Source organism: Zootoca vivipara, chromosome 14, assembly GCF_963506605.1.
Source record: "Zootoca vivipara chromosome 14, rZooViv1.1, whole genome shotgun sequence".
Classification (NCBI taxonomy): domain Eukaryota; kingdom Metazoa; phylum Chordata; class Lepidosauria; order Squamata; family Lacertidae; genus Zootoca; species Zootoca vivipara.
Window position 1 is genome coordinate 39,782,258 of NC_083289.1, and position 144,179 is coordinate 39,926,436.

The 144,179-nt window shown below is 45.4% G+C and overlaps 1 long non-coding RNA gene across 1 annotated transcript; it reads right to left on the minus strand.

Annotated features, from left to right (window-relative positions):
• Nucleotides 1-84,631: 84,631 nt before the first annotated feature.
• LOC132593176 (uncharacterized) lies at nt 84,632-85,484 on the minus strand. The gene is made up of 2 exons (XR_009558537.1): nt 84,961-85,484; nt 84,632-84,776 (listed from the first exon to the last, which is right to left on the minus strand). It is a non-coding gene; the product is annotated as an uncharacterized LOC132593176 (long non-coding RNA).
• Nucleotides 85,485-144,179: the final 58,695 nt, after the last annotated feature.

Sequence of the window (144,179 nt, forward strand, 5' to 3'; positions counted from 1 at the left end):
CTGGTTTCGGATACCTGTTTACACATGTTCATTAGAATGAGCTCATTAAGCACTGATTAAAAAGTAACAATGCAACATCTGGAAATAATGATCCCTGGCAGTTCTCTTAGCTCTATAAATGTGGGTGTGGGGTGGGGGAGAACAAATGCAATGAAATAAAAGAGAGCAATTAGTTTTGTAATAATAATTTTTTTAAGGGGGGGAATATACTGCAACCATTTAGGATGCTTGCCAGTAGTGACTAGGGTGAACTAAAACATTATTAACATATTGCATGTGATGAGACTCCCCGTTTGGGCAGTGTGTTCTTAATTTCTGAAGGCCTCTACAGTGGAACCTCGGTTTATGAACACCTCGGTTTATGAATTTTCGGTTTATGAACACCGCAGACCCATTTGGAACAGATTAATTCACTTTCCATTACTTTTAATGGGAAAGTTCGCTTCAGTTTATGAACGCTTCAGTTTATGAACAGACTTCCGGAACCAATTACACCCATGTTTCAGTTTATGAACGCTTCAGTTTAAGTACTCCGCGGACCCGTCTGGAACGGATTAATCCACTTTCCATTACTTTCAATGGGAAAGTTCGCTTCAGTTTATGAACGGTTACTCTGCGGACCGTCTGGAACGGATTAATCCACTTTCCATTACTTTCAATGGGAAAGTTCGCTTCAGTTTATGAACGCTTCAGTTTATGAACAGACTTCCGGAACCAATTGTGTTCATAAACCGAGGTACCACTGTATTCCAAATTTCATCTCGCCAGAGAGAAAAAGTAACTGAGGTGGTTTCCGATTGTGCCTGCACACATGGGTGATTTGTAACAGAACTTTTGCATGCTCCAGTCAAATTAATGAACGCTGAACTTATTTGGGTCCAATTAATGATCCTTTGACACATATTGTCCATTAAATCTGTACAAGGGAAGCCAGAGGGAAAGATATGTATGAGGCTTTTTAATCCTGCAAGTAGGAATAACACTGAAACATAGCAGCAAAGTTTTAGACAAAAAGAGAGGCAGAAGGATATTGCTTAGAGCTTTGAAGACCCTGCTGCTGCATTTTGAATACAGAATCAATTGAAGGCCATTCGCTCCTAAAGACATAGCTGCCAAGTTTTCCCTTTTCTCGTGAGGAAGCCTATTCAGCATAAGGGAAAATCCCTTAAAAAAGGGGATAACTTGGCAGCTATGCCTAAAGATTTCCCATATGTTGGGCCCAGTCCTGGAGCTCACAATACTGGAGGAGCTTCTGATCATAGAATCACAGGTGGAATCTGGACACATATGGGAAAACGTTGTGAAAATGCTTTTTTAAAAAATGTTTTGAAAAATATATTGGATATATTTGAAAAATATATTGGATTTGCCATAGCTAATGGCAACCAGGTGGGACCCAGGTGGCGCTGTGGTTAAACCACTGAGCCTAGGACTTGCTGATCAGAAGGTCAGCGGTTCGAATCCCTGTGACAGGGTGAGCTCCTGTTGCTTGGTCCCAGCTCCTGCCAACCTAACAGTTCGAAAGCATGTCAAAATGCAAGTAGATAAATAGGAACCGCTACAGCGGGAAGGTAAACAGCGTTTCCATGTGCTGCTCTGGTTTGCCAGAAGCGGCTTGTCATGCTGGCCACATGACCTGGAAGCTATACGCTGGCTCCCTCGGCCAATAATGTGAGATGAGCGCGCAACCCCAGAGTCGGTCACGACTGGACCTAATGGTCACGGGTCCCTTTACCCTTTACCTTTTTACCATCGCCATCTAGTGTCACATTTGTATAATGCACTTCACAACACACTTACAATGATTTATTTTCAGCTGTATAGCTGAATCCACAGAATTGTGGAGTTGGAAGGGACCTTTAAAAGTCATTTATTCCACCCCCTGGCAATGCATGAATAACAGCTAAAGAATCTCTGACAGATGGCCAGCCAACTGTCTTTAAAAACCTCCAGTGAAGGAGAATCCACCACCTTCTGAGGGAGTCATGTGGTTTAATAGTCAATCTCTCTTCCTAAGAAAATCTGTCTCCTAACAGATAAGGGTCTCCTAACAACTCTCAGCACCCTTAACAAACTACAGTTCCCAGTATTCTCTGGAGAAACCATGACTGTTTAAAATGGTATGGTACTGCTTTCAATGTATAGTGAAGAGGGGGCCTTAGTTTCAGTGGGTATAAGAAAGAGAATCTTTTGATTCCATAGAACAAGACATTTTGCTTAGCAGTTTTTCTTTGAGAATATAAAGTTCAAAGATTGCCTTTCTAATACAGGAAGAAATCATTCAACAGCATTCCAGTACTGCCTGGTGAATTTCTCCCAGGCCCTTATGCTAAGAAGATGGATGATTTGCTCTACCTAGAGATACTTGACATTTATTTGTAATTTTATGCCACTGAGGAAGACCAGCGAGTCGAATCGCGCCCGGCAATTGTGGGCTTTTTGTATAAGAATTTTTGGCACCAGGATTGCACCCTGACAAATCTGTCCTTGCGCACATACACTTACATCGACAGATGGGTCATTTATTGCTCTTGCATCAGAAGAGATGTAGGACAATAATCCAAAATTGGTGTGAGCTTTATTAATACACGGCAGTTTGCTGCATTATGTTTAGCAGATGCTTGTGCATTTGGAAGCATGTTTCAGCCTTCCCAAACCTGGTCTCCGCCAGATGTTTTGGAGTGCAATTCTCACTATCTTCAGGTGCGACAGCTGCCGTACTAGCATACCCTCCAAGACCACAACAGCAAAATCCAGGACACAATCTTCCGGGATGCCAACTTACCTTTTTTTTTTTTATCGCCAGAGAACAGGGGCCATTTGGGATGCTGTTATCGTGCAATTCCAGGCCATGATTTCCACCCCCCCTCCCCGATAAAGTGCTTTTTCAGGCATGGTACCCCCAAAACACACATTTTGGGGTGCTGCTCAATATCACAGTCCTGAAACAGCTTTCTTTTCAGGGGGAAACTGCAGTGTGAAATCATGAGAGATCAGAGCGTCCAAAATGGCCACCATTCTCTCGTGAGAGAAAAAAATGGATGTCCTGGTTTTTCTGGGACGCTGAGTAGCTTCTCAGCAGATGGGTCACTGTTGCTTGCTTAGCAGGGATAAGAGTGAGGCAGGAGGAAGATCAACATGGTGCAAAATCCACTGGTAGAAGTGCATACCTGCCAAGTTGCTGTCAGAGAAATAAGGGACCGGGCCGGAAATAGCAGACCGGAAGTAGCGCTGCCACCATTTTGGAACTGGGCAGAGCATGCTCAGAAGTGACTTTTGATGCTGCTTTGCCCAGTTCCAAAATGGCCGCCGCGCCAGAAGTCGCACTGCAGCCATTTTGGAACTGGGCAGAGCAGCATCAAAAGTCGCTTCTGAGCATGCTCCGCCCAGTTCCAAAATGGCCGCCGCGCCAGAATAAACCAGGGAAAAACAAAAAAAATCGTTTTTTCAGCTAGGAACAGCTGGAAAAATGGGGATTTCCCAGGGAAAACGGGAGACTTGGCAGCTATGTATGTGTTGGTCTCCCCACCATCTTACCCCTCTCCCTCCCAGTAAGCAACAGCAGCCCACCTGCCAGGAAGCCAGCCCAGTGGCTCAGTCCCACCCAGCAAAACACCTGCTCAGCTCTACATATTGCGATGCATAAGCAGGTCACACACTGGAGAGTTTTGACTCCATTAGGCCTCACATTCAGACTCCAGAAACATGAGTGCATCCCCCTCCCGGACTGGGCCTTTCATGTTATGGGTAATGGAGAGACCAGCCAGGGGCATGGGAAGGGGGGGGCGAGGGGGCGTTCCACCCTGTGTGCCTTCACTGAGGGGGGTGACATTCGGCACGCAGCCCACCTGTGACTCCCAAGCCTACCCTGTGCCGTTGGGGTAAGGGCAGGAGCTGTGCCGCTTTGCCAGCTGCATCCCCTCCTTCCCCCTTTGTTTTGACAGCTTGGGGGAGGCTTGGGAGTCACGTGCAGGTGGCGTGCCAAATGTCTGCCATGGGCGGCTCGCTCCGGGCACCCGAGTGGCTATCCTGCACATGGGAGGGCACCCGCCACACCACGCCCCCCCCTCGGGAGCGCACCTGCCCTGGGAAGCGCAGGCATAGGCTCCACCACTGCGATCAGCAACATTAATGAATTCCGTATGGACCTAGATACAGTGTCCTTGACACCCTGGGCTTGGGTGACTTGGGCCAACTTGATTGGCTGCACATAGCTCATATCCATGGTGGAGGCAAAGGAGCAAAAATATTACAATGCAAAAGGGAAAAGAGAAAAGAAGTAAAAGGAGAAGAAAGCAAAGGGGGGAAAGGCATGGGCAGAATGGTGTTGCCTTGCAACAGGTGCGCAAGATGGTTTTGTCGCTGTTGAAGTTTATTCTTGTAATATCCCCCCCCCCATGTAACGCAATATGGATTTATATTTTGAACCTAGCTACATAAGCAGGCAGAATGCAGCCTTGCTTATAAATGGCTATTTGCATATTATTATCCATCATCATTTACAGCCCAGGTTATTAAAATGCACCTTTAATTGGCCCAACGTAAACAGACACCATGGCTCAAGCCAGACAACTGCGCTACCCTCTAGCAGGCAATATGAAGTTTTATTAGTTGTTTACGTGGCAAGTCTTGGAAATGTAACCTTTTTGTTTCGGATCAAGGTTACTGGGAAAGTTGTGGAGGAAATTACTTTTGTTCTCCTGTTTTCTTCTTCTGAATCCAGTAATTACCCTGATGTGTTTCCCCCCTCAGATCTCTCTGTGGGCAGGCACGATGACAGAATATTTTACTCCAAAGGGCATCTTTCTATGATCGAGCTGTTTTGTTTATTCGGTGGCTCTGCTTAGCCACTACCTGTCCTTTCAGGCTGAATTCAAAGAAGGGCTTTTATGGATCACTTTTAACGGAGTACTGGGCACCACAGTTGACATGGTTAAGGGTCTGGAAACAAAGCCTTATGAGGAATAGCCAGCTAATTCTAATTTTGCCCCCCTCCCACCCTCTTCCCTGCTGAATTCTACAAAGGCAATGCTGAGACTGAGGTGGGAGGTGACAAACATGCCCCCCCCTAGACTGGATATAAGGAATAAGGCAGGTGTCAGGGCTGGAGTCAGACACAAGTCAGCAAAAAAAAAAAAGGGAAGCTGATCTCTGTTGCCAGTGAAGTTAACTCTTTATTCAAGGAAACAAACATACCACTAGTGGTCTCAGCAACCCTTCCCAGTAGGTCTTGCAAGGACTGCAGGTCCCTGTCTTCCATATTTCTTTAAGGCTCCTCCTCTCCTGGATGTTTCCCAAGCAGTCGCAAACTGTGTCTGCACACCTCTGACCTCTGTTCTGCTCTCATTATTATTCTGGGTTTTCTTGGAGACCAGGGAGGAGAAGAGCTTGTTGCAGCAGGAGAGGGAGACTCCCTGGCTTCTTCAGCAGTCTTGAACACGCCCCCTGTGCTTCAGCCTTGGAGTCTGAACTGCTCCCTGTCACATGCTCTTCCTGCTCACAATACCCTGTTGCCCCTTTGCCATCTGGTACCTCCTCCCAATCTTTGACCTCTCCTCAGTATCCCACCACCAATCCCTGGGCTCTGAGCCTTCCTTCTCTAGGGGTTCCCTTGGGGGTTCCCTGGCTGAAGCCTCCCACTGCCTCTCTTTGTCCAGCCAGTCCCTGACATGAGGTGGGCAGAGGTTGGCTGAGGAGAGATTGAGGCTGGCTAGCTGGCCAGTGCTCCATTTTCTCACCTCCACAGGTCCTAAGATGGCCTCAGGGGCTGCTATCCTGGCAGAGTTTTAAGAGCTCCATGAAGCTTCCCCCCCCCTCCTTGAAATCTACTCCTGCCCCCTCAAACAGACAAAATCCCTGGAAAATTCAAAAATAGGTGAGACATGTAATTTCTTAAGGGTGCTGAGCGTTATTAAGAGATCCCCTATTTCCATCGCAGAACTATCATTCTCAGAGTGGTTTATCAATCCTTCTTCCCAGGGAACTCTGGAATTCGTAGCTCTGTGAGGGAGTAGAGGGATCTCCCAATAGCTCTCAGCACCCTCGATGAACTACAGTTCCCAGGATGCTTTGGGGGAGGGAGCCAAGGCTGTTTAAAGTGGTATGGTACTACTTTAAATGGATGGCGCAGATGGCTCCGTGGTTAAGAATCCACTGGATGTAGTTCATGATACGCCCCCTCCCCCTTAAGTCCTAAAGGGGCTGGATTCCTTAAGGCAAATGGGGAGGTGGGTGTTACATGAGCTGGAAATGACACCAGTGTAAATCACAGAAGTAATATTGAACTTCAGAAGACAGCCTACAATAATATGCCACGTTATGCCACTGCTGCCCGAGGTTTATATATGCTACTGTCATTTTTATACTGTTCACCACCACTAGTAATTTTCTCTCAATCTAATTTTTATTTCCCCAAGGGTTTGCCAAGGTTAAAGTGCTAGAAAACCAATGACTATTCACTTGCTAAAGGACAATAAATTAAGTTAACCGTTGTTGGTAGCAAGCAATGCGCTGGTCAGGACTATTTATATGTAAATAGGTGGAAGGCCCTTGATGGACTCTTATGTGGTTATTAGCATCTCATTCCCTGTGCAGAACATAAAATTAGAGGCCATTGTTAAATGCTGTGTGTTTATGCCTATGCTCAGCTGGTGGCTTCTTAAAGAAAACCTGGCTTGATTTTCCCGGTGCTTAAAGCTCTTGTGTTACCCATCGGACTTTCTTCTCATTAGCGTTGCAGCAATTAAAATCTAAACTTGAATGCTCTCGCAATTGATATCCTGCCAGGCTTTTGGCGCTTAGGATCCAAAAGACATGGGTTGATGAGGTGGTCGCACTTGTTGCACTGTTGCTGCAAAGTAATTTCACTTGATATAATGCATTTGTGCCTGTTATTTTCACTAAACCTATGCATCTAGATCAGGCACCCCCAAACTTCGGCCCTCCAGATGTTTTGGACTACAATTCCCATCTTCCCCGACCACTGGTCCTGTTAGCTAGGGATCATGGGAGTTGTAGGCCAAAACATCTGGAGGGCCGCAGTTTGGGGGTGCCTGATCTAGATGCACACTTTATTGTACACATGCAATGCAAAATTCAGAAAAGTGCAAATTTTGTAGGAGGGCTGTGTTTCGGTTCATGTGTTCTTCCAAAAAGTGTGAGCTTGGTAAGTTTGCAAAGTGAACCGAGTTTCTCCCCTACCCTTACTTCCAGGTAAAAGTAAAGGTAAAGAGACCCCTGACCGTTAGGTCCAGTCGTGGACGACTCTGGGGTTGTGGCACTCATCTCGCTTTATTGGCCGAGGGAGCCGGCGTGCAGCTTCCAGGTCATGTGGCCAGCATGACTAAGCTGCTTCTGGCGAACCAGAGCAGCACACGAAAACGCCGTTTACCTTCCTGCCAGAGCAGTATCTATTTATCTACTTGCACTTTGATGTGCTTTTGAACTGCTAGGTTGGCAGGAGCAGGGACCGAGCAACGGGAGCTCACCCCGTCGTGGGGATTCAAACCGCCAACCTTCTGTAACTGGACCTATAGGACTGCAACTTACCACTGCATTTCCTGCAGATATTAGTTTTTCCTCACTTCCTCAAAAATCTACATTCAGATTTGGAAGCAATCCAGGCTAACGCAACAGAGCTCATCAATATTCTGCTGTTCTTCTATGTCTTGTTTGCTTATTTTGGCATCTGCTTAGTCATAATTAAGCCATATTGATGCAATATTTAAATCATTTCTGCATGAATTCTGCCCAAGGGCCTGCATGACAGGGCTCTTCCCACTGATTCAAGTGGACAAAACAATCTAAGATATTTTCTTTTCTTCTTTTTAAGTGTGGGCATAATTTTGTATTCTTATTACAATGACAAAACCGATGACCGTCTCACAATTGCCATTTCCATGGTTTTTTTTTTCATGGAGTGGTTTGGATAGAGCTTTTTCTGTGATTACATAAGCAGCAATTTTATCCAATTATCTGGGACATGGGCTGCTTTGGAACATTTTCTTGCAGCTCTTTATAGAACCATAGAAGTGCAGAGTAGGGAGGTACCCCAAAGGTCCTCTAGTCCACCCCCTGCAATGCAGGAATCATAGCTAAAGAATCCCTGACAGCTTCCGCCATCTTTGGAGGAGAAACTCGTTTAAAGAATGCGGTGACTGGGCATATAAGGGGCAGAGCTATAGAGGCAGATACGTAATCTAAATTATGGGAAAGCTCTCTCGGAATAACTGCCATATGTTCACATACAACGAAACCGAGGGTAAACCAAAACAACCATGCTCATCTGATTGATGCATTAAATGAATGGCAGCTTACTTGCCTGCTCTGTTGGAAAATGTTGGGCAACTGGATAGCTCCGCTGGGAGAGCACGAGACTCTTAATCACAGGCTCATGGGTTTGAGCCCCACATTGGGCAAAAAGAGGCCCCTGCATTGCAGGGGTTGGACTAGATGACCCTTGGGGTCCCTTCCAACTCTACAATTCTATGGTTCTATTATTCATCTCACCTTAGTTGTGGAAGACGTGCTTCCTGCCTTGCAGGCTTTTTCCCAGCTTGCCTGGGTGGAGCCCTGACTGACTCCAGCTACAAAAGCTGAGGCTGCCGAATAGACTCTAGACTAGGGTGTTGCTAAGTCGGGTTCTTTGGGGGGGGGGTTGCTCTTACTGATATTAACTTTTTGCATATTTATTTTAGAGGTCATTATGATTTATGTGGAAATTGTTTGATTCAGTTGTGTACTTTTTGATGTTTTATGTATTGCTTACCACTACTTTTGTAATTACGTGATTTTTGTCATGTTGTAAGCCACTCTGAGCGTGGATTGAACTATGGAAAGGCAAATAAAATGATGTATGTATGTATCTTCATTTTTAAAAGAAAAAATCTTACTGTTTGTGGTGCCTTTAAATGCTTATCTTTCAGCCTGATCACAGCTGGCTCCCTAAAGCAGGTGACATTTCCATTATCAGACAATCCTAACTGGCAAACTAATACACAAAACAGCTTGTGGGCATTGATTTCACATAAAAGATTATCTTTTCTTTAGGTTAAGGAAGAGTGGACTGGCATAAGGTACTAATGCACATGTTTTCCGTGGTCTCTTGCTGGAATCCAGAAATCTGGTGCCCAGTGTAAAATAGTTGTGATACTCCTGGTATTCTCTAATTTCCCAAAATGTTGGTGCTGCCTCTTTCTCCTGCCTTGTGAACAGAAATGACCCAACTGGTCCAGAAATGACCCAACAAATTCATATATATATATTTTTAAAAATCTCTCCCTCTCCCTCCCCACTCTATGTACACTCAATCACAATTTAATAGCCATAAAATAACAGATTGGTAGCGTTCATAGAATCATAGAGTTGGAAGAGACCACAAGGGCCATCCAGTCCAACCCCCTGCCAAGCAGGAAACGCCATCAAAGCATTCTTGACATATGGCTGTCAAGCCTCTGCTTAAAGACCTCCAAAGAAGGAGACTCCACCACACTCCTTGGTAGCAAATTCCACTGCCGAACAGCTCTTACTGTCAGGAAGTTCTTCCTAATGTTTAGGTGGAATCTTCTTTCTTGTAGTTTGAATCCATTGCTCCATGTCCGCTTCTCTGGAGCAGCAGAAAACAACCTTAATCCCTCCTCTATATGACATCCTTTTATATATCTGTTAAGGTCATTTTGAAGTGTGATCCTGTCCTCTGGGGTATTAGCCACCCCTCCCAATTTTGTGTCATCTGCAAACTTGATCAGGATGCCGTCAAGCCCATCATCCAAGTCATTGATAAAGATGTTGAATAAGACTGGGCCCAAGACAGAACCCTGTGGCACCCCACTAGTCACTTCTCTCCAAGATGAAGAGGAGCCATTGATGAGCACCCTTTGGGTTTGGTCAGTCAGCCAGTTACAAATCCACTGAATGGTAGCATTGTCTAGCCCGCATTTACCAGCTTCTTTACAAGAATATCATGGGGCACCTTGTCAAAGGCCTTGCTGAAATTGAGTTGGAAGGGATCCCAAGGGCCATCTGTTCCAACCCCCTGAAATTCAGGTGTTACAGCTAAAGAATCTCTGGCAAATGGCTAACCTCTGTTCAGGTCCGGTTAACTCACCTAATACAGAATTCCCTAACATGGTGCCCGATAGATATCTTCTTTCTTTTAATTTTTAGACTTCTATCCTGCCCATTGAACACAAGGTGGCCAAAACAAGAGATAAAACAGTAAGGCTAGGTGCCACCTCACTAAAGGCACAGTTGCGACATCATATGACACAAACCTCCTGATGAACTGGTGTCTACAAGAGGCCCTCTCTTGCCGATCATGGTGATAGAGTGGGTATACAAAGGGTAGGACAATCTTCTAGGTATGCTGGTCCCAAGCTAATTAGGGCTTTGTACACCAGAACCTGTATCTTGAACTCGGTAACTACTCTCCAGCCAGTAAAGGTAAGGTAAGGAACCCCTGGATGGTTAAGTCCAGTCAAAGGCAACAATGGGGTCGCGGTGCTAATCTTGCTTTCAGGCCGAGGGAGCTGGCATTTGTCCACAGACAGCTTGCCAGGTCATGTGGCCAGCATGACTAAACCGCTTCTGGCGCAACAAAACACTGTGACGGAAACCAGAGCGCACGGAAACGCCGTTTACCTTCCCGCCACAGTGGTACCTATTTATCTACTTGCACTGGTGTGCTTTCGAACTGCTAGGCTGGCAGGAGCGGTGACAGAGCAACGGGAGGAAGCTTACCCTTTTTGATTTTAATTTTAATGTATTTAGTCTTGTTGTTGAGTTTTATTTTAACTAGTTGTTTTATATTTGGTGTTAGCCACTCTGAGCCCGGCCTTGGCTGTGGAGGGCGGTGCATAAATAAAAATATTATTATTATTATTATTACCCCACCACAGGGATTCGAACCGCCAACCTTCTGATTGTCAAGCTCAAGAGGCTCTGTGGTTTAGACCAGTGTTTCTCAACCTTTTTTGGGCCACGGCACACTTGTTCCGTGAAAAAAATCACGAGGCACACCACCATTAAAAAAGGTAAAAAATTTAACTCTGTGCCGCCCTATATTATAATTATGACTGTAAGAAACACTTGCCAAATATTGCTTTCCGGTGGGTCAGTTATGTGTATTGGCGGCCGCCAGGCTCGTTTGCACTGAGCTTTGGGAAAGAGGAGGAGAAATATTGCTTTCCAGCGGGTTAGTGGTAAGAATTGGCGGCCGCCAGGCATGTGACAATGCAAATCGCCCTTCTCGTCGCTGCACGTCACGGCACACCAGCCAGCGTCTCGCGGCACACTAGTGTGCCGCGGAACAGCAGTTGAGAAACGCTGGTTTAGACCATAGCGCCACCCGTGTCCAGCCAGTATAAGTCTTTCAGCAGTAACATCACATGGTGGGGATATGCTGTCCCCATGGACAGTTGAGCTGCCTCATTTTGCATTAACATCAGCTTCCAGGCCAACCTCAAGGGCAGTCCCGCATAAAATGCATTGTAGGATGGAATGGGAGGAAGCAATCCCAAAGGTATCCAAGACTCGAGCCATTTAGGTAATAGCCAGCACTTTGAATTGTGCCCAGAAGCAAATGTGTCCAGCTCTAGGATTGTCCTTCTAGCCTCTTCTCAAATGTTGTGCCTTTTAAGCAGGAGGAGGAGGAGAGGGAGGGCGGGGGCTAGAATCTCGTTCCTGTGTGAAAATATTTAATTAAACTTCCAGCAAAATAATTAGTGCGGTTATCTCAAAAGGCTGCTTAAAATCAGTGCAGTTCTGACGACCAAATGGAGTTAACACTGTCATCGAAGATCAAAGCCATCAAAGAATGCAGCTGGAAATTAAACCTCCGGCAACCGTCGAAAGAAGCGGATTGAAGCGGCTGTGATTTTCTGCCTTGTGGGTCCCATCTACAAATTGATTTGACATGGAAAATTTCCCACAGGAAGCTTTAAAATGGTAAATTTAAATTTCCATTAATTATATAGCAAAATATGTCCTTTCTCCAAATTATACTCCATTAGAAAAAGAAAAGGGGGGGAAGCTTGGAATCTTCCTTGTGTTGCTTGCATCTTGCCATAAATTTGTGTCTCCCTACTTGTAATTTAAAAACAAAAAACAAAGCAATGGATGGACTATAGACGAGTCTTCAACTGTCACTTTCTGCAATATGACTGCATGGCTAGGATTGTGTGTGTCCTGCAATTCCACACACACACTGAAATCTTGCAGAATATCCTACACAGAAAACAAGCTTTCACAGGCCAGGTCTGAACATCACTTTAACCAAACCATGGTTTAGCTTAGCATGAACGTGCTCACTCATGAAGAAGAGAGTGCAGTCATTTTGCTCCTCCTTGGGCTTGTAAGGACTACATACTCTCCTCCTTTTACAGCAATCCGTACCTTAAGTTTCTCCTCCGGTTACAGGTCATAATTAAGGAGGGGAGACCTTGGCTTAGCTGCCATCTTGCTCTGACCCAAAAAACTTGGAGAGGTCTCTGTGATGTAGCATGCTCAAGATAAGCCGTGTTCTGGTTTTCCATGACGTGAACCTTAGAAACTGTTGGTTTTTTTAAGGAAGAAAGCGATTTTGCAGTCATTTGCTCAGAAAACAAAAATGTACTGGCGTAGAGAGTTCTGTTCTTGCCTTGGTGCTTCCCATAAAGCCATCTGGCTGTAGCTGTGAGAACAGGATCCCCTTATCATTACAGTGGTACCTCGGTTTATGAACACAATTGGTTCCGGAAGTCTGTTCATAAACTGAAGCGTTCATAAACTGAAGCGAACTTTCCCATTGAAAGTAATGGAAAGTGGATTAATCTGTTCCAGACGGTCTGCGGAGTACTTAAACTGAAGCGTACTTAACCTGAAGCGAACTTTCCCATTGAAAGTAATGGAAAGTGGATTAATCCGTTCCAGACGGGTCCGCAGAGTACTCAACCTGAAGCGTACTTAACCCGAAGTATGAGTGTAATTGGTTCTGGAAGTCTGTACTTAACCTGAAGCGTACTTAACCTGAAGTGAACTTTCCCATTGAAAGTAATGGAAAGTGGATTAATCCGTTCCAGATGGGTCCGCAGCGTTCGTAAACCGAAAATTCGTAAACTGAGGTGTTCGTAAACCGAGGTTCCACTGTACAGTTTCCTGCTCCCTCCTCTCGGACGTCTCACGCTATCTCTATTCCAGATGTTCAAACTGTCTTCTTAGCATTTGCTGGTTCCTGCAGGGTCTCTTCAGGACTGCGACCCGGGAATCCAACGAATGGGTAGGTCCAAACATTAAGACCATTCCCTGCCAAGAACTCAATTTGAAAACAAGAGTCTAAGACAAAAGAAGGACTTCTTTCAGAGCCACAACTGATCCGTGTGGAATTTTTAGCTTATACTTTTCCTCAGCTGAACTGTAAAGATTTGAATAATTAATTGAGGAAGTTATGCTAACGCTCTGTGTCAATGTAACCCTGGGGAAATAAAAAAAACATTCCTTCTTTAGTCTCAGGCTCGTATCCTTGTTTGCTTTTCTCTAATTCACTGAACAGAGCTGTAATGCTGTCGCCGCCTCCTTCTTATTTACTCTTATTTACAACAGTAATTGTTTCCATTTCATTAAAAATTGAATCCAACTCATCACAGAATAAGGGGGATTAAACACGGTGGTTTCCATGAGACTTTTGATTTTTTGCTGAAAATCTGTTTATACATTTCACACGCATTCCACAACACTCGCGGAAATAATAAAAAGCATTACAAATGCAAAGACTTTTTCCATTCAGATATGTCCGCAGTGATGGTTCCAGGGAGAACTGAGCCAATTCCATGTGTCTGCCAAGTTAAGGCTGAGATCCCTGGAGGAGGGTGTTGATTGTTAAACCACTCAGGGAACTGAAGCTCTATGGGGGTAGGGGTGGGGGGACTGAGGTCTCCTAAAAACTCTCAGTGCCCTTAACAAACTACAGCTCTCAGGTTTCTTTGAGGAAAGCCACAGCTGCCAAAAGCGGTATAATGATTGTAATGCATTTGAAATATGGTTTATTGCAGGGATGTCCAATCGATTGTCTGGTGAGTGACTTTTGCCTATCTCATCTAAAAAAAAGGTCAATAACTTTGACTTGCCTCCCTAAAAATGCTCAACAACTTTGACCGCCCCTCCCCCCATGAGTAGATCACTGCCAGTTTTTTATTCTGTGAGTAGATCGCAGTCTCTTGGGAGCTGAACATCCCTGGTTTATTGCATTCTTGCTTTTGGTTTGCCACCTTGAGCTCCTTCAGGTGGAAGGGCAGGATATAAATTCAATGAATGATGGATGAATGAATGAATGAATGCTTTGCAAGGGGTGGGACTAGATGACCCTTGGAATCCCTTCTAGCTCGACAATTCTACGATTCTATTATTTTTCCTTAAGTTTGTTCCTCCCCTGTTCCTGGAGTGCATATGTTACTTTTTATCCATTTTCCACCACCACCCCTCCTACTTTTAGTTATTGTTCCAAGTTTCATCCTCCTCTTCAATTTTAAGGTGACTTTTTCCTGTATGTCCAGCATTATTAACAACTTTATTGGAGATTTCTCCCCTTTCCCCTCTAGGACTGGTACTTTTTCCTCACTCAGCTAAGCCAGCTTATCCCTCAAGCCAGCTCCCAGTTGTATTGTTCATTGCCAGCCAATTATTGCCCATTTATCCAGAGGCAGCTCTCTCATGTCACCAGTTTTCAGGCACTAGGGGAGGTGAAGTGCCCTTGCAGGAGAAACACTGTACCGATCATTCTGGAAGGCTTAATTCCCTATAAACTGCATCTGATTCTGGCAGACAATCTCGAGATTCATCTTCCTCGCATTTTGAAAGCACTTCAAAAGTTTCCTGCAGGAAAACACCAGGATTTTCTGTCTGCAGTCTGGCAGGCTTAATCCATTCTGGAGGGGTAACTATGTCTGCAAATTCCATCCACTTCTGTGAAATGGGGAGAAAAAGCTATATCTAGGGTTGCCAGACTCAATAGTGGACAGGACTTCTGTGCCTTTAATTGCCCTGCTCTCTTTTGAGTCTGGAAACCTTAAAGAGAAACCAGAAGACCCTTTGCTTGGAAATTAAACAAAGGGTCTTCTGGTTTCTCTTTAAGGTTTCCAGACTCAAAAGAGAGCAGGGCAATTAAAGGCACAGAAGTCCTGTCCACTATTGAGTCTGGCAACCCTAGCTATAATAGTCAATGTGGGGGGGGGGGGATAGATTTCAAATTTTAGAGAGTAGACTCAGACCTGAATAGGAAGGCAAATTAGAAAGAAACAGAGTGGATCTGAAAGAGCTTAGGTTGCTTCCCAGTGCTATATAGATACACAGCGGCGGAGCTTCATGCTCCGTCACCAGGGGCGGAGAGCAGGTGCGCTGCCCCCAGTGACGTGGCGTGCATTCTGGGGGCGGGGCGGGCAGCGGCGATGGCACCCCTGGGATTGCGTCGCTCGGTGTGCACCGCCCCGACTGCCCCTATCTTCCTACGCCCCTGTAGATACATCTTGCAGCTGATGCATAAATCTAGTAGATCTCTCCCTCCCCAAGTCAACGTGTGCAGTACCCAAGGCTGGCTGCATTATTTCGGTGCCCAAGGCAGAACATTCCACAAGTGCATCTCCATGGGAGTGAATACGCACAATACAACTAAACTCAATAGCTAGCAGTTTGCTCCTCTTTCCATGAACCCGCAATTGGCTGCCAGAGGTGGCTGTCTCACTTTGCCCAATGGTAGGTTCGGCCCTTTAGGGACCATCAAGTGGCTTCTCAAACAGCTGAAGCTAAGCCTCTGGGTGGTTTCTCTCCTCCCAGATTTTTGTTTCCTTCTTGCTGCAGCCATCCATATTGATTTGGGTAGCTGTCAATTCCTATTCCTCCGTGGAGGAATGCCGCACATTATATGGTGCTGCGAAGTCAACCTATTCATTTGTTGTATCTGATGCTGCTAAGATTCCCACCTGTCGGGAAGAATGAGCATCATTAGTACATCTTGTTAACAGGAGCAGTGTGTGTGTGTGTGTGTGTGTTTAAATCTAATCCAAAACCTTGGCATGAAGCAAAATGATTCCAGAAAGCCACAGAAGCTTTGAATCCATGCTTTAGCTGAGGGGTAATGGGGTTTGTTTGCATCAAAGGAAGGAAGGAGCTTAGCAGGGAGAATGCAGACAGGAGCGGTCATGGCAGGTCTGCATAACTGCTCATCAGAACATCCTTCACTCAGAGATTCTGCCAGACACATGCTGATGACTACGATGTCTGCAATTCAAAGGTATTTAAAAGTACCATAAAGAATAGGACAGGAATACTAGAAAATGCTTCAGGCAACTTCGTGTCCAACAGGATAGCCTTTGGCTGCGTTCCCTCTTCTTTATTTCATTTCCCCTGTTCTTCCCCCGCCCCATAACGTTTGTTCCTAGGGATTTGATCTCTGCCAGTGGGAGCTAATGCCCACTGGAGGCAGATGAGGCAGAAGGCAGGAAACCCAAAAGTAGGTTGTACCAGAACCAATGGCAGGTGGAGTCAACTAATTCCAACCTTGTTCCTCTGCAAGGGGCAACGCTGAGGCTATGGGAAAGGAAGGTGACAGGCAGCCATAGCTGCCAAGTTATCCCTTTTTACAGGGATTTTCCCTTATGCTGAATAGGCTTCCTCGTGAGAAAAGCGAAAACTTGGCAGCTATGCAGGCAGCGTGCTCAGATCAGCTGGTTGTACTGTAAGTAAGAAGGCAATCACGTGGGGCAGGTGGATGGCAGGCTGAGGTTGGTGGGCAATGCCTGGATCATTACAACAAGTGGGGCATTGCCCCTTTAATTTCAGTCTGCCTTCAGCCTGGCCCCACATGCCTTCCTTCTTCCTTACAACCAGTGTCAAAACCTGCCAGTTTTCCCCTCCAGTATGGAGGAAGATGGGGACAATGGTAGAATTAGTTGACTTTGCCTGTTTTTGGCTCTGGCGCCACCTAGTGTTGGGCTCCCTGCTGTCCATCCTACCAATTTCAGTAGGCACCAGCCACCACTCCTTGTGTCCCATAGATCAGGGCAAGACAGTCATCCCAATCCCTGCTTGCTTGGACTCTTTTGGGCAGCCGATAGGACAACATTGCATCAGGAGGTGGCACAATTCTTGCAAAAAAAAAAAAAAATACCCATGAACTTGGACGAAGGGAAAATTTGTCAAGCACCAACAGTGAATTTTCAGTTACCATGGTGACCTGTTGCTGGGATTTTCCCCAGACCTGGACTTAACATTTGCTCAGAAAGAGAGGATGGGATATTAGCATTTCTACCATGTCTTTGTGAGATATGCAAATCAAATATCTGCTGGCTTGATAACATTTATATTAATTATCATGCATTATGAAGCCCTGGGTTGGCTTTGGCAAATGAAACACAAAAGTACTCTTGTACTCCTGGGAGGCTGGTTCACACACTGCCACAAGTCTCTTAATAAAATTAACTGAAATTAATTAGGTGGGCCTACCTTAGTCCTTTTGCACTGTAATCCCATATCATAAAAGCATCGTAGTCAATTTGGCACAAGCTGTTCACAGGAGAGGCCTGGATCTAAATGAGGATGTAATCTTAAATCACTTCTTAGCTCCTGAAAGATTGTTCTGTGCCGGCTTTGTTACAAAGTCATTACTGATGAGCAGTGTACAAACTACCCCTTTCTCGGTGGAGCAAGGGGCAGTGGTTCAATAGCAAAGCTTTGCACAATGCAGAAGGTGCCGGGTTCAATCCCAGGCATCCTCAGGCAGGGCGAGGAAAGACCCCCTGGAGAGTTATTGGCAGTCACGCATGTGCTCTAACATTGAGCTGAGCTACGACTCTTCACCTAGAACTGCTCACGGTTGTTTATTATTATTATTATTATTTATTTTAAATATTTTTTATAAAATTTTCAAATAAACGAACAAAACAAACAACAGTTTTTTTCAAAACAATTCATCTTACATTCACCCATCTCAGTTCCTTTTGCTCTGCCGAGCTGTGACTTCCCTCCCTCCCCTCATCCGGTTTTCTTACTCACTCCTGTCTTGCAGTTCTTTTGTTACCCTTAATTCAGTCAGTTCGTAGGATTTATTTCAATCCTGCAAGTGTCTTTAAACTTCTGCAGTTCTTCTCCGTATAATCCACATATTTACTCCAGTCTTTTTGGAACCTTGTCTCTCCCTGGTCGCGGATCTTGCTAGTCAGTCTTGCTAATTCTGCATAGTCTATCATTTTCATCTGCCACTCATCAATCGTTGGTAACTCCTGCATTTTCCATTTTGGGGCTAACAATGTCCTAGCCACGGTTGTCACATACATAAACAGTACTTGATCTTCTTTTCTAATTTCCTCTCCTATAATTCCCATTTTTATTATTATTATTTAACAAGATTCATACACTGCTTTTGAAGAAAAGCAACCACCTCTAAGTGGTCTGTATAAAACAGGGCTGTGCACCCTCCTACTGCAGGGAAGTTGCTTGTGAATGAGCACCCCACAGAATTGAACCCCTTGTACTCCCTACTCCCCCCCCTTCCTGGCCATATCGTTCATTCATTTTAACAAACTAATTAAACATTAGCCCCGCCCCCAGAATTGACTTGAGTCTGGATCCGGGGCAAGTGGTTTCTAGGTGGTCCAGGGTCACCCCGATCTGGGACCCCAAGTTGGTGGGGGCAGGACAACTGTGCACAACACAACAAGTATAAAACAGTACAAAATATGAATAAGAAAATACCAATAAAATCAAACTTTAAAAATAAGTAGACCTAATGAAATTGATCAAATATGGGTCAGGTTTAAAAACAAATATATTGTATGTATAATAAAATTGTAAGGCTGTCATCACGCTGAGGTTTGTGTGGCTACCAATAGGACATGAGGACAGATCAGCAGGTGGGTGGTACAGACAGACAGGCATAGCTGCCAAGTTTTCGCTTTTCTCGCGAGGAAGCCTATTCAGCATAAGGGAAAATCCCTGTAAAAAAGGGATAACTTGGCAGCTATGCAGACAGGCAAACAAGCAGACCAGGCAACACCCAGAGTTAAAGCCAGGGCAGGTGTCCTAGCAACCACCCTGCTCTGCTACTGCTGAGCACCTGACATCAATGCTGCCGTTTCGATCTCAGTAGTGTCAGAGGCTGAGGTGGAGGAAAGGGAAAAGTAGAACCAGTATTATGTGGCACTCTTATGTGAGTCTACATGAATTTTGGCATGGGCTTCCCATTCCCCCATCACCATCATTCCAGAAGTACAATAATGTTTGTATTCTATTTTCACACACACACCCCTTCCAGGAATTCAGAAAACGAATAGCTGAAAGGAGCTCAGTTCCTCTTTGTTACAATTGCACTAAACGGAAGCTGAAGCAGAATTTTATTTTACGGTTCAGGGAGGCATTCAGCTGTGAATCCTTGGAATGCCTCCACCCGTGAACTATTGATGTTTTGCCATATTTCATTATGATCAATGAACTAATGTGGAAACAAAGAATCCTAAGATCCTCAGAGCAAAAAGGCAATACGTTCTGAGTTGCAGAAGAAGAAAGTGGGCTGGGAAACAGGTTTCAAAGACAAACACAGTCCATTGCACCCTGACTGAAGGGCCTTCGCCTTGGATTATACAGTGACCTTCAAAGGCCTTTGCACAACTAATGGTCACCTATTTTACCATTGTGGTCCTTTTCTCCACCTTTGTGATATTTGGACTGGACGCATCTGGCATCTGGGACTGCACTATGTGTACAAAATCAACCAGAACATTGTTGCTTGGGCAAGCCAATCTCCAAGTGATGAGACGTTTCAGAGGTTCTGCTGTATACCCTGGGCTGGTCTTTTTTTGAAAGAAATTACTGGGGACTGATGCTGTTTCTGTGATAATAAAGCTTGTTTACAAACACACACAGGCTGAACACAACATGGGGGCTCACAGCATTAACCCTAGCAGGTCCAAGTGCATTTCCATACTTATATTTTATAGTGGTACATCGGAGGTTTTTCTGACATGCTTCCGTATGCTGGTTTCTCTTTAAGGTTTCCAGGCTCAAAAGAGAGCAGGGCAATTAAAGGCACAGAAGTCCTGTCCTCTGTTGAGTCTGGCAACCCTAGCTTTGGGGCATAGGGAGCAGCAGGAGTGACGCTCCAGGAGCCTGAGGCAGGCAAGGGCCCCCAGCCCAGATCCCTAGCTGGCCAGGTGGGGCTCGCTACCTCTGGGAGGAGGTGTGTGATTCCTCAGCTGGATTTGGCTTGGAACAGGTGAGGCTCTCATGCCTCATCAAGCCCAGGTGCTGCAATCAGCATGCAAAGAATTAAAACGGCAGCAGTGCTAAGGTGTTGGGTCTGCTCAGGTGCCCATTATTGACGGACCTCGGCTTGGATGTTCTTGAATCTCTATGCAGCTGTGTTTTGGGGTTGGTGCTGGATTGTATCCTGACTGCTGGATTTGGCCTACCTGGGTTGACCCTGTTAGGGTTAGAAGCAATTGAGTTGCATCAGCAGGAGCTGGCTGAGGGACTTACACATAGAGTCATACCAAGGCTTAAACAAATGCTTGGTTTAATGGAGAAAGTAAAAATAACAAAAATTAAATTAGGCTTACACAAAACACCCGCACAACCAAAACCACCCACCAAGAGCACGCTGGGAAATCGCCCAGCACAGAGGCAACACACAACACCCCTGATATACCCTGCATCATCAGCTTCACAGCAACACCTGTCGAGCTGCTCCACAGCTGCAGAGCCCCAGTCACTAAATCTTTCCTGACTCTTAAAGGTACAGTGAAACAATAATGACACTTTTACACAATCATTCAACAGACCCTGGACTGCATTTCCTGACCTTGGGCTTTGGATTTTGGACTTTGGACTTTGCTTGTGTGGATTGACCCCTGGTATTTGAACTTTGGACTTGACATGCTGATTTTCTACCAGCAGTTCAGGGCGGACAAGGAGCTTTAAAGCACAGGCCTGTGCCTGGAAATGCAGAGCAAAGGTAAGTGGTGATGAACCCTAGGGCAAAGTAGGAGGGTTAAGTGCCCCCCCTGCCTGCCTGCCGTGTGGTTTTTCCAATAGTCCTCTCACTAAATTCCCAGATAAGGGAAAATCTCTGTTGGGAGTGGGAAGATTACTGGAAAAAAGAGCATGGCCCCAGTCTGAATCATATACCACCCCAGTCCAGAGGCTGATCTTTTTACAGAAATGTTGGCTGTGTGCTGCTGTGTATACCAGTATTCAAGATTTCTATTTCTCCTGTTTTAGGCCAGAGCACTGCTCTGTGTCTTATTGATTTATACAAATATTTGTATACAGCTATACCATAAAAAAAAATCAAAGTGCTAAGCAATGTTAGCTGCATATAATACAAATGCGTAAAAATTTAAAATCAAAGGTCTTGTATTGGCTCATACAAACTAGAGTCCTTGACTAGTGTCTACATCCCAGTGTTGAAAAGGATTGTCTTTTGATATGTCTGTTAGCCCAGCAGATTAACAGGATTATGCAGAAAAAGAGACAACTATATCACATTTATGCTAATTCTATATGACTGCAATTTTTTATTTTAAAAAAGCACATTACATGTTCTACACATAAGATTTGGGTGCAATGAAAGGCTCTTTGACTCTGCTGCTTTAAAAGTCTAATACTTTCTTTTGAAAATAACATCCTGGGAGGTGGAATATAACCATTGCATTTATATGATCTCTTGACCTTGGACATTCCGTACATGCTAGATGTGATTTATCATATCTAACTCATGGGCTGTCACTGTGTGTGAATCCAAGTTGTTAAACACTGTTATGCCTTTACAAAGATGTCACTTCCTTTTCTAAGCCTAATCTTTCTTCCCTAAGGGGAACAGCCTCATCTCTGCCACCTCTCCTTTCTTGCTTGTATAATTTATCCAAGCCCTTTTCATGTGTGCAGAAGAACATATGTGGCATAAACCAGGTAAGGAGGGACATGTGCTCACACTCACAGCAATGCCAGGCACCAGGAACCATCTCATCAGAGCTCCTTCCTTCCTCTCCATTTCCTGACTTTTGAAAGTGGTTTTCCCCGCTTTGTTTTTATTTTTTAAGTGATAGGGTGCTTATCGTTTATGTACATAGATTTTCTTGGTAGTACAGTGGTACCTCTGGTTAAGAACTTAATTCATTCCGGAGGTCCGTTCTTAAACTGAAACTGTTCTTAACCTGAAGCACCACTTTAGCTAATGGGGCCTCCTGCTGCCGCCACGCCGTCGGAGCACGATTTCTGTTCTCATCCTGAAGCAAAGTTCTTAACCTGAGGTACTATTTCTGGGTTAGCGGAGTTTGTAACCTGAAGCGTTTGTAACCTGAGGTACCACTGTATGGGTTTGGGGAAAGAGGTCTATCCCCACATTTTTCTGAGAACAAATTGGTAGACTTTTGCCATGTGTGAGAGAGAGGTGGGGGAAACACTGGAATCAGAATAAAATCATTTCCGCTTGCTTTCCAGAACAGTAGTTTTCTTGGTCTGCTGTACTAAAAGGAAAATGGAATCCTTTATATATTTGTTTGAGAGTAACGGCATCAAACTTGGTAGGGCTGCGTAGGAAGCTTTTTCCTGAGATGGAAGCAGGGTGGTCTTTATCCCAGAAGACTTTGGCTCTGGCTCCACCCACTGCCAGCATGCAGCCCCTGATGGAATGTGGCCCTCAGCAGAGAAATGGTTTACTTGAAACAGGTTTGCTCTCTACTGACAGATGTTCTTTAGAACACATGAAGAGCAACGGTGGCTTGTGCCTGTTGGGACTGGTAGGGCAGAAAGGGGGGGAGCCAAATTATAGTTTTGTCCCCATCCTCTTCCCTGCTGAGTACAGTAATGGCAATGATGAGACTAAGGGGAAGGGTGAAAGCCACCCCAAACTATATGCTAAATGGCATGTGCTATTTATCCATTAGTTTGCAAAGGAGTTGTTGCGGCTACTCCCGAGTAAAGATGCTCCAGTCCATTGTTTCTTTAAAGGTTTTATTGTGCATACTATTTACAGTGCAGAGATAGCAGAAAACATGACCGCCTAGTCACTCTCAGAACCCGGCAATGGCGCCCATCTGCTTCAGGGCCAGCATAATAACCTGGGCACCCCGAAACGCCGCCCCCTCGCCCTGCGTTTGGGCGCATGCCTCAATTTGGGTGCCGTAAGGAGCGGTGCCCCTTCTTCCCTTTGCCAGCTGGAAGAGTGCCTGGGCTCCAGCACCTCCCTGAGCCGTCCCTCCTCCCCTAGTTGGTCAGAGTGGTGCAGGGGCTCTGATACCTCTCTGAGCCTTCCCTCCTCCATTCCGCTTCCCCCAACCCGCTGCTAGCGCTGTTGTTGGGCGAAGTGCTGGTCAGGATGATGGGGGGGAGGCTCCCTGTAGGGAGTCCCCCTGACAGGAAGCTTTGATGGGAGGGGAACTAATCTGAGCTCCTTGAAGGAAAGGCAGGATATAATTGTAAATAATAACTTATCAAGAGCACTTTGCACAAAAGGAGGAGCGTCTCCACCCCCATCGTTCTGCCCGGACACTGAGGTCCAGCACCGAGGGCCTTCTGGTGGTTCCCTTGTTGCGAGAAGCCAAGTTGCAGGGAACTAGGCAGAGGGCCTTCTCGGTGGTGGCGCCTGCCCTGTGGAACGCCCTCCCAACAGATGTCAAAGAGGAAAACAACTACCAGACTTTTAGAAGACATCTGAGGGCAGCCCTGTTCAGGGAGGCTTTTAATGTTTAATAGATTACTGTGTTTTATTTTCTGTTGGAAGCCGCCCAGAGTGGCTGGGGAGACCCAGCCAGATGGGCGGGGTATAAATAATAAATTATTATTATATTATTATTATAAAAGGGAGCCTTTTCTATAAACAGCCAGACCTTGGAACAAATAGGGCTGATGAAGTGAGTTGGCCACCAACTGGCCGTGACCATATGATTTCCTGGCTCGTAGTGAATAATTCCCATGGAGTTGAGTGGAATGCATTTCTCATTAAGCAAGGCTTAGAATCGCGCTGTACACATCCAAGTGACTGGTGAAGAATTCTGTCTGACTCAAAAGCTTGCTTCTCAACACAGTAGGCATCAGCTGGGACCAAAAGGAGATTTCCTTTCACTCTGCCCATGATGTCCCTGCTGGAAGCAATAAGATTATTAAACGGCTGATCACCATCCTTGCACATTATGTGGGAAAGGATCGAGTAAATGTCTAGGGGGCTGCCAAGAGGTATGAGGGATGGCTGTGGCTTCTGGCATCCCAAGAGGCCTCACCAATCAACATGACCTAGTAATTCCACCCTGGCGTCAATATAGCAGTGAGAGAGGAGAAGTGACAGGCACTCTGTTGGCTGAAGACAGAAATCAACCTCTGTCAATACTGCTTCTTTCCAATCGCAGCCTGATTGTTTGGGGAATTGGGAGACTCATAAATAAAAGGTCAGCGATTAAGTTTCTCCTGTTGAGACGAATGTCTTATTTTAGCAACATCATGAAGCGGTGAATGAATGACAAAAGATAAGTTGGACTTGCGGGTCTGTGTATCATTTGAGACTGAGCGAGCAGTTGGCTCAATGAAACTGCCCCTGAGATTAAAAGGGTCTTGAAAGATGGAGGCTCAGTGGAGGCTGGAAGCTGTGGTAGTAGAGCCACATGGAAAAGACTGGGTTGTAGCCAATAAAGATGTCCTGTTCCTGCAAGGACTTCCATTTGAGCAACACCATGTCCTCTCCCTCTCCCCTCTCTGCTCACCCCCCCACACACCCTTATGTGGGGGGAAACCCCAGAGCAGATTGGGAGGGGGGGTAAGGGAAGGTGGAGGTATGGAAGTTAATGGACTTTTGTACTTTTAATAAAATGTCAGCAGAAGATGGTCATATTTTTTAAAAAAAGCTTAAAGTTGCGAATCTGAAACCAGTTTTCTGTGATTTCATCTTCAGCTATTACGGTTTTGGGTAACATTTGTTAATTAAAATTCCCCCCACCTGCAATAGCTAAGTGGACTTGTTGAAGGGGATATTTACAAGGTAACACAAGTCAGCCTCTTGATTTTGTTCATGAAATGTAACATAGGTGTCACTGTGTTTATTGGAATTACAGGGCTGCAACTATTGGATTGTACTGCAGTTTGTTTGTTATATAGAAATCACTTTTCAGGACACATTGCATTCACAAAGAACAAATACAGAATGATATATAAATTATATACAAAAGAAAACGCAGCTGGAGGAGGTGAGGACAGAGTGTTAAGAGCTGTGATTAGAGGAGGGGACCCTCTTCCCATCCTTTGGACCCCCCTGGGAAATTCAACAAACCTGCTGCACCTGGAACTGGGTACAGAGGGCAGCTGAATGGGACACAGCTGTGGGCAGCCTGAAGCAGTACCATCCACCTTGGGCCTGCCCATAAAAAGCAAGTCTGGAGCGAGAGATTAGGATGGTGTCCACTGTTTCCAGAGTCTCTTCTCAGTGTGAGACTTTTGTGAATGAGCTGAGTTTGTGTCTAACGGCTGGGCCAGCGCCATTCAAGCCATCTTGAGCACAGTGGGCCAACTTACAGAAGGCTCCCATCTTGGCTTTTTCTGCTACGTCACATTGGCATTGCACTGAAATGGCCCATGAAAAGGATATATATTAGGGCAGTATTTCATCCCTGGCCAAATGGGGGAGGGTCTGTATTTGCACATTATTCTTTGTGTACATTGCTATAGCTCTCTCCTCCTTCCCCACCGTTTCGCTGATGGCAAACAGCTTTCCCCTCCTGCAAAAAAAGGAAAAAGTATAGGAAATAAGAGCAACACAGCAGAGATGAATTTCTACATTAGAAGCCACTAGGCAAGATGACAGTGACATACAAGCAGATATTAGTGTTGGAGTATCAGACAGAAGGATACAGTAAGCCTGAGTTAGAGGAGCAGCCTGGAGTTTTTATAGCTGCAGCCCGAGGAAGAAAAGAAGCCCCATTGAAGCAAACCACTGCAGCCTTGTTGGCTCACCCAGAATTATCTGCCATGTCAATGAAACACAACTTAGTTGCTCATCATGCTTTATCAACCAGCTCTTGTGCTGAGGCTTCTCTCACAGAGCTTGGGAACCATCTAGAATTCCCTCCATCTGCCAGCAGGGCTTTGTGGAATGCCATGGGCATGTCAGCAACTCCAGTCCTACCACTTACGGGGCAGGAAGAGGCTGTTCAAGTCTGATTTGGACCTGATCTCTGTGCCAGATCCAAACTGGTACAGTGATGGAGGCAGCTCAAGCCAAACGCCATTGCTGAATGGCAGTGAAACCAACTCAGGATGCAGTGGATCCCCAGAACGCCACACTTTGAGGGCTTCCACTGGCTCCCAAAGGTGGGCAGCCCCCTGGTGGCAGGCCTTCCCACATGTTTGGCAGCTGGAAGGTGGATGGCTCAGCTGGGGAAGCTGAGTTTAGGGACACCTAATCCAACCTCCCAGTCCTGGGCAAAGTGGGGCAAGCTTGCTCAGTCTTCTTGTTTAGAAATACAGATCTCTAAAAGGAAGTACTGGCATGTATCCCCCATCATGACCAACACTTTCTGAGGATTGAGCCATCATCACACAGAGGTAGTGTGTGTGGAAAAAGCCTGAGCTTTATTAAACAATCAGCTAGTCCTAACAGTCGAAGACTGTAACAAGAGTCCTGCTGGGGTGGACCAATGGTGTGGCCAGCCAGGTGCCTCTGGGAAGTCTGCAAGTAGTTCATGGGCACTATAGCAGTTAGGTTCTCTATCAACTGGTAAGGTAAAGGTAAAGGTAAAGGGGCCCCTGACCATCAGGTCCAGTCGTGTCCGACTCTGGGGTTGCGCGCTCATCTCGCATTATTGGCTGAGGGAGCCGGCGTATAGCTTCCAGGTCATGTGGCCAGCATGACAAAGCTACTTCTGGCAAACCAGAGCAGCACACAGAAACGCCGTTTACCTTCCCGCTGTAGCGGTTCCGATTTATCTACTTGCATTTTGATGTGCTTTCGAACTGCTAGGTTGGCAGGAGCTGGGACCAAGCAACGGGAGCTCACCCTGTTGCAGGGATTCAAACCGCTGACCTTCTGATCAGCAAGCCCTAGACTCTGTGGTTTAACCCGCAGCACCACCTGGGTGAGGTATAACCATATTACCCAGGTTGCGGCACTGTCAGTCTAGGTCTGGAAATATCCTTGTTCAATACCCAATTAGCCATGAAGCACACTAGGCATGCTTGAGAAATTCAGTGAGATCAAATTCTAAAGAGTTTGAATTCCAAATTCTAAGTGGCCATCTGTCAGGGATTCCTGCATTGCAGGAATGATGACCCTCGGGGCGCTTGTATAGTCAGGCTATTAAGTGGTTTGCAAATATAAAAAAGCCTGTTTTGTCACTAAGTGATATCTATAAATTAATTTTATGGCATGGAGGGGGCACATCCTGTGACTCTACCAGCACTGGTATGCAGCCCCTAGACTGATTGAAATGGGGCAAGGCAGCCTTCAAGTTGAAAAGGGTGATCCACTCCTCCTTTCGAAAGGCTTTGTTCTGTTAGCAACCTTTGCCTTCGACAGGATCATACTTTGAGCCCCCTCCTGCTCATCCTTTTGTGAGTAGCCTGAAACAGGACAGAAGGAAAACAACACAACCACCGTCACTTCTGAGGAACAGTAGCCAGTGACCTTTCAAGCCTTCTTGATGCTTCATAAACACACTCTCCTAAGGTGCTGTGATTGAAGCTCTGGAAGGAAGACCAGTTCTCCTGCAGACTTCTTGGTGCCTTGCTCATTGACAGCTTAGCACAATTGACGCAGTTCCCACCGGGCTGCTGCTTCCGAAAGGTCATGTATGCCCCAACAAAGGCTGTCACTCAGCTCTCGAGAACAGTCGGAATCACATCTTATCAGTAACTGGAGCTGGCAGGAAAGCATATGAGCTATCTTGTGGCTTAATATTCATCTTGCAAGTGGTAGCTGCTGAAATGCTGAAGCAAAGAACAAAATAAGAGACATCGATTCGTAAAGGGGCAAGGGGAACCCAGAATATTGGCGGGGGGGGGGGCAGAAGAGAGGTTTGGCAGGCTACAACCATGGAGGGTTGGGTCCTAGCAACACCACCACAGTGTAAAGACCAAACAGAGTATGGTGAGCACAGGTATGGCCTGATGTTTCCAGGTAGAAATGGATTGTGAATGTTTCAAACGTGGATGGAGAAACTTTTTTCAGCCCAAGGTCCCCATCCTGGGCAGACTTCCAGGGGCCATATGCCCATGGTTGGTTGAGCCAGAGGCAAAAGTGGGTGGGACCATTTTGTTGTTGTTTAGCTGTTTAGTTGTGTCCGACTCTTCGTGACCCCATGGACCATAGCATGCCAGGCACTCCTGTCTTCCACTGCCTCCCACAGTTTGGTCAAACTCATGTTCGTAGATTCGAGAACACTGTCTAACCATCTCGTCCTCTGTCGTCCCCTTCTGCTAGTGCCCTCCATCTTTCCCAACATCAGGGTCTTTTCCAGGGAGTCTTCTCTTCTCATGAGGTGGCCCAAGTATTTGAGCCTCAGCTTCAGGATCTGTTCTTCCAGTGAGCACTCGGGGCTGATTTCCTTCAGAATGGATAGGTTTGGTCTTCTTGCAGTCCATGGGACTCTCAAGAGTCTCCTCCAGTACCATAATTCAAAAGCATCAATTCTTTGGCGATCAGCCTTCTTTATGGTCCAGCTCTCACTTCCATACACCACTACTGGGAAAACCATAGCTTTAACTATACGGACCTTTGTCGGCAAGGTGATGTCTCTGCTTTTTAAGATGCTGTCTAGGTTTGTCATTGCTTTTCTCCCAAGAAGCAGGCGTCTTTTAATTTCGTGACTGCTGTCGGCATCTGCAGTGATCAAGGAGCCCAAGAAAGTAAAATCTCTCACTGCCTCCATAGATATACATTTTACCTCTGTACAGTTAGCTAGTTTTTACATACCTGCACACCCCCTCTATCCTTCATACTGGGAAGCAAGGGGTATTGCCATAATTCTAGGGCACATTCCAGGCAGGCAAGAACATTCAAGGAGGGTGAGAAGCAGGGGCATGGCCTGAAGTGGGTCCAGAGAACCAGATGGAGAGGGTTGGAAGGTCACATTTTTCCCTTGAATCTGTTTCCCACCCATATGCTAGAAGCTGGTGTTTATCACTGGTAGGCTTTCACAGGTTGTGTGTCGGATGTAAAATTGGTTTGCATTCCCTAGGAGGCTCAGGTCTCTTACTGGGTTTCCTGTTAAGAGACTGGAGCCCTTGGGTCGTCTCTCCAGTCAGGTGTGGCAAAGTGCAGTTCCAACTGATTTAGAGTCAGGACCATGGAGAGCTCTGTGTGGAACAAGCTTCAGGAACACTGCAGAGTCACTTACTGTAGATGCAGGGCTGGGAGTATTCTTGCAGCACTGTTCTGGAGTTGATGGATGGTGTGTATTAGGGGAAGGCAACTTGATATATTATGGAGTGGGCAACATGTGGCCCCTTGGCTGAATCACAAAAGCCCTCTGCAAGCAATCAGTTCAGACCTGGGCAACTGCAGTGTGACTGCACACCTAGCAGACAGCAAAGTGTTTTGATTTGATGGCATAGGCATAGAAACCTCCTCCATGGACCCATACTCCCCTTGCCCTGAAAGCCTGCCTAATCTGCTTCTTGGTAGGGATAGAGAGAAGCTTGAGGGGGGGCGCGCTTGTTCCACATGGCATACCTCTTATCCTTCCTGCCTGACTTCCCTAATTCTTCCCAAAGTGAGAAGGGACTAGTTCTGTTTGCAAAGCTGCATGATGAGACTGGTAGCCCCAGAACAGCCCCAATCCCACTCAGCTGCATCTTGCAATGCAAGTAGGTGCTGTAGCTGGGACCCACAGCTACAGACCCTCCAAGTGTCCCTATTTTCCAGGGACAGTCCCTGATTCAGAGAAGGCAAATCAGATTTCTGAAGGTCCCACTTTTCTCTAGGATGTCCCTATTTTCATTGGAGAAACGTTGGTGTGGAGTTATGTGATGCCCAAGCCATCTGAAGGCAGCCATGTAAAAGGAAGTTTTTAAATGTTTCATGCTTTATTATGTTTTTATATATGTTGGAATCCACACAGAGTGCCTGGGGCAACCCGATCAGGTGGGCAGGGTATAAATAGTAACATTTTAATTATTACGGAATGGGACGTCCCTATTTTCATCAGAAAAATGTTGGAGGGTATGCAGCTAATCCACTGCCTGCTCCCCCCACTGCTGTAACTGCCATTACCTTCAGAGATACAGGAAGAGATACAGTGGCAAACCGCATATCATCTCTGCTGCCTTCCTGCAACAGTGAGGATGCATTTCAGCTTGGTGGGGAGAGGAAATTGTCCTTTGTTGATGCCACCTTTGCCTTTGTCCCCCAACAGGCATCACCATGCAGTTTGCTGCCAGCAGCACATATGCATATGACTCGTGATTCTTCAACGCTGCTCTAATAATGTATAGGGGCTGCAGGAGCAGCAGCAAGAATGTGCGGGAGGGGGTAGAGCCAAGAAACTCATCCCCACAGAAGGAGGAGCTCCTCTGTGATGGTGATTGCAGAGAGGAGGAGAAGAAATGAACAGGGTCTCATAAGCAAGTGTCATGGCTGGACGGCATTGCCCGGTGCCAGCTCATTTTCTGGCTTCTGCCAGCTAAAAAAGTCACCATGCAAAACCTTCCTTGTCAGTTAGCAAGAATGTGTCACCCAGCTAAGCCCTTTCTTCTTCATTAGCAACCGAGTTCCAAGGTTGCTCCGAAGGGAGATCTCTATGTCTCTTCAAAAGTCACTGTGATCTACATGCTGCTTCTATGCAAGGAAAGGTTAAGCGGTGCCAAAGATTTGTATTGCAGCCATTCATTTTGATGTATCCTGGCTGCTCTGGGGTGTGCTGAATCCAGTGGTTCTTTGGGTTCAGCATGGCTGGATTAACAGGGTCAGAGCAGTGTTCTGCTATTCCACCACCATCTTGCATCTCTGAAATGTACCACAACCACCACAGAAGCACCCTTTAAGTGTATTCCACCCATATCTCTCCCCTCCCGAAAATGCAAAGATACTCCACCCCAATACTCCACCAGTGACTGAGATGGCAAATTTAGAGGTAGGATTTCAGATTTGTTTATTTCCTATTTATGTAGAGCTGTATCCAGCTAAGTCCTACTCGGAGCAGAGTCATGGCTCCCCCCCCCTCAAAGAGACCCAAAGAATCTTGGGAACTGTCATTTGTTAGAGTGTTGAGAGTTGTTGGGAGACCCTGTATTCCCCTCAAAGAGCTGCAGTTTCCAGAGTTCCCTGGGAAATGGGATTAGTTGTTAAACAACTCCAGGAATTATAGCTCTGTGAGAGCAATGCAGGAATATGCAGCTGTCCCTTACAAGGATCGAACCTGCAACCCTGGCGTTATCAGCACCATGCTCTAACCAACTGAGCTCTGACCTGAGTTCATTGCATGCAGCACTGTTTCTGTGCCACTGCAGTTTTGCTTCCAAGGAAAATGATGCAATTTCTCTCACTGTCTGCTGGGGAAGAATTTTACATAATCAATACATTCAAGGTCATTCATCTCAAGGTAAAGAAAATGCTATGTACTGTAAATGGGGGGGGGCACAATCAATTATGTATCAATTGCAGACTGAAAACAGCAGCAGTGAGTATTGATTGCAGTCATGCTCATTTCTGTTCTTTTCTCATTTCTGCTCATTTCTGTTCTGTAAGTGAAAAATAGGGAGGTTCCATCCCTCTTTCTGTTGGAATTTGCCAATATCTATATCTGAAAGCCACCTACCTATTCTGATTTCTCTGCACTGATTCCCCATTCCATTAGGTTCCTGCTCACTACAAAATTCCCACCTGTAGGCCTACCAAACAGTGCTTTTCATGTTTGGATGGGGGGGGGGAGTATCCTGCTGGTTTTAATGGGACTTACTCCGAAATAATTCTGCACAGAGAAATGCAGCCTGAGTTTGTTCCTTTATTTTTTATTTTGAAGAAGGTAACTTCCAGAAAGAAAGGTGTTAATTAAAGGTAAAGGGATGAGGGAAATAGGTACTCACCAGGAATGTTAATTCACACACACACACACACACACACACACACACACACACACACAAAATTGCATGCTTCTGTCACAACATCTATATGAAAGGGACGTATTCAGATGAAAAAGAAGCTTATTAAAATATGGTACAGCTATGCCTTGACACCTTTTTCTGGGAGCCAAAGAACCCATCACTCTGTCTTGTCTGAAGCTTGTCACAACTCAAAAAAGAAACACACTTTTGACAGGTCTTTTTTGCATCCCTGGGGAGATTCATGTGCCACATCCCCAGCAGAATGACAATAGAATGCCTTTGTATTGACCCATGTAAATTATATATTGCAGAGCTCCTGTATCATTTGGGATCACAAAGACCACACACTCAAACCTTCAGAAATGTTTGGTGTTTTTTATTGTCATGTATGGGTTGATTGAAAGAGACAAGGCTTCCTTGAAGAGAATTGCAAGGCATTTGTCCCACATGGCTATTTACTGTCTAGGTAACATAGGGAGCTGTCTTTTACCCAGTCCACCCACTCCCATGGAACTGAAAGGAGTCACAAGCAGGTCCACTAATAGCATTTCGCTTAAGAATTATTTCAGTGTGTTTGCCAAGTTAAGATGCATCTGCCTCTCCCCCGACCTACACACACCTCTAACTTCTATTGAAGAGGTGAGGAACCTGTCGCCTTCTAGATACTGCTGGATTTCAACTCCCAGCATCCCCAGCTAACATGGCCAACAGCCAGGAATGGTGAGGTTTGTAGTCCAACAGCATCTGGAAAGTCAGGCTTCCCATTCATAACTTGTACAGTCTGAGGGGGAGGAGTCTAACCTCAGACGTGTTGCAGATATTAATATTGCTCAGTTTGAAGTGACTGCAAGCATAAGAACTGACTCCTTTGGGGGTGGGGACATTGTCCAGACCCATAAAAATACTTTTCAAACTTTTACTGGCAGAACTCTTTAAAACAAAACAGAATACACTAAATGGTTCATCCAAAATATCCATGCAATGTCTTGCGCTGTCCAGCACAGGCTCTGCCTCTTATAGAATATGAAATAATCCACGCAAACCTAAAAGCAAAGTTATTTCTTTCCCTTTTTCTCTTTCTACAGCCTCATTCCAGCCTCCATGCTGTTTAGGAGAGCTTTGTTTTACATCTTCACTCCACTGAGTTAGGGAGACAAGACCCAAAAGCAACTCCCTTCAAAATGGAGATTTTGCAACCCAATACCTCTCATACGATCTAAGGCAGGCATCCCCAAACTTCGGCCCTCCAGATGTTTTGGACTACAATTCCCATCTTCCCTGACCACTGGTCCTGTTAGCTAGGGATCATGGGAGTTGTAGGCCAAAATATCTGGAGGGCCGCAGTTTGGGGGTGCCTGATCTAAGGTTGCAACACTCACATGTTAGCTACCAGAAAAACAACCATCAGTTAATCATTAACTTAGCAAGAGCTCAAAGTGTTCTCCTTGCTTTCAATAATAGCCCCATGGGGGGAAAAACCCCATTTTAAACCTTCTGCAATAGACTTTCAGCAATTTTTCATTTCTGAGTCAATTAAACCACTATATTCAACAAGAAGAACCCTTGTTCATGTGTGCCCAGTTGAACAGCAACAACAAAAATAAAACTAATGCCCAACACTTCCCAAAAGGCAAAATTAGGGCCATTATTTACGTGAGACAGGTACCAGAAAGCAGGAGCTGTCTCTGTCAATGAGGGATGGTTGGAAGTGTGTCTGCTGCATTTTGAACAGTGCCTGTTCCTAATAAAATATATGAGTTCACAGACTCTGAGATTATTATTATTATATTTTATTGGACCAACACCGGCTAGCCTGATTTTGATCTAGGAAGAGCAGATTTGGCTAGGTGTGCACGGGAAATAACTGCTCACAAAGAAGCTCAGCTCCAGATTCAGCAAGAAGCTGAAGTTGTTAATCTCTTAGAAGGAGGTGCTGTGGAATCGGTCTTTTTCTCCCATCTAAGTCAACAGCATAAAAAGCTAGCCGAGTTGTGTTGTAAAGCAAACTGAAGCAGATGGGAGCAGATCTCAAAAAGGGCAACTTACCCAGGTGTTATCAGTCTGCTGCAAGCCAGCGAAGCTTTAAATGCTCCAGGATCTTGTTAACTGATAGGAGTGGACTTACTCATTCAATGTGTGTTGATGGAGCAGAGTGTGTGTGTGTCTTCCACCAAATGTGTCTAGCTGCAGGAAGAATTTTGAGAATAGCTTCTTCTTTTTTGCTTCCTTTCCTGGAATCGGCGTCCCCATCTACTATATAATTAGGAAAGTTGTTTGTTGTTAAGATACTGCTTAGGCTCAGGATACATGGTGGGGTTTTTTAAAACAACAATCCAGCACGTATACATTTTGTTAAATTAAACAAATATCACAGTCAAACTTCGTATGATGGCTTTTGAGACCAAACGAGCATGTTTTTGTCTATGTTTGGATACAATTGGATGTCGTTTTGACTCAAGTTGGCAAGCTGAACTTTTAGAAGCTGCACTCATTCGAATGACTGGTTTTGAAACTAATCACCTGAAGCATTTCATTTCACTTATTAAAATGTTTAAATATGGCTTACTATCAAGAACATCCCAAGTTAATTCATAACATAAAGGCATTAAAAGCAGGTGTTGGGAACTTCAGACCTGGGGACAATTGTGGCCCTTCAGACCTCAGGCCACACCCTTCAGTGGCCCTGCTGTGCACCCTTCTTGAATATTTCTGAATGCTAGAATGTGTCCTGTGCCTCTTGTTTGCCTGGATAGAGGTGTGTGTGGTAGCTGGCCTTCTGTACAAAAGTGCAGGTGTGCACGCGGTCAACTCACTTGCAACTGCATATAATCGCTGCACTGAGAAAAAAAAACAAATAAACGGTTTCAAACCAGGAAATGGTGAGAGAGAGCTGGAGAGTTCTCATGGCTTGCGATGAGACCCTCCCTGGAGCCCGAAGGGGACTTCAGTGAGGGCAGAGGAAGCCTCAAAGAGACTGGAGGCACATCGGGGCTTTGTTTAGGCTGCTGAGCCTCCCTGCCTAGCAGCTGACACATGCGGTAGCTCAGCAGCAGCAGTAGCCCATTTCCACACAGCCTCCAGCCAGCCCCAGAGCTTCAACTCCAATCGAAGAGAGAATTGTGTGAGGAGAGGGCTGGAGAGACAGCTGGAGACCCAGGGGCAGGGGAATGGGTGTTTAGAAGCTTTTAAGAGGATTCTCCCCACTTAAGCAATTTTTGCTCATGTGCCACGGGGGCCCAGAACATAACCTCTGCATAAGTGGAGAGATGCCTGTAAAATTGACAAGTGTTGATCCACCGACTTTTGCCATTGGTCCCGTGCACCAATGGGATGTGCCCCTAGAAAGTTTGCCCCAGGAGGAAAAATGGCCCTTGGGCAGAAAGATAATCCCCACTGCTGGCCTAAACCTTTCTTCTGCGACTGTGATTACTCAATTATTCACTGCTAAAAATGCCCCAGTTTTTCATGCAGCGACTTTTCATCTATGCACTATTTAGTGAGAGGCAGAATAAGATTAAGTCTGTGGGGGGAAATGCTAAATAATAAGCTGGAATCCATATTCAGAATAAAAAATTAATGCAAGGAGGAAATAGGTTCCATGTACAATAAAGAGCTGAGATTGCCCTGCATCATGACTGCTATAGATCTTCCCAAACTCCACCATCTTTCAAGGCTGGAGTATGAATCCAAAATTATGTAATTAATGTCTGCATAAATATTACATTTCTCATTTTAAGCTAAAACACCGGGCTTTCCTTTTGCCATAACTTTTGGCAAGGCCAAAAGCCTCTCCCCTCCCTCCCTTTCTCTTTCTTGCCCAGAGGTAAAAGCAGGTTGATGAGGACCATAAATCAAAAGGGTAGCTGCCATTACATGGGATGTTCCCAAATAATTTTAATCTCCAGGCAGCCAGTTTTGTAATTATTCACTTTTAAGGTTCTTGTCCAGAGTAAGATAACTCCTTTTGTGTATTTGTAAGGACAGGCAGAGCACAGCTGGCTGTAGATGAAGCTCTCTGCCTAGAATCTGCCCCTTTGAGTGGGAAGGTGTAAGAAAACCTAGACTGATAAAAGGAAAACTCAATATGAGCCTCAGAAGGCTTTCTGTGGGGCTGGCATCATATTGGATGTACCACAGAGAGAGGGAAGATCAGAGGCACATGCTTTTTTAGTAGGAATTAGGGGGAGACGGAAATGTTGTCCCTCCACTGTCATAGGCAACATGCCTCTGGATGCCAGTTGCTGGGAATCACAACCGGGGAAAGCTCTCAGTTCCTGCTTGAAGGCTTTCAGTAGGCATCTGGTTGGCCATTGTGAGAACAGGAAGCTGGGCTAGATGGATCACTGACCAAATCCATAAGGGCTCCTCTTAAGACTGGGCCAAAGGGGGCCTGCAGGCACTGCTGGTCACCTGTGGACGGCACTTTGCAAATGCTAACAACCAGCTTGATCACTGGCACAAGGAGAAACAGATAGCATCATATGATTGGTAGGTGGGTGGCAGTGGGTAGGGGAGATAAAGATCTGGTTCACAGGCTAAAACCAAAATAAAAAAAATCCCTTCCAGTACCACCTTAGAGACCAACTAAGTTTGTCATTGGTATGAGCTTTCGTGTGCATGCACACTTCTTCAGAATGCATGCACATGAAAGCTCATACCAATGACAAACTTAGTTGGTCTCTATGGTGCTACTGGAAGGATTTTTTTAAAAAAATTTGTTTTGACTACGTCAGACCAGCACAGCTACCTACCTGTAACTAGGCTAGAACCAGTTCTCCACATCTAATCTATCCCATCCACCTCTATCACTGTCATGTCTCCTTCTCCAGTTCAGAATAAGCCTTGTGGCCCTGAGGAGGGCAAGGGAAGAAAAGACAGCAAATACAGGACCAGATAAAGAACAAAACAAGTATTGTCTACCTTACAAAGGCTGCAGTCTGCTTTACCCCGTTGCTTGGAGAACATACTTTCATTGATTAAAATTGGGAGGAAATCTCCAGTAGATCCAGGCTCACGGGGAGCTTTCCAGGGTCCTGAAATTTTATCCTTGGAACTGAATGCATCACACTACAGTTTCCTGAACCTTTTCTTACCTGAGTTAACACTAATGTCTCAACAAATGAAACTGATCAGTAGAAAATGTAACTTGAAAAAAGAGACATTGCACATACTTTTGTAATCCAAGAAATCTTTAATAAAAAAATATGACTCTGCTGTTCTGACTTTACAGGAAATGGGTTTGCCCCTCAGCCTGACATGACATCATCCATCAACATGCTACCTAATAAGATTTTACTAAACTAAGTCACTTTCCCAGTTTGAGCCTTGGGTCTCTGTGGAACAGGATAGGAAGTGTTATTTTCATAAAGCAGGAAATCCCTAATCATCAGTTCCCAGCAGCTGATCATTCTAGGCTATTGGCCAGCCACCTGCTAAACAAAGGAATGGTTGGTGGTTGACCAGCAGGAAGCAGAACAATACATTCTGGAAAGAGAGAAGAGAATGAATCAGTGACCAATGCAGTAAGAACTCAAGAAAAGGGGCGAAATTTTCCAGCCACATTTCATACTGTGCTGCATATGGAGCAAGAAACGAGCAATGCTGTAGAGAATTCTGATAGAGGAGAAATTTAGCAGAAACCCTAATATGAACAAGTTGAGTTCTCAGGGGGAAATCAAGTTCCACAACCTCCATGCTGCCATTATAAGGACCACATCTTGCATCCCCACCACAGAGCCCATGATACTTAAGCCCTTGGGGAAAGGACCTGGCATTTCAGAGCTACAATATTAGGGACATAGGTAATTGGCTTAGGGATTAGCCACACTTGCTTTTCCTCTGCCCTTTCCAGGCATGGTCCATACTTTAAAGCTCTGTGTCCAAGCGGTGGCATCCTGCCGGGATCGCACTGCCAGGGGCGGTGCACTCCTCCCGCACTCCTCTTCCTCCGCCAGTGTGTCTACTTCCTTCCTTCCTTCCTCTCTCTCCAGAGCTTTCCCTATGAAAACCCGCTCTAGGCTGCTGAATTAGAGCAAATGGCAATCAATCTGTGGATAACCTGAATTGGCATTTGTTGCACTTCTTTTTAAAAAAGCAAGTTTTCTTGGGGAAAGCTCCAGGGTGAAAAATGGTGTGCTCGGACAAGGAGCTTTAAAGTGTGGACCTGTGCTTGGAAAGCACAGGGAAAAGGTAAGTGGGGATAAATCTCTACACCAATTTAGACAGTGGGTTCACCAAACTCAGTATTGTCTACACGGATTGGTGATGATTGTCCAAAGTCATAGGCTTTGGACAAAGTCATAGTCTTTCTCAGCTCTACCTGGAGATGCCAGGGATTTAAATGGGGATCTTCTGCATGCAAAGCAGATGCTCTACCACTGAGATACATCCCTTATCCCCGAGTCATAGGCCACCTGAGCTGTGCTTTCCAACACAGGTCGACAGCACTACCATTTCATTCCTGTGTCAAAATGGTTTTGAGTTGACCCTCAACCTAACTAGAGAATGGTTTGTCTCATTGTGCATGCTAAATACATGTGCCTAGTCTTGAACTCCTAAGTCCCATTGATTTCAACATTCCTTAAGCACATGGATAAGAAATAGATTGCAGCCTCTATCTTTAATTGGGCACTGTGTGTGAAGTTCAGCAGGGCGTTTTTGGGGGGTTTGTCACATTTCTTGAGAACTGGAAAAAACAGGAGACTGAGAAATATTAAATGCTGTAGGAAAAGGCTCACCTTTCAGAAATAATGACTCCAATCCCAAGCTATAAAGGCTCTGTTTGGAAACAGCTCTGCTGCTGCCCCAAGAGCTTCAAAGGAGTCTTTGAGGAGACCCTGCTCTCCAAATCAATCCATCATTTCAGAAAAGTAAACTCATCTTTAGTGGGCCTTTAAAGATAAATGTGAAGAAGAGTGATTGATGCTGGAGGCACAATTCTTTGTGGGAGAAGAGATGTGGAGGAAAGACACTGGATGAACAATACAGGAGTGCCAGAGGTGAATAGCTTGTATCACCAATAGTCAATAACTGCATTCCTTCCTGCACTCTTTCCTGAGCACTATGTCAGTGTCTTGACAATACATTTGAGAACAGGGAAAGGGCTTTAGCTCCTTGATAGAGGACGTGCTTTACATTTTCAAGGCCCCAAGTTTAACCCCCAGAATTTCCAGGCAAAATTGGATGGTGAGCCTTGCACTCTCCAGATGTTGCTGTACTGCAACTCCCATCATTCCTGTCCATGCTGGCTGGGGTGTGGTGGGGCATTGCCTCCATCATAGCTCATCCATCAACAGCCTTCCCTTCCATGAATTTGTCTAACTCTTTCCTCTCAGTGTTGCCCTTGTAGAACTCAGCAGGGAATAAGATGGGAACAATTCTGCAGTTAGGTGGCTCTGCCTTTCATTAGCTACGGCTCCACCTACTGTTGGGCCTCCTGCCTTATTTTACCAGTCACAAAGGGTACCAGCTCCCACTGGGTAGAAGGTGTATGAGCAATGCAGATTTTTGCAATAAAAATAAAAAATCAGACTTTGAACTATGGAGAATTCCTAATGCATCAGCTCCATTTTGGAATTGTGACTGGGTGATTTGGAGTGTCACAGTTTGGGACAATGGGAATTTGGAAGCTTCCCTACCTCTAAGATGCAGCAACATGCAATGAATAAGTTGAAGCCTCGTTGCTTATCCCCCAAAATAATCAACTTCAAAGTCATTCATTGACTTTGACAACCTCTTTGTGAACGCTGCACACACAATTTCCTGCATGTGTGATGGGCATTCAGATCCGTTCAATAAAACTTTGCTAAAATGGCCAAATATGAACCTTGCTTCAGAGACCCCGTTGCTGCTCCGATGATGTGCAAACACTGGGTGTGAGTGGCATTTCTCTCTCTACTTTGAAGAGCACCCAGTACAAACAGAAGAGTTGGAAACCAATTTGCTCATGTTTTCCTAAAGAGTTACCCAGCATACGATATCTATTTTAAAACACCTTCATGATTCATAATTGATTACGGCAAGTGACAACCAGCCTTTGCTTGTAGACCTCCAGGGAAGAAGATTGCCCCACTTATTAGGAACATAGAAATCTGTCTTGCACCGAGGCAGAGCCTTGGTTCATTTAACTCAGTATTGCAGGCATGGGGAACCTTTGGCCCTCCAGACGTTGCTGAACTACAACTCCCATCATCCCTGGCCACTGGCCATGGTTTCTGGGGCTGGTGGGAGATGAATATCAGCAACATCTAGAGCCAAAGGTTCCTCACACCACCACTGTGCACACCACCTGGCAGTGGCTCTCCAGGGTTTCAGACAGAGGTCCCTCCAAGCCCTACCTGAAGAAGCTGAGGACTGAACCTCAGATCTTCTACATGCAAAGCTCCAACAATGAGATCAGTTTCTTCCAGGATTAAAGTCTTCAGTATTCTCCTTTTCATAACAACCTGGTCCTGTCTCTGCCCCACCCCCCAAATCCTAGTCCCACAACCCACCCACCTGCAAAATAATTCTGCATCAATCCTCCTTGACATAAGAACCCTATTTCCATACACTGTTGGGCTGCCTTTCTTTACCTTGAGAAGATGGATCAAACTGAAACAGGCCCTGGTTCTCTAGACTGCAGTATCAGTTTATGAGTGGTTCCCTTCTGAACTTAGGAAGCTACCTTCTACCAATGGTCAGACCAATGGTCCATCTAATCCACTACAGTGGTACCTCGCAAGACAAATGCCCTGCAAGACGATTTTTTTTGCAAGATGGTGACTTGCAAGACAAATTCGTTTTGCAAAAAATTCGTATTGCGAATCTCGGTTTCCCATAGGAATGCATTGAAATTTAATTAATGCGTTCTTATGGCAAAAAAAAAAGAAATTTCAATGCATTCCTATGGGAAACCGCGATTCGCAAGACGAACTTTTCGCAAAACGAATTGACTCGTGGAACGAATTAAATTCGTCTTGCGAGGTATTGTCTATGCTTCCTGGCAGCAGCTCTTTAGGGGTTCAGGTGGGGATTCTCTCCCAGTTCTACCTGGAGATGCCAGAGATTGAACCTGGGACTTGGCTGTATCTGTCTTTTCTTTTAGTTATTTTCTGCTTGCAGAAGTTTGCACTTCTTACTTTACCATTGCAAAGCTTCTTTTGGGAAGCTGGTAATAAAGCCAGAGGGAAAGCAATATATTGGAAATAAAAGGGGGGTGAAGAGTGAAATAAAATGTGGATTTTTTTCTTCTTCTTTAAAAAAAGAAAAGAAAAGGCAATCCTTTTCCCCAGGAGGATTTAGATACGATATTGCATCTCTTTCCCGTTCCTTACGACAGCAGAGGATATTTTCATTTATTTTAAACACGCTCATTTTCTTCTGCCTTTTCAATTTCCCTTTTTGTCATAGGCAGTGGTGAAGGTCAGTTTATTCTCTGCCCAGAGAGGCAACCTTGTGAAAAAGAAGGCGAAGAAGAAGCCCCACCAGCCTTGCTTGAATGAGAATGGCTATTGTTCCCATCCATCCACCCATAGCCAACAGACTTATTAAATACAGTTTCCATCTAGGGAAACCAATACATTGGAGACTCAGTCCCCCTATGCAATTAGAGTTAAAGCTCGCATCAGATTAAATTAGCAGTTCTCTGAGATCTTCCCCCCTATTCCCCCAGCTAATTAAAGTGCTTGGAGAAATTACCTGCCTACCCCTCCCCATACCCTCTGCCTCCCCTTCCTCCATCGCCACGTCACACTGGGTAACAATGTGTTGGGGATATCGGGGCCTATGGGAAATGCGGTTTTCCCAGGGGTTGCTACGCAAATAAAAAAATTAAAAAAAATCTTAACTATCTTGGCCTTTTTTGGATCAGGACTTAGGACTCCCCCCCCCTCCCACCAACCTTTTAGAGATGGGTGTGTTATCAAAAGCTCACCTTGGACTGAATTAGAAATTATCTGAGATATTGCTTCCTCACCCCCTGTTTTGCAGAAGATCTATGATTATTTCCCCACCACCACCACCAAAGCTAATCAAAAGGCTCAAGAGAAATTATCTGCCCATGTCTTCTATCCTCAACCTCCCTTGAAATCTGTTCTCTGCCAGCTCTCAGCCCCCACAATATAGAATCAGTGGAAGCATGTGAAGAGGGACATTTCCACCTTCTCCATCACATGTTGCACTGGGCAGTAGTGGGCATCGGGTCCCATGGCAAGTGTAGTTTTCCAGAGGGCTGCTGCAAGATAAAGAATAGCTTAAACATCTTGGCCTCTTTTGAACCATCCTAGATACCCACTCTACCTTCACGGCCACTGGGATTCTTCAGCTGGGAAATGCAACCATTAAACAGGTTTGATACGTTTAAGTGTGTTGCACTGATGCTATTTGATATTGCGGTTTCTCTCTCCAGGTACTTGTCTCCACAGCATCCTCGTTCATGCTTCCCTTCTGCTGCTGCTGCTGCTGTCTGTTTCCCAGGATCCGGTTTGTCTAAAATGATACTGAATTTAGACAAATTGCCCCCAGTACAAAAAGTGAATTGAATTAGGTGGGATTCCAGTACTATCTGAGTGTGGCTGGGATTGGACGTGTGAAATGAGACTTAATTAGCATCCCTTGCTCTCTGGAGACATTTGGTTGTGAAATGTGTTATTTCTTGTTTCATTGCAGGGTAATATGACATCTCCATTGGACTTCTGTTAACACTTTTGGATTTATTTATTTTAGCCTTCAGGGGCAATTTCTGTTGCGTCTATCCGGCTTTAGATCCATTAATTTTGAATTGTCTTATGCATCCCAGAGGCAGGGGGGACTTTTTTTTCATTCTGCGGGTGGAGACACTTTCCCATTGAGACCACCTTCCAGCTGGTGGGTGGGGCTAGAGGCATAAGTGGCCAGAACAATGGATGTGAAATTTGCACAGTAGAGGTTGCTTCCCATGCTAGTCCTACACGGAGTTATGACAGACCTACTCTGGAATAGGGGTGAATTTGTCAAACTCCCCAAGGAAGAAGACTCAAAATGTTTTTGCCCTGGGGAGGAGCTGAGAAAGAGTAAGGAAGAGCAGGCTTTTTCTGCCCCAAACACTCCACTCTTCTTTGCAGCATCCTCACTCCCATGTTGTATGTTCTTTACTAAGTGCCTACTTGGAGGCTGAGTTAGGAATTTTGGGCAAAACCCCAATTGTCCATGAGACTGTATTTCTTCACCTAATCCATACTGCTGGATCAAGCCAATGGCTCATCTAGTCTAGTGTCCTGTTCTCAAAGTGGCCAACTGGAGGCCTGTGGGAAATTCACAAGCAGGATTCAATCACAAGACAACTCTCCCCTCCTGTAGTTTCCAGCAGCTGGCATTCAGAAGCATTACACCCTCCAACCACAGAGCCATTGATATCCTTCTCATCCATGAATTTCTCTAATTCTCTTTTCATAGAATCATAGAATTGTAGAGTTGGAAGAGACCCCAAGGACCATCTAGTCCATGGGTAGGCAAACTAAGGCCCTGGGGCTGGATCTGGCCCAATCACCTTCTAAATCCAGCAGTCCGGGAATCAGCATGTTTTTACAAGAGTAGAATGTGTGCTTTTATTTAAAATGCATCTCTGGGTTATTTGTGGGGCATAGGAATTCATTCATCCCCCCCAAAAAAAATATAGTCCAGCCCCCTCACAAGGTCTGAGGGACGGTGTACTGGCCCCCTGCTGAAAAAGTTTGCTGACCCCTGATCTAGTCCAACCCCCTGAGATGCGAGAATCTCAATTTGCAGTCACCTATCCAATTTGAAGGAACGCGGGTGGCCACAGAGCCTAGGGCTTGCCAATCAGAAGGTCGGTGGTTCAAATCCCCACGATGGGGTGAGCTCCCGTTGCTCGGTCCCAGCTCCTGCCAACCTAGCAGTTTGAAAGCACGTCAAAGTGCAAGTAGATAAATAGGTACCGCAAGAGCTGTCTTAAGCCCATCCAGCGCCATGGCGCAAAGGTCCCTCCAGTGCCCCCTCCCTCTGGTACCAACCCCTCTCCGCCCCGACCAGGGCATGGGCAGCTCCCTGGCCTGGAGGCCGCGTGGCCCAGCGGCCGCCATCTCTCGCCTGAGGGATTGGCAGTGGCGGGAGTGGCTCCAGATCTGCCCCCGTCCCTGAATGGGGCAAAGTTGCGCTGGCCCCTTCAGCCTGGAGTCATCGAGGGGGGCGAGGGACAGAGTGTGGGCTGAGCCGCAGCTGCGAGCGCAAGATCCAGTTTCCCTCGCCGCCTGGGTGCTCCGCGGGCGGATGCAGGCGGAGGAGGGGCTGTTTGGGGGCTGAGCCTTTCCCCTCTCACCTGCCTTGGCAACCTGCTCCCCACCGCTGCCGCAACATCCATCACGGGAACACCATGCCCCTCCATCAAGCAGCCACCAATCCATGTTAAGCGAAGGGAGCGGGCCCAGACAGTTGCCAAGGCAACGAGGCTGGCCTCCCACGGTTGGCGGCTGCTTCTTTTCCTCCACGTCCTCACCATGCTGTGCCTCTCTCGGAGCTGTCACTGTGCGTAGAGGGCTTAGTGGCTCGTTGCACCCCGCCAGCGCCAATTGAGAGGCTGGCACCCTGGCGCAATGAGCCACTAGCACCCATGGGAAAGATGCCTCTGGGTACCGCTCCAGCGGGAAGGTAAATGGCGTTTCCATGAGCTGCTCTGGTTCTCCAGAAGTGGCATTGTCATGCTGGCCACATGACCTGGAAGCTGTACGCTGGCTCCCTCGGCCAATAACGTGAGATGAGCGCCGCAACCCCAGAGTCACGACTGGACCTAACGGTCAGGGGTCCCTTTACCTTTACCTTTATCCAATTTGAAACCATACCGGACCCTGCTTAGCTTTGCAAATAGCGAGCAGTTTTATTGCCACACCAGTGTTGATTGGCTATTGAAACAATTGATCACTGCCTCCTGTGGGAAGGCATTCCAACGTTTAACTATGCACTGTGTGAAGAAGCGCTTTCCTTTATCTCAAAGTCCTGACTGCCAACCTCAGGGTTTGCTCTGCAAATAACTAGCAGCTCCTAGTGGTCCTTGTGATGCGCCCCCAACACACGAGATCTGTATGTTGCCATCTCATTGCATCAATACCTTCTTACAAATTGCCCTACTTTCCCCTGCCCTTTTTCCTGGTGGCCTCATCCAGGTATCAGTGACAAAAGAAGAGGTATTTTGCACGCGAATGCATCTGAAATGGCAGCTGCGCACATGCTCTTGAGTCTGCAATGTGTTGAATGCTGCGCAAGGGATCCCTCTGGAGAAAAGCACTCAGCACCCTTCTGAAGACACCTTCATGCTCATTATCAGCTACTGTCAATGGGGGAGGAAGGAAGTGTCATTTTTCCTCTGTTCCTAAGCAAAGGGCTTTGCATGAGGAACCCAAGGGGAAATGAGAATGGTAATTTGCTGAGCAGAGGTGCAGAAGGGTGATTCACGCTTTGGCAGTTGGGAGGGGGAGAGAGAGGGAAGCAGGGAGATCAGAGACCTTCCATCAAACAGAATTTTTAGGTCTGCAGTAAATGATACAATTTTGATGGCTTTTTCTGCTCTACGATTTTTTAATGAGACTGTAAGGTGAATCTGTCTGGCTGTGGCATTTACATAGTTTTGGGTGTCATCGTCCGTCCCCCCCCCCCCCGGATGCTTTCATTTTTCGTCTCAAGATCTCCTTCAGTATGTGGATCAGGAAGATGCTAGCATGCCCCTGGTTAACAATTACTCTTGGGACCCAGTATCACCACCCACAATCATTTTATGGAGGAGTCTGCCCCTTTGGGGATTGCTGGTCTTTGATTTATAGAGTGACACCACCTCTAGGGTTCTTCCTATAGCGTTTATATCAGGAATTAACTGTGTCGTGCTGGTTCTCTCTGTTTCACCAGATTTCAATTATACCCACTATATCGGTGCTGCCCTCTAAGACCAAGCACTCCAGTTCCCTCACTTGGCTCAGAGGCTTCTGGTAGGATCATCTTAACACTCGCGTCTCTTCACAGTTTCTCTCTTCAAGTGTCTTTGGGACTTGTGTTTTGACCTAAGGCGCCTTGGATGCTCTGAATTGATATCCTGTGCCAATTCACTCACAATTCTATGCCTCCCCCATTTGAAATCAACTTTATCATCTTCATGCAGGTTCCATGCATCTTGTACAGGCCCAGCTGGCCCCCAAATGTCCCCCAGTATCTAAGAAAACCAAACCCCTTTTCCCAACACCATAATCCAGGCATCCCCGAACTGCGGCCCTCCAGATGTTTGGGCCTACAACTCCCATGATCCCTAGCTAAGAGGACCAGTGGTCAGGGATTATGGGAATTGTAGTCCAAAACATCTGGAGGGCCGAAGTTTGGGGATGCCTGCCATAATCTCATCCCATGCATTGAGAATGCAAAACTGTGCCTGTCTAGTTGGCCCTGCGTGTGGAATTGATAATTTTCTGGAGAAAGCTGCCTTGGAGGTCCTGGCTTTTGGCATCCTGCCTAGCAAACTGAATTTGGTTTCCAAGACCTCACAACTACTTTTTCCCCTATCAGTAGTGCCTCCATGCAGCACAACCACTGACACTTCTCCAGTGCTGGGGCTGTCCTTAATGAAGTCTTTCTAACCTCGGGTTCCTAGATGTTGGTGGACTACCATCAAGGCCAGTGGTCTGGGATTATGGGAGTTGTAGTTCCAGAATATTTGGAGAACCAACATTGAGAAAGGCTGTTCTAGAGGCTGCAGCTGTTTTCTGTTAGCATGTTCTTCTACCCCAGACACTGCAGGTTCTTGGGTTTGCCTCGATATTGTTGTGTTTCCCAAGTGCACAATACCTGAAAGCTGACACCTCCAGCACACTGAGCAGGATTTGCAGACCAAACATATTTTTCTCACTTGCTCTGCATTACCAAACTAATAGCTTTCATATTTCCAACCATCTGAGGAAAACATTAGCTTGGCATTCCACTGTGACAATGGTTGGCTGGCACCAGCACAATCTGCAGGGAGAGCAAAATCTATTCTTCTTCCTGACAACTCCATTATTTTTCTACGTGTCTGAACCTTTTGCTAATCCTGCCCCTAGGGACCTCAATGTGGGGGTTGGGCAGTACAGCGATGGCTTCATCTGCAGGAGGAATTAATTGCAAACTAAAGTCTAATGCAGGCATCCCCAAATTTCGCCCCTCCAGATGTTTTGGACTACAATTCCCATCATCCCTGACCACTGGTCCTCTTAGCTGGGGATCATGGGAGTTGTAGGCCAAAACATCTGGAGGGCCGTAGTTTGGGGATGCCTGCTCTAATGGTTTGTGCTCGCCAAAGTTTGTGATTGCTACACCTGCTATTACCCCAATACCTTAAAAGATCATCTCACCTCTTATATACCCAACAAACCACTGCCCTCTAGGGATGGGTGAGAAACTCCAACTCCCATCAAGACCATTGGACCATGCTGGTAGGGGCTGAGGGAAGATGGAATTCAACAACATCTGGAGGGCACCAGGTTGAGGGAGGTTGTCTTAGTATCTATGTAATTAGCTGAAATGCACAACCTTTTTAAAACTGCAAAGACTATTTATTACAAGGCTAGAAAGCACCCTTGATTTCTTAGACTAAGGGTTAATCACACAGAATTCTACTCAGGTTCAACACTTACTTTGTCTTATTACTTAGATAAGAAACTAAGCTGATTTGTACATGAACTTTACCTATGGGCTGCATTTCTCAACCCCTCGTTCTCTGGGTGTTCCTCTGGAGATCAAAGTGATTTCCTCTGGTGAAAAGAGATTGAGAAATGTTGCCTCGGAGACTCCAAATTGCTCCAGCCTCCAAGCTCCTTCCGGTGAAGCAGAGTAATTAACTGCTTTTTAAAATGCTATTCACTGCCTTGCAAAACTGAACCCAAGGTTAATGGTTAATCATCTTCATTAGTTGTTTCCATTACATGCGAGAGATAGAGGTGAACAAATGTCTGGTTGTTTCTCGGCTGTTTTCCTCAGATCAGGTGTGATGTTCCACTGGAGAGGGGCAGTCTCCCTTTTGCTCTTTTGATGCAAAGCCTTCTCCTTTTAATCACTCCTGTAAAAAAAAACGGAGCTTAAGATGTTGTCTTGACAGTGTCCATCCAGTCCAGTGCTTTGTAGACATCAGCCTAATGTTTGCATGACAGGAGAATGCCAGTTGCTAGGAGGCAGAAACAGCTCACTGGGTAGGACAGAGCCACTCATGTAACTTCCTGGCAGATGTGCCACTTCTGCTTACTGGGGGGGGGGATGATAGATTAGATGATAGATAGATAGATAGATAGATAGATAGATAGATAGATAGATAGATAGATAGATAGATAGATACTATGCTATAGTACACTGGAATGTTTGAATGTTTCTTTGATTGTCCTTGAATATTCCCGTCATCCTTTCCTGCCACACCCTTTGAGAACTGCTGCTCTAGATCAGCACTTTTTTCTTCTTTGGTGATCACTTAGAATTATAGAATCATAGAATTGGAAGAGACCACAAGGGCCATCCAGTCCAACCCCCTGCCAAGCAGGAAACACCATCAAAGCATTCTTGACATATGCCTGTCAAGCCTCTGCTTAAAGACGCCCAAAGAAGGAGACTCCACCACACTCCTTGGTAGCAAATTCCACTGCCAAACAGCTCTTACTGTCAGGAAGTTCTTCCTAATGTTTAGGTGGAATCTTCTTTCTTGAAGTTTGAATCCATTGCTCCATGCCCACTTCTCTGGAGCAGCAGAAAACAATCTTTCTCCCTCCTCCATATGACATCCTTTCATATATTTGAACATGGCTATCATATCACCCCTTAACCTTCTCTTCTCCAGGCTAAACATACCCAGCTCCCTAAGCCGTTCCTCATAAGGCATCGTTTCCAGGCCTTTGACCATTTTGGTTGCCCTCTTCTGGACATGTTCCAGCTTGTCAGTATCCTTCTTGAACTGTGGTGCCCAGAACTGGACACAGTACTCCAGGTGAGGTCTGACCAGAGCAGAATACAGTGGTACTATTACTTCCCTAGATCTAGATGCTATACTCCTATTGATGCAGCCCAGAATTGCATTGGCTTTTTTAGCTGCTGCATCACACTGCTGACTCATGTCAAGTTTGTGGTCTACCAAGACTCCTAGATCCTTTTAGCTGGAGCTGAGTAAGATTGCCTTCCATGAACACAGTCTTAGCGGTGTGTCCAAAGGTGACTCTGGAGGCCAATTCTGGATCCACACATCCTTCCACAGTGGGGACATAGGTTTCTGGGCAGGAGTTGATCATGGTGAGGGTTTGCCAAACGTGCCTTCCTCTTAGCTCGTTTCTCCCTTTCATCCTGAGTTCGAGTGTCTTCAAAGTCCACAACACCTTTGGTAAAGGCTGTTCTCCAATTGGAGCATTCTCAGGCCTGTGTTTCCCAGTTGTTGGTGTTCATACTACATTTTTTTATATATATTTGCCTTGAGAGAGTCTTTAAAGCTCTTTTGTTGACCACCAGCATTACGCTTTCCATTTTTAAGTTCAGAATAGAGTAGTTGCTTTGGAAGACAATAATCAGGCATCCAAGCAACATGACCAGTCCAACGAAGTTGATGTTGAAGAATCATTGGTTCAACACTGGTGATCCTTGCTTCTTCCAGTACACTGACATTAGTTCGCCTGTCTTCCCAAGTAATTTGTAAAAAAATTCCGGAGTGACCATTGATGGAATCTTTTGATGAGTTGGAGATGGCGTTTATAAGTGGTCCATGTTTCACAAGCGTACAGTAAGGTTGATAGTGCAATAGCTTTGTAAACAAACATTTTGGTTTCCCTGCAAATGTCCCAGTCCTCAGACACTCTGCACTTCAATTGGGAGAAAGCCGCACTTGCAGAGCTCAGGCGATGCCGGATTTCAGCATCAGTGCTGGCCCTTGTGGAAAGATAACTGCCTAGTTAGGAGAAGTGACCAACATTTTCCAATGTTACACCATTGAGTTGGATTTGTGGCACTGCAGAGGGGTTATTTTGTACTTGTTGGTGAAGCACTTTGGTTTTTTGGATGTTGAGTGATAGGCCAAGCTTTTCATAAGCTTCTGTGAAGATATTTAGGATGGTTTGGAGGTTATCCTCTGAGTGTGCATATGCTATGTCATCATCAACATATTGAAGCTCTGTGGCGGAAGTTATGGCAACCTTACTCTTTGCTTTCAGAACAGCACTTTATACACCAAGCAATGGGGAACTTGAGGCTATCCCAAATATTGTTGAACTACAATTCTCAGCATCCCTGACCGCTGCCCATTGTGGCTGTGAGTTAAACAGCAGTTCCCCACAGTCTACATTGACTGGCAGCCACTCTCCAGGGTCTCAAACAGGGGGTCCTTCTCAGCCCTATCGAGAAATGCTGAACAAATTCATTGGGAGGAGGATTCTATGACCAAGGTGAAACTGTCCAGCCCCTTTGTTATTTTTGCTATTATCAAGAGGTGTAATGTTGCTAATGTAATCTTGCTATATGCATAGCACTGACATGCTGGTTTTTTGTATGTTATATTTGTTGTTGTTGTTGTTGTTGATGATGATGATGATGAAATTTACATATCACCCTTCATCTGATGATAACAGGGCAGTTTACAATAATTATGTTATTGTGAAATGGTTGATTCTGGGATGCATTCTGTTTTCTTTCTCGTAAGCCGCTTTGAGCCTGATTATTTTTGTGGAAAGCAGCATACCAAAAAAGAGAGAGATGATGGCAGTGGTTTTCTAAATGCCAAATATGTGCTCCACCACTGAGCCTGTCCCCCTTCCCCAGATTATGAGCTTTGGTAGCCAGGCTAGAGTTGCACAGATGCACAGCCCACAAAATCTTGTTTGATCTCTCCAGCTCCTGCTCCTGCTGCCTTATACATCCGCAGGATCCCTCCCTTCACTGGCATCAGAAATGCCTTTCCCAATCAATTAGTAGCTTCAAGTGATTAAGCTTCAGCAGAGCTTAACTATTGTCATTGCCATGGAGAAGCCACAAGAGATGCTGGTAAGAGCTCATGCACATTACGCAGGAAACAGCAGAGGGCAAAGAGAGCCACTTATTCCCATGTTTAAAGATTACAGACTCTGAAAACTAGCAAAAGGCTGACTGTCCCTGGTCTGATTTGTAATAGGTCCCTCTCCGTGGTGCTGCCACAGCAGGACTTTGGGGCAGATGTTTTTGCCTGGCTGTCTTGCTTTTGTTTGTTATTATTGTGTAAGAAGAAGGAGAATAGTTTGGATTTGATATCCCGCTTTATCACTACCCGAAGGAGTCTCAAAGTGTCTAACAATCTCCTTTCCCTTCCTCCCCCACAGCAAACACTCTGTGAGGTGGGTGGGGCTGAGAGACTTCAGAGAAGTGTGACTAGCCCAAGGTCACCCAGCAGCTGCATGTGGAGGAGCGGAGACACGAACCCGCTTCCCCAGATTACGAGTCTACCACTCTTAACCACTACACCACACTGGTGTAGTGTGTGTTTCTACATTGTAAACTGCCCTGTGATCATCGGATGAAGGGCAGTCTAGAAATGTAATAAATAAATATTGATGATAGTGATGGTGATGGTGGTGGTGGTGGTGGTGGTGGTGATGATGATGATGCCTCTTCCTTGTCTGGATAAAGGCTAGATACGAATGTGTGCAGAAACTAGCTTACTATTCAAAGGTAGAATTCGCATTCATTGCTACACCTGGCTTTGCCTCTGGCTCTGCCAACCACTGTCATGGAATCAAAGAACTGTAGCATTGGAAGGGACCACGAGGGTCATCTAGTCCAGTGTTTCTCAACCTTTTTTGGGCCACAGCACACTTGTTCCGTGAAAAAAATCACGAGGCACACCACCATTAAAAAAGTTTACAAATTTAACTCTGTGCCGCCCTATATTATAATTATGACTGTAAGAAACACTTGCCAAATATTGCTTTCCGGCGGGTCAGCGTTGTGTATTGGCGGCTGCCAGGCTCATTTGCACTGAGCTTTGGGAAAGAGGAGGAGAAATATTGCTTTCCGGCGGGTCAGCGCTGCACGTGACAATGCAAATCGCCCTTCTCGTCGCCGCACGTCACGGCACACCAGCCAGCGTCACTAGTGTGCCGCGGAACAGCAGTTGAGAAACACTGATCTAGTCCAACCCCCTGCAATGCAGGAATCTTTTGTCCAACATGGAGCTCGAACCCAGACCCTGAGATCAGTGGCGGAGCTTCATGCTTTGGTACCGGGGGGCGGAGAGGAGGCAGGGGCGAGACTGGTGCATGTCCCGGGGGCGTGGTGCGCGTCCTGGGGGTGGGGCACGCCACCTGTAGGGGCATGGCGCCCAGAGCGGGCGGGAGGGCAGCCACGATGGCACCCTACCAGGATCGCGCTGCCGGGACGGTGCACTCCCCCTGCACTCCTCTTCCTCGGCCGGTGCCTGAGATTAAGATTCTCATCCTCCACCGACTGAGCTATACCCAGTCTTCATGTGGCCTCAGAAAGGAATGCATCCCTCAGGCTGGAAAAAGCTTCCCCACCCCTGGCCTAGAAACACCAGCACACTGGATTTGGAACCAACTTTAGGGAATCTTTGCCTTGAGATCCTAGACTCGCACCCACATTTAAAGCTGATTTAATGTGCATTTACAGTACATGTCTTCCCCCAAAGAATCCTGGAAACTGTGGTGAACCCCTCACAGAACTACAAGCCCCAGTACCTTTAATGGACTACAATTCTCAGTATTCTTTGATGGAAGCCATGAGCTTTAAATGTGCATTATGTGTGCTTTAAAAATATGATGTGGCCATGACTAGACCACTGCAACTAAAAATGCAAAAGCTATGTGCCTGCCAGAGCCCAGAGTTACAGCTGCTTATTATGTCCTAAAACTTTGCCACTAAGTGAACAGTTATTTATGTTTTTTAAAGATCCCGTTATATAATTACTCGTAATTGCTAGTTTTATACCAACCATTAATCATTTTTAAAGAAACATCTAATTAAAAGTAAATAAATAGCTAGTCAACTGCACATTGCCCCGGCGCTCGGAATCTGTAATTAAGCTACTGCATTTATTTTCCCCCTGTGATAACAGGCATAGGAAGAACTCAGACCAAAGGTTCCATCTAGTCCAGTAACCTGTTTCACACAGAGATCAGATAGGTGCTTCCAGGAAGCACAGTCTCCCACTTTGGTATTTAGTAGTATACAGCCGCTGAACCTGGATGTTCCCCTTACCTATTGGGGTTAATATCCTCCATGGATTTCCCTCTGTATAATAAAAAAGGGAGAATGTCATCACGCAGCTCCCTGGTCCTGAATTGGGGTAACTGTGCCCCTGAAAGACCAGGTGCGCAGCCTGGGAGTCATTTTGGACTCACAGCTGTCCATGGAGGCACAGGTCAATTCTGTGTCCAGGGCAGCTGTTTATCAGCTCCATCTGGAACGCAGGCTGAGTCTCTACCTGCCCGCGGACTGTCTCACCAGAGTGGTGCATGCTCTACTTATCTCTCGCTTGGACTACTGCAATGCGCTCTACGTGGGGCTACCTTTGAAGGCGACCCGGAAACTACAACTAACCCAGAATGCGGCAGCTAGACTGGTGAGTGAGAGCGGCCGCCGAGGCCACATAACACCAGTCCTGAAAGACCTACATTGGCTCCCAGTACGTTTCCGAGCACAATTCAAAGTGTTGGTGTTGACCTTTAAAGCCCTAAACGGCCTCGGTCCAGTATACCTGAAGGAGCGCCGAGGGCCTTCTGGCGGTTCCCTCGTTACGAGAAGCCAAGTTACAGGTAACCAGGCAGAGGGCCTTCTCGGTAGTGGCACCCGCCCTGTGGAATGCCCTCCCACCAGAGGTCAAAGAGAACAACAATTACCAGACCTTTAGAAAGCATCTCAAGGCAGCCCTGTTTAGGGAAGCTTTTAATTTTTGATAGATTTCTGTATTTTAATGTTTTGTTGGAAGCCGCCCAGAGTGGCTGGGGGAACCCGGCCAGATGGGTGGGGTATAAATAATAAATTATTATTATTATTATTATTATTATTATTATTATTATTATTATTATTGGATTTATAGTGCCATATCCTGGAGTTGCATGAAGTCAGAGCAAAGGAGAGGAGCAAAAATGAAGGCAGGTCCCATGGCATGGGAGAGAGAAGGCAAGGACACCAATAGGAGGGAAGTGGTGGTTTTAAACAGCAACAACGATGATGATGATGATGATGATGATGATGATGATGATAATAATAATAATAACAATAATACATTTTTTATTTATACCCCCCTCCCCAGTCAAAGCTGGGCTCAGAGTGGCTAACACCAAATATAAAACAACTGGTTAAAATACAACTCAACAACAAGACTAAATACATCAAAATTAAATTAAAAATTAAAAATGCAGCTTCATACAAAAGGGAAAAAGAAAGGGAAAATGGAGGAGGAAATCAGGTTGGCTCCAAGCCAAATGCCAGGCAGAACAACTCTTTATTTGCCTGGGGAATCTCATCTCGTTTCCTTGCAGAATGTGTCTCACTACTTGACACATAGAAGGAACCTGCACTATAAATTGCCAGAACAATCTTAGAATCTATTTCTATTATTAGGATTGGTTGGAATGGGCCACTTAGATTTTTATGTAGTTCCTGATTCTCTTACTCATTTTCTTGAATCATTTAATAAATATCTCATACTAAAAACCTGGAGTTCATTAAATAGCTCTTACTTGGACAAGATCACCTACAGCTGGCTGCTCTGTCTAAAACCAGTGTGATATAATGGTTCACGTATTGGACTAGGACCTGGGAGTTCAAATCCCCATTCAGCCATGAAGCTGCCAGTCATTATATATCTCAGCCTAACCTACCTCATAGGGTTGGTGTGGTATTTAAATGAAGAGGAGCAAAACCATGTGTGCCACATTAATCTGCCTGGAGAAAAGGATGGGGTGTAAATGTAATAATAAATAATAAAATGTTTCAGGCCAGCAGCAGAACTCTCCTCACTTGTAATTTCCAGAAACTCATATTCAGAGGCCTAAGTGGTGAAAGTTATGAAATTATTGGTATAGGGACTCAAGAATGGCTTGTGAGAGCCATGAGGCCTGAGCTGGAGCAACCAGCTAAAACCTCTTTAAACAATGAGCTTCTCAGATAGACTGGGAGAGAGGAATAGGCTTGATTACCTAGTTCCTCCCAAGGTGACGGAAAGTGGACACAGTAAGCTTAGCAGGGTAGCTTAGTTTACTCTATGGTATTAACCCCTTCAGGTATTAATTAGACTTTTACATGTTGGTTATAGGATGCTGGCTATCCCACACTTACCAGGCCCAGGCCCATGCTTTAAAGCACTGTGTCCAAGCTCTCTCTCTCTGTCTGTCTGTCTGTCCCAGCACTTTCCTTAGGAAAACATCTGTTTTACCACTGCATCAGAGCAAATGGCAATTTGCAGAAAGCCTGATTGCTGTTTGATCCAATTCAGCAGTAAAATGCAAGAGAGCAACAGGTAAAAAAAATAATAACACAGCTCAGACACAGAGCTTTGAAGCATGGGTCTATGCCTAGAAATGAGGTGTAATATGAAGTCCGGGTGAGCCCTAAATCCAACACTCCAACTACTTCTTTGCACTAGGTAACTTCAGCTAGCATAGATTTTTATGAGGTTTATGCAGTAGTTTGGTAGTGCTTAAATCCATTGCTTTTGAATATTAACAATGCAGTAACCATTCTGCCCTTGGAGAAGGATGGAATGCAAACCTGATTTTTTTTTTAAAAAAAATTAAAATTAAAATTAAAAATGGTTGTGGGTATATAATCATCTATCAGAAAAATGCCCTCTGGCTCCATTTTGCTTCGCGGGTTGACCTCCTGGCTTCCTCGCCACCTCTTCCTCTGTTTGCAGCCATGAGTCTGCTAGCTATATTTGTTTTAAGCATTTCATATGTAAATCTCACAGTTTGACATTCTCCAAATTAGGTAGGTAATGGATATGTTGTGAGAGTTACTGATGTGGAAAGACTGTACTATTAGTGATTCAGGGGCGAAGTGAGGTTGGGGGGGAGGCAGTGTGGGGTAATTACTGGGTCACGGAACAGGCGCCTGGTGTCAGTCATGGGAGACGCAACAATGGATTGAGTAGGAGGATGAGTAGTAAAATGTGTCAGTTCGAGGAGTGACATTCAGGGCCCCTCCAGATCTGTCAAACTTACAGAATGGAGTTTGCATATTAATGTTTATAATAAGGCACAGAGCAAAGCTGCAGCAACCTTGCACTGCCAACTTAATTTCCTAAAATAGACCTTTTCTTTGAGCGCCCATGTCAATATGCAGCAGGATCTGCAATGAATTAATGTGCACAGGGAGGGAGGGGCATGTTGCTGAATGAATGCTCCAGGCTCAGCTAGTAAGGCTTGTTGGAAAGGTTGAGGAGGACCCAGCCATGGAGGAACATCTGGAGTTGGGTTAGCATGACCACTTGTGCAACATGCTCCCCAGGATGGAAAAGTGTCATTGAAAAATGAGGACCAAAAACCCCCACAAATTTCCCTAAAATGTACATACAGTGGTACCTCGGTTTATGAACACAGTTGGTTCCGGAAGTCTGTTCATAAACTGAAGTGTTCATAAACTGAAGCGAACTTTCCCATTGAAAGTAATGGAAAGTGGATTAATCTGTTCCAGACGGTCCGCAGGGTACTTAAACTGAAGCGTTCATAAACTGAAGCGAACTTTCCCATTGAAAGTAATGGAAAGTGGATTAATCCGTTCCAGATGGGTCTGCGGAGTACTTAAACTGAAGCGTTCATAAACTGAAGCATGGGTGTAATTGGTTCCGGAAGTCTGTTCATAAACTGAAGCATTCATAAACTGAAGCGAACTTTCCCATTGAAAGTAATGGAAAATGAATTAATCCGTTCCAGATGGGTCCGCGGTGTTCATAAACCGAGATGTTCATAAACCGAGGTTCCACTGTATGCTAATTTGCATGTATAGATGCAGATTTAGAAACTGTGGCTATAATTTTATTAGAAACGCAAGATTTCTTGCCCTAGGGACCACGTGACTTGTGTGCCTGCTTTCAGTCTGCTGTCCAGGTGCTTCAAGGTCTCTATTGCTTTCCCTTCTTTATCAGATGGTTCTTCAAAGAGAAGACTTCCCCAAGTAGGACGCATAGTAACTCTATGTTTGGGATGTGCCTGTTACAGGAAGCTGCTTTCTACTTTGCTTGACCATTTATCCAGGATTGTCTAATGCAGGGGTCCCCAACCAGATGTGGTGTCCTTCAGATGTTTTGGACTCCAACCCCAGTCATTCCCAGCCAGCATGACCAATGGTAGAGGGTGATGGGAATTGTAGTCTGAACTACCTGGAAGGCACCTCATTAGCTACCCTTGATCTGGTGAAAAACAGTGGGGTTAGGAGAAAAGGTTGAATGTCCAGTGTGCTTGAAGGTCTCGGGGCCTTCAATCAGGGAGTTTCACATGCAGAAATTCAATCTTTTGCTACACCATCTCTACACTCCTACCTCCTAGGACTGGCAGCAGCTTTCTGGGGCCTCAAGTAGAGGTCTTCCTTGTCATCTGCTACCCTAGATTATTTTTCTTTTTTAAAGCTGGAAACCCCAGGGGTTGAACCTAGGACCTTCTGTGTGCAAAGCAGATGCTCTGCCATTAGGCTATGTTCCCTCCCCAGCCAGCAATTACTCCTCAGTCCAACTCCATCGGCTTTCATTTCAACCCACCTGGAACTAATTTGGCACTCCTGGTGATGGCACTGAAGTTTGAAAACACTAGCCTCAAAATACACATTTCCCCAGCTTGTAGTACTCAGTTGCATTGTGAGTCAAACACCCTTCCTCTGAACTTCTTATTCCACTTGTAATTAAAACTCAGGCTTTATAGAAGCCTCTGTGCCAGTTTTGTGCCTGGGTGCTCATTCAAAGCTGGTAGTCGCGGGTAGCAGATGCTCAGAAGCTGATTGCTTCTCCTTTCCTCATGGATGAAACTGTCCCTGTTGCTGGAATTATCCTGAAATGAGAAAAATGTGGGTGCTTCTTTAGTTGTGATTATTTAGTTGTGATTCCTGCACTGCAGGGACTAGATGACCCTTGGGGTCCTTTCCAACTCTACAATTCTATGATTCTAGATCAGGAAGGAAGCACCCCATTTAAATGATCAGAAGTATGAATAGAATTAATGACTATGTATTGGCTCTTCATTGCACACCCTTTAGGATTATAGATTTGTTAAAGGCAATTGATTTTATTGCAATTTCTATTAACTGGGTACTTCTTGGTCTGTCATAATACTATCAGATAATACTGTTTCTCCTCTAGTTGTTTTTTAAATGCGGTGATGATCTAGTAATTGTGGGTTGATTTATGATGATTGGCCCTATTGAACTTACGCTTAGTAGTGCTTTGATGAATTGCTTAATGGGTTCTTAGTATCCAATATTTTCATATTTATGTGTTGCGTTATTATGAACAGCTTCATTGTGCATATAGAGACGCAGGTGGCGCTGTGGGTTAAACCACAGAGCCTAGGGCTTGCCGATCAGAAGGTCGGCGGTTCGAATCCCTGCAACGGGGTGAGCTCCCGCTGCTCGGTCCCAGCTCCTGCCAACCTAGCAGTTCGAAAGCACGTCAAAGTGCAAGTAGATAAATAGGTAAGGTAAACGGCGTTTCTGTGTGCTGCTCTGGTTCGCCAGAAGCGGCTTTGTCATGCTGGCCACCTGACCTGGAAGCTGTACGCCGACTCCCTCAGCCAATAACGCAAGATGAGCGCCGCAACCCCAGAGTCGGTCACGACTGGACCTAATGGTCAGGGGTCCCTTTACCTTTACCTCATTGTGCATCTAATGAGATATTGTGGGCAGACTAAGGAGGCAATCCTATGGTCCTTGGAGAGGGTATCCCAAAGGCCATATCGTTTTGCAGATCTTCCCCTCTGTGAGAAATCTTCCACCCTGAGAAACCCCATCTCAGCCACCACAGAAAGGACCACTGTTGGTGCTGACCAGCAGTGATGGAAGGTTGCAGTGTTTGGGATCTTTTAGAGCAGATGTTTTCAACCTTTTTAAGTCCACAGCTTCCCTTTACCATTACATTCTTTCTGCGGCACCCCTGTGGGGCTCAGGATCTCAATTATGTCCCCCCTTGCCTGCAGAGCCAGCAGCCTCTCACCCCTTTTCGAACACCCTCCCTTGTGGAGCGTTCCCTCAGCCTCCTCTCCTCTTCCCTCTCCTTGGGAGTCCTCCAGGCAGGTGCTGCTGTCATCCCTGGTCTCTGAGCTCCCCAAAGAGATGTGCCTCTTCATACTGCCCCACAGGGGCCTGGGCAGCACCCCCTAGCCAGCCCCAGGGGCACCATTTGCCTGTGGAGCTTGTAGCCAGGGCTGCTACAACAAACAACAACTGTGCAAGCCTTTGGGAGGCAAAGATGCGAGAGGGTGTCAGAGGAGGAAGGGAAGGAAGGGAAGAGGGACAGAGGCCAGTGTTGCCCAAGGCCATTATTCAAGGCACCCCAAGGTGCAATGCCACACTGGTTGAAAACCACTGTTTTAGAGAAAAGGCGAGCAAGTGGTGACATGATAGAAGTTTAAAGAATCATGCCTGGCATGGATAAAGTGGACCCAGAAAAGTTTTTCTCCCTCTCCATGACACCAGAACTCATGGACATCCAATGAAGCTGAATGTTGGAAGCTTCAGGACAGCTAAAAGCAAGTACTATTTCATACAGCATCGATTTAAGCTATGGAACTCACCTGTACGGGAGACAGTGATGGTCCCCAACCTGGATGGCTTCAAAAGAGGGTCACAGAGGAGGAAGTTTTCCATGGCTACTAGCCACAATGGCTATGCTCTGCCTCCATGCTTAGAGGCAGTAATGCTTCTGAACACCACTTGATCGAAACCCCAGAAGAGGAGAGTGTTCTTGTTCCCATAGGCCTCCTGCTGGTAGCCATTGTGAAAACTGGACGCTGTACCAAATGGGCCATCGGCCTGATCCAGCAGGACTCCCTGTATGTCCCTTCTTGCTTTGTCTGCTTCAGCCATGACGTCCCTCCAATCACCACCGGGGTCTACCTCTGCCCCACACCTCACTCCCCACCCTACCCCACTCCTGCCTACCGAGTTCTGCAAGGACAACCCTGAGACTAAAAAAGAGGAAGCTGCAAAAACTGCAGTTGGTTGGTAATAATAGTGCATAATACTAGTTACAGGTAGGTAGCCGTGTTGGTCTGACGCAGTCAAAACAAAATAAAAAAATTCTTCCAGTAGCACCTTAGAGACCAACTAAGTTTGTCATAGGTATGAGCTTTCGTGTGCATGCACACTTCTTCAGATATGTTACATGGAAAGGGGGAGGTTGTTGTAATGTTCCATTCCACCTTAAGAGAGAGAGAGTGTCATGTGACTGTGTGTCAGTTGGTGTCGGTTATTCCTGTCAGAAGTGAAGTCTGTGTGTGTCAGTTCTTTTGCTGTTTGTTAAATAAATGTTTTGTTTTAACCGTTCATGCCAGCCTCTGCAGTGCCACTTCAGCTGCTAGCTACTCCAGGGTGGTGAGAGAGCTAACTGTGGGGAAGTCAGTTGCTCTAGTCTCCCTAAAATATCCATAGCACACCTCACTCCCCACCCAACCCCACTCCTGCCTACTGAGTTCTGCAAGGACAACCCTGAGACTAAAAAAAGAGGAAGCTGCCACAGGAAGTGACGCCCCGTGGCCTGGTTTCAAGTAAGACAACAGATAGATGGAGCTGGCTGAGAGCAGATTGAGATTGGTGCGTCACTGCCAACCACACCAACCTCTACTAGTCTTCTGGTTCCACGCTCCTGCCTCAACTCAGGCTGTGGCCTATAGCTCAGCTCCAGCAGTCTGACAAGGCACAACAGAAACAAATCACTGGCTGCCTGGTTGGAGCCTCAGCAAGGTGCATCACCACCAAAGAGCAGCTTCTTCATCAGTAGCCACCTTTATTTGTTGTACTCATTTGAAGTTTTCGACATGAGCTTTCAGGTTTTGAGGTTTACCACCAGGAGCGAGAGAACTTTCCCCTTCTATTCCTCCTCCTCTGGCCCGTGGAAGTCAACAGTTTGCCCTAGCATACATTTTGTGCCATCGATTTTATAAGAACGTTTTCCTCATCTTTCCTCATTTGCTATCTGAATCAGCTCACCCTGCTGCTTTCTTGGCTCTCCTGCACTCATTCCCCCGTAATCGTTTAACACACTGTTGAATTCCAGAGTATGTTGTCTGTACATCTGATAATTTAATTCAGAGTGATGTTTGTGGAACTGCTAAGCATTCTTAGATAGCAACTAGGTAATTGGCAACACTGGGTATGGTTCTCTTAGCAATAAACAGGAAGAATCTCTCTCTCTGTTAATTCATAGAATCATAGAATCATAGAGTTGGAAGAGACCACAAGGGCCATCCAGTCCAACCCCCTGCCAAGCAGGAAACACCATCAAAGCATTCTTGACATATGGCTGTCAAGCCTCTGCTTAAAGACCTCCAAAGAAGGAGACTCCACCACACTCCTTGGCAGCAAATTCCACTGTTGAACAGCTCTTACCGTCAGGAAGTTATTCCTAATGTTTAGGTGGAATCTTATTTCTTGTAGCTTGAATCCATTGCTGCGTGTCCACTTCTCTGGAGCAGCAGAAAACAATTTTTCACCCTCCTCTATATGACATCCTTTTATATATTTGAACATGGCTATCATATCACCCCTTAACCTTCTCTTCTCCAGGCTAAACATACCCAGCTCCCTAAGCCGTTCCTCATAAGGCATTGTTTCCAGGCCTTTGACCATTTTGGTTGCCCTCCTCTAGACACGTTCCAGCTTGTCAGTGTCCTTCTTGAACTGTGGTGCCCAGAACTGGACACAGTACTCCAGGTGAGGTCTGACCAGAGCAGAATACAGTGGTACTATTACTTCCCTTGATCTAGATGCTATACTCCTATTGATGCAGCCCAGAATTGCATTGGCTTTTTTAGCTGCTGCATCATTCATTCACCAGTGATCACCTCCTGGGCATTCTGAACAGGTGTGGCAAGGTGCAGGTAGGGGGTCAAGATCCTAGACAATGGATTGCCAATGTGGTGCCCTCCAGATGTTGTTGGGCTCCAGCTCCCATCAGCATAGCCAATGGTCAGAAGTGATGGGAGCTGGAGTCCCAAACATTGGAGGGTGTCTTGTTGACCACACATGTCCTAGACCAGTATTCTTCAGATATTGTAGGACTACAACTCCAATCATCCCCAGCCAGTTGGCCATGGATGATGGGAGCTGTGGTGCAGCAACATTAAGGGACCCAAAGTTGAAGAACACTGTCTTAGGCCATGAAAACCAGTGTTGGGAAATCCTGGTGGGTGTAGGTACCATGGAGAGCTCTTTATGGATGAAACTTCATAATTAGGAGTAACAACTGGGAACCTGCAACAACATGCCTGCAGGGTGGAGTGCTTTTGTTCAGGGTTTCAGCCATTCCGTGTTCTTCCCTCTGGTTTCCCACTCCCTCATCTGCAACAGCCATACTACTCAGCCATACTGCAACAGCCCACCTACTCAGCATGTTCGGTCCTCATTGAGTTGTTATTGGTGGGTCTTTGGGGTCTAGGCAGACACTGCTGCCCAATCATTGACACTATACAAGATTTGATTTCTCCACTGGTGTCTGTAGGCAGCTTTCACTTCCAGCTCCCATTTAAAAATAGCTTCTCAGTCTGATCCAGGAAATGCCATACCCAGACAATGAGAATATCTCTGTGCCTCTTCCTTCATCCAGAATACTCCATTCCATTAACTCTCCCACCTGGTTTTCTGTTCCCCCTTTGACTGTCAATCGTCTAATGGCTGTTGAGGATGCTCAGGTCTCACTGTGCTAATTTTTTGGGGAGTGGGGACTGTTCTTACAAATCTTGGAGTCACCCTGAGTCTGTATATACTTTTGCCTTGTGTGCAGATGCAGTTTTGAATCCATGAGCATGAAGACTCCTCAGATGAAGATGGGGAATGAAAGGAATTTTGCCAGCCTTGTTAAGAAATGAACTAAGTATATTGCTCCAGCAGTGGTCTGGTCTGCCATTGACAGATGGACTGTGTTATGTACTGAGCTGAACCATAGAACAATAGGATCCAGAATCAGCAGTCTGATTGGTCCGCAGGAGCCACCCAATCCAACTCCAGGTGGAAGTGAATCGGCAACCTGATTGGCCTGCAGGAGCAGCCAATCAGGCAACTGGCAGAAGTGAATCCGCAACCTGATTGGCCTGCAGGAGCAGCCAATCAGGCTGCTGGCATAAGTCAATCCACAAACTGATTGGCCCACAGGTGTAGCCCTGAAGTAGCCAATCACGCAAAGCCCATTGTGTAAATAATGTATATAAGCAGATGGTTTTGGGAAAAGGGCATTCTTCTTCTCTTCTCCTTGATGACTACGAGCTGAATAAAGAGCATGAAACCCACTCTCAACTCTGAGTATATTTCAGACTGCATAGACTTTCAGAGATAAGTGTGTGTGAAGCCCCACCCCCAGAGGAGAGACTGATTGTACATTAAAAGGGCTGCATCCTGTTATTCAGGTGTGTGCAGCAGTTGAGAGGGAAGATCTCCTGGAGCTTCTGAACTTAGTCCCAACTCAGATGATTCAGGTTATCTCAAATTGTTCAAGGGAACCAGGGACCCCACTTCCACAAGAATCAGTGATGGCTTCAAAAGAGGATTGTACAAATTCCTGGACAATGGTGCTATCAGTGGCTACTAGTTGCTAGGGCTATGCTTTGCCATCATGGTAGGAAGCAGTAATGTTCCTGAATGCCAGTTGCTGGAAACCATAGGAGGAAGAATGCTCTTGTGGTTGGGCCCTGCTTGTGGGCTTCCTACAGGCATCTGGCTGTGAGAACACTTATCTTCTTATGTACTTATTTCCCTGGCTTGGGAGCAGTACATGTGAAAAGGATCTAGGAGTCCTGGTAGACCACAAACTTGACATGAGTCAACAGTGTGATTCAGCAGCTAAAAAAGCCAATGCAATTCTGGGCTGCATCAATAGGAGTATAGCATCTAGATCAAGGGAAGTAATAGTACCGCTGTATTCTGCTCTGGTCAGACCTCACTTGGAGTACTGTGTCCAGTTCTGGGCACCACAGTTCAAGAAGGATACTGACAAGCTGGAACGTGTCCAGAAGAGGGCAACCAAAATGGTCAAAGGCCTGGAAACGATGCCTTATGAGGAATGGCTTAGGGAGCTGGGCATGTTTAGCCTGGAGAAGAGAAGGTTAAGGGGTGATATGATAGCCATGTTCAAATATATAAAAGGATGTCATATAGAGGAGGGAGAAAGGTTGTTTTCTGCTGCTCCAGAGAAGCGGACACGGAGCAATGGATTCAAACTACAAGAAAGAAGATTCCACCTAAACATTAGAACTTCCTGACAGTAAGAGCTGTTCGGCAGTGGAATTTGCTACCAAGGAGTGTGGTGGAATCTCCTTCTTTGGAGGTCTTTAAGCAGAGGCTTGACAGCCATATGTCAAGAATGCTTTGATGGTGTTTCCTACTCGGCAGGGGGTTGGACTGGATGGCCCTTGTGGTCTCTTCCAACTCTATGATTCTATGAGCAGAAGCTGGACAGCCAGCTGTTGGGGGATTCGCTAGCTCTGGATTTCATGCACCATTCCACTAGTGACTGGTGTCCAGTGGGACTGCTAGGGCAGAAGGCAGAGAGCCCAATGCTTGTTGGAGCTAGAACCAAAGACAGGCAGGGAGCCAACTAATTCTAGTTGTGCCACATCTGCCTCCCTGCTGAGTTCTACAAGGGCAACACGAAGACTAAGGAGAAGAAGGTTGACATCCAGTGCCACTTCCTGGACTGCTTGTAAGTTAGAAGGCAGGCGGTGGGGACTGGCTGATAGTATACTGAAGTTGGTGAGACAGTGTCTGACAAGCCCCAATGCAACGGCCGCCACGGGTCATTCCCCGAGCTTCCCTGCCTGTTAAATGATGGAGCAGAGGCATAGTTCTGAGACTAAGCCAGGCTTAGTTCCTCTTCTTCATTGGCCTTTGTAGCTATTTCAAAACAAGTGCTGAAGAATTCCTTCCTTGAACACCAAAGCAATTTTGATCCAACCTGTGACTCGCGATTAATTAGGAAGGAGGATATTTATGGAGGAAGGCAAAAAGCCTGCTGTTCCTGAATAGTTCGCCATGGTAGAAATTTCACACCCAGTAAATCACTAATGAAAATGTCATTTCCCTGCTGGGTTTACCTGAGCCTCTATTAATCTCACCGTTTCCATTAGAAACAGAATTACTGTCAGATTTGCAAGAAAGAAGAAGTGTTGCATTGTTGCATTTTAAATTAGTATCCTCAGTACTGTAGGGTAAAGAGGCTACAGTATCTGGAAATTAGAACCGGGAAGGCTTCTTCACTGGCCCCGAACTGGATACATTGGCCATCTGCTCAGCTCTGATCACCATCACAGCTAACAAAATTCTCTTTCACAGACTAGTTTCATTCCAAAATAAAAGCTCAGCACAGACTAATTCTGCATTACCCCCCAGTGCATCCAGATGGAAACAGTCCCAGCAAGAGGAGAGATGGGACTTTATCCATACTTGCCCAATGAGGTTGTGGATGGGCATATATCAAGATTGCAATTACCACTTCCTTCATTCTCCTGAGGCAAGTGCATGGATAACCTAACCAAGCGGAGAGTTTTCAAATATGTATCAAGTAACCCCACCCACCCTTGTGGGCAGCAGGATCTAGAATCAAACCAGTTTGAAAGCAGCAAGTTGACATTTTCCTGTACAGTCGTACCTCGGTTTACGAACCGCTCGGGTTGCGAACAGTTTGGGTTACGAACTCCGCAAACCCGGAAGTGTTTTCGGCGCGCGTGCATCCCGCACATGTGCAGAAGCGGCGCATGCGCAGAAGCGCACACTCGGTTTGTGACCTTTTCGGGTTACGAACTGCGACCCGGAACGGATCGCGTTCGTAGCCCAAGGTACTACTGTATTAAGAACAGCTACTTTGTGGTGTGTGTGTGTGTGTGTTACATAGTTCTATTTAAATGACATTTGTTATTTCTAAATTTGCATCTATAAATTAGGATGTGCAAATTTTAAAGAAAGCTGTGCCCTCCTTTTGGGGGGGGGATGCATTAAGTAGTCACTTTCCATGGGAAGCAATGGAGGAAGAGGAGATCAGGGTAAACAGGATTAATATATATAACATTCTTACTTACACAAGTCTACCTGACTGTTTAGAAAGATTTGCAGCATTTTAATTTGTTTGTCTATTCTATTTTGGTTTCAATTTTCTGTATGTCTTAAAGAATAGTTGTAAAGATTTTTGTGATCATTTTATTGTTTTATCTTTTGTGTAAGCTGCTTTGAGGTTTTTCCTACAATCAAGCAGTATATAAATTTTATGAAATGTGTGTGTGTGTGTGTGTGTGTGTGTGTGAGAGAGAGAGAGAGAGAGAGAGAGAGAGAGAGAGAGAGAGAGAGAGAGAGAGATCTGCATATGCACCATAATCCAAAGTACATTTAAGGCACTGTCACCCTCCCAAAGAATACTAGGTACTATAGTTTGTTAAGGTTGCTTGGAACTGTAGCTCTCTGAGACGTGAGCCACAGTTTCCAGGCCGCTTTAAATGTATGGTTTTATCCAGGGCGTTTTTCAGACGGAACTCACCGGAACTGAGTTCCAGCGCCCCATGGTGCGTTACAGCATCTCTGTGGTGTTGTGGCATGTTGGCACATTGACATGTCACTCGGGGCTGAGCGCCAGAGGCTGTGGGTGGCACGGCACTTTATGTTGTGCGGCGGAGGCTGCGGGTGTCATGGCGGAGGGCGGTGGCATAGGAAGAGAAGCTTTTTTTAGGGGTGGTGTCCCTAAAAGCTCAACAACTTCGGCTCCCCCCTAAAACTAGGTCAACAAGTTCTGGCACCTCTTTTTCTAGGGGAAAAAAGGAGAGAAAGCCCTGGTTTTATCCTAGGAACTCTGGATTGTTAAGGGTCCTGGGAATTGTAGCTCTCTGAAACTATAGTTTCCAAGCTTCTTTAGACAGTGGGTGTGCACTAAATTCACGGTGCATATACAAGCTCTTTTCAGCTCTGTTCATGTGCATTTGAACAACACTTTCCCCCCAGCCCCTTACCTCCTGCAGGTGTTGTCAGAGGCTAGAAATAAGGTATTCCAGAGAGCCTGTTCTTGGTGGAAATGTCCAGGCACTGAAGCATGAAGGAGGCTGGTGCACAGAAAGGGAAGGCGGGTGGAGAGAGAGAGAGAGAGAGAGAGAGAGAGAGAGAGAGAGAGAGAGAGAGAGAAGGAAATGAAGCAAGGAAGCTAGTCAAGCTTAGTAGGAGGGGGCATGGAAGCTAAACATCAAGGAGTGAGGTGTGGGACCAAGGCAGACTCCAATGGTGGTTGGAGGGAAGGCTTGGCTGAAGGAGGCAAAACAAGAAGGAGCATAAGAACGCAAGGGAAACCCTGCTAGATCAATCCAGAGCCCAACTAGTCCAGAATCCGGTTCTTGCAGTGGCCAACAGGATGCCTTTGGGAAACCCAAAAATAGGGCCCCAAAACAAGAGCACTCTCTTCTCTCTGATCAGGACCTGATCACAAGAGCACTCTGATCACAAGAGCGTTTCTGCCTCCAACCGTGGAAGCAGAACATAGCCATCATGGCTAGTAACCATTGATAGCCTTATCCTCCATGAATTTGTCTAATTCCCTTTTAAAGCCATCCAAGTTTGAGGCCCTCACTGCCTCCTGTCTTTAACCTCCTTCCACAGTTAACTACATGAATAAGAGTTTGCTTTTATCTGTGCTGAATCTTCTAACTCCTGCATGCAATGCAGATGCTCTTCCACGGAGTGTCTGCCTTTCCTCCAAAACAAAGGAAGCTTTCTTATATTGAGTCAGACCATTGGTCCACCTATCCATATTTTGAAGAGCAAAGAAAAGAGGACGCTACGACGACTCTCATTTTAAATACCCCTACTATATGTAGGCTATAGAAGCTGTGATATATTCCGGGTTGGGGGGCGGGGCAGGAGAAGAGAAGAGGAAAGCAAGTCTTCAACCACCAGTTATGTCTATGTCTCATCCATTTTGGCAAATTTAAAAACTCCACCTGGACAGAAAATTTCCCTTGAGCCAGAAGTGCCCTGGGAAAAGAGGACTGGCCCTGATTCTCCAGGGTTTCAGGCAGGGTTCTCTTCCAGACCTACCTGGAGGTGATGTTGAACCTGGGACCTTCTGCATGCAAAGCAGATGCTCTGCCACCAAGCTGGGGACTCCATCATATTCTCAGAGATGGAGTATATGATTCTTTGGGTAGCAAAGTGCTGGAGAGATTCAAGGGTACCTGTCAGGGGATTGTTGCGGCTACTATCAAGTAAAGACGCTCCAGCCTGCTCTGTCTTTAGGAGCTTTATTGTGCATACTATTTACAGTGCAGAGACATCAGAAAACATGACTGCCTAGTCTGATTCAGAATCCGGCAATGGCGCTTGTCTGTTTTTGCGCCAGCATAATAGTCTGGGAACCCCAAAACGCCGTCCCCTTGTCCTACGTCTGGGTGCATGACCCAACGTGGACGCCGGAAGGGGCTGCGTTCCCTCTCCCGTCCTTTGGCTGGAGTGTTGCCGAGGCTCCGACACCATCCTGTGCTGTCCTTCCTCCTCTGGCCAGCTGGGTCAGTGCCGAGGCTCTGATACGTCTTGGAGCTCCCTCTCCAATCCACTCCCTTCCTCATTTCCTCCTCCTGGCCCACTGCTTGGGCTGTCACTGGGTGAAGTGCTGGTCAGGATGACTGGGGGAGGCTCCCTGTAGGGAGTCCCCCTGACAGTACCCAAGTGGGATACTAGGACACCAGAGGGTAGACTGCCTGGCAAACTCATATTTTGCAATGCTGACATCTGAGGAGTTAAAAAAGCTGGAGGGTGCAGGAATAGATGTGGAGTGTGGATTGAAATCAGTGAGTGTTTGCATCACCGGAACAGAACAGCTTGTTTTCTGTTTGTACTGACAAGGGTCACTTCCCTCAAATGCCAATCATCCTGTTTTCAGTCTCCCCCAAATGTCCCTGGATCAGGTCAGTGAACCCGTTGATGCTGTTGCTATGGAAGCAATTATGGGAAGATAGATTATAGTGACTCGGAGCATAATAAATTTCCCTTTACCTGATTTATGGTCTGTATCCATTCCCCATCTCATCATACCATTCATAATGTTGCCAACCAGTCACCTCTATGATAACAGAATGGCAGAGAAGGAAAACAGGGTTCCCTCGCACCCAGCGAGGGTTTTCTAGAACTAGAATGAATCTCCACAAATGGCTGTCATGCTCTGTAGGTGGAGCAGCCACCAAAGTCTTGAGTTAGGGATTCTTTTTGGAAATTGCAGCTTACATGGAAAGAAAAGTGGGTGAGGATCAACCCTCCCTATGTGCTGTTGTCCACATCAGGTTTACATGGCAAGGGGCAGCATGGGCACCCGTGCAGGGGGGCAGGCAAAATTTAATTCGGTTAAATGAGAATGTACATAATTCACACTTTATGAAACAGTATGCGAACCAAGATTTACATGCCTCTAAACTTTGCAGTGCAGTTCTTCAGCCAAATAATGTTTTAGAAATGCATCAGGTAGGGTGAAATGTTCATAATATGCATGTATTTATGAAAACAACATGCAAAAATGCATTGTGTGGGGAGAAATTGCTTTGCAAAAATATGTACTGTATGTTCAGCAAAATTGCATAGAAACGTGTTTATTAGAAGAGAGGGGCACTAATTTACTTATGAGTTTTCATGAGGTTTTGTTTCAACAAAACACGAATTTCTGCAGAGGTGTAGAGAACTGAGCAGAAAATTGAGAAGCTGAGAGAACCAAAACCGACAGATCCAGCTATCCCTATATCCATAGTGGGCTGCACTGAAGACCTCTGCAATTCAAATGTGACCTCTGGGCTAGTCATATGTGCACTAAGACAATGGTCCACCATTGAAGTTGGAAGTATAAAACAAATTACAGTAGTGTTCTTTCCATCTTTTAAATCAAATCTTTGCAATTCACCATAAAATAAAACAAAATTTCAATAAAAAATTCTCCTCGGCTTTTGGGCAGCCACTGCAAATCTTGAAGCTCTGGCACAATTTAGTCAGAACCAGAGAGCAAATATGTCATTTCCACATGACTGTCACCATCAGGTATCCTAATTAACAAATTCAGAATCAACTTTGCCCTCAGCTCAGAATACAAAGAGCAGTATAACTGATGCCAAATTAAAATATGCCACAAAACAGTCCCATTAAAACAGCGACACAATTAAAACAGGAGTCTGAGGTACTGGCAAATACTGGCAGGAGTACTCTGAATGCATGTCTCCAGTCTTGCTTTCTGGGCCCTTATTTTCAAAGCAGTGAAGTGTGTTCCCAAATCACTTCTACCACATTTTGAATGTCAGCCCTGACTTTGCCCTGAGAATCATCGCTCTGGAACATACTTTGTTAACATCCCCTTCTCCTTGCTCTTTTGCCAAACGCGAGTCCTCCCCAGTGATTTCTCCCTCCATGATGCTTTTAAATCTCACAAATCAATCTCTATCAATTTTTCATGCACAACTGTTCTCTTTGGTTACCACGCAATGTCCCTCCCCGTATTCAAAACACTCCACCTGTGGTGCTTTTGTATTCTTGACCTTTACTTGATTGTTCTTCAAGTCCAAATTCCCTCAGCACCTCCTCTGTTCTTTCCTCAGACGCACGATGAAAAGTGCTTTAGGGTACATATGAAGGCACGGCTCACACGGCAGAGTTAGGAGTTGCCTGCTGGGTCAGATTTCAGGTCCATCTCCTGGATGAAGACCATCCAGTTACAGCCAGGATGTGCATAACATACTTGTGTAATCTGTGTTTGGTGACCCAGGGTGGTGTACCTAGGGTGGGGATCAGTGAGGAGAGGAGCAGAGTAGTTGCACATACGTGGAGTCCTTGTATGTTGTAGAAGAAAGGAAGCTGTAACGGATTTATTCCTTGTTGTTGTTTAGTCATTTAGTCGTGTCCGACTCTTCGTGACCCCATGGACCTTAGCACACCAGGCACTCCTGTCCTCCACTGCCTCCCGCAGTTTGGTCAAACTCATGTTCGTAGCTTCGAGAACACTGTCCAACCATCTCGTCCTCTGTCGTCCCCTTCTCCTTGTGCCCTCCATCTTTCCCAACATCAGGGTCTTTTCCAGGGAGTCTTCTCTTCTCATGAGGTGGCCAAAGTATTGGAGCCTCAGCTTCAGGACCTGTCCTTCCAGTGAGCACTCAGGGCTGATTTCCTGAAGAATGGATAGGTTTGATCTTCTTGCAGTCCATGGGACTCTCAAGAGTCTCCACCAGCACCATAATTCAAAAGCATCAATTCTTCGGTGATCAGCCTTCTTTATGGTCCAGCTCTCACTTCCATACATCACTACTGGGGAAACCATAGCTTTAACTATACGGACCTTTGTAGGCACGGTGATGTCTCTGCTTTTAAAGATGTTGTCTAGGTTTGTCATTGCTTTTCTCCCAAGAAGCAGGCGTCTTTTAATTTCGTGACTGCTGTCACCATCTGCAAGAAGTACCGTCATTATTTTTCCAGCAAAATATCGGGACTCACAGAAGTGGTAACTCATTAGAGGACAAAACTTACCTCAGGAAAAGAGGCGAAAGTTTGTGATAACCTGGGGTGTCAACAAGTTGCCAGCATGGAAAGGGCAGACTTTTACAGAAGGGGGAATCAAGCCAAGAGAGAGACCCTTTACTGGTGGCAGGAGGTTATTCTATTAAACAGCCTAGAGTTTTCCTTTGATACCAGGCCACATGAGCTGGAAGGAGAGTCTCTTTACTTATAAACCCACAAGAAATAATGGGGTTTATTTGGAGGAGGCGGGAGAAGAGTGTGGGTGGCTTCACCTCTGGATTCCTGTGTCGCATTTTAGTAATAGAGAGGGGGACATTTGTCGCAGAAGCCTAAGTGTAATTGGGGAGAAGAGCCCATTTATGACCTGCTTGCTTCCTGTGTTGAGATGGCAGAGTAATCCACAGCAAAACAGGTTGTAGTAGTGTGTTCTCGGTTGTGTGAAAGTGTGTGAAGCAATGACCACTGGGCGTGAGGTACACCTCCACCTGGCAGGCCACAGCCTGACCTTCGGGGGTGAGGCACACCTTCACCCCTAGGCAAGCCGCAACTGTCTGAACGTCATGCCCTGGTCTCACCTTTGGCTTTCATAGTAGACTGTCGTGCCCTGTGTGTGGCCTTTGCCTCCTTTCGGAAAAGCATGGCTCACCTCCCACTTGGTAGGAACATGACGTGGTGGAGCAGGTCTCGCAAATATCAGAGGAAACATGTGTGTCAGCTCATGATGTAAAAGCGCTATAGATCAGACTGTTCCTAAACGTGTGTATATTGTGTAATAAAAGGAGCTTCTGCCAAGCTTATGCACAGCTCACCTGCAACCAGCTCCCGACTACATGCTTCACTTCAGCCTCTTTGTGTGTTGGTGGGCAAGTCACATGCCCAGGAAGTGGGGAGATTACCTGTTTTGGAAGAAGCAGCTTGCGGGCACACCTGATCCCCCCTTTCTCACTTCAGTGGCTTCCAGCGCTGGCCAATTCATACACTATGGGTCTTCCTTGACCAGTAGCCCATGCTTTAATGACCTCCCAGTTAGACTATTGTAATGTGGTCTATGTGGTTTGGACCCTGCAGGTAGCGCAAAACACAACCACAAGAGTTTTAATTGCAACAGCAAAGAGAGGTTTTGTAACAATAATAATCTATGAGCTGCACTGGCTACCAATTCACTACTGAGCCCAATTCAATGTGTTGACATTAGCATACAAAGCCCTAAATGTCTTATGTACAGTCTAAGTAGCAAAGGAGATCTCACATGGCCAGATCTAAAGAACATTAGTTCTGCAGAAGCAATAGTAGACCAGCAAGATTGCTTATTACTGAAGAGATGAAACAAAACAAGCTTCTTTGTTTTGCCAAATTGAAAATTGTCTCTTCCTTCTCTCCTGGTACATGCTGTTTCATGAACAACACTGGACTCATCCCCCACTCTGGCAGGCAAGTGTGACCTTAGTTTATTAGCTGGGCTTGGATTGCACCAAATAGCACTCATTCGTTTTGGCCAAGTTGTTAAGCAGGACAGCATGCAGCCCATAACAATACATACACTTTTGACCTATGTCTTTGTGTTCCAGTTTGCCATCCCTGCTTATGACTGCTGGATTTGTATGAATTCAAAGCACTTACATTACTACTAAAGGGGAAATGAACATAGCCAGCAATTAAAACATGGTGATTGCCAAGGGTCAGGTTGGCTCACTGGGGGTGCGGGAAGTGATGAGTGGATGTTGTGCAATTCTGTGCCAGGACTGCAAGCACAGAGAGGTGCCCAACAGAGCCAAACATAAATAAACCCAGTCTGCAAGCAAATACAGTATAGCAAGTACTAGAACACATTTTTCAGGACCAAGGACAGCAACTAGAGAGATCAGACATTGTTCTAGTAAAAAATCTATAGTTGAGGCTTGTCATTGGGGTGAATGGGTACAGTCACATCAATCTCAAAATGAATAAATAAAACCCTTTGCTATTTATGGGATTACAGTGGTACCTCTGGTTAAGAACTTACTTCGTTCTGGAGGTCCGTTGTTAATCTGAAACTGTTCTTAACCTGAGGTACCACTTTAGCTAATAGGACCTTCCACTGCCGCCACACCGCTGCCGCACGATTTCTGTTCTCATCCTGAGGTAAAGTTATTAACCCCAGGTACTACTTCCAGGTACGTTTGTAATCCGAAGCATTTGTAACCTGAGGTACCACTGTATACAGTCATACCTCGGTTTAAGTACGCTTTGGTTTGAGTACTTTCAGTTTAAGTACTCCGTGGACCCGTCTGGAATGGATTAATCCACTTTCCATTACTTTCAATGGGAAAGTTCGCTTTAGGTTAAGTACGCTTCAGGTTAAGTACAGACTTCCGGAACCAATTGTGAACTTAAACCAAGATACCACTGTATATATATTTTACTCTCTATTGCACACTGCCCTGGGTTCCTTTGGAAGGAAAGGTAATTCAGAAAGGCAAGAAACAAGTAACAATTTGAATGAATAGCTAGACTAGCAAGGTTGTTGAGAATGAGAGAGGGTGGAAGATAATAAAATTATTTGACACAAATCCATCGTTCACAGTGCTGCTCCCACCACTGCATGGGGGTGAATTAGCCACACCCAACTCCCCCAGGAAGACGATGATTTGGCTAGTTATTTTAATTGTTGCGTTGCAGGTCCTCTTTATTGTTATATTTCAACAAATGCCATTTTTTTTCATAATAGTTCATTTTGTGGGTCTTCTTACAAGATGTGATGGCTAATTGCAGTTCTAAACAGTATCATCCCCTTTCCCTCACCTTTGCCACCTTCGGTCTTAAATACGCAGTCCTCTAAAAGTTTCAGCTGCAGGATAACAGATCCCTATTCCTGCCTGGTGGTGAAGCTGGCATGATACACTTGTTAATTTATTTTAACAAAAGTACTTGCTCTTAAAGCTACTGCATCAGACATAACATAAAGGTGGAGAAATATGCAGGGAGTTGATCAGCAGGGATGAAATGAAAGAACAGACCCTGTTTTAATTTAAATTGGGATCGATCTCCCTAATGAGAAGCAGAGAGTCAAAATAAATTACATAAATGGAGTTAATCATGATGGAGAAGAAAAAGAGTAACCTTGTGCCGGTCAAACTGATTTGGTTAATCCTAGCTAAAGGCAACCAGGATAATATATACTTTTGGTAATTTATTTTTTTAAAAGGAATGTTCTCAGCATTTTTCTGTGGGTTGTCCTTGAGGTCTGGAAGTTCTTAACAAGAGGAGAACTAATATGTAAAAATTGTTGTTGCTGCTGCTGCTGCTTCTCTATATCAAGAATGAGCAATCTTTCTTCCTGGACGACCATGTTGCCTTCCAAAGTAAATTCTCGGGCCCTCATGCCGAAGGCAAAAGGGAGCGAATTAAATGAAGGTGGATTTTGCTCTTCTTTAGTAGGCTAGTTTCTTCAGACTCACATGTCCCTCTTTATCAGGCATAGGCAACTTTGGCTCTCCAGATGTTTTGGAACTACAACTCCCATGATCCTTGACCATTGGCCCTGTTAGCTAGGGATCATGGGAATTGTAGTTCCAAAACATCTGGAGAGCCAAAGTTGCCAAAGACTGCTCAAGGCACGCAAGAGACATCATTAGAGTTCAAGGACACTTCTCAGCCAAGAAAAAACATGTTAAGTGAGGGCTGCTGAACAGTGTATGTGGGGAAGATCTGTGTCCTGAGTGCCAGAAAGAGTGTCCTGGAGGGCCGCATTAGGCTTGAGGCTCCCCATCCTTGGTTTACATCCTTCTTAAAGGACTGTCTGATCATTTAAATTGGAGAGTCCAGGGACTGAACCTTCTGCACACAAGGGACTGAGCTATGGTCCTTTAGAATGGTGGCTTGGGCCAATAGTCTCCCACCACCACCTTCTGGAACTTCCCCACTTCTTAAAATTGTATGTCTCAGTTCCATCTGGGGTTGGGGACGTAACCTGGGGGGGGTTAATGCATGACAAAATTGGGACGCGGGTGGCGCTGTGGGTTAAACCACAGAACCTAGGGCTTGCCGATCACAAGGTCGGCGGTTTGAATCCCTGTGATGGGGTGAGCTCCCATTGCTCAGTCCCAGCTCCTGCCAACCTAGCAGTTCAAAAGCACGTCAAAGTGCAAGTAGGTAAATAGGTACCGCTCCGGTGGGAAGGTAAACGGCGTTTCTGTGCGCTGCTCTGATTCGCTAGAAGCAGCTTAGTCATGCTGGCCACATGACCCGGAAGCTGTATGCCAGCTCCCTCGGCCAATAAAGCGAGATGAGCGCCGCAACCCCAGAGTCGTCTGCGACTGGACCTAACGGTCAGGGGTCCCTTTACCTAAAGTGTTCCACCTCTTATTTGTCCTCAATCATCATTCCTTTGTCTGCAAACAGCAGCAGCAGCAACAAAACTTCCTTTGAAAACTAAACAAGGAAACAGAATGAACATAGCTGCCAAGTTTTCCCTTTTCTCGCGAGGAAGCCTATTCAGCATAAGGGAATTTCCCTTAAAAAAAGGGAGAACTTGGCAGCTATGAGAATGAATTGGGCAAACTATACATTTATGGATTCAGTCTGCATCATTTGCTTCCGAGATTTTGGATTCTTGGTTTTCAAAAAAGAATTGAGAACTTGGTGTGTGCATAACACTCATAGTTCTTAGAATGGCATACAAAATCTCACATTGCTTATGAATGTCAGTAAAAGAAAGCCAAAACAAATCAAGTGTACACACTGTCTTTGAATTCCTAGGTAACTGTTCTAACCCAAGCAGAAGAAGGACTTAAGATTTGCAGTTGAAGTAAAAGCACAGAGACCATAGATCTTTGAGTATGTATCTACCACTGCCCTCTACTGATAACAAAAACACTTAGCACAAATGTATAAAAAGATTTAATTTCTAATATGTCTTTGGCATTGTTGTACCAACAGACCTCTAAGTGGGCAAAGTGTGCATTGTTCTGTTGTTATGCTGGAGTGCACTGAGGGCTAACATCCCACACCATGCTTTTAACTCTTTCCTGCTGTACTAACAGTTTGCTTTATACCTGGTCTCCCTAGGATAATGCGTTGGAAATACAGTATAACAGCTGGAAACTGATGTCAGGAAATAAATACCATATATGGCACGACTGCATTTAGAATCCTGTTGTGTTGTTGAGATGTCGCCAGACCACCCATTAGGCAAGGTATTTACTTTACCTAATGGGTGGGCTGGCCATATCTCAACAACAGATCAGGCAGAGGTAGTGGATTAAAAAAATAAATCAAAAAAAATCTGGCCTACAGCCCCAACCTGACTTCAGAGTTGCCTGACACATATTTGCAGACTGGCCACAGCTCCACATTTCTTTGCACATATTTGTTGCAACATTGATGCTGTAGACCAGGCATCCCCAAACTTCGGCCCTCCAGATGTTTTGGACTACAATTCCCATCATCCCTGACCACTGGTCCTGTTAGCTAGGGATCGTGGGAGTTGTAGGCCAAAACATCTGGAGAGCCGCAGTTTGGGGATGCCTGCCGTAGACTAACTCTGTAGCCTACAAACTGCCCAGAACGTATGTAGGAAGAGTTCCTCAAGTTCTAGAAATCTCAACATAGTCAGCAAATGTGTGTTTAGACGCTTGTCTCTGCCTCCTCTCTGCTATACATCAGATGTATTTGTGAGTCTCTCTCACGCACATCTGTGAAGATGTGCTCCTACTAAAACTTTTGCTGCTTTTTTCTTCTGTCTTTCACATTTATTTATTTTATTTACTTTTTTAAAAAAAAATGTAAACCATTACTTTAACATTTTCTAAGCGGAGTAACGACAGTCCAAACTGTAACACTGAAATAATAAAAAACCAAGTTAAAGATACATATCGATATACTAGTGGTCCAGGGCACAGTCTTATGGATCAGGGCACAGTCTTATGTGTCTGAAGCAAATAATTGGTGGCAAAGGGGAAGGCATTCAAGGGTTTGCAGGATGTGGTGCCAAGAAGTAAACTTTCCCCATACAATGTAAATGATCTAAGTAATAGATACCACTGTATTCTGCTCTGGTCAGACCTCACCTGGAGTACTGTGTCCAGTTCTGGGCACCACAGTTCAAGAAGGATACTGACAAGCTGGAACGTGTCCAGAGGAGGGCAACCAAAATGGTCAAAGGCCTGGAAACGATGCCTTATGAGGAACGGCTTAGGGAGCTGGGTATGTTTAGCCTGAAGAAGAGAAGGTTAAGGGGTGATATGATAGCCATGTTCAAATATATAAAAGGATGTCATATGGAGGAGGGAGAAAGGTTGTTTTCTGCTGCTCCAGAGAAGCGGACACGGAGCAATGGATTCAAACTACAAGAAAGAAGATTCCACCTAAACATTAGGAATACTTTCTGACAGTAAGAGCTGTTCGGCAGTGGAATTTGCTACCAAGGAGTGTGGTGGAGTCTCCTTCTTTGGAGGTCTTAAAGCAGAGGCTTGACAGGCATATGTCAAGAATGCTTTGATGGTGTTTCCTGCTTGGCAGGGGGTTGGACTGGATGGCCCTTGTAGTCTCTTCCAACTCTATGATTCTATGATCGACATAAAGGTGCAGGTGGTCTTTCAGATCACCTGGTTCTAAATTGTTCAGGGCTTTATATGTCCTGAACAACTAGTGCAGAGGCCAAAAACTACTGTAATTTTTAAATGGATTGTGCAACTTGTGCTAGTTTTCGTCACACCAAAAATGGGGTAAAGTCATGCCAAAGTCACATGTTGCTCCGCCATCTTGGTTTGAAATGGCACCCAGCACCCAAACTTCAAGGAAGACTGACACCCCCACCTTTAACATGACCCTTTACTAATTAATAGTGTCCCTCAAGAAGCAACAACATGTCGAACTTATTTGCTTAATAACAACCTTTATTAGGGGCAGACGTTTAAGGCTCTACTGGCAAGGCAACGCCTTGGGAGGTTATTTTTCTCCCATAACGCTGCCATTGGACGCTCATGAGAAATATAAGAGGCAAAACTCTAGGTGGTCTCTTCATTGCATCAGCAAGCAAATTAGTTCAAAGGATGGTTGCATTTTCATGTTTTAGAAGCTTAAAAGCCTTTCCGTGTTGACTTCAGTTGTACCCTCACTTCTTAATCTAGAGCTTTCAGAAAAGTTTCCCTTCTCTTCAGCCACCAAATGATCTTCCACCTCCTTATCAGCAACACTAATGGCACAGAAATCTTCTCATTAGGGAAGCTGGCCTTCTGCCCCGGATAAGACCGGGACACCATAATACAAAAGACACTTCCAGATTTATAATGATGACAAGTGCATGCCAATTTGTGAATCCAAGTCATTATTTTAACCCATCATTCTTTTGAACCATGGGTTTCTCATACAGAAAACTAGCACAGTGGGAAAAAAGACGACTTGACTCCAGGATAATGGATGCAGACCATATATTCAAAGATGGTTTCCTTAACATTGTGTTCCAAAGATAAGGTTTGAGTATTCTCATAAGTGCAGACGTAGGATGCAATAGAACCCAGTTCTATTGTTACAATGAATTTATTATTATCATTAATTAATTAATTAGATTTCTATCCTGCCATTCATCCTAAAGGAATCTGAGCAGCCAACACGCGAATGACAAAAGAGATTTTTCCTTCTCCTAGAAGCCCCATCTGCTTAGTGGTAGAGCATGATTGCTGAGATAGCTCAGTCGGCAGAGCATGAGACTCTTAATCTCAGAGTTGTGGGTTCGAGCCCCAACTTGGGCAAAAGATTCCTGCATTGCAAGGGGTTGGACTTGATGACCCTTGTGGTCCCTTCCAACTCTACCATTCTATGATTCTAAGATTTACTTTGCATGCAGAAAGTCCCAGATTCAATTCCATAAAACTCCAGATAGGGCTGGGAGAACCCTCCATCTGAAATCCTGGAGAGCTGCTGCCAGTCAGTGTGGACAATACTGAATTAGATGGAGCAGTAGCCTGATTCGGTATAAGGCAGTTTCCTGTATTCCTATGATGTGTACCAGAGATAAGCAACAGAAAAGAGCAATAAGGTTAAATAAGGGAGAGTTGGGAGTATATGCTAAACATTTGAAGTGTGTTTGTAAAAAAACAGACTTGGGTCTGTTTACGTAGGATACATAAAGTACTGTGTTTTGCTGCCTTAAATACTGAATTGATGAAAATGGGACGCTTTTTTCCATGATGGATATAACGATCATGTAATTCACAAAATATATGAGCCATTAAAGCCCTGTGACATCTCTTCCCCGTGCTAAAGATTGTAAGTGGGATTAATGGTACCAATAAATCCATTCCCATAGGGAAGACTATAACAACAACAATCCCAAAAAGGGGGGAAATGGTAGGAAATATAGCCCACCTGGTAGGTTTATGGCCTTTCCGAACACAGTAATCATTTTAAAGAGATGCTGATTAGTGCTGGCAACAAGATTGCAACTGGAAGCTTACACGGCATCCATTTAAACCAGAGCGCTGGGGAGTCTATAAGATTCCATTTTGTAGCTCAGACGGAGATGATTCATCCTGGTTTGCAGGTGCAGCTTGTTCCTTTCACGCTTCCACAAATGGATGAAGAAAGCAAAGTTTGCACAAAGGAATCAAACAACAGAATCCTATTCTCAATTTGCACAGGTGGGGCTGGTTTAGCAAATCGACACCAGTGCTGAGCCAAAAATCTGTGCTCCAGTTGTGGTTTTCTGTTGCTGGGTTATCTGTGGTGGTGGTGGTGTTGTTTTAAAAAAGAATTTCCTCCTCATTTTCAGGGCATGTTGAGATTTTTTTAGTATTTCTGCAGGAAGTAGTTACAGTGGTACCTCTACTTACGAATAACTCTACTTATGAATGTTTCTACTTACGAATGGAGCTCCGTCCGCCATCTTGGATGCAGTTTAGATAGGATTTTTTCTACTTATGGATTTTTAGATAGGGTTGCTTCTATCAATTCTCCCAATGCATTCCTATGGGATTCGACTTACAATTTTTTTCGACTTACAAATGTGCGTTCAGAACGCATTAAATTCGTAAGTAGAGGTACCACTGTATAGTTATTTATATAAATATTTATAAAAAGGTAAAGGTAAAGGGACCCCTGTCCAGTCGCAGACGACTCTAGGGTTGCAGCGCTCATCTCGCTTTACTGGCCGAAGGAGCCGGCGTACAGCTTCCGGGTCATATGGCCAGCATGACCAAGCCACTTCTGGCGAACCAAAGCAGTGCACGGAAACACTGTTTTCCTTCCCGCCGCAGTGGTACCTATTTATCTACTTGCACTTCGTGCTTTCGAACTGCTAAGTTGGCAGGAGCTGGGACCGAACAACAGGAGCTTACCCCATCACGGGGATTTGAACCGCCGACCTTCCAATCGGCAAGCCCTAGGCTCTGTGGTTTAGACCACAGCGCCACCCGCATCCCTAAATATTTATAAACTGCACTTTTAAAAAAAACCACAATGATGAAAGCACAAGGGATGGCAAACTAGGAAGGGGGAGATGGAGCGGAGTGTCCCAACCAGGAGAGTGCAAAGTTTTGTAGATTCATTTTTCCACTGAGACGTTATAATTAATGGACTGTTCTAATTTCCTTTGAGACAACATTCCTAATTGCAGTACTTCTCACTTATGACTTCTAGGCATTCCTGCCAGCATTGATTCAGTTCAATTTGCATTTCTGTACGCTTCGATTATAGATGCCCGGTCAATATAGGTAGGCAAGCGGTCCATTCTTTTCTAAGGCTGCCTACTATGGTATTTCAGAGGGAGAAAGGTGGAAGGAAGGAAGGAAGGAGTTGTCTGGTGGAAACTGAATGCTGCAATATGTCCTGTTGTTAGCGAGGTCTGATGGTGACAGAGCAGCATAGGTGGGCACAGAGGTGGGCACTGGATGTGCCCTGACATGCCCTAATGTTTCTTTCTTAAAAGGGGTGGGGGCAAGGGAAAGAAAGAGAGAGAGAGAGAGAGAGAGAGAGAGAGAGAGAGAGAGAGAGAGAGAGAGAGAGAGAGAGAGAGAGAGAGAGAGAGAGTGCAGGCAGAATTAAAAAGCTGGAATGGATCTGGAAGGGATCTGGAAGGGATTCTGCCTGAGTCTGTCTCTGGAAGCAATGGTGGGGTGATTGGCTCCAGCCAGGGCCGGCTCTAAGGCAAGGCTGGGTGGCGCAAGGTGCCAGGCCGCCGGGCCGCCAGGGGGGGCACCGTGGGGCTGTGCCCGTGGCAGCCGCGCTGTGCCCACCAGACAGCCGCGGTGGGAAACGGGGCAGGGGGGGCGCGCCGGAGCGATCTTCGCACCAGGGCGCCAGATATGCTTAAGACGGCCCTGGCTCCAGCAGCAGTAAGAGGGGAGCAGGGACTCATTTGCTTCATGCAGAAGCTGCAGATCCATTCCAACCTTTTTATTCTGCCAGCATCTATCTCTGTCTTACGGCTCTGTCTCAAATTGAGCTCTGCTTGCCACCTTTTGTAGAACGAGATCTGTAGGGGTGAGGGGTTGCTATTGTGGCATGCAAGCTAGGAGGAAGAGGAGCCATCCTGCCCTCTGCCCTCCAGATCTGCCCTGCCTCTGGTCAGCTTGGCATGGGTCTTCTACTGCACAGGAAAAAGATACCCTGTTTTGGCTTCTTGACCACTCTTGTTGTGGTTGTTTTGTTAGCTTTTGTGCCTTTTTACCTCTTCTTGTCCTTATTTCTTTCAGCTTGTCATTCCTACTGCTTTTTCCTTTGTTGAAATAAACAAACCTATACAAAACCTCAGGTGCCCTGCTGGAACCCTGACCACTTACAGGGTTCTAGTTCAATGGTTTCCAAACTCTCTCACCCCATAGCTGCCAAGTTATCCCTTTTTTAAAGGGATTTTCCCTTATGCTGAATAGGCTTCCTCACGAGAAAAGGGAAAACTTGGCAGCTATGTCCCACCCTACAGACTACATGAAAATTGCTACCTATTGCTTAGCAGTTGTGATGCACTGTGCTAGATGCTAAAGTATCTTCTTTAAAAAGTATATGCGATTCAAGCTTAACACAATAAAATGTAATAAGGCGCCAAGGAAGCAATTAAAATGCAATTAAAAATCAATATTTGCAATTTAGCTGCAATGTCCTTGCTGTGCTGGTGCAATGCTGTGTTCAGCTACATGCTGGCATAGCCATTGGTGTTCCTCTGGGGTAAGAATGATCAGTCCGTCAGAACAGTAAATAAGAGTTGGTCAACATATAGATCAGAACTTGTGCAAGGAGCAACCGCGAGCAAGAGTGTAGCCTTGCAAGCAAAATCCTCACGCAGGCAATTCCCTGTTTTAGACAACTTGCTCTGCAAATAGACGCCTGCAGGAATCCACTGTGGAGTGGTAATAAGAAAATTCACCCTGCCTCATCTCAAGGGACCTTCTGCATGAAGAGTTGTTGCCCATTCTGAAGACACAGGAATCTGCCTTATCCTCCGTCACAACACTTGCCCACCTTGTTTAGCAATAACTACACTGACTGGGAGTGGTTCTCCTGCATTTCAGACTGGGAACATTCCCCAACCTACCTGGAGATGTCCAGGATTGAACCTAAGACCTTCTGCATGCCTTCTTCTTTGGCGATCACTCATAGCCGAGTAAGATTGTCTTCCATAAACATGGTTTTAACAATGGGTCCGTAAGTGACTGTGGAGGCCAATTCTGGATCCACATGTCTTTCCACAGTGGGGACATTGGTTTCCATGCGGGAGTTGATGACGGTGTGGATTTGCCAAGCGTGCCTTCCTCTTAGCTCATTTCTCCCTTGCGTCCTGAGATCGAGTTTCTTCAAAGCCCACAACACCTTTGGTAAAGGCTGTTCTCCAACTGGAGCACTCGCAGGCCAGTGTTTCCCAGTTGTCAGTGTTTATACCACATTTTTTAAGATTTGCCTTGAGACAGTCTTTAAACCTCTTTTGTTCACCACCAGCATTACACTTTCCATTTTTAAGTTCGGAATAGAGTAGTTGCTTTGGAAGACGATCATCAGACATCCGCACAACATGACCAGTCCAACGAAGTTGATGTTGAAGAATCATTACTTCAACACTGGTGATCTTTGCTTCTTCCAGTACACTGATATTAGTTCGCCTGTCTTCCCAAGTGATATGTAAAAAATTTCAGAGACACCGTTGATGGAATCTTTCGAGGAGTTGGAGATGGTGTTTATAAGTGGTCCATGTTTCACAAGCATATTGTTATAAAATCATATTGGGGGGGTTGCAGGACACCATTATTAATGAACAGAGAGGGGTAACCACAGCTTGACAGCTACGGCTACCCAGAGTCCTTCGCACCACCATTTCGCCGCCACAGCTTGGCTCTCCTTCCCTCCAGAGACCCGCACCCCCTCCGCAGGGATTAACATATTCAAACACCTCCTAAAATCCAACATAAACTCTGCATTTCCCCTTCGCCTAAGGACAAGCATATGCAACCCTTGCCTAGACATCTGCATTTCCCCTTCGCCTAAGGACAAGCATATGCAACCCTCGCCTAGACAATTATCACAGACAATTATCATAACCTCCACCAAGTAACGCAGCCCATTTTTATACAGCCTTACCATTTTATACAAACCTTATACAAACTTGCTATGAACTTTTACCTTCTCGTGATTATATGCTTGCTTCTTGTGATTATATGTCTGCTGGCCTTATGTGCCTTAAATGTGAGAAACCCCTTATATCCCTTGAAAGGCGTCCCTCCCTATATGCCTAAGAACCTAACCACAACCTCAGTATTACTCTTGATTAATTAGACTAGTGTTCCTCTGTATTAGAAAATAGGTTTGTTAGTATCTCTTTGTATTAGAAAATCACTGTTTTATATTTTAGAACTGTATACGTCAGGATGTATTAGAAATGTTTTCCATACTTATTTTCTGTGCAACCCTTCTCTGACCCCAAGCCCCCCTGAAACCTCCCCATCACCGTCCCATACGAAGGAAGACACGGACAATAGAAAGATTAGCTTGACAACTTTATTCAAATTAAACATGCCATAGTCCATCTTTCCGCGGCCTCAAGGAAAACACCTGCCGGATGAAAATCACCTCATGGAAATCGTCAGGAAATCGCTCCACTCCTGCGCCCATCTCGAAGGATTGCCCACCTGTCAAAACAAAGGGGAGTACCATCAACGACAGGAGAAGAGAGATTGACATCTCTCCATCTGAAAGGAAAAGTCATCCCCGCACCCAGCTAATCCGATCTCCCACCCACCGCCCTTGTCTCCCCCTCCCTCGCAGTCCAGAGATTTCCATGCAGGAACAGGAGGGTATATAGGGGGTCCTTACCATTTCCCGGGGTTCCTTCCTTCTTTCCAGAGGCAGGGACCCTACAGCTGTAGTTTTGCATTCTGCAATAAAGGGATCAGTTTGTTTTTCCTGACAGCATTGTGTGGTCTCTGTCATTTTCCCGGCGGAGCTGAACTTAGTGCAAATTTTGGAGCTTCCGACCCGCGTCTGTCCTTCTTAAAAGGCAACGCATTTTGGGGTACATTTTTCATAACAATATGGCGAGCCAGGCAGGAGACTCCGTTTAGCCGTACTCTTGGGGCGCCGTGGTTGGGGAGCCCAAGCGCACCCAGCCATTTGCAGGGGGGATCCCCTTCCCCGACTGTCCCTGGAGTTCTGGCCTAACTGGGATCCTTAGCGGGACCACACAGGGAAAACAAACAGGATCCAGACGGCCGTGGGGGTTGATTTTACAAGATTTTTTTTCTCCTGATTGTTGCGAGGTGACCAAGCTTCAGGAAAAGAAGGCAGCGCGCTGCGACGTGAGTATCAATAGGGAAATTGGCTTTTCGGGGTGGGAATTGTCACAGTAATCAAACTCTTTCCTATTTTTCATAGCCAAAAAACCCAAAGCCCGTCGGAGTCTGCCCAGGCTGGAAGGTTTTGCGGCTGCCCTTTTCCTCCCCAAGGCTTGTTGTCCGTCGGAGTTTTGCCCAGATAGCGAGCCTTGGCAACTCTCCCTTCTCTCGCTTAGCTATCCCGGGTGAAGACGCCCCTCTGCCATGGCGACCTTTTGTTAGGTATGACCCATGACCAGAGATTGCAAGTGCGCCCGTTCCCTCTTCCTACTTTGCATTTCCTCAGGTCCGATCTGGCATTGCGTAGGCAAGCGTTCAGTAGGACCTGAGTCTAGAGAGCAAGAGGCAGGGAGATTGCTGTGGCACTATTAAATTGTGGGTGGGAATAAGGAGTCCTCCTCGGAATGTGTCCACTTTCCTAGAACGTTTTCCTAAGGAGACTTTCCAAACCCCATTTTCCCTTAGAGAGCCCTTTAGCAAACCTTCCCAAACCCACTTTCCTATCGGAGTCGGTCCACTTTCCTATCGGAGTCAGTCCACTTTCCTTAGACGTGCCCCAGGTTCCCCAGGAGTCCCGTGAACCCCGAGAGACCCCAAGGCCCCGTCGGAGACCGCCCAGGGCTAGAACTTGCGCAAGTGCCCCTTCGGAGACTGACCAGGGCAAAAAAAAAAAAAATGGGTGCACCCCTGTCCAAAGAGACAACTCTGCAGGCTTCAGGGGAGAAATAAGCCCAAGGAGAGCTTACTTCCCGTCTGAACTCTGATAAACGCCTCCAATTGTATTTAAGAAATGTTTCAGGGTCTAAAACAAGAAAAAAACCAAAACAAAATGCAAGCTTGCTTAAATAATTTTTATGTAAGGGCTTGATCAACCCAAAAACATGGCAAATATTAAAAAGAGTGGAAGTAGTGTGTAAAGGTTTGTTTTAAAGAGGCTGTAGAAGGTTTTTTTTTTCTCTCTCCAAAAGTATAAAGAGGTGTGTGTGTGTGTACCTACCCATTTTTCAACAGAAAAGAGGGGCAGAATGAAGGAAAATAAAGAGTTGTAACTTGAAAATGCTTGCTCAATGCTTTGAAAAAATTTCGAAACTTGAAAAATATTCACTTCATAAACTCCAGCTATAAGTGGATAAGAGATGTACTCAATGTTTAGAAATGTTGTGGGGTTGTGTTTAGATTGGCCACAACATCCATAGACTGCCTTCTTAAGTGTGCATAGTTAAAACTGCCAACTTGTTTTAAATTTCTAGTATAAAGAAACAATGTTGAACCAATCAATCTTAAACACGATAAATATGAGAATGAGGTGTGCAAATGTTGTTATTGAGAGAGGCTACAAAGGGGAGTCTTTCTCCAAGTGACTAGAGGAATATTGACTAAAGGAAAATTGAACAGCTATTCCTATAAAGGTGATTTGTTTGTCAAAAGTAGAGCTTCCATAGCCAGGAATTGTCTATCTGAGTCTAGTTTTAACTTTGATTGTGTTGGACAGAAGGGTTATTGTCGGGCTCCTGATATCAGTCTCTTAAGGAAAAAACTCATCTGCTAAAGGGTTCTGTATAAAGTTGGTATTTTCATTCAAATCTTGTGAATCCTGTATCTTAGAGGGTTAGACTAAATGACCTCAGGGTCCCTTCTAACTTCCATTTTAGAGCTATGTGAAAGGCAATGTGTCTGATGTGGTGATGGGTTGAAATTCAGCCCAGCTCTGCTTTCTGGCAAGGAAAGATTATTGGTTTTCAGAGTTGGAACAAGAGTGTCATTGTTGTTTTTATGGAGTGATTATATAAGTTTTTATCACTTTCTCTATTAAGGTTTAAAGTTTAAGCACATATGAAAGTCTTGAACATTTCCCAATCTTTATCCAATCTTAAGATTTGCTAAAGGCTTCTATATAACGTTGGTACTTTTAATCTTCCCCTTCCTTATTTTTCCCTTAGTACACACGTGTGCTTCCGTGATAGGGCATAGCCCGTGTTTCCTTCCCAGTCAGGCATCTGTACTCAAATGTATGTGTATCCTAAGGGCGGTGATAGTGTTGAGATCCCCATATTTCAGAAGGGGTGGACTAGATTACTCAAGCACTGAAAAGTGAGTTTAAACTCTGGTGGCTTAGTGAAATGGCCTGAATTCAGTCAAGCTTTACTTCCGACCCGCGTCTGTCCTTCTTAAAAGGCAACGCATTTTGGGGTACATTTTTCATAACAATATAGTAAGGTTGGTAGTACAATAGCTTTGTAAACAAGCGCTTTGGTTTCCCTGCGAATGTCCTGGGCCTCAAACACTCTGCATTTCAATCGGGAGAAAACCGCACTCGCAGAGCTCAGGCGATGCTGGATTTCGGCATCAATGTCGGCCCTTGTGGAAAGCTAACTGCCTAGGTAGGAGAAGTGATCAACATTTTCCAACAATACACCACTGAGAAAGCCGCACTCGCCTTCTGCATGTAATACTCTGACCACTGAGCTATGGCCTTTCCCTGGGCTTCCAGAAACTCCCCACCCATTTTTGAACTTAATTCTTTCTTTTTTAAAGCAGGAAGTATCCACAGAGACAAGCAGCTCCCACTTCAGAAGATCACCTTCCAATGCTTGGAGAGCTATCAGAAGGAGCAGAACTAACACATCCCCTTGCAAGTTTATTTAAAACAAATGCTCAGTGCCTCAGACGGGGGCTGCAGTATTAGCAGAATGAGGAGTGTGAGGAGAATACTTTATTTTTGTGACAAGGCAGGAGGCGATGCTGAGGCTGTTTGCCTTCCCACCCACACCAGCTGTTGGGAATGAAGCCCAGGTTGAGGGAAGGTGGGAGCAAAACAGAAGACGGGGAGGAGCTGTTTGTGTTTTATAAGCCACAGAGAACAATGGAGAAAGGATGGAGGACAATGCCGCACAGTGCCCCTAGAGAAGATTTTGAGCATGGTTCATGGTTTGTAGGAGAGAGTGAGAGGGGGAAGCATCCCACCCCATGTTTAACCCAATGAAGGGACTCTTGGATTCAAGAGCTGGGACTTCTGCCATATGCTCTAGTGCAGGCATCCCCAAACTTCGGCCCTCCAGATGTTTTGGACTACAATTCCCATCATCCCTGACCACTGGTCCTGTTAGCTAGGGATCATGGGAGTTGTAGGCCAAAACATCTGGAGGGCCGCAGTTTGGGGATGCCTGCTCTAGTGTAAGAGGAGTTGTGAACCCTCTGGGGATAGCGGGGAGCAGGCTTCAGGGAGCTTACCCACTGTTTTTGGAAGAATTTTACATGCCACCCTTCCTTCAGAGACCACGGGGCAGTTTAAAATAACAATTAAACAGTAAAATTAGAAATCTATCCCCAAACACAGAGGAAAATAAGGACGGCAAAGATTTGTGGTGTGCTCAGATTTGGCAGGTGGCTCTCATAGAAAAGTTGACAGCGAACCTTAGGTTAGTAAACACACAAAAGAAAACAGACATATTACGCCTGTCTGGAATGATTTTATCATTTGCACAAAGCACCAAGTAGCCCAATTTCCTCCATCGGCATACACCTATCTATGGTTGAATTGAAGAAGGATTGGAGATTTTGAGACATCAACTGTAGGGGAAGCAGAGGAAGGTTAATTGTCAACCCCACCAACAACAACAGCAACCCATCACTGTTATCTTTATTCTTAATATTATAACTTTATAATCACAATTTCAAAGCATTTAAAATACGTATACAGCGGTACCTCAGTTTAAGTACACAATTGGTTCCGGAAGTCTGTACTTAACCCAAAGCGAACTTTCCCATTGAAAGTAATGGAAAGTGGATTAATCCGTTCCAGACGGGTCCACGGAGTACTTAAACTGAAGCGTACTTAACCTGAAGTGAACTTTCCCATCGAAAGTAATGGAAAGTGGAGGAACTGTGAGACAGGAGTGGATAAGAAAACCGAATGAGGGGAGGGAGGGAAGTCAAAGCTCGGCAGAGCACAGGGAATTTGAGATAGTTGAATAGATGTTAAAAGGAGAAAAATTTGTGTTTATTGTGTGTTGTTGTGTTTGTTGTTGAATGTTTTGTTATTGTTTAATGTGTTTATTTGAAAATTTAATAAATTGCTTTTAAAAAAAAGTAATGGAAAGTGGGCGGGAGGCAGTGCAAGACAGGAGTGCCTGGCGTGCTATGGTCCATGGGGTCACGAAGAGTCGGACACGACTAAACGACTAAACAACAACAAAATGGAAAGTGGATTAATCCGTTCCAGACGGGTCCACGGAATACTTAAACTGAAAGTACTCAAACCGAAGTGTACTTAAACCGAGGTATGACTGTATTTTCAATAATCTTCAATCTGACTGGGTTCAAACAACTTTAGATGAGGTAGTGAAATGAAGAAGACCAAGTCTATTTTTTTTTATTTGCCTGGCTGTAAATGTTAATTTTTATGTGAGTTCTCTCCTTCTGTTAAATCAAATACTATGAGCAGAAGGGGAAGCTTAAACAGTTGTACAATTCTTCCCCGCTTTTTCCTATCTTTCTTTTCGTTCCTTTTTCTTCTTCTTGATTTAGGTACAAGTTATGCAAAATGAGATTTTATGATGAGTTAACTTTGCTGCTAGAATCTACAGATTAAAAAATGCCCAATTTGATGTTTACTCAATCCATCAATTTATATATATATATATATATATATATAAACAGTGAAATTATATATCTATCCCAAACTATAGAGGATAATAAGGAAAACAAAGGACCATGGTGAGCATTATGAGGTTTTGTGAAGAAGCAGAGGCTTCCCTTGACTTCAGAAGGATAAAGGCAGGCAAAGGCAAGGAAGACAAAGAGGAGCAATATGGTCAGAATCTCATGCGAGATAAATCAAAGGGTCAATGTGCTCGAGACAGAAACAAGTGGAGCGAGATGAGAAACAGCAAGAAAATATCGCAGAAATCAATAAGGGATAAAATGAAAACCCGACCCAAAGTTTTTGCAGGCTTGATAGGAAGAAACAGATGGATCTGTGCTGTGTTGGAGAAATGAACATGACAAGACTTCACTGAAGAATTAATACAACGGAAACATGAAAAGAGATGAATCAAAGGAAAGCGCAAAGTGATGTGCTTGAGGAGAAGCTTGGAGAGCAACGCGATTAAAAGAGAATACAAAGAGTGAAGAAATGAGGGGAACCTTTACCACGAGGAAAGAAATATTTGGGGCTTTTTGGTTTAGAAAAAAAGTGGGGGAGTAAGAGAGGACTTGATTGAAGTATATTGCCCAGACGGACATTTTGTGGCCCACGAGAGCAGTGAAGTAACTGAGGCAGGATGCCATACCCAAGACCGTGTTGATCAAAAGCCCCTCTGTTCCCCTCAAGTGGTCCCAAGTCTTCCCTCCTGTCAAAACACCCAGAAAACAAGAAAAAAAAACCCAAAAAACCTCCTCAATTTTGGGCCCAAGCAGCTCAAAACAAAAATTAATAACCCAAGTATGCCAATAATACTGCCTCCTAGAAAAGATATTTGAGGGAGTGGTCCTTGCCCATTGTGCTGCCATCCCCCCACAAGTGGCTTTCCTCAAATGAACAGCTTCCTTTTGGTGCTGTCTTTGGAAACAAATGCAGTTGGCTCAGCTCTCTTGGAAGTTGAAGACCCTCTCAAGCTTTATTGGCTACAACCTCCCCTCCAGTCAAGATCTATGCTTCCCCAATGCCTAACTGCCTTACAAAGTTGTGGTGATTGCTATGAGGTAGGCAAAAGCCAGGTGGCCAGCGCCAATTTGCCAAATGGGAAAAAAATCCTGCCCGGCCCCAAATACATACCTGCCAAGTTCCTGCCGGAAAATTAAGGGATCGGCAGACCGGAAGTAGTGCTGCCGCCATTTTGGAACTGGGTAGAGCAGCACCAGAAGTCGCTTCTGAGCATGCTCTGCCCAGTTCCAAAATGGCCGTCGCGCCGGAAGTTGCACAGCAGCCATTGTGGAACTGGGCAGAGCAGCATCGGAAGTTGCCCAGTTCCAAAATGGCCACCATGCCAGAAATAGCCTCTGCGCATTTCCAGAGACTCCAGACATGCGCAGAAGGAGCCTCCCCCGGCCGGTAAGTAAACCGGGGGAAACAAAAAAAATCCGTTTTTCCAGCTGGGAACGGCTGGAAAAATGGGGGTTTCCCGGGGAATACGGGAGACTTGGCAGCAATGCAAATATGGCAGCCAACTTTGTCCATAGCAAGGTCATAGCACAAGTAAAAGCAGTCAAAATTAAGGGAGGGTGGGTGGGAGATTTAACGGAAAAGGCAGATGAAGGGTGCTAGGCAGGATACAATTTAAACATCGGTGGCAGTGGGCCCAAGCATCCCTATTGGTTGGTTGGGCCTGCCATCAGGGCAATGCCTGGCCAAAGTCTCCCAGTATTGGCCAGTTTGGCCAACAGCCAGACAATCTGGCCTGCCATTTTTTGGGTCACTTGCATGGTCCGAGGCCTAGCCGGAACACCAATTCAATTCAATTTTATTTACGGTCACAGACCAGCTCACATACAGAATCAAAAATCATAAAACTCAATGGTGTAGCATTAAAATTTACACGGCAGGGACAGTACACGTGTATAGATTACAGCATTTAAAATATGTAAATTAAAACTGGGTCGCTAAAATATAACCTAAAATTGCCGTTGAGGGCCTTAATCATTGTGGTAACACCACTTGTTCCCTGAGTTTTATGGCAGTCGCACAAAATTTGGCTATTTTTATCGTAATCTCAGGGTCCTTATCTTCTACAAGGAATTTTAGGCATTGGGATTTGGATTCATTTGAGAAATTTTGCATAATAGGGGAAATGAAAACCCGCCATATGTCACTGTAAAAACGGCAGTGTAATAAAACGTGGGAGGCAGTTTCTACCTCCGACATACCGCAGGGGCAGACTCGTTCCACATATGGTTTACCTGCGAATCTTCCCTGCAGTTAAGCAGATGGCTGCAACACCACCCACTGAGGAAGGTGAGTGGATTTCTTGAATTGAATTATGGCAGCCAGGTTGGTCTTTCTGCCGGGGTTCTCCTCAGCAGTAGGAAATGTAGGAGCACGGCCCAGCTAGAGTTAAACAGACACACCTGTTGTGCAGTTGTTGCAGCGGTCGTGTTCGTTCCTACTGCTGGTGTCCTTCACTGTCACACCATTTAATGTTCTTACAGAAAGGCTAGTTCACAATTCCTTAAAACAAGGGTGGAGAAGCTGTGGCCCTCCCTGATGCATAGCTGCCAAGTACCCCGTTTTCCCCGGGAAACCCCCGTTTTTACTTACCTTTTTCCAGCGGTCCCCCGTATCACTTCGTCTCCCATTTTTCTCCATTATTTTCTCCTGCCAGCGGCCATTTTTTTTCTGATTTGCCCTTCTGTGGGCACCAAAAATGGCCACCGCCGGCTTTGAAACTCGCGTCTACGCATGTCCGGAAGTGCATAGACACGACTTCCGGTGTTGGCGGCGGCCATTTTTGGTGCCCATAGATGAGCAGAGCGGCACCAGAAGTTGCGTCTACGCAGTTCCGGACATGCGTAGACGCGACTTTCTAAGCCGGCGGCGCAACTTCCGGTGTCACGCGGCTGCCGGTCCCGGATTCTGCAGTCCGAGACTTGGAAGGTAAGCCCTGATGTTATTGGACTTCCTCACTGACCATTGACCATGCTGGCTGGGGCTGTGTAATAGGAATTTATACTCCCAAAAGAGGGGTCTCAGCCTCTTAAGGAGGACTGCACCTCATGCTCCTTCGGTCTCGGGAGGAAAAATAACAACGACCACACCAAGATTGGAAAAAGCAAAGGTCTCATCGTTTATTGAAAATAAATGACAGTGGACTGCTGCAGCAGGGTCCCCCTCGTGTTACAAAGGAACGGAGAGAGACCCCGAACAATAGAAATCCCTTACTTTTATACACTTCATTTCAATGGTACAGATATGGCGGGAATGGAGGATTTACATGAGGAGATGGGTAGCACAGAGTTGATGTCTCTTTTGATGTAAGGTTGTACCAAAAGTATGCTTTGAAGTGACCTTCTGATGGGAGGTTGTAACAAGAGGTGTTGCGTGTTCCCAATCCCATGTTATTTCACTGTTATGCAAAATTTCCCGAGAGCCAGTGTGGTGTAGTGGTTAAGAGCGGCAGACTCGTAATCTGGGGAACCGGATTCGCGTCTCCGCTCCTCCACATGCAGCTGCTGGGTGACCTTGGGCTAGTCACACTTCTCTGAAGTCTCTCAGCCCCACCCACCTCACAGAGTGTTTGTTGTGGGGGAGGAAGGGAAAGGAGAATGTTAGCCGCTTTGAGACTCCTTCGGGTAGTGATAAAGCGGGATATCAAATCCAAAAGTTCCTGGCTTATCAGTATGTAGATAATGTATAATTAGTTTACTTGGGAAATTGGTTTGCCTTTCCTGGGTAGCCTGGCCATTCCTTTGAGATGGAAATCACCTTAATTTTTGAGACAATGGGAAAGTTCCTTCACACACCCCTCCCTCCTTGCAGAGAAACATTTGGTCAGTGTGGGAGAATCAAAATGGCCTCAGGAGTGCCTTCCTGTACCGTTTAAGACATGTGATTTATATATACACTTATGAACATTTATTTTATATGTGTGACCTCAAAATTCTTACAACAGCTGATGGGAGTTGGAGTCCAGCCACATCTGGAAGGCCACAGATTCCCTGTCCCTGTCTTGTTGTTGTTGTTGTTTAGTCGTTTAGTCGTGTCCGACTCTTCATGACCCCATGGACCATAGCACGCCAGGCACTCCTGTCTTGCACTGCCTCCCGCAGTTTGGTCAAACTCATGTTCGTAGCTTAGAGAACACTGTCCAACCATCTTGTCCTCTGTCGTCCCCTTCTCCTAGTGCCCTCAATCTTTCCCAACATCAGGGTCTTTTCCAAGGATTCTTCTCTTCTCATGAGGTGGCCAAAGTATTGGAGCCTCAGCTTCACGATCTGTCCTTCCAGGGAGCACTCAGGGCTGATTTCCTTAAGAATGGATAGGTTTGATCTTCTTGCAGTCCATGTGACTCTCAAGTCTTAGCGCCTTAGATTGTCCCTGTCTTAGCGCCTTAGTCTTAGCGCCTTAGATTGCGCCATGAGAGTTCCTGGTATTTTTCATGGAGTTGTGATTAATTTCCAGGACAAGGACTAAAAGAAGATCGAACACCATACTTTTAAAGCACATTCAACACGCCTTTAAAGCACATGAGTTCTCAAAAGAATCATGGGAATTGTAGAGTCCCTCTCACAGAGCTGCAAGCTGCAGAGACTTAGCAAGCTACCGTCCCCAGGATTATTTAGGGCAAAACTCCATCCTTTGTGCATTCAACTCAAGAAAAGAATAGGCATCCATGTTGAAACTGCAGAAGTACAATTAGAATAAAAAGAACAAATGATGAAAGAGAGGAGGCAGAAAGATAAATCTGGATGTAATGTACATTGCAGTGATGTTGAAGATAAAGTGAAGGAACAGAATCTTAACACGATTGTAAGACTTTAAAGAGGGCTGAAAACACAGTGGAATGTCAGCTGATAAGGAAAACTAGGAAGATTAACATCCATTAATGTAAATTTTTAAAGAGTCAACACAAGTTAAGAATGAAACAAGAACAGGACAGTACTATTTTTAAAAAACAAAACAAAACCCAAAGTGTGAAGATAAATAGGGGATAAGAGAGAAACAAACTAGGTCAAAAACAGGGGAGATAATGATTTTACAAGAAGAACCTTAGAAATCTTACCGATGGCCATTTCAGGGGGTGTAAGGAGCTAAACAAAGAGTTTCATTACAGAAAATGAAAGACTCTGCAAAGTTCAAAAAGTTTAGATGAAAAACAGAAGTGCTAAAGGACAATCAATTAGCAAGAACAGAAGGGCTGAGAGTTGGCTTCTTAAGAATGGATGAGATCACAGTTTGCTTAAAATTAGAAGTGGGAGTACCAGAAAGAAGGAGAAAGGTTGAAAAATGTAGGAAGTGTAGGGAAAAAAACAGCAAAAGCTCCAGAATATAGAAAATAATTGGGTAAAGGATCAAAGTGGGGGGAGTGTAATGGGCTTTATCGAGAAAAAAGAAAACATTGCCTGTAATAATGGTGTGTGTGAATGAATGAGAAATAACTAAGGCAGGCTTCCCCAACCTCGGCCCTCCAGATGTTTTGAGACTACAATTCCCATTATCCCTGACCACTGGTCCTGCTAGCTAGAGATCATGGGAGTTGTAGGCCAAAAACATCTGGAGAGCTGAGGTTGAGGAAGCCTGAACTAAGGGGTTAAATGTGAGGAATACATACCCTCCAACCCCCCCCCTATTTTAATAGGACATTCCCATAATTTCAGAACTCATCCCAGCTTCTGATTTGATCCTGGAATGTCCTGGGGACTCATCTTTTGGTGCTGTGTTCTCGCTTCCCAATTTTCATCAGGGGAATGTTGGAGGGTAGGGGACTATCCGTAAGAAAGAGGTGAAGAAACAGCCAGCAGTGTAGCAAGCCGCCGTGACACCCGGGGCGGCAAATTGCCATGCACCTGGGGGGCGCGGCATCACTACGTAATGAGGCATGCGTGCTACGTAGAGGGGGATTGCGCCCCCACAACTTCTAAACAGAGCCTAAATGGAGCGTCCAGGCTCCAGGTAGATAGCCCACTGGCTGAGTGGGCTTTTTACTGGGAGGCTGGAGGGGATCGCCTTGGGAGTCGCTGGGTGGGGCGCCGACTGTCACCCCCCCCCATAGTGGAACCCAGGGTGGCCCATCCCCTACGCTCCCTAGCTCCGCCCCTGGAAACAGCAAATGGATGAAGAGAAAGATGGATGGAAAGAAAGCATAGAGTGGGGGAACTTTATTAGCCCAAGGGCTGCACGATTTGGCAGGGCCAGAGGCAAAGGTTGGTGATGCAATGGATGGCTTGCTTACCTCTGTGCCACATAAAAACCAGAGGTTTCTACAGTCACATGTATCTCGCAAAGCAAAATGGCCCCTCAACCCTTCATCCCTCTTGCCAGATCCCGCAGCATGATTGTATCTCGTGAGGTCTCATGATAGCCTAACAGGGAAGCAGAACTCTTTTTTAAAAATTATTATTATTATTATTATTATTATTATTATTATTATTATTATTATTATTATTAATTCCCTGTCCATCTGGCTGGGTTGCCCCAGCCACTCTGGGTGGCTTCCAACATATATCAAAGCATTATAAACTTCCCTATCCAAGGCTGCCTTCAGATGTCTCATAAAGGTTGTATATTTACTTATCTCCTTGGCTCCGGGGGGGGGGGGAGTGTCTCATAACTCCATACCCTCCAACATTTCTCTAATGAAATAGGAACGTCTTAAGGAAAAGCGTCTTAAGGAAGTGAGAGCTGGACGTCTTAAGGAAGTGAGAGCTGGACCATAAAGAAGGCTGATCTCCGAAGAATTGATGCTTTTGAATTATGGTGCTGGAGGAGACTCTTGAGAGTCCCATGGACTGCAAGAAGATCAAACCTATCCATTCTGAAGGAAATCAGCCCTGAGTGCTCACTGGAAGGACAGATCGTGAAGCTGAGGCTCCAATACTTTGGCCACCTCATGAGAAGAGAAGACTCCCTGGAAAAGACCCTGGTGCTGGGGAAGATGGAGGGCACTAGGAGAAGGGGACGACAGAGGACGAGATGGTTGGACAGTGTTCTCGAAGCTACGAACATGAGTTTGACCAAACTGCGGGAGGCAGTGGAAGACAGGAGTGCCTGGTGTGCTCTGGTCCATGGGGTCACGAAGAGTCGGACACAACTAAATGACTAAACAACAACAAGGAAAAGCAGGACATTCTGGGATCAAATCAGAAACCAGGGCGGCTTCAGTAAATCCAGAACCGTCCCTGGACAATAGGGATACTTGGAGAGTCTCCATGCCCCTGAGCAAAGTCAGCTCATCTGTAGTGTGCCTGGAACAAGGCTTATTTTTTTGTTTCTCAGTGTCTATCCTTTTCTTTTTCATATTGTTTTATTGTTCAACTACGACAACAGCAAGGCCACTCGGACATTAGGGGGGCATACCAACAAATAAATAGAAATAATAATTTCCATACATTCTCAGCTGTTCCCTTGGGATTTCAGGCACACCCTCAAGCAACCAACTTGGAGAAGTTTAATTCCCTCTCTCTCCCCCGCCCCTCACAACTGGCGTCTTGTTCCAAAGAACTTGTTTTTGTTTCCATGTGAAGAGAGGCAAGGAAGAGGCAGGAGCTGTCACCCGCCTTTATGCTCAGTCACATTCACACTTCTCTCATTCTGATCAATCTGGCAGTTCTGCGGCAGGCCGGGGGAGGGGGCAAGAGAAAGCCCAAATAACAGTATTGTGGCGGGGGGGGAGCAAAACGAAACACAAAACAACATTAGCGGGTGCACCAGCTGTGAAGGAGAAGAACAACAGGAGAGATGAGGGGAAGATTGATGAGGGAAGCCACATTGAACTTAACGGCGTGCTGTACGGTTAGCTAATGGTTGTAGTCTGTGGCATTGGTCTTCAGCTGGTGGGTCTGGGCCCACAGGTGGGTCTCATCCTGACCTGAGCTGGGCTGCATCTGCGACAATGGGTTGTCTCCGGCTAAATTTTTGCTCAGGCTCCATCTGCACCATATCTTTAAAGCAGGGTAATTCCACTTTAAACAGGCATGGCTTCGTCCAAACAATCCTGCAACTGTAGTTTGTTAAGAGTGCTGAGATTAGTTAGGAGAGTCCTATTCTGCCAGCACTGCAATTCTCAGAATTCCCTCTTCCAATAGAACTCTCTATGTAAGGCGATCCAAGAGGGCTCTGTCCCAGACACATCATACCCAGGTCTCCATATATATGCACTTACATATGCATACTTGGATGTAATATATGCATATCCCCACACACACACACGTTACTTGGCTGGAAAACTGCATTGCAAAATTCAGAGAAATGAGGGTTTTGAAGGGTGGTTGTGTTTAAGTTCTGACATTGTTTCAGAAAGTGTGAATTAGGCAAGTTTGCCTTTCAGTGTAACCCGCATCAAGTTTAACCCCCAATCCTAGTTGGGGAGTATTTGCCTGATGCCCTAGTCATTTTGCAGCATATTACCCTTCAGTTAGATGGGGAAGGGCCATGCTTCGTCTGCCTCACATGCAATAGGGTCCCAGGTTCAATCCCCACCATCTCCAGTTAGATCCCCAGAAAGCTGCTGCCAGTCACCACAGACCAGACTTGTCCTTAGTCACAGGCATGAGAAGCTATTGAAAATCAGTGGGGGTTTTTAAAAGATGGCAAACACTGGGCAACCTCTGCATTCTGGCCCCCACAGTGGCTTTGCGTGGGGGGCCCACACAGGGGCATCGCAATAGGGGGCGGGGCGCCCCGGGCTCCACTCTGCGGGGGGCAGCGCAGTGCCCCCTCTCCACCTCCACCGATGGCTGCCGCTACCGTGGCGGCGGCGTGACCGCCATCACGGAGGCCCCGATGTTTCTGGCCTCGTCCCTTGCTTTTTCCTGGTGGGGAGGAGGCAAGGGGTGGGCCAGAGAGCAGCAGCGGCAGCAGCCGCTGACGCCCCTCGCCTCTCTGCCTCTGCCTGAGTAGGAAGAAACACAAAGTGCGCTATGGATCAGCTTGTCGCATGCTTTGTACTTCTTCCTACTCAGGCAGAGCGGTGAGGGGCATCTCCGCTGACGCCCCTCGCTGCTCCGCCTGAGTAGGAAGAAGCACAAAGTGTGCTACGCAGTGGGTTGCCGGTGGCGGTGCTCTAGCGCCCAGATCCAAGGATCCTGATGCTAGTGTGGTGGTGCCAGCAACCCGCTCCATAGCTCACTTTGTGTTTCTTCCTGCTCAGGCGGAGCAAGCTACGGAGTGGGTTGCCAGCAGCGCTGCTCTAGCATTGGGATCCTCGGATCCATGCGCTGGAGAACTGCCCTCCGGCAACCTGCTCCGTAGTGCAATGCATGTGTCGTGACGCACGGCGGACACCCCGTCCCCCGGCGGGGTGCCTTTGGGTTTGCCGTCCAGGGCAGCCAGAAGGCTAGCGATGCCACTGGGCCTACAGGGGCAGTTATCCCGGGTGCAGAATTGTTAGGGGTACAAAATTTCAATACCCGGTGCTGCCTCAATACAGCTGTGTACTTCCTTCGCTGGGCTCCATTGAAAACGTCTTCTCCGTGCAAAGCAGGAAGTGATCTCTCCAGACTACGGAATGAATCTTCTATTCTTATCTCTGTGGCTGTGAGCTCCTGGGTGACGTGGACACTGTTAAGCAGTTGAATGCACATGCGTACTCCATCCATTCCCCTCCCACCTGCCCACCCTGCTCTGTGTGGACCCGGGTACTGGCAACCCACGCTACATCACTGGGTCCCCAGCACACTTCCATTCCGGGAGAGTTATGGAGAACCAGAGACACAGACTAGGTGGAAAGTGAACAGAGTGTCCCTGCTTCCTAGAGAGCCCCCTCACTACAGGCACTACCTTAGGAAGGTGGGTCAGAAATATATTTCTCCTTGGACTCAGCTATACAGCTGCAAATAAAACGTTTTAAATGTGTTGTTAAGTGCAATGCGCATATGTGACACTAGATGGCACCAGTGAGTTATGCCGAATTCAATGTATTTTCCAAAACGTTTTTTGAAGGGGGGGGAAGCATTTTCGCAGCCTTTTTTATGTGTGTAGATTTCATTTTTGTAAAAGTCTCTTGCCTTTCTCTTGCTATTTTGCAGAACTCTCTTGTCCGAAGGCTGTGCTCCTTTGGTTTGGTCAAAAAAACCAAGATCATGGCCACTGATCCCATCACCTCCTGGCAAATAGCAGGGGAAGAAATGGAGGCAGTGAGAGATTTTACTTTCTTGGGCTCCTTGATCACTGCAGATGGTGACAGCAGTCACAAAATTAAAAGATGCCTGCTTCTTGGGAGAAAAGCAATGACAAACCTAGACAGCATCTTAAAAAGCAGAGACATCACCTTGCCAACAAAGGTCCGTATAGTTAAAGCAGTGTTTCTCAACCAGTGTGCCTCCAGATGTTTTGGGACTACAACTCCCATCATACCTAGCTAGCAAAACCAGTGGTCAGGAATGATGGGAGTTGTAGTCCCAAAACATCTGGAGGCACACTGGTTGAGAAACACTGAGTTAAAGCTATGGTTTTCCCAGTAGTGCTGTATGGAAGTGAGAGCTGGACCATAAAGAAGGCTGATCGCTGAAGAATTGATGCTTTTGAATTATGGTGCTGGAGGAGACTCTTGAGAGTCCATGGACTGCAAGAAGATCAAACCTATCCATTCTGAAGGAAATCAGCCCTGAGTGCTCACTGGAAGGACAGATCCTGAAGCTGAGGCTCCAATACTTGGGCCACCTCATGAGAAGAGAAGACTCCCTGGAAAAGACCCTGATGTTGGGAAAGATGGAGGGCACAAGGAGAAGGGGACGACAGAGGACGAGATGGTTGGACAGTGTTCTCGAAGCCACCCACATGAGTCTGGCCACATGAGTGAGGCAGTGTAAGACAGGAGTGCCTGGCGTGCTCTGGTCCATGGGGTCACGAAGAGTCGGACACCACTAAAAGACTAAACAACAACAGCTGGAGTACGGCATAGCAGCCAAAACAGCTTTCCACTGGCCCACCTGAGATGACCTCACACCCCACCTGTGCTGTAGACAATATTGAGTTAGGATGACCCGTGGCCTGTCACTGTATAAAGCAGGTTGCTATCTCTCCTTCTGTCTATTGGAGGCCAAACCAGCCATAGGCCCACCCTGCCTTTCTACCTTGCAAATGTGCCCCTCCCCAGCATATGCTTGAGCCCAGATTAGCACAAATTAGGCTGGCTAACCAGATCTCGTGTTGCCCACCTGCTCAGAGGCAACCCACAATAAATCCAGAGGAGCCCAGCACAGCTGGTGTCTGTAACCGATACAGCCAGGAAGGGTGAGGAGGGGTAGCTGGGGGGGGGGGGGGGACAGTGGCTCAGCTCACTTCCCAAGACGGTGTGAAGATGAATGAACATGTGAAGAGCTAAGTGCTAAGTGTTATTAAGAGAAATCAAACCTGACCAAAAAGAGCAGCCCACGCATAATTTCTTTGAAAGCTGACAAAGCAATAGCAGTCACGGTCAGCACATAATATGACAAACAATTCCACCATATTAAAAAAAAAAAAGGCTGGAGAGCTGTACATTTTCTAGCTGTGAAGTTTTATTAAACTCGTTTTTTTTTTTCCTTCCTTCCTCCCACTCGCCTGCCCCTCCCCGCCACTCTCGCTTTTGAACTGTCACTTCTACTTAAAACCTTTTCGGTTTAGTTGAGTTTCCCCTCCCTTCCCCCCCCTCACCGCAACGGCTTCTCTCCCCCCCCCTCCTTCCGCTGCTGCAGATTTCATAGGAAGGCTGAAAAGCGTTTGGTGATTCATCGGTACTTTTAACTAACCACAGGAACATGGGAAACTGCCTTACATTGAGTCAGACGGCTGGTCCATCGAGCTCAGCATAGTCTCTGCTGATGGGCAGGGGCTCCCCAGGGTTTCAGATGGGGTCACTTGCCCCCACCCCCACCTCAGAGGTGCTGTGTATTGAGCCTGGGGCATAGGTGTAGCTGGGAAGGGGGCCAGGAGCAGTTGCCTCCTCAAAAATCAAGTTCATAAATAAAAAATACTTCACTAAAAGTATAAATAATTAGAACATTTGAAATCGAAATGCTTGCTGAGGTCACTTAGATGGTGTTGTGGCGCTCTAGCAACACAACTGGCAACCCGACTGAGCGATAGCTGTGGCTTCCATGAACTTGTATGTGCAAAGTGGATTCTCCACCACTGAACTCTGGCTCTTCCCCCAAGACACAGAAGCTGCTTTACACTGAGTCAGACCCTTTGCCTATCACATTGTCTCTTCTGACTGACAGGGGCTGTCCAGAGTTTCAGGTTGGTAGTCTCATGCGAGGGATTGAAGCTAGGAACCTGCATTTCACAGGCCCCGTGGAGGCTACTTCCCAAATCTCCAGATGTGTTGGCTGATTTTTGCCTGTCGCTAAGATATCGTATGTGTCAGCGTTCCCACACAGTGTGTGAAAATACAATTACAAGCGACTCCCCACTTATGTGAATTCATGTATAGTGGGGAGCACCATCTAAAAGGCTTCTAAGGACCCTCTCAACCTCAAAAACCCTTGAAAAAACAGTAGCACTTACCTGACTGGCATGAATGGTGCCAATTGTGGCTCTCAGTCTTCCTTATCAGTGGAGGACAATGTGGAAGCAATGACGAGGGGGTGTACTCCAGTACCCCCAAGTGATGGGGAGTTGCAAAAGTTTGTGGGATTGCTAGCCATTTTCCTCACTTTTTTGCAGTTTTTGTGCTCTTTTGGGGCCGTCTTGGCAGCTTAAATCAAGTTATTTGTTTATTTCCACGTATACGTGGTTGCACGTGAGTCAAATGAGCATATGTGGAAAGTCCCCTGTTAAAATTAGACAGCTTCCAGCACAGTGCATTGCAATTGCTACAACGGGCAGGGGAAAAAATCATTAAGTGGTCCACCAACACCACTGGCAATTTTCAAGTGGTCCATGGGGAGTTGGAGGAACCTTGGAGACCACTCATTTAGGTATTTAGTTGTGTTAAATATTCCCAGATATAGGAGAGCATTTTCAGCGGCTGGGTTTGATGTGTCACCATCAGCAGTTACAGAAGTGGGATTTACAAGGCTGGCTTGGCCCTTGAGAGGCTGCGCTTGCAAAAGCGTCTCGTCCAAAATGTTAGCCCATGTTCTCCTAAGCTGTAACTTTTATAGGGATGTAAGATCCCAATTTATCTCCCCGGTGCTTCCTCTTGGGGGACTTGGGTGAATTCTACATTTCAATTTTAATGGCGGACTCCAGCCCTAAGATTCCAAAAAATATAGCCGAGTACCTCGCTGCAGCCATGAAAACTAGTCCACAATTATTAAAGGTGATGTGAGTTCTGAGTAAAAAAATCGCCAATATTTTTAGCCATTCATGATTGGTCATGGATTTTGTTATAAAGTGCGCCCACAACTTATGCTCACTTTAAACACGTGATCTCAACCATATGCAGATGTGGAGGGGAAATAAACAAACAGAGAGTAGGGGAAACCTGCCGTTCCCTGCTCTAAAGCTATTTATTCCACTACTACCCAGGCATCCAGAGGGTTTTCCTTTTTTACTGGGCCCTGGGGAGGTGACTGAATGATTTTGCTTTTGTGCACGGATGCCCCGAATTGAACCCTCACATTAGTGGTGGGCCAACTGTACTTTTACTCTGGGTAGGTCATTTTTAAACTAGGACACTTGTTCATTTGCATAGCTCTGTTGCAAGTAGGAACAATGGGACAATGTTTGGAAAATTGTGTATGTTGGGCAAAGTTGCATACAAAAATGTGTGAATCAGGAGAAATGCTGAGATGCTGATGAATTTTTCACAGGGACTTGTTTTTTTTAAAGCAAATTAACGTAGATATATGGAGAACTGAACCTATGACTGCAAAAATGAGAACCTGAAAGAAGTTCTCATTCATCCATCCCTAGCAGTGATATGTGAGTTCTTGAATTCCAGACACCTGTTGTGGCATAATGGTTAGAGTAATGGTTCTACAGCTAGTCATAAAAGGTAAAGGGATCCCTGACCATTAGGTCCAGTCATGACCGACTCTGGGGTTGCGGCGCTCATCTCGCATTATTGGCCGAGGGAGCTGGTGTACAGCTTCCGGGTGATGTGGCCAGCATGACGAAGCCGCTTCTGGCGAACCAGAGCAGCACACGGAAACGCCATTTACCTTCCCGCTGTAGCGGTACCTATTTATCTACTTGCACTGCTTTCGAGCTGCTAGGTTGACAGGAGGTGGGACCGAGCAACGGGAGCTCACCCCGTCGCAGGGATTTGAACCGCCAACCTTCTGATCAGCAAGCCCTAGGCTCTGTGGTTTAACCCACAGCACCACCTGCGTCCCAGCTAGTCATAGCTAGTCATTGCTAGGTTCAAATCCCAGCTTAGCCATGAAACTGAGACACTGGCCTTCAGCTGGGAGAGTTTTCTTCTTTACCAGTGTATAAGTGACCACCCTGTCTTTGGTCCTGGCCAGTGGCTTGCCCCACAGCTCCTGGTTCACCCAAAGCTGTCCCCACAACCTAGCCCTCGTACTGAGATAAATGTATGTAAAGAGCTTTGAACACTCACAGTTCTTTCTAGACTACACACATAGATTTGCATCCGATATACCTAAAGGAGCATCTCCACCTCCATCGTTCAGCCTGGACACTGAGGTCCAGCTCCAAGGGCCTTCTGGCAGTTCCCTCACTGCGAGAAGTGAGGTTACATCGAATCAGGCAGAGGGCCTTCTTGGTAGTGGCGACCGCCCTGTGGTGCGCCCTCCCATCAGATGTCAAGGAAATAAACAACTATCTGACTTTTAGAAGACATCTGAAGGCAGCCCTGTTTATGGAAATTTTTAATGTTTGACGTTTTATGGTGTTTTTAATATTATGTTGGGTGTTTTATGGTGTTTTTAATATTATGCCCAGAGTGGCTGGGTAAACCCAGCTAGATGGGCAGGGTATAAAAAATAAATTATTATTATTATTATTATTATTATTATTATTATTATTATTACATTATCATATTAGTCCTACTCAGAGTAAACCCAGTGAAAATAACAGGTAAGACTAATTTAGGTTCATTAACTTCATTGGGTCTTCTTTGAGAACCAGTGTGGTGTAGTGGTTAGAGTGTTGGACTATGACCTGGGAGATTAGGGTTCTCATCCCCACTTGACCATGAAGCTCACCGGGTGACCTTGGGCCTGTCACAACCTAACCTACCTCACAGGATTGTTGCAAGGATAAATTGGAGGAGAACAATGTAAATCATCTTGGGCTTCCTGAAGGAGAGGTGAGATATGAATGTAAGAATGAATGAATGAAATGAATGGAGACCACCCAGAGTCATTGCATATTTGACTATGAGCTATCTTCTCACATGACCTATGTGTCACTGTTCCCTGTCACAAGCTAAAGTGGTGATGTGGGATTAGTTGGGCACCACAGAACATTGGGTTATCACCAAAGCTAGTCTTACTCAAGGTATGTATACCCATTGAAATTAATGGGCATGACTAACTTGGGACCAATAATTTCAATGGATCTGCTTTCAGCATACAACCCCATTATATGCTTCAATCCCACGATAGGCTTGTGGGGAGCTGTGGGAAATCAGTGGGGGTTGGGGGCTGCAGAGAGGTTTTGTTTGATCATCTTCTGTTTTTTCTCCATACCTAATTTTTAATTGCTTTTCATTCATCATTATTTTTGAACAAGAAAAATGATAAATGAGTCCGGGAGCTCAACAGAACAACAATTTCAAATGAACCTAAATCGCTCAGTTTGTATGCATGCAGTTTTGACACCTGTGGGGCTGCGGGGGGCGGGGGCGGCGTTCTGTTCAGTTTTTTTTTTCCGTTGTTGAAAAAATAATCCAATTTAATTTTCAGGTATGTCCATAAAATGTGCAAGCATTCTAATGGAAAAAAGCATAATTAAAGTCAGCTGAAATATAAATGAGAAGATTGTGCCATGACTGGAATATTGTCTTGCGACAGAATGGTATATTACACAAACCAGATTATTAATTCATAGGTTTGGCATTTTTTTAAAAAAATCTTCGAGAATATCAAGAAGAAGAAAGCTTCATTATTCCCATGCATTGGCTAAGCAAAAATGTGCTAATAACAGCAAACTCTGCATCCTAGGAATAAGTTTGGTACAGAAGGGAGGGTGGGCACCTCCATCATTAATGTCGCCAGAACAAGCTGCTGGGGTAGAAAGTGGCAGGCATGTCTGCAGAAAGAATCAACAAGAAGGGATACTGTCAGATGCAGCAAAGTGAGATTAATAGGAGGTGGAGCATGACACAAATCATCTCAGAGTGGGAGTTGATAACATGGGGGAAAGTATTCCAGTGGTTTTCAACCAGTGTGCCATAGCACCCTGGGGTGTCTTTAATGATGGTCAGGGGTGCCTTGGGCAACACTGGCCTCTGTCCCTCTTTCTTTCTTTCTTTCTTTCTTTCTTTCTTTCTTTCTTTCTTTCTTTCTTTCCTTCCTTCCTTCCTTCCTTCCTTCCTTCCTTCCTTCCTTCCTTCCTTCCTTCCTCTGATGCCCTCTCACATCTCTGCCTCCCAAAGGCTTGCACACCTGTTTGTTGCAGCAGCCCCTGCTACAAGCTCCGCAGGTGAATGGTGCCTCTGCCCAGAGGACTCCCAAGGAGAGGGGAGGGGAGGCTGAGGGATGACTGCAAAAGGGAAGGTGTTCGAAAAAGGGGAGAGTCTGCCAGCTCTGCAGGCAAGGGGTGACATAACTGGGATCCTGAGCCCAATCTAATACAGTAACAGCAAGTCAATTTCGTAAGTCTGTGTAGCTATGTGTATTCATTCCTTCATTCAGAAAGTCTTTACCCTGGCATTTGGCACATACTTTTAGGGCCTGACCTATACTTTTGGCGGTAAAATTGTTTTAAACTGATTTTAGGTTTTGAGGTTTGAGGGGTTTTCCTACAATCAAGCAGTGTGTGTGTGTGTGTGTGTGTGTGTGTGTGTGTTAAATAAATAAATAATATGGAAATGTATGGGAACCAAAATGATGTTAATGCTCATAATAATAGTAGTAGTAATTCCACCCTATTTCCAGACCAATCTGATTTTTATTTTTAAAAAATTTTTAAAAATTTTTAAATTATTTTTTTTAAAAAATAAATTTTTATTTTAAAATTTTTATTTTTAAAATTTTTAATGCATGTTTTATCATAAAGCACGTATTTAAATTTGCCTTTAATTTTAGCACATGCACTTCCCAATGTATTTTACTCTCAAATCTGTCATTTTTTTTAAAAAAAAATGCATTTTGGTACATTGTTTGAGCCACTGAACTGTATGGCAAGATTCAAAGGAGTGTGAAATCCCAACAGATAATTTTGTTCCAGTTTGTTGTTTGTCGTCTTAGTCATGTTCAACTCTCCGTGACCCCATGAACCAGAGCATGCCTTGGAAACTCACTTTCTTCTCGAAGCTTCTCCTGTTTTATGTCCATGGAGTTTTCTTGGCAAAATACTGGAGTGGCTTGCCAGTTCCTTCTCCAGGCGGATCACATTTAGTCTAAACTCTTAGCTGTGACCTGTCTTGTCTTGGGTGGCCCTACATAACATAGTTCATAGCTTCTTGCCCCTTCACCATGACAAGGCAGTGATCCAGGAGGTGCCAATTACGGTCAGTTTGCTTAACAGACAGAGACCAAAGGAAACTCTCTTCAATTCCTGATACCTGTATGAAAACTTTAAAGGAAGCAGGAGATGAAAATGAAGAGCGATTACTGCAAGCTGTGACAAACTGCACATATGCTGATTCTGGAATTAATTTAGGAATCTTCCTCCTTGAATTGTTAATTCAGAAGGGAAGGGTGGGTGGGGAAAACTGGATCCAGGAATGGAACTCTAAAGGAATGGAACAAAGGGAAGGCTTCATAAGACGAAGGCTCCATATGGACACCAGAAATTGTCTTAAGCCAAATCAGACCGTTAGTTCATCTAGTTCTGTATTGTCTATCTCACCCGCTGGATCTCACCCACCTTGTCATGGTGAGTGGGCCTGCATGTTCCTGTAACCCTGGTGAGCAAAGCCGTTTGTTTACAAAGCTATTGTACTACCAACCTTACTATATGCTTGTGATATGTGGACCACTTATAATTGGCATCTCCAACTCCTCGAAAGATTCCATCAACTGTGTCGCTGAAAAAATGTACACATTACCTGGGAAGACAGGCAAACTAATGCCAGTGTACTGAAAGAAGCAAAGATCACCAGTTTTGAAACAATGACTCCTCAACATCAACATCAATTTCATTGGACTGGTCATGTTGTGCAGATGCCTGATTATCATCTTCCAAAGCAACTACTCTATTGCTAACTCTAAAATAGTAAGCATAATGCAGGTGGTCAACAAAAGAGGTTCAAAGACTCTCTCAAGGCAAATCTTTAAAAAATGTAGTATAAACACTGGCAACTGGGAAACACTGGCCTGCGAGCGCTCCAATTGGAGAACAGCCTTTACCAAAGGTGTCATGGGCTTTGAAGACGCTCTAACTCAGGACACAAGAGAGAAACGTGCTAAGAGGAAGGCACGCTTGGCAAACTCTCACCATGATCAACTCCCGCCTGGAAACCTATGTCCCCACTGTGGAAGGACGTGTGGCTCCAGAATTGGCCTCCACAGTCACTTACAGACTCACTTTTAAAACCGTGTTTATGGAAGACAATCTTACTTGGCAACGAGTGATGTGCACCCTGGTCCACATTATCAATGACTCTTCAGGATTTCAGACCTTCTCATCTCCACCTTGACATGCCAGGGATTGTCCACCTCTTAGTGATGTCTTTCACTGGGGTCCAAGAGGAGAAAGCGCAACTCCTTGGCAGAACATCTCCGCGCCAGCAAAGACACCACAGATGCCCCTCTCCTGTCTCTCAAATTTTGCCTCTGAGTAGCTCTCAGTGTACGATGCCAGAAAAGAAATCATAAAGTACTGCTAGTCCTGGAAAAAATGCTAGAAACAGACAAGCCAAGTGATTCATTCCATTTCTTAGTTCTCTGGCAAAAACAGAATGTGCTGGGGCAATCCATTCTGTCAAGCTTTGAAATGTTTCGAGAACATCACTTGTGGCTCAGAGAACAGGTAAAAAGGTAAAGGTAAAGGGGCCCCTGACCATTAGGTCCAGTCACGGACGACTCTGGGGTTGCGGCACTCATCTCACTTCACTGGCCGAGGGAGCCGGCGTACAGCTTCCGGGTCATGTGGCCAGAATGACTAAGCCGCTTCTGGCGAACCAGAGTAGCACACGAAAATGCCGTTTACCTTCCTGTCGGAGCGGTACCCATTTATTTATTTACTTATTTATTTACTTACTTATTTACTTACTTACTCACTTACTTACTTACTTAGGGGGCCATAATTAGATACGTCCTCCTTTGTCATTTTGGGGGTGGCCGGAGAGTATCTTTGGATATCAGAGGAACAATGGCAGGGCGGAGATCTCTCATGTGAGATGGGAAATGGCATGAATCTCTACCTGATTTGACAGCTTGCATTACAACAAATTTTGGAAGTCTCAGAGAGGTTTTTTTTCATGGCTGTTTCTCTCTTGCAGCATAAACGAGAAACCACAAAAATAGTTACTGAGAGAATAGTTGGGAAATACTTCTATTTATTTATTTATTACATTTATATCTTCCAAGGATGTCAAGGTAGCATACATGGTTATTTTCCTCCCCATTTTAGCATCACAACAACCCTGAGAGGTTGGTTAGACAGAGAGACAGTGGGTGGCCCAAGGGCACTGGATGAATTCTATGGCTGAGTGAGGATTTGAACTCTGGTCACCCAGGACCTAGTCCAACACTCTAACCACTAGGCCATGCTGACACACAGGTATTTCACAAATCTGCATGCTATAATAGGGTGCCATGTGTCCTACCATACAGAGGACAGTCCTCTGTTTGAAGGCATCCTCTGTTTAAAGCAGGGGGGGCTCTGGATCCCCCAGGGGCTAAAAGCAGCCCTCCGGTCCTCTCTATCTGACCCTCAAAACTTTCCCCAGGCAACACTGGCTGCAAATTCTGCTGTTTCTTCACCCCTGGCTCCACACTGACTAGAGGGGTGTCTGAGTGCATGTAGAAAATAGCCTAATGTACAGGCCAGGTGCAAATGGCTATGTGAACAATAAGAAATGGGAGCAGGGGGGTCCTTGAAGTTGCCCAATCAGCAGTCAGGGTTACATATGGAACGAGAGAAAATGCAGCCATAGGGATCTTGCAAAGGCTTTTGCGTTTGTGTGCATTGAAACCTGTGCAACCAGGAATGTAGTAGAAGAATTCAGCTGTATAAGAACAGACACCCATCTTTCCTACTTTACAGAGGATAGTCCCTTACCCGAAGGGCTGTCCTGTCCAGGTCTAGTTTCAAGGAAAATAATCACAAGATGGGAAAGCAGCAAGAGCTTTGAAGCTGCCCATCAACAGCATCTGGGTAGAAGAGGGCATGTGGTCAGTTTTCCCACTGCAGTGAAATGTATTGTATTTCAATGTACAATATATCATGATTTCTCAATTTGCATAGATAGATAGATAGATAGATAGATAGATAGATAGATAGAGAAATCAGGGGCAAGGTCCTTTGAATGTTGTTGGACTCCAGCTCCCATCATCCCTGACCATCAACCATGCTGGCTGGGGCAGATGGGAACTGGAGTCCAATGCCACTGGGAAGTCACTCATTCCCCATTCCTGATATATTGCTATGAACTGGGGGGTGGGTGGGAATCTATAGGGAAAGCCTTGAATAGAAAGTACAAGGGTTGGAGAAGCTGCAGGCGTATTCTGAGGAGGGGGGCAAGAGAAAATACATGGGGTTGGCAGCAGGGAGGGGAAGCCTTGTGGGGAACTATTTCTCCCCCTACCCTCCTCTCTCAAAGATCACGCCGATAACTAATGTTCAGCACTGGGGCTTCTGGGCTGCCCTGGCAAAAAAACTACTTTGTTTTTAGAGTCTCAGAACCTGTTGCTCTCTGAGGGATGAGGCTTGGCGCTCCCACTGCAGCTCTGCGGACAGCCACCTTAACTCAGCCGAAGCTGCATTTGAGGAGAACCCCTTAACTTGACAGAGAGAGAGGGGGAGAGAGAGGGAGAGAGATCAGCAGAGATGCAATACATGAATACAGAATGAATGCAGGCTGTAGCAGTCTGCATTGAAATACAGAATGACCCTGTATTGTATAGGCCGGGTGGCAACCCTAATTGGTCTTGAGGTGGGTGTGTAACTACAGGTGGATCTCAGCAGGCAGCAAAGGGCTAAGCACACACACACAGCCTCATATTATCTCCTGAACAATTCTCCTTCCCAGCGTGCCCATTTGTTTTACAAGGTGCAATTGGGAACTTCACTTTTCTATCATAAGGTATAATTCCACCCTTAGAGGCAGTCTGGGTAAATATAAAGCGCAGGCCCTATAGCGGTGAAGCCACTAACTGCTCACAATACAAATCCCACATGATTAATACTCCTGCTATTCACTAAAAATTACTTGCAGACCAATTTGTTTCCTGAGGCACGCCCTGTATAATTACATTTCGCTGAATTGCATCATCCACGGCTTCGCTTTTCAAATGAGAGGGGGGGAATGCCAAATTCTCTCAATTTAGCTTGGAAGCTACTTTCGCCTTCCCTGAAAAACCTTGATCCTTAATCGCAGCTTTCGTGAACTGATTCTAGTTTGGGTTCTCCAGGGGAGTGGAAAACACATGTCCAAAAGAGCGTAAATCTTACATTCTGAGGATACGATCCAGCTCAGTTTAAACACTATTAAATGCTGCTGGTTTCAGTAGGAGAGATGTAAGTATCTGCTTGACCCATACAAATAAGCATGGCTTCCAGTGCAATTCTGTGCCTGTCTACTCAGAAGTAAAGTCAATTGAGTTCAGTTGGGCTTATTTCTAGGTAAATGGGTATAGGATGGCAGCTTTAAGCTTCCCTTTACCGGGATTATCTCCCAAATGAGTATTTCACTTGCTGGTTTACTTTACTTATTAATATTATGGAGTCACAGACTCTGCCTCTATAAAGGGTGTTTATAAAATCTCATTCTGCCATTATATTGAGAAATGATGAGGCCACAGGTGCTGTAGCTTATACTTAGAAAACGGCTCAACAACATAATTTGAAACTTTGCGACAAAGGAGAGGAAGGGTGAAGGGTGGTCAATGCCAAATTTGGGAACGAAAGGATAAGGAATTGCTAATTTTGAACAAGTTAAACATTTGATTAGTGATTCTGGCATTTTGGATAAGTATTGCACATTTTCTCCCCAAAGGTTTTGCTATGTTGGACTTCAAGGGACGTCTCCACTTGTGCTGCATCTTCTGGGTTTGTTTTGTTAGGTTAATGAGAACATTTAGTACTGTGCGGGATTTTTATTTCAGGTTTTCAAATCCAACCATGATCCTATGTATTGGAGATGTGTGGGAAGAGTCAGGAGGGAATGCCTCACCTGTGCCTACTAGGCACTGAACAGGGGATTGGGCAACAAGTTTAAATGGACCTTTGATCTGGTTCATGAGGCCAGTTGCTATGTTTTTATGGGTAAGTAGAACCTCCAGGCTTAAGGGCAGTGTACCTTGATGTCCATTTCCGAGGAAACAATCCTCAGAGGTGGGCTATTTCTTCATGCATAGGATGCTGAATCGAGCAGGACTCTTCTTCTGTAATGTCACAATATGTAAGGACAAGTTTGCCTATTATGGCCCTGGTGAGTCTTGGATTAGATGCTGTTCAAGGAAGAGATGTTCCCCCTCGCATGCAAGCATCTGCATCGCATTAAAATATTCTTCCAACGAGAACACTGCGAGCTGCCAAACATTATAGGTGGGTAGCCAAACATTTTCTGAAATGCAAAATTTCCTGGGCCTGGTTTATTTTTCCCTTCCACCCTGGGAGCCCCAAGAGGGGTAGACTGTGCTGCCTTCCTCACTTGTGGCACTAACTGCAACAATGTCTGTCCTCTCTGCTCTTCCAAGGGGCAATCAGGACGTGGCAACTCAGCTGTTTGGCAGGCAAAAACCTCACCACTGTGCCGGATAGAGATGTCCAAAGGCACCATTTCCCATTCCGCTAAGTGTTTTTCGCATGCAGCCTCGTTTCCGTTCTGCTGCATTTTGTCTCCCACTGCATTATTCATCTTGCCATCCACTGTGGCAAGATTACATAATTTATGTAATTTGCATACTTAACTGCATAAATTGCACAAGCTACATTGTCGTTACATTATTCCACCGCTTTCATTTCAATGCAAAGGAAATGCAATGCAAATTACAGAGGAAGAGGGCTGAAATCAATTATATATTGCAAATTATATGGCTGGATAGGCTTGCAGAAATAAAAAAGTTTTTAGCAGGCATCTGAAAAAGTATTTAGTAGGGTACCTGCCTAATGTTAATCTTTATTAATGCGCTGTCTCCCTTTGTCGTTGTGGGAGAGGGCTGTAATGTTTTTATTGGTGTGGTCTTTGGCTTAGGAATAAATACATGTGAGGGTTTTGATATTTTATGTGCATTTTTTTATATATAATGTAAATAAAAGGGTAAACATGAGTCTATTATTCTGTTCTCTCTCTCCTTTTTCCAGACATGGTGTGTCTTGCTGCTGATAATGCCAGTTGAGCCCAAAGATCCCTTGGTACAGCAATCAAAACTGCCTGGAGATTCCAAAACGTGCAGCCAAATCATGCGGTGTGTATTTCCTGACTGTGCTGAGGAAGAGCTCTCATGGTTTAATGCTCCCCACAGGAAGTAATACACTCAGTGAAGCCCACCAAAGCTGGGAGGGCAAAGTTTCCCATGGTACAAATGGAAGGTTGTCACCCCTGGTGGTTGGTGTCTCTATTGGGACTGGTTGGGTGGAAGGCAGGGAGACGAACAGTAGGTGGCGCCAGAGCCAACGACAGGCAGAGCCAACTCATTCTTGTTTTGTTCCTATCCTTCTCCTCGCTGAGTCCTGCCAGGGAAACATTGAGACTATAGGAGAAGAAGGTGACAAACAGTGGCATCCCCATGGCTCATAAAATAAGAAGGCAGGCTGGTGGGGGCTGGCTAAGGTTGGTGGGGCAGTGCCACCCTTGTGTCCCAGCCTCCGTTGGATTTTCTATCCCAAAGTTGATATGAGAGAGATGATTTTCATTGGACCGGTTGAAAAGAAGAAAGGTTTAAACCTGTACCCCATGTGCCCTGGATCAAATCCTGATCTCTGCCTCAGGGCTGTTATTTGGAATAAAATAACTAGAAACACCCTATGCAATCACTGGAGGAGCCAAGTGCCCTCTGTCTGTAGGAATCTTCTGTTGGAAGGGCAAGTCTGCCTATCAGATAAAGAGCAGTAAGACAGGAAAGCAACTGGGATCTTGAAGAGCCGTAGCTCAGTGGAAGAGAATCTACTTTGCATGTTGAAGGTTTCAGGTGTGTTCCCCAGCTTCTCCAGGTAGAGTTGGGAATGTGCCCTACCTGAAACCCCGGAGAGCGGTTGCCAGTCAGTGTAGACAATACTGAGATGGAGGGCTTCCTGCACTCATATCAGCCCTTAGCACATCGGCCAGGAGGCTGCAAATGCATCTTCTCCAAGATGGTGTGCCTTACTTTATTTATATTTAAATTATACAGCTGTATGAGAATCTATTCCTATGAATTTAGGGTGTGCATTTTTGGGTAAATCTTTGTCCCCCTTTTTTTTAGTGGTGCAATTCCTTCCTTCTGGTGTAAAAATTGGGTTTTGCTTTTGCTGCCCAACTCGCCATGGGACTCTGAGGCCCCTAAGTCCATGGTCGGTCAGAGAAAAATGGATGGAGGCTGGATCCAGTGGAAAGCAAGGCAGAGATTTATTTTTTCTGTTGCAACAGAGTTTGCTGCCCTCCTTCCAAGGAGGGAGAGAGCCTGAACAAAAGTGTGCAGGAACCTTTAAAGGCTCTTGACATTGCCCAACCCCCTTAGCCAAAGACCACCCCACAATCATCATACATACATCATAGGAGACGGTCTGCAGCAGAAATCCTGTCTGCCAGGATACCTGATAATGGTCACTGATTGCTTTACCTGGGCAGCCTGGCCATTCTTTTGTGAATACTTTAGTTCCTGAATCCAGGTCACAGGCTCACCATATTCATACAAAAATACATCCTTAAGACAGGATTTGTAACTGAAAAGACAGTGGGAAAGCTTTCCCCATTTGCCTCCCTTACTGCAGAGGAATATTTGAGATCATTGGGAGAGTCAAAATGGCTCCAGGATTGCTCTCCTGTACTATTTCAGACACAAGGTTTATATACCGGTATTTAGATATGTGTGCATTTATGAATATTTATTCTATATTTGAGACCTTAGAATTCTTAGAACACTCCTTCCTTCCTTCCTTCCTTCCCAATATCTAAGTGGCCAGCACAGCAATCATCCATTTCACATCAAATCCAGTTTCACCCTCATTTAGCAATGTGGAGAAATCTCCCAGATTTTTACTCCTGAGGCAATTTCACCAACCTTCGCTGTTCAGAGGCTTTGCATGTCCTTTACGGAGGCTGAAAACAGATGCCCTTGTAAAACTCTAGAAGTACTTAAGGGAGAAGAGAAGTTTCAAGATAGACCCATCTCCCTTAAGGGCTCTCAGCTAAATACTTGAAATCATCCGTGCTAGGCTTATCTGCTCCTCAGAGGTCACCTAGGATCTTAAACAGCATTTGCTTTTTAGATTTACCTGAAGTACTTGGGTTTAAAATGTGGACAGGGAATTAAAAAGAACAATCCAGATTTTTTTCTTTCTTTTAAGTACATCGATTTTTCTTTTTTTAAAGGAAAATTCACTGATAAAATAAAGGCCTTTAAACCCTTGCATCTCTACTACTTGACTCTTAAACCGAGATGGAAAATTAGCTGATAATAGGGCTTGTTTTGCCAGTATGCTTGATAGGCTGCAATCTTGCTGCTTGCACAAGCAAAGGAAATAGGCCCAACTTACTTGGGAAGCCTGTGGTTGCGCATTACCCACAGTGGATAAATAAATACTACTTTGTTGTGTGTGGTGTTCAACAGGGTAGTTTAATAATTATTTATGCAGTGCAGAGGTGGGCAATATTTTGGACCTCACACAGACACGTATGTGTGAGCACACTCCCCTTTTTTCAGGAAAACCCATAAGTTTTTTTTTTTAAGGAAACCTCAATTTTTTTGATTGACTTGCCTAAGTCAATCGAGTGTTTTTAACACTCGATTGGGAGCCGCCCAGAGTGGCTGGGGAAACTCAGCCAGATGGGCAGGGTATAAATATTTATTATTATTATTATTATTATTATTATTATTATTATTATTATTATTATTATTATCCAGGACAAAGCACCAGATGTATGGCAGCCCTAATATACACACACAAACATTTTTAAAAAAAACTTCCCCATACAGGGCTGCCTTCAGATGGTTTGAGGGTCAGATAACTCCATACCCTCCAACATTTCTCTATGAAAATAGGGCTGTCCTATTTTGGAAACCCAGGGACCCAGGTGGCGCTGTGGTTAAACCACTGAGCCTAGGGCTTGCTGATCAGAAGGTTGGCGGTTCGAATCCCCGTGACGGGGTGAGCTCCTGTTGCTTGGTCCTAGCTCCTGCCAACCTAGCAGTTCGAAAGCACGTCAAAATGCAAGTAGATAAATAGGAACCGCTACAGCGGGAAGGTAAACAGTGTTTCCGTGTGCTGCTCTGGTTTGCCAGAAGCGGCTTTGTCTGCTGGCCACATGACCTGGAAGCTATACGCCGGCTCCCTCGGCCAATAATGCGAGATGAGCGCGCAACCCCAGAGTCGGTCACGACTGGACCTAATGGTCAGGGGTCCCTTTACCTTTACCTTTATTTTGGAAACGGGGACATTCTGGGATCAAATCAGAAACCGGGACAGCTTCTGTAAATCCAGAACTGTCCCTGGAAAATAGGGGCACTTGGAGGGTCTGAGGCAGACAAGAGGAAGAAAGAAGGTACACAATGGGACTTCTGGTCAGGATGAGGAACCGAAAGGAGACAGGATTCAGCCCTCCAGGGAGAGTCCGGTTTCTCACGAGAAATAGGGGTGTTTGCAAGGGCGCCACAACCCCCTGACAACCCCAAAAGGATAGTTTTGGGGACTGGGTACCCCGCAGTGCTGAAGAGAGGTCTCTCCGCCATCAGAAAGCCCCAATCAGGGGCAAGAAGTCTGGTGAGATTGAGGCGCCGGCACGGGTTGTCATTTTCTACTCGTGAGCAACGCAGCCTTGAGTATCCACGGCTCAGCGACCGATTCTCAAACAAGGAAAAAAATCGAATTGGATTTTAAAGAGGTTGGCGAAATTACTTGAATTGGAATTAAAATTCGGAGGACAGCGGGGGTAAAAAAGGAGGCCAACCCCAACTGTGATTAACTGTATATATATATATATAGTGATAAATAAGTCATATTTAAATCCTACGGCGGAATACTCTGGATTTGATGTTTTCTGCATATGCCTAAGTGAGGAGTAGAAGGAGTGGATTTTAAGTTCATTTTTATTAATTTAGTGAGTTATTTTCTTTGTTGAACTCCGGAAACCCGTTGAGGGGGGGGGGAGTTTCCTTTCACTTTCACTTTAATAAAAATTGTGCAACTTCCAAAGATACTTTGTAAAACTTACCAAAAATGGTAACCGAGTTGCCTGCAAGCAACAGCAGACTTGTATATACAAAATAGCAAGATTTCGGAGGGACTTGGGCAGTAGACCAATTTTAGTTTTGATTCTTGGAACAGTAATAAAGAGCAGACAAATGCATTGTTTTTGAATATAGATTTGCCTCCATTGTTGTTGACTGGCTTCTTCCGATGACACCCCCCCCCCAAAAAAAAAGGCTGAAGAAACTGGTTCTTTGTTCTTTTCTCCCTTCTTCATGTGCCTCTTCCTCCAGAGGTCTGGAGCGTGGCAACACAAGAACAGGCCTTTCTCTGCAATAGCAACCCGATTTTGCAGTGCTCTCCCCAGGGAGGCTTGCCTGGCACCTTCCTTATGTATCTTTAGGTGCCATAGAATCATAGAGTTGGAAGAGACCACAAGGGCCATCCAGTCCAACCCCCTGCCAAGCAGGAAACACCATCAAAGCATTCTTGACATATGCCTGTCAAGCCTCTGCTTAAAGACCTCCAAAGAAGGAGACTCCACCACACTCCTTGGCAGCAAATTCCACTGCCGAACAGCATTTACTGTCAGGAAGTTCTTCCTAATGTTTAGGTGGAATCTTCTTTCTTGAAGTTTGAATCCATTGCTCCGTGTCCGCTTCTCTGGAGCAGCAGAAAACAATCTTTCTCCCTCCTCCATATGACATCCTTTCATATATTTGAACATGGCTAACATATCACCCCTTAACCTTCTCTTCTCCAGGCTAAACATACCCAGCTCCCTAAGCCGTTCCTCATAAGGCATTGTGCCAGCCAAAAACATTCCTCTCCTCCCAGGCCTTTGGCTAATTAAACAATATTTGGTCTTCTAAACTGTGTGTGTTTAGAGGGGTGTTCATCGAATCATAGAATCTTATGAGTTGGAAGGGACCCAAGGGTCATCTAGTCCAGTGGTCCTCAACCCCCGGGCCATGGACCGGTACCGGTCCGTGGATCAATTGGTACCGGGCCGCCCAAGGAACATTTAAATACAATTAAATTAAAATTATTAAATCAAAACAATCTAAATAATATATAAACAATCAATGTCCCCCCCCCCTCAGCGGTCCGCGGTAAAATTATCAAACGTCGACTGGTCCGCGGCGATAAAAAGGTTGGGGAGCACTGATCTAGTCCAACCCCTGCAATTCAGGAATCTCAGCTAAAGCATCCATGGCAGATGGCCATCCAACCTCTGCTTAAAAACCTCCAAGGAGGAGAGTTAAAGTCCTGCCCTGAGATTCTGCGGAGAGTTCTGGGATCTTTGGAAGTTGCAGGAGAAGCCACCCAGCAGAACTGAGAATTAAGGGATATATGACGGTTGCTTAAGTTACCTCCATCACCTTGAATATGACTGAAGAAAGTTGAGGTATAAATAAATAAATCTACTTGTCATAGGGAAGAGGACTCTGGACTGAGATCTCTCTTCCTATCACCAACTGCATTTCATCCATAGCATCTGCTTCTCATTTGGGTCAACCTCTCTGTCCAGATTGTTAGCAAACTAATGCCATACACCGATACAGAAGCTTGTTCCAAATTCTCCTTGGCTTCACTGGAGAGTTCTTAAGTACTTGACTCCAGGGGTGCTATTCAGTCCAAGAAGCCCAGCCCTAATTTGAGGCATGGAAAAAATCAGAATGTGTAATGGTCCTGTGATCAGACTAATGGCTTTAGTCTGCCTGCCAATTTCTCGAAAAGAGATCTTCCCCCATGAAAGAGGTTTCAGTTTTTCTGTCTCGTTCATTTTACTACTTGAGTACAAGGTTGAGCTTGTCTTATCATTGCGAGGTAGCTCCCAAGGGAAGGCATTACCTCATGAAACCTTCCCTCACATTTTAAATGAAGCACAGGAAGCCAAGGAGACTGGCTTAGGGGTCAACAACACACTGCCCTCAGGAGGCACCAGTGTGTCTGGCAGTACTTCCTATGGTGCCCCCTAAAGATCTTGGTTAAAAAAAAATCCCCTCAAAAAATCACAGTGCACAAGAGACAGTTTGTCACGGTCCGGGCTGTTTACGAGCGAAATCCCAGCAAGGAGCGTCGGGACCGGGGGCAAGATGGTAGGCACGAACGTCCAGGGAGCAGCGGTCCAAAGATCAAGAAGCACAAGGGAAGAAGTCACATTCCGAAGGTTGAAGCACAAAGTCACAGTCCAAGGGTCAAGGCACAAAGTCACGGTCAAAAGATAAGGAGGCACATGGTAAGGCAGAGAGTGTGTTGCTGTGGCAAAGAGCTGAGGGGAAATGCTGGCCTTATATCCCCTGCCGGCTCATGCCACCAGGTGCAGTGAATACCAAGTGGCCTCACCTGTGCAGCCGCACCCTGCCTCTCCAGAACAAGCCGAGGAGGACCCCAGTCCTGCAAAACCCTGCTGGTCTCAGGGCCTGGCTCCTGCACAAACTCCTGACACAGTTTGCATTTCTTGCTCAGTTCCTGTTTGCTCTAGCTCAGCCTCTTGTCCATTGAACGTGCCCCTTAATCATGTCCACATTTCATTGCATGACAGGGTTGGGCACGAAAAGAGGGAAAGTGCCAAGAGTGTCTCTCGGTGACTGAGCATGGTGGCAGCTGATATAGGTGTCTTTTTCATTTTCTGTCCCTCTTTTCTGTTCTTTTCGATGTGGCTGCCATTTTGTGTTCTGCCACTCACCAGTGTCGGCCATTTTGTGTACTTCCAAACAGGCCCATGCAGAGCTTAGCTCACCAAGGCCCAGGGCAAATGTACTCAGCTCCCCCCTCCCTCTGCATGACCCTGCTTCCTCACACTTACCCATCACCAGCCACCATTTTGTGTTGTGCCCCACACCCTGCAGCAGCCATTTTGTGACTGGCACCATTGGCGCTTCTTGAAAAAATTCAGAAGTGCCTACCGGTTTTGAAAGGGCATATCCTGGATGCCTCCTTAATTGATGGAGAATGTTTGGGGTGAGGGAACAGAAGAAATCCAACCTAAATCATGTGGACAGAAATGTGATGTCTTTTGACTAAGTAATTCTCCAAACAAGAGCATGAGTTTCTCCACAGTCAGTGGGTAAGAGAAGAATAATGTGTCTGGACTTAGCATAAATCGCTTTTGTTCAAAACAGGATCATATTTCTTCCCTGTCAGAATCCAAACTTCAATATTTCCACTACAAAACATTACATGTCACTTCCTTCTTGGTTACAATGTCAAAATAAAATAATTTCATGCATGATGAAGAAATCTCACTGCTGTATTCTGCTCTGTGAGAAACTATCATGACGAAGTTTAAGAATGAGTCAAGTACAAAAAGACGAGGCGGCTTTTTATTATTACTGCAGTTCACCTCCACTAAATTTACCTGATGGAAACAACCAGTTATGAAAAACGCTTAATCTAGACATGCTTTTTCTTTTTAAAAGGGGGGTGGGGTGGAGGGAGGGACATGATAGAGGTGCAAAAGATAATGTGTGGAATGAATAAAGTGGATAATAAGATGATTTTTGGTTTACTTTTCTTACTGCTAGAACCTGGGATAAGCCAAGGACAGTAACTGATATTGCATGACTCTTGAAGACACACCTAGATACGTAAGCATTCCCTTGAACTTGTTATCTAATTGTTTAAATCAATTTTTGTAATTATTAATTGTTAACCTTTCGCTGCATTTCTGTGGGTATTTTGCTGTTATTTCATTGCAGATATTTTAATGCTTTTTATGGAATTGTTCTGCATTTTAATGATGGAAGGATTTCATAGTTGATTTTACCCTTGTAAAATGACTTGGAAGTCATTTTGGCATGGAAGCAGCATATCAATCAAATGGTTATTATATTTACTGTCACATTTATAATCCGTCTTTCTTCCGAGGGGCTCAAAGTGGCATACATGCTTTCCCGCCCTCTCTGCTTTATCTTCACAGCAACCCTGTGAGGTAGGTGGGCAGACAGAACAGAAGTACAGTGGTACCTCGGTTTACAACCACAATTGGTTCCGGAAGTCTGTACTTAAACTGAAGCGTACTTAACCTGAAGCGAACTTTCCCATTGAAAGTAATGGAAAGTGGATTAATCCGTTCCAGACGGGTCCGCGGAGTACTTAAACTGAAAGTACTCAAACCGAGGTGTACTTAAACCGAGGTATGACTGTATGTACTCTTTCACACAGCATGGTTAACCATAGGATGTGTTGTTACAAGATGTAGCGAGGGACACCAACTTGGATGGCTTTAAATGGGAATGAGACTAATTCATGGAGGAGAAGGCAACCAATGGCTATTAGCCATGACAGCTGTGTAATGCCGCCTCTTCCCATATGAACCAATCATCATCTGAGGCCCTTCCTTGTGTGTCCCCTCCATGAGAGTCCTGGAAGGCAGCAGCATGAGAAAGGGACTTTTCTGTGGTGGCTCCCCATTTGTGGGAGGCCCTATCTTTAGGCACCAGGCAAAAAACATTCCTCTTCTCCTAGGCCTTTGGCTAATTAAGCTATCTGTGACGGTCAGGGGTCCCTTTACCTTTACAATGGCTTTCTAAACTGTGTGGCGGGGAGGGCTATTGTTTTTGTTTGTTACTATGCTATGCATTTTTGTGTTTTTATATTGTAAATGGCCCTGTGATCTCAGATGAAAGGCAGTATGGAAATTTTATTAATAATAATAATAACACCTAAGTGACCGGCAGCAGGCTTCGAGGAGTCCAAGGTTAGTAAAGGTACAGAAACTTGAGGGCGTAAACAAAATGCGACTAGGGAAACCTCAGTAACAGTTTAGTGAGGACTGAGCATGGGCAGTTTCCACAAAATTTTTACTATGTGAGAAGGGGAAGAACAGAATGCAGTGTCAGAAAACTCGTGAATAAGAAGCGCTCTGTTTTGCAACACATTTTTTATCTTGAGGTCCAGGGTGCATTCAGACAGTGCTTGACTCTATTTCCCCGACATTTCCTTACCTGCTCTTTTTTGTGTTTTGTGCGATGTTTTACACTATGTAAAAACCACTTTTAGAAAACTGGTAGAATCTACGGTCACACCTCTGGTTGCGTTCGCTTCATGGTGCGGATTTTCGGGTTGCGAACAAGGCAAACCCGGAAGTGTATATTTCCGGGTTCCGCCACGCGCACAGGCGCAGAAGCGTTCTATAGCACTTCTCGCACATGCAGTAGCGGCGCTCTACTTTCGGACTTTTCAGGGTGCGAACGGCACCCCAAAACGGAACGCGTTCATAAGTAGAGGTACCACTGTGTTGGGATGAGTAACCCTGCTAACTTGGAAAAACTGCATTGCAATGTCACGTGACAAGATTTTGGGTGGTATCCCAGCATGCATCATCCTTTCCCACTATTTAAAATTCATCACAACATGGTTTGTGGATCAAAAGGGCACAGTTCTGTCACACAACTGGTAATGCAGTGTAAAAGGAATGTCTGAAATTGGGACGGGGCACCAGCGTTCGCAACCAGTAAGGCCTTTTCTGAAGGCAGCCCCAATTGTCACCTCACTAATTTGTCTTCGCTTTCCAATAGCCAGGTGAACTTCTCTCAGTCTCTCTGTTCTTCCTTATGAAAGCATTCTATCCTTTTGGCACGCAGCCTTGATTTAAGAAATCCGCAACTTTGATGGATGTGGCCAAGATGATCTTTTGGTGGAACAATGCACGGAAAGAACCCTTACAGAATGCTCCCCTTGTAGCTGGTCCTTTGGCAGATGATCCTCAGGGACGTGTCACATTTGAAAATGATTGATTATTCATTCGCCTGCGCTGCCTTGCATGGAACAGAAGCTCCGATGTGAGTTGCTTTCTGGTCCATTTGAAACACCACCATCTTGGAATTTAGCACTCACGTGCTGTTTTGAGGCTTCCCATCTGGTTGGTCAATCTGAAAACAGCTTGCGTTCCTGTTGGCGGGAAGGCTCGGATGCCTTCCCACAGTCTAGGACTCTCCCCGCTGCCCGCTGGCTCCATGGCGCCCATCTGGCCTCCGCTGCCGGGGCTCCTACCACTGTACTTAACTTTCCCTAGTCCCTTCTTTTTATTTATTTTTAAGCAGAAAGGTCAGCACCAAATGCTAACCATGACTAGACAATAAGCCAGGTATAAAGGTAAAGATAAAGGGACCCCTGACCATTAGGTCCAGTCATGACCGACTCTGGGGTTGCAGCGCTCATTTCGCTTTACTGGCTGAGGGAGCCGGCATACAGCTTCCAGGTCATGTGGCCAGCATGATTAAGCCGCTTCTGGCGAACCAGAGCAGCGCATGGAAACTCCGTTATAGGGAAGCTTTAATCCTGTTCTCCAGATGTTGCTGAACAACAACACCCATCATCCCTGGCTATTGGCCATGCTTGCTGGGATTGATGGGAGTTGAACAACAACTGGAGGGCCACTGGTTGCAACAAGCCATGGATATTGCTGCTAATACATGGAATGCTCAATTAAAACGTAGGCATCTCATTGCACAAAAGCTACAGAGGGAAATGTCATAATTTATGTATAAACTCATATTTCAAATTTATTATTATTATTTTATTAATGTATACACTGTTTACATACCAAAATGGCCCTTAAGCGGTCCTTAAGCGGTCTACAACTATAAAAAAAAATGCAATATCCATGCATAATTAAAAAACGCAATAAAACTGTTCCATCAAAGCATTAAAACAGCCTTAATTAAAATATACAACAAAACAAGCCAGTTAAAAAGCATAACAAATAAAACAGTTATCGTTTTATTTATCCAGTGGTTTTTAATATATTCAGTTGGTTTGTATTTAGTTTTTTTTCTGTACTATGAAATGACTTCGAGATGATTCATAAATGAAATAAACGACAGCAATAAATAAAAGTTAAAAATTCTTAATTTTGTAATTGAACCATGCAGACACAACCAGGTGACAGTCTAAACCAAGGGTCAGCAAACTTTTTTAGCAGGGGGACGGTCCACTGTCCCTCAGACCTTGTGGGGTGCCGTACTATATTCTGGGGGGGAAAATGAATGAATTTCTATGCCCCACAAATATTCCAGAGATGCATTTTAAATAAAAGGACACATTCTACCGGTACTCATGTAAAAACACCAGGCAGGCCCCACAAATAACCCAGAGATGCATTTTAAATAAAAGGACACATTCTACCGGTACTCATGTAAAAACACCAGGCAGGCCCCACAAATAACCCAGAGATGCATTTTAAATAAAAGGACACATTCTACTCATGTAAAAACACCAGGCAGGCCCCACAAATAACCCAGAGATGCATTTTAAATAAAAGGACACATTCTACTCATGTAAAAACATGCTGATTCCCGGACCGTCCGCAGGCAAGATTTAGAAGGTGATTGGGCCGCATCGGGCCCCCGGGCCTTAGTTTGGGAATCCCTGGTCTAAACCAGGCATAGGCAAACATTTAAATCAATACAATACAACTACAAATACAGCAGCATCGGTTAGAGCAGTGGTTCCCAACAGGTGGTCCGGGGACCCCCAGGGGTCCGCGAGCTATGCCAGAGGGGTCCGCAAGATGCTATTAGAATAAAAAATATATTAAATATATTTCGTATGATAACAGATTTTTGTTTTGGCCGCTTCCTGCATGAGCAGAGTCTAGCGCAAAACTAGAATTAGATAGAGGCAGTAGTTCTGCTGTATGCCGTTAGGTGGTGCTTTACAAACACTACTGTTTTGCAAAGAGGCAACGCGCGCATTCTACTAACGCTCACCTCCCCAAGATGCTTTGCGCACATCAGCTTCATTTGTGCGCTACGGCGCAGGTACCCTGTCTTCTCCATTCCCCTCCCTCCTCCCTGGCGCGCGCTGCCTCTTTGCAAAACAGTAGTGTTTGTAAACAAAGCGTCATTTTTTGCGGAAGCTACAGTTCGCGTAGTTAAAAATGGACCGTTGGTTAAAAAGTGGTTCGTTAAAACGACAAAGGCCTACAGATGAAGAGGAAGATAATGCATTTGATGTTCAAGCAAGTAAGTCAGTGACTCTCGAACCGATCTTGTCAGTGTCCATTGAACCTAAATCGTCGGCGTCCCTTGAACCTAACCCTTCCAAGATCAGTGTTAAGCTAATATATTAACCTAATATTTCGGAAATAATGGACTCAAAGGACAGATTTAAGTCATCTCATTAAGAACTGAAAATTAAAACTAACTGTATACTGATGGAGTACCCTGTTGTAACTGTAAAAAACGTATAAATATAAAAAGACTCTTAATTTGGCTCTCACTTTTTAATTTTAGGATTAGGAATTAATGGGGGTCCTTGTCACAATAGCGGCTCGATGAGGGGTCCCCGAGAAAATTTTGTTGGGAACCCCTGGGTTAGAGCATGGTGCTGATAAAGCCAACATTGCAGGTTCGATCCCTGTCAGCTGCATATTCCTGCATTGCAGGGGGTTAGACTAGATGATCCTCAGGGTCCCTTCCAGCTGCAACAGCCACTGCTGGCAAACTTGTTGGAAGTACAGTGGATGTCAGTAGAGATTCTCTCCATTTCTCAGTTTTCCAGTCTTAAACACTTTTTGCCAGATTTCAACACCAGACTGTTATTCTTTGAAAGAAAGAAAGAAAGAAAGAAAGAAAGAAAGAAAGAAAGAAAGAAAGAAAGAAAGAAAGAAAGAAAGAAAGAAAGGGAGGAGTTCTGATGAAAATTCATAAGCATTTTAGGGCAACATTTCTTCTGAATTTACAATTTTGTCTGCTATTTTACTGAGAGGAGCTACAGTAGCCACTTTTAAATATCCAAAGGGCTGCCACTTGAAAGATGGGGCAAACTTGTTTCCTCCTGCTCTGGAGGGCAGGACCCTCAAGTTAAAAGAAAGGAGATTCCAACTAAGCATCAGAAAGAACTTTCCAAAAGTAAAAGCCGTTCAACTTTCATGAGTGTCATGGATTCTCCTTCCTTGGAGCTTTTAAAGCAGAGGTTGGATGGGCACCTGTCTTGTATGTTCTAGTAGTTGATATTCCTGCATTGCCGGGATTGGATTAGATGAGCCTCTGGGTCCCTTCCAGCTCCACAATTCTATGATTCTATATTCCAGTGGGGGTGAACATGATGATGATGGACTCCAAATCCCACCAGCCCCAGCCAGCAGGGTCAGTGATCAGGGATTATGGGAGTTGTAGCCCAGAAACATTTAGTACAGGCATCCCCAAACTTCGGCCCTCCAGATGTTTTGGACTACAATTCCCATCTTCCCCGACCACTGGTCCTGTTAGCTAAGGATCATGGGAGTTGTAGGCCAAAACATCTGGAGGGCCGCAGTTTGGGGATGCCTGAATTAGTATGTTTAACCTGCAGAAGAGATGACTGAGAGGTGATATGATAGCCATCTTCAAATATCTGAAGGGCTGTCACGTGGAACAAGCTTGTTTCCTCCTTCTCCGGAGGGTAGGACTTGAACCAATGGATTCTAATTACAAGAAAGGAGATTCTGACTAAACATTAGAAATAACTCTCTGATGGAAAGAGCTGTTTGACAGGGGAACTAGCTATGTCGTGGGAGGCTGGATGGCCACCTGTCAGGTAGCCTTTAGCTGTGATAACCTGCATTGCAGGGAGTTGGACTAGATGACCCTTGTGGGTCCCTTCGAACTCTACAATTCTATGATCTCAGCAGCCACAGGTTCCTCACTCCTGCTGTGTTATATGGAGGGCATGTATGATATCACACTGGTGCTTTGGGGTCAGTATTGTAGATATAGCCAACAATTATATTTACAGGGGCAGCCTTCGATTAGTGTGGGAAAGAGTTCGGGGAATTTCAAGTGCATTTGCCTGGACTTTGGCTGATTACCATGGCCATCTTCCACCATGCAAAATCAGGGCTCAGAAAAGAGGTTGCCTTTGGATGTAAACCTTGCAATGTAAATCTGTATCCTTGATTATGACATGCAGTTTGGGAATCCTTGACAGAATACCAGGCTTTTACTGCACTCTTCTTGCCTAACTGATTTCAGCTGTTCATAACAGTTTTGAATGGCATGTGATGATGGCATAAAACTCAACTTAAAAGTGTAGCATGGAAAAGAGCAGCCAGCTCCAGCAGTGATAAGTTGAAATGTGTTTTGCAGAACTGGCTCCCGCAGTTTTCAAAAGCTGACAACAGAAGGGGGAAAAATAATAACATTTGAGAGAGGGGTGGAAGAATCTGTCAATTTCTGATTCTTTCCTATTCTTGTTTTTCCATTTTTAAGCTTGGTTCTCCCCGTTTCCACTTGAGTTCACAAAAACTTTTTTTAAAAAAAGTCATCGTGGAAGTTCATCAGCAATTTCAGTGTGAATTTCTCCTAATACCCATCTTTTTAATACAATTTGCCCAACATACACATTTTTGTAAGCAATTTCCTCTAATATACTACATTGTGTGTGTGTGTGCTCTTTTCACCAGTATATGCATTTTAATGCACGTTTACATTTAATTTACATTTTACTGTAGTGAATGCATCAAAGAAATGCAAATTTCAAAGAATGAATGTGCTTTGGTCCTCATAAAGTCCCAGAAGGTGTGAATTAGGTAGGTTTACCTTTAAATGTGAAGTGAGCTAAACTTCTCCCCCATCCCTAGTTTGGAGGAGGCAGAGACCTGCAGTGGGAGCTAGGGCTTCTTCTTTTTGACAGGCTTCTTCTTTTTGTATTTCATTTACAAAATGAAAGGTGCTGAGATTCATTCCCCCTGCCCTCAGTGCCTTCTGACCTAGAGATCTGTGTATAGCCCAAGGTCCCTGCTTTATTGGAGACACTGAATGCCCTTGGTATCAATGGGGAAATCACTCTGCATATCCTCAGAGGCACTTGTGTTATATCAATACAACATTCCAAGGCTGAACCTTCATACTAAAACTGTAGCTCATTAGCAAACTGTGGCTCAAATCAATCCCTGATAGTGACTTGTGGTAGCAGGAATATATGCCAGAGGTTTTTGCTTTTGTCTTAAGGGCACTTCAAAATTTGTTCCAAACAGAAATCTATATATTCTCCCCTGATATCTATAATATGATTAATGGAACTGACGTTCAAGAGAGCAGGTTCCCTGGGGGAAACTGTTTCCAGGAGAACAGCTCCCAGTCTTACATTTTTTAAATGTAATTTTTGTATCTTTTTTAAAAAAACTGAGAGCTGCACCACAAGATTCAGACAAGTGCAAAATCTGAAGGACGGATGTTATGAAACCCATACATTAGTCTGAGAGGTGTGGACCAGGTCAGTTCAAATGGAAATTCATGAATAACAAATCCCCAACTCTCAAAAATAATGTGTGGGGTCCCTGTGGTTCCCCTTTGGTGAGGGAATGGTCTTCTTCTTTCTTCTTTAGCAATCACTCATATCCGAGTAAGATTATCTTCCATAAACACGGTTTTAACAATGGGTCCGTAAGTGACTGTGGAGGCCAATTCTGGATCCACACGTCCTTCCACAGTGGTGACATTGGTTTCTGGGCGGGAGTTGATCATGATGTGGATTTGCCAAACGTGCCGTCCTCTTAGCACATTTCTCCCTTGCGTCCTGAGATCGAGTGTCTTCAAAGCCCATGACACCTTTGGTAAAGGCTGTTCTCCAATTGGAGCGCTCGCAGACCAGTGTTTCCCAGTTGTCAGTGTTTATACTACTTTTTTTTAGATTTGCCTTGAGACAGTCTTTAAACCTCTTTTGTTGACCACCAGCATTACGCTTTCCATTTTTAAGTTCGGAATAGAGTAGTTGCTTTGGAAGACAATCATCAGGTATCCGCACAACATGACCAGTCCAACGAAGCTGATGTTGAAGAATCATTGCTTCAACACTGGTGATCTTTGCTTCTTCCAGTACACTGATATTAGTTCACCTGTCTTCCCAAGTGATGTGTAAAATTTTTCGGAGACACCGTTAATGGAATCTTTCGAGGAGTTGGAGATGGTATTGATAAGTGGTCCATGTTTCACAAGCATATAGTAAGGTTGGTAGTACAATAGCTTTGTAAACAAGCATTTTGGTTTCCCTGTGAATGTCCCGGTCCTCAAACACTCAGCATTTCAATCGGGAGAAAACCGGACTCGCAGAGCTCAGGCAATGCTGGATTTCAGCATCAATGTCGGCCCTTGTGGAAAGCTAACTGCCTAGGTAGGAGAAGTGATCAACATTTTCCAACGTTACACCACTAAGTTGGATTTGTGGCACTGCAGAGGGGTTGTTTTGTACTTGTTGGTGCAGCACTTTGGTTTTTTGGATGTTGAGTGATAGGCCAAGCTTTTCGGAAGCTTCTGCAAAGATATTTAGGATGGTTTGGAGGTCATCCTCTGAGCGTGCGCACACTACGTTGTCATCAGCATACTGAAGCTCTATGACGGAAGTTACGGTAACCTTACTTTTTGCTTTCAGCCTGCTCAGATTGAAGAGCTTTCCATCTGTTCGATATATGATTTCCACTTCGGTGGGGAGTTTCCTGTCGACAAAGTGTAGGATCATGGCAATGAAAATAATGAATAGAGTTGGGGCAATAACACAACCCTGTTTAACACCTGATCCCACTGTGAATGGTTCACTTTGAGAGCCATTGTTATCTGCGATTGTTGCTATCATATTATCATGGAGGAGCCAAATGATGTTTATAGGAAATGGTACTCAAAACATTTCATGTATGTATTTAACCAAATTTGTATACTGCTTGGTTGTAATAAAATCTCAAAGCAGTTAATAAAGAACATGCGATGGGGCACTGTTCGCTTAGCCCTCGCTTCCATTAAGGTTTGGTTGCTGGCTAGATAATACTTCAGAGAGCAGAATACTTTTTGTGTGTTTATTTCCCATCATCTGTGCAGTTGTTTCCCCCCCCCCCCTTCAAAATATGCACTGTGCCAGATAGAGATGTCTCCTCAATACTCGTGATGGATGGCTAACCCAAATTACTTTGAGGCATCTGAGTTTTCAAGAACTTCCATTAAGTTACCTCATTTCTTGCCTGTTTGTTCTGCAAGGCAACCCTGGGCAATAAGGCGAAGATTCCTGATCTTCGTAAACATGTCCTAGAGATAAAAAAAAGAAATTGTTTCAAAATACTGCACCCTCCTTTCCTCTGTATATCCACATGCAATTTCCTCCTTGCCAGGCTTTGAATTCAGTAAACTCTCAGATGTGATTTTCCAAAACTCAAGCCCCTTCTTTTTAAAAGCTTTTAATCATAGCTGCCGAAGACTCATCCCCTGAGGCTGCAATCCTGTACACCAATGGTTCCCAATTAGCTAAGTTCTGTGGATCCCCTGTTTTTCAAAAGCCCAAGCCAAGCCCCCCTTCTTTTGAAAATGTTGATATCTCTGTAGTAGTTTATGTTATGTGAATGGTACCACCATATACCGTTCAACATGTCCCAGCACAAAACCAGGTCGTGCATCTTCTGGGCCACACTCCCACTTGATTCACATGACCCAAAAAACAGGATGCTCCGGACAGTTGACGGGTATGTGTCATGGGCCCTTTGGGGTCCGCGATCCACCAGGTGGTAACAGCTGCTGTACGCACTGACCTGGGAATATCCCATTGCATTCGATGGGCTTACCTCTGTGTGCACATCTATAAGATTACACTGTCAATCAGAGGGTTCTTCTACTAGGCCAACACAGGAAAGTAAATGGCAGCTTTCAATGCAGCTACGAGCAGTTACTATATTCTTGGAAGCCATCCTGTTCTCCAGATTTCCAGGTTTAGGGACCATATGTGCATTAGGCTGCGCAAATCAACCTCCATGTGAATCACTAGGCTCTGTAATAAACTTAAAACATTCAATACTCAATAGTGGCTGGTGCATAGCTGCCAAGTCTCCCATTTTCCCTGGGAAACCCCCGTTTTTACTTACCTTTTCCCGGTGGTCCCCCGTATCATTTTGTCTCCCGTTTTTCTCCGTTATTTTCTCCTGCTGGCGGCCATTTTTTTCTTTCTGATTTGCCCTTCTATGGGCACAAAAATGGCTGCCGCAGGCTTCAAAAGTCGCATCTACACATGACCGGAAGTGCATAGATGTGACTTCCGGTGTTGGCGGCGGCCATTTTGGTGCCCATAGATGGGCGAGGCGACACCGGAAGTTGCGTCGATGCACTTCTGGTCATGCATAGAAGCTACTTTTGAAGTCGGCGGTGGCCATTTTTGGTGCCCATAGAAGGGCAAAGCGACACCGGAAGTTACGTCAACGCAACTTCCAGTGTCACACGGCTGCCGGTCCCAGATTCTGCAGTCCGGGACTTGGAAGGTAAGGGCTGGTGCCCATTCAGCCTGGAGAGGGAGAAGGCAGGGAGCCCAAACAGTAGGTGGAGCCAGAGCTATTGACCACCAGAGCTGACTATAGATCTATCTCTGTTCTCCTCCCTGCTGCATTCTACAAGGGCAACATTGAGACCGAGGAGGTGGAAGCTGGGAGCCACAGCCACCTTCTGCGCTAGTTGAAAGTAAGAAGTCAGGTAGCTGGGGATGGCTGAGGTGTTGGTGGGGCAGTGGCACTTTTGCCCAAAAAGACAAGCCTTCACTGTTGCTGTCTATGAAGTTAGCATCCTGGTTTTGATCTGTTTACAACCCACTTTTCTATTCATAGCAGCAAACAAGTGAGAGGACCCTCCCTCCAACCTACAACAGGGGTGGGGCAGAAATGTGGCAGGGTGGATCCTGAGCTTCTATACCCACCAAGGGCTGCTTTCTAAGTTTTGCTAAACCTGTTGTTGTTGTTGTTGTTGTTGTTGTTGTTGTTGTTGTTGTTGTTTTATACCCCACCCTTCTGTCTGGGTTTCCCCAGCCCCTCTGGGTAGCTTCCAGCACATATAAAAACATAATAAAATGCCAACCATTAAAAACTTCCTGACACAGCTCCATTCTGGCATTTGGAGGTGGGGGGGGGTAGGAATTTCCCAAAGGCGGGAGCGGCAAAGGCTCATTCATCAGATCTGTGACTTGCAACATGCAGCTGAAGCTGGTGCACAACATCCTTCCAATGCTTCCTGGGGGCTGGGCTGGAAGAAGGCCTGGGAATGTGCTGTGTTGCATAGCACAGGGTGGGGAGCTTTTTCCAGCTGGTGGGCCAGGTGCTGGTTTTCCCCACCTCCGCCAGGCCACTCTGGCCCAGTGGGTTGGGGTACCCTATTGTCCATTGCCTTACATAACCATGGCAGCAGGTGAGCTCAAAGGAAGATCCAAGGCAATCTGAGCAGGGCTTGAAGTCACTGCCCATCAGCTGATTGGCATGGACTGCAAGCCCTGCTTGCACTCGGCAGTCCCTCTTTAGTTAACTGATCCCAGCAGGCTTGAGGTCACTGCCCATCAGCACCGACTGCAAGCCCTGGGCCCCTGGGTCAACTGCACTACAGAGTTTCCCACTGGGAATGCCAAAGCACAGCCGATCCCAGTGGACTTGCTGCCTCCCATCAGGCCAATAGGAACTTCATGGAGGGAGTGATTTTCAGCAAGATAATGATGCATAGGGAAAGGATGCCCCGTCACAACCCTATTCACCACTCCCTCCCCCTACAGTGGGTATTTGAAGACTAGAATACCTGAGCACTCAATGCTTCTGTGCATTTAATGTCACATATCATTTTGTGACATGCCCTGATGCTCAAGCTTGCCAGCTCTGGCCTTGATACTGTGCGCTGGAAATTCAGCAGTGCCCACAACCAGCAAACCAGCTGATGATGGACTGGTGTGTATTTGACTTCAGACCCAGCAGGGTGAATGTGCATCAGGAATGAAAATTGAACTTTAGTAACACAGGTTTCCAAGCCAACGGCTAGAAGACTTTGTTTATACCCTCTTCTTTCGGTTTCTGGTATGTCTAACTGATGCCGCTTTGCAGTCAGGGAGGAGGCCATTGGTTGCAAAACTGGCTAGACACAATAAACTGCTTTATTGTCATTAACTCTGCCCCACCACCACCACCTCAATATGGGAAGCTTGACAGAAGGCCATTTATACAGACACATTCCAAGACTTTGCTGCCTGACAATGCACCTTCTCTTCTACCAGAGGCCAATCCATATGGGGAAATGGGGCACTGCCCCATCAACCTCAGCCATCCCCAACCTGCCTGCCTTCTTACTTCCAACTAGGGTCCAAGAACGAGCACTACCTCAACTTCCTACTCCTTAATCCAGGGCTAACTGACATCAGCTCCAATGTATGGCAAGATCTCATGAGAAGACTTTTTCTGAAGTGGTGGGGGAGCCACGGGAGAACCCCAGTGCAGCTGGACACCTGGAGTAACTTGCTGTAGTTTAAAGGCAGTTCGAAGTAGCTTGTCTTCATGAATTTCACTTGCAATGCTCTGTGTTGGCGCCCCTAATTCTCCCCTGTTACCCCCTGGGCCTCAAGAGCAACAGCAGTAGAGAACCTAGTGAGAAGCTCAGACTTTGTGTAGGAGCATTCTTTTAGCTACCAGGAATATTTCGTGCCAAGGCTCTCCTGGGATGAAAGGTCTAATCAGGATGAATGAGAAAGCAGAGAACCCAGTGAGCAGTGACCCAGCGGATTGCCTGTCACTCTCTTATCCCAAAACTTAAGAACAGCAGTTCCAACTTGAGGAAGAGATCTTTACTGTGGCTAATAAAAGTATGGGCTCAGCAGCAAGCACAAGATCTAAAAGTCATGATGCCTAGGTACACGAGTAAGGTGAAAGATGCAGAACTGAAAAGATGCAACGAAGATGTCCCAACAATTTGTCATGCTGCTCCCACCAAGTTTTTAGATGTGAGGCAGGGCAAGCTCACTCACAAGACTCTTCTGCTTTATGATACTGCCATGCATGCAAATGCATGTTGTCTGGGCTGCTGCGTCTGGTCTCTTGGTTCCCAATTTACAATAACTTTTGTTTGCAGTTATGTTGCTCGATCTTCTTCTCCCCTTCTTGCATTCTCTCACTCACTTGTCCTTTCCTTCCATCTCAGTCTCTTCCAGTCTCATGCTATTCCTTTAGTTCCAAACTAGCACCTTCTCCTACAGCATCAACCTGCCAAACTTTATCCTTGTGCTCCTGAGCATCCTCCAAGACCCACTGATGCCACAGTTGTCTCCTTCTGGGCCACCCATCATTACAGTTGGGTGGCCTGCAACATTGATGGCTGCTGAGAGCCTTCTCAGACACTTTCTCTCCTTTGTCAGCCTACAGAAGCCAGCTGCACCAGTCACTTACTTCCTGTTCTTCCTGCAGCTCTCTATTCACTTTTGGGATGACAAAATCTGCCTATTTCTCATTGATGTCATTTTCACACATGTTCGCCTATAAGTCTGTTCCATCTGATTTTTGCATTAACTTCCATTTAAGAAACAATAAAGTCTGGACTGAAATGTGTATTTTGAAGCATATTTCCTCTACAAAATGGACCTTTCCAAATGCCAGAGCAGTTTGAAACTACTCTGACAAGTTAAGCGTCTGAGCACTATTTTGCTAAATTCAGAGAAAGTGGGCAGCTAAGTTCTGATTTGCACATTTAGAGTTGTGAGGTGTGGATTAGGCCAGGTCATTATAGGATTTGCAAAGACAAAATAATCTACTGTACATGATTATTTTCAACACACCCACACAAAATAAATTGCAGTCATTGCTCAGTTGTTACGGGGAATCTGAAAGTGTTAAGATAAAAGTTCATTGCTTGCTTTAGGGACTCCTTGATAACACTTTTCAAGTCAGTACATCACTTGCTTTAGGGATTACAAATAACATTTCTCAAGCCAATTTTGCATCGCATAGCTAAAACCTTCTTCCTGTGTACAGGGGACTTTTTATATGGAGGAACACTCTGGCCTATGAGCCCACAGCCTGATTGACTTCCTAGGGAAGGAAAGGGGAACCTGTGGGCATCCAGATGTTCTTGATCTCCAACTCTCATCAGCCCAAACCAGCATATCCAAAGCCTGCCCAACCATCAGGCAGAGTCAAACCTAACCCTGACCTGGAAAAAAACACTGAGTCCTCAGGGGATGAACCAAACATTCCACAGGTCAAGGAGATCTTGAGGAGCAGGCAGGGTCTCTTGTAGGTGGTGTGCCTGGAAATCCCAGGTGTGAGAGAAGCATCCCTGGGCAAGAAACTCTGTCAAATTGCAGTCAAAGGGGCCCAGGGGCTTTTGTGCCACTATCAAAAGTCATGGCGGGGAATTAAAAAGCATTCATTTTCCTCTCTGAGGTTGTTCTTATATCTATTTATCCCTAGAATCATGGGATTGTAGAGTTGGAAGGAAACACAAGGGTCATCTAGTCCAACCCCCTGCAATGCAGTAATCTCAACTAAGGGATTCATGACAGATGGCCATCCAACCTCTGCTTAAAAACCTCCAGTGATGGAGAGCCCAGAACCTCCCTAGGGAAACCATTCCACTGTCAAACAGCTCTTACTGTCAGAAAGTTCTTCCTTATGTTTAGTCAGAATCTCCTTTCTTGCAGCTTGAATCCATTGGTTCAAGTCCTACCCTCCAGAGAAAGAGAAAACAGGCTTGCTCCATCTTCCATGTGACAGCCCTTGAGATATTTGAAGGTGGCTATGATATCTCCTCTCACTCTCCTCTTTTCCAGGCTAAACAAAGCCCAGCTCCTTCAACCGTTCCTCATAAGGCTTGGTTGACAGACCCTTGATCATCTTGGTTGTCCTCCTCTGCACACATTCCAGCTTCTCAACATCCTTCTTAAACTGTGGTGCCCAGAACTGGACTCAGGACTCCAAGTGGGGTCTGACCAAGGCAGAATAGAGTAGTACTATTACTTCCCTTGATCTGCACACTATATATACTTCTGTTGATACAGCCTTTTATACCATTAGATTTCCCCACCCCACCCCACTGTGATTGTAAAGCCATTGTAAATCTCTCCTTCTGACTAAAAGAGAGGCATGCCAGTCATGGAGGACCCCTTTGGAAATGTGGTCCTGTGTCTACAAAAGTCTCCTTCCAAAGATCAAAATGAGAACATTGAACTGGGTCTGGAAACTGTTATAATGCTGGCATAATGCCACTTTCCAAGAGACTACTATGAAGAGGGTTCACAGGATTGGGTCACTAATCAACTTAAAACCCAAAAATTCAACTTTTCTGGCCAAGGACATTTCAAAGTTGACCACATAGAGCAAAAGTGCCTTCAGGGCTCTGTGTTTAGAGATGATGCTTCTCAATCAATGATTCTGGGCACTGTGGAAGCTCTAGTCACTTATGATGAGGCAATGCATCCTTGTTAAGAGTTCTGGCGATAGAAGGTGAGGGCAATTTGGTGACTTAACAGAATGGCCAAAATGAGAGAGTGGGAATGAAAGCTAGCTATGTATTACAGTGATGCTTTCACGAGGAAATGGACCGTGCATTTAATAGCCCATGTTATGACTAAGCCTATTCTGAGTTGGATGAGACCATAGGCTTGAAATTGTTTTGGATAATCACAGGGTGCTTTCATAGCAACCTTCAAATCCATTTCAGTGGAAGATCTTGAGGATTAGAGAAGGCACTGCAACTTTTGAGAATGTATCTAGAGCAGGCTTCTAGATGAGGAAGATGGGAACTGTAGTCCAAAACATCTGGAGGGCCAAAGTCTGGGGATGCCTGATCTAGAGGATCCTCTAAAACTGGGGTGGGAAACCTTTTTGCAGACAGAGGGTCACATTCTCTTCTGAACAACCTTCTGGGGGCCACTGGCCAATATTAGGTGGGGGCAGAGGCAAAAGTAGATGGGCAGGGTACAATCATCATTATCATCATCATCAGTGCTTTTTTAATACAGAAAAAGGTGCTAGTACTCACCCTGAAGTTGTTAGAGTAAATACAACACTTTTAACGGGGGGGGGGGAGGTACCAGTACTGCTTACTCTTGAATACCCCCAGAAAAAAGCACTGAGGTTCATCATCATCATCTTTATCCAATGAAGAAGCTGATATAATGTATAAATCTCCTCTATGGTCTTTGTGCTGGCTTGAAAAGAAATATTGTCTTTAAAATAGACATATATTAATTGTGCAGTCTCACCACTGGCTGAGAAAGTGTCATGCTTTGGATAACAATTTTCCAAACAAAATTTAACACACTAATTTTCTTGGGATGAAGATCAAGCAGCTTTCCATTCAGGGTGTACCTAGAGGGCAACTTGTTCAAGTTAAGCTTATTGAAACAGAAGCAACAGAATGTCAATTTGTGGTCTAACAGCATGTCATATCTGAGAATTGAATAAGCAATTACATGAGGCTAAATTGAATTTATTTCAGTGCCAAATTTGTAGTCTACTTGTTGTTTTTTGTTTTTTATTTTGACTGAGATAAAATACTACTCTGTCTATACAATAAACATGCTCTCAGGTGTCATAATTTTTAAGTTAGCAGCTTTAAAAGTTGGCTGTTTAAAATCCCCCCTTTAAACTGAGATGTGCTACATCAGGCATCCCCAAACTGTGGCCCTCCAGATGTTTTGGCCTACAACTCCCATGATCCCTAGCTAGCAGGACCAGTGGTCAGGGAAGATGGGAATTGTAGTCCAAAACATCCGGAGGGCCGAAGTTTGGGGATGCCTGTGCTACATGCTCTTTTACCAGACTGCAACCAGTTAGACATCACTGTAGGAAAAAGATAAACAAGGAACTCTCCTGTGCAAATGAGTTGTAAGCAGAACCACTTACGTGTGTATGAAGAAAAGTTGTTTTTGGAGACCCTACAAAATCAAATTGGAGTGATGGCATGGAAATCCACAGTTCAGACAAGTTTCATATTCTCTTTTTGCTAGTTACATGATCGCCATCAGGTCTGTGCCCCTGCATCAGGTCTGTCATGCGGAAATGTTGGTGAGTTTCCACAATGATTTTTTTTTTAATTGCAAACTGATGTGGAAGTGTGGGGAACTGAACTTAGCACTGGAAAAAGGCAAAACTAAAAACAACAACAACTTGGAAATAGGTCCATCCATCACTCAGCACTTCCTGCAGAATGTGTGGCAGGAACACTGGGTTTGGTCTAGGAGGAAAAACAGACACGAATGAGACAGAGCACCTGGAATTTTGTTGGAGCAGCTCTTGAGAAACATGTGCTAATAAGAGGAGTAGGAAGAAGAGACAGTGTGTACTTGGGGATCTGTGGCAGAAGCAGTATGTCAGTTTCTGAAAGGATGGGCGCTCGCTGAGTCAGACACGATTACTGGCATTGCCGCAGACCACAGGATGGATTCTGATGCTGTTTGCTACTCATGTTTAATCTGGCCTAACTCCTTGGAAGGCTGTCCTTTGACATCTCTCTAAATCGGAACACGGTCCTCACACGCCTGGAGGTTCTTAAACAGCTGCCTGGGATTTGTTCTCAGGACCGCGCATCTTTCGACAGCCACCAAGGCAAAACCGAGTAAGATCCTTAAGCTTGCAGCACAATAACAAGATTTTAAATGCTTCTTCACATCTTGCCTCTGAGCTCCCATGTCCTGGCTCCTACCTACCTACCTAGCACCTGCAGAGCTAGACTCTGATACTTGGAAGCAGGAAAGGGATCTTTATTTGCGCAAGTAACCGTGCAGCATGGACAGCAGGTGCCATGCTCAGGAGTCACGACTCAGGAGCAAAGCGAGAAGCTCAGAACTGGACAGAAGGAGCAGAGAGGCTCTAACACGTTTCCCCTCCTGGCATGCTTGTGAAGATGAGGCGTGGCATGCTCACTTGTGGCACGTTTCTTGTGCTGTGGGAATATCAGAACCTAAGAAGGGCATGCTGAATCAGGTCGACAACTCCTCTAGTTCAGCATCCTGGTCTCTCATTCATATATTTATATATAATTAAATTTTCTGTTTTATAATTTAGAATACTATACTCATTTAGGTAAAGGTAAAGGGACCCCTGACCATTAGGTCCAGTCGTGACCGACTCTGGGGTTGCGCGCTCATCTCGCATTATTGGCCGAGGGAGCCAGCGTATAGCTTCCAGGTCATGTGACCAGTATGACAAAGCCACTTCTGGCAAACCAGAGCAGCACATGGAAACGCCGTTTACCTTCCCGCTGTAGCGGTTCCTATTTATCTACTTGCATTTTGACGTGCTTTCGAACTGCTAGGTTGGCAGGAACTGGGACCGAGCAACGGGAGCTCACCCCGTCACAGGGATTCGAACTGCTGACCTTCTGATCAGCAAGCCCAAGGCTCAGTGGTTTAACCCACAGCGCCACCTGGGTCCCTATATAGAGTATAGACTGCAGTTATTCAGCAGTTGAGAAACCACACACTGAACCTTTCTTTAGATCAGGCATTACCTTCCCGCTGTATGTGACCAGTATGACGTGCTTTTGAACTGCTAGGTTGGCAGGAGCAGGGACCGAGGAACGGGAGCTCACCCCCTCACAGGGATTCGAACTGCTGACCTTCTGATCAGCAAGCCCTAGGCCCAGTGGTTTAACCCACAGCGCCACTTGGGTCCCTACTATACTCATTTAAACATCCTTAAAATATCAATGACTTCACTCCTTCTCTTTCCATGGTTCATTTTGCCTATCATAAATCCCTGCATATTTTACATAAACTAAACCATTCAGAAATATTTTACATAAACTAAACCATTCAGAAATATCAACAACCTCAGATATGCAGATGACACAACCTTGATGGCAGAAAGCGAGGAGGAATTAAAGAACCTTTTAATGAGGGTGAAAGAGGAGAGCGCAAAATATGGTCTGAAGCTCAACATCAAAAAAACCAAGATCATGGCCACTGGTCCCATCACCTCCTGGCAAATAGAAGGGGAAGAAATGGAGGCAGTGAGAGATTTCACCTTCTTGGGCTCCTTGATCACTGCAGATGGTGACAGCAGTCACGAAATTAAAAGACGCCTGCTTCTTGGGAGAAAAGCAATGACAAACCTAGACAGCATCTTAAAAAGCAGAGACATCACCTTGCCGACAAAGGTCCGTATAGTTAAAGCTATGGTTTTCCCAGTAGTGATGTATGGAAGTGAGAGCTGGACTATAAAGAAGGCTGATCGCCAAAGAATTGATGCTTTTGAATTATGGTGCTGGAGGAGACTCTTGAGAGTCCCATGGACTGCAAGAAGATCAAACCTATCCATTCTTAAGGAAATCAGCCCTGAGTGCTCCCTGGAAGGACAGATCCTGAAGCTGAGGCTCCAATACTTTGGCCACCTCATGAGAAGAGAAGAATCCTTGGAAAAGACCCTGATGTTGGGAAAGATTGAGGGCACTAGGAGAAGGGGACGTCAGAGGACAAGATGGTTGGACAGTGTTCTCGAAGCTACGAACATGAGTTTGACTAAACTGCGGGAGGCAGTGCAAGACAGGAGTGCCTGGCGTGCTATGGTCCATGGGGTCACGAAGAGTCGGACACGACTAAACGACTAAACAACAACAACAACAAACCATTCAGTATTCCATTATTACATCCATCAAAACTTATTTACACTGTTGAATTTATCTTAATGCTCCCAACGTTTTCAAGTGTACACAATCCCCCCCCAATATATTCAACAAACATTTTCCAATCTTCTCTAAACGTATGTTCTTCTTGTTCTCTTATTCTATATGTTAAGTCCACAAGCTGCACATATTCCATCAGCTTCAGTTGCCATTCTTCTTTAGCTCGTTTTCCAAAGTTCAGCATCCTGTTCTCACAGTGGCCAAGCAGGACCTGAGCACAACAGCAGTCTGCCCACCTGCAATTCCCAGCAGCTGTTATTCAGAGGTGTTGGCTGCAGGTGGGCACGCCATTGGTGGGTCTGCTCCCATCTGCAAAGGCATTGTCTGGTTCTAGGTGACACAAGGCTGCACCCTCCTGCTCAAGCTCCTGTTCAGTCATTGCCACTTCCTGTTCTCGCCGCCCCCCACCTTAGCAGATCAAAGCACTCCCCAGGCTTCCCTCTCTACAGTAGAGGTGGAGAAGCGAACATCCTTGCTCCCCCTGCTTCCCCAGGGTGAAGAGGGGAGTTCCCTCCTCCTCCAACCCAGGTCCCTCCTCACCACCCCTACATTTGTGCCTCCTCTTTCATTGGATCATGGCAACCCAAACCTGATCCTGAGAGTGTTTTTCTTTGGGGGGGGGTCTCAAGGCATCTAATGTGTGTTAACCCATCAGTAGAAGTAGCATTATATCTGATTTTCAAACCCCAGTGCAGATAACTCACTCTGCCTACCCTCTGCAAGAAATCCCTTGAGAATGGATCCCAGCAGTAAGGAACAGATTTTTTATTTAAAAACAACAACCAAAGAGGATTTCACCTTCTCAACGCATTTCTCATCTGAAGGGGGTGGGGTGGGGAAGCCAGCTCGCATTCTGCTTCTTAATATAGATTAATTTAAATCCAATTGCTGTGCAGAAGGATAGTATAAAAATCAGGCCACCCAGTTTTTATTGCTGGGAAGTGGTTGTGATCCTGGGTAACAACGTAGAAATATCGAGCCCCAAGCAGAATGTCGCTCGTATGTTCCATAGCCTGGCAGTTCTATTCACTGGAGCTAAGGCAGGGCATGATTCTTACACCAACCAGGCACTGTATTTCTCAATCTCACAGCAAAGATTGGAGAAGCACAGATTTGTAGAGTTGGAAAGGCCCATGAGGATCATCTAGTCCAACCCCTTGCAATATTTGTTTGTTTGTTTGTGTGCCACCCTTACCTCAGGGTGGTTCACAACATAAAATTACAATATAAAAATCACAAAATATGTAATCAAATAGGACTTCCGGTTTGCCGCGGCCATCGATCTGAAGCGCGAGACAATCCTCTGGGGAGTCTCGAACGCTGTGGGGGCTATTTTAGGGGGTTTTGTGAAGACTACACGAAACCCGGTACCTCAGGGGGGGTTACCCTGAGGGAGGTGTACCCGGCGGCGTCCTAGAAGCTCTCCTTTACTCAGATGTCAATCAGCCAAAGGGCTGGTTAAAAAGGAATGTTTTTGCCTAGTGCCTAAAGCTGTATAATGAATGTACCAGCAGAACTTCCTTGGGGAAAGCATTCCACAAATGGGGACCCACCACAGAAAAGGCCTGTTCTCATGTTGCCACCCTCTGGACCTCTCGTGGAAGAGGCACATGAAGAAGGGCCTCAGAGGATGATCTTAGGGTCCTGGGTAGGTTCATATGGAGAGAGGCAGTCGTTGAAGTACTGAGGTCCTGAGACATTTAAGGCTTTAGAGGTCAAAAACAGCACTTTGAATTATGCCCGGAAACTTAATTGGCAGTCAATGTGGTCTGGCCAGGATCAGTGAAATATGTTCAGACCATCTTTCACCCAACATGGGGCTCAACCCCACAACCCTGAGATTGAAAAAGGCAGTGGTGGAGCATGTAGCTTGCATGAAGAAGGTCCCAGGTTCAATCTCTAGCATCTCCCGAGTAGGGCTGGGAGAGACCATCCCTGTGGCAAAAAAATGTGTGTGAAGAGCCCATCGCTGAATTTAGAGAGTGTTTCAATAGGCCAGAGTGTATAAGGTCACTTTCTTGAGTCTCCTAGTACCTGGTCTGTGGCACCTTGTTCCGAATGTTGTGCAGTGGTTAGAGCACCCTTTCTCAACCTTGGGTCCCTAAATGTTGTTGGACTACAACTCCTAGCATTTCTAGCCACCATGGCCAGTAGTTGGGGATGATGGGAACTGTAATCCAACAACAGGCTGTGTTCGAGTGTTGGCCCTGGGAGACGTGCGTTCAAATCCTCACTTGGGCATGAAGCTCATTGAGTGACCTTGGGCTAGTCTAATCTAACTTAATGGTTATTGTGTGGGTTAAATGAAGAAGAGGGGGGGAAACCATGTATGTCATCATGACCTTCTTGAAGAAAAAAAGTAGGATATGAATGCAATAAAATAAGTAAACGAATAAACAGAATAAAAATAGTTTTCCTGTCTTGCTTCATGAACTCCTTGTGAGATTGATCCCATAACCTTGTTTTTGGATTATGTTTTGGACCTGGACAGATTCTCTATGCTTGTGTTTGGCTTGTGAAGACCGATCTTCACCTCGAACCCTACTCTTTTGGGTAAGTGTTTTGGTAAAAGACTTTACCCTCTTTGGACTGAACCTCTGGCCCCTGGATCATGACAGGGATGGTGGGAGTTGTCACTCAAAACATCTGGAGGAGGCCACGTTGGGAGGGGATTCTGCTCTAACCACTGCACTACAGAACACACTACGAGCTTACATGTGTTCTGAGGCACACTCTTGCCTTTTTCTGGATTCCACACACCTCCCTGTGTAAAAAGCCCTTCTTTGTTTCTCAGATACGATACTGACCTGTCTGAGAACAGAAGTTCAATTGACCCATAAGATGTTAGGCCAGTCTCCTCTGAGGCATCCCCATTCTCCTCCCTGTTGAGTTCTAGAAGGAGAACACTAAGACCAAGGAGGAGGGAAGCTCACAGGCAGTGCTGACCTCTGGGCTGGTTAGGTAAGGAGGTAGGCCTGTGGGTGGTGGAAGCAGACTGAGGTTGGTGGGCAGTGCCCTACTGGCCATAATAGACCAGCCACCACTGCATGTGTGTTGAATATATCATTTCTCCAGGAAGGTAAGATTTGGAAGAAAAGAGCAGGGAGGGGGTGTTAT